This window comes from Strix aluco, chromosome 1, assembly GCF_031877795.1.
Source record: "Strix aluco isolate bStrAlu1 chromosome 1, bStrAlu1.hap1, whole genome shotgun sequence".
NCBI classification, from domain to species: Eukaryota; Metazoa; Chordata; class Aves; order Strigiformes; family Strigidae; genus Strix; species Strix aluco.
The window spans coordinates 12784086-12892617 of record NC_133931.1 but is presented as its reverse complement, the minus strand read 5'-3'; the positions used below and the strand labels follow the sequence as shown (position 1 = coordinate 12892617).

At 42.8% G+C, this 108532-nt stretch overlaps 4 protein-coding genes and 1 long non-coding RNA gene across 9 annotated transcripts in view; 1 reads left to right on the top strand and 4 right to left on the bottom strand.

Moving 5' to 3' along the window:
* The window catches only part of FBXO32 (F-box protein 32), a 25725-nt gene extending 24222 nt beyond the window's left edge, over window positions 1-1503 (bottom strand). For both annotated transcript variants that reach the window (XR_012625817.1, XM_074845797.1), the window contains exon 1: window positions 1216-1503. Coding sequence is in view for 1 of the 2 variants with exons in the window: in XM_074845797.1 (XP_074701898.1) it covers window positions 1216-1331 (116 nt within the window). In the remaining variant the exon portion in view is untranslated. The remainder of the gene's footprint in view (window positions 1-1215) is intronic.
* Window positions 1504-30331: 28828 nt separating this feature from the next.
* KLHL38 (kelch like family member 38) lies at window positions 30332-38425 on the bottom strand. The gene is made up of 4 exons (XM_074846627.1): window positions 38089-38425; window positions 36067-37542; window positions 34111-34216; window positions 30332-32143 (listed from the first exon to the last, which is right to left on the bottom strand). The coding sequence occupies exons 2-4, from the start codon at window positions 37414-37416 to the stop codon at window positions 31857-31859; spliced, it is 1743 nt and encodes a 580-aa protein (XP_074702728.1). The 5' UTR covers window positions 37417-37542; window positions 38089-38425; the 3' UTR covers window positions 30332-31856.
* Window positions 38426-45173: 6748 nt separating this feature from the next.
* ANXA13 (annexin A13) lies at window positions 45174-71834 on the bottom strand. The gene is made up of 12 exons (XM_074846614.1): window positions 71676-71834; window positions 69912-69986; window positions 57986-58064; window positions 55016-55110; window positions 53160-53330; window positions 51863-51896; window positions 51702-51781; window positions 49880-49948; window positions 49601-49702; window positions 47610-47685; window positions 46659-46771; window positions 45174-45463 (listed from the first exon to the last, which is right to left on the bottom strand). Exons 1-12 carry the CDS (start codon window positions 71688-71690, stop codon window positions 45344-45346), a joined length of 1029 nt encoding a protein of 342 aa, XP_074702715.1. The 5' UTR covers window positions 71691-71834; the 3' UTR covers window positions 45174-45343.
* Window positions 71835-77072: 5238 nt separating this feature from the next.
* On the bottom strand, window positions 77073-78440 carry LOC141932678 (uncharacterized). The gene is made up of 2 exons (XR_012625884.1): window positions 78355-78440; window positions 77073-77533 (listed from the first exon to the last, which is right to left on the bottom strand). It is a non-coding gene; the product is annotated as an uncharacterized LOC141932678 (long non-coding RNA).
* A 97-nt stretch (window positions 78441-78537) lies between these two features.
* FAM91A1 (family with sequence similarity 91 member A1) lies at window positions 78538-106130 on the top strand. 4 transcript variants are annotated; one of them, XR_012625789.1, is made up of 25 exons: window positions 78538-78706; window positions 80569-80653; window positions 81359-81510; window positions 82362-82419; window positions 84123-84190; window positions 85399-85512; window positions 86574-86664; window positions 88958-89020; window positions 90062-90168; window positions 90911-90949; window positions 91055-91167; window positions 92086-92204; window positions 92610-92722; window positions 92919-93005; window positions 93699-93831; window positions 94468-94616; window positions 95102-95236; window positions 97386-97499; window positions 98430-98502; window positions 99756-99905; window positions 100408-100515; window positions 100824-100947; window positions 101989-102058; window positions 102955-103071; window positions 103445-103564. XR_012625789.1 is itself a non-coding variant. In XM_074845436.1 (24 exons), the coding sequence occupies exons 1-24, from the start codon at window positions 78635-78637 to the stop codon at window positions 103619-103621; spliced, it is 2514 nt and encodes an 837-aa protein (XP_074701537.1). In that variant the 5' UTR covers window positions 78538-78634; the 3' UTR covers window positions 103622-106130. The 4 variants fall into 4 exon arrangements, 3 of the variants coding, with proteins under 3 accessions (XP_074701537.1, XP_074701621.1, XP_074701763.1); XM_074845436.1 differs by lacking the exon at window positions 102955-103071 and having other exon boundaries at window positions 103445-106130; XM_074845662.1 differs by lacking the exons at window positions 78538-78706; window positions 102955-103071 and adding an exon at window positions 78776-78878 and having other exon boundaries at window positions 103445-106130.
* The last annotated feature ends 2402 nt before the right edge of the window (window positions 106131-108532 follow it).

The window sequence follows — 108532 nt, the reverse complement described above, 5'->3', positions numbered from 1 at the left end:
CAATATGGGAGGCAGATTATTCCCCTGTTTATGTACTGCCAGGTTTCCACACACTCCTCCAAGGCATCCTGACAGGTCAAACAGTTGGGCACCAGGACCTGGCACTGCAAGGACCTCAGGCCAGGGCCAGTATGTCACCTCCTCACTGTCTAATGGGAAATGTATAAACCTGTGCCAAACTCAGTATTCCCAACACAATCACACTAGCACCAGCCAGACATTTTTCTACCTATTTACAAATCAGATGCTTTGGATTGATTTTTATTTACAGTTTGCATAAAAGAGAGCAAGAGATAGAGACCTGCTACATAAACCTCCCTGCACAATAACACCTCAGCTGAGGTTCACAGCGAATCCCTGTTTGCTCCACGTCTTTTTGTCATGGACATTCCTGACCCATCCCTTAGCCCGGTTGCAAACCCAAATCTGACTGCGCACAGCTGAAAACAAGCTCTGCAAGAAAAGTTTGGTTTTGACAGGAGCAATCTGGCCAGAGACCATACACCCACGCTGCTGCAAAGGCTTCCTGCTCACACAACGCAGCTCCGCGGTGCTTCACCATCTTGGGGGTTTTGTTGATGTTTTGCAGCCAGATTAGTCAAGCAGCACGTAAGGTACATTACTCATGGTCTGGGGAAGATTCATGGCTTCAGACACATCATCCTTCTCCAGCCTGAGAGCCGGGAAGCCTGAGGCAGGGTTGATCCGGGAGAAGGAGGAAGGGAAGGGGGACACCTCCGGGCCCCCCGGGAGGCGCTCAGCGATGCTCCCCGAGGGCACATGGCCCTGACCGCGGGGCAGCGGCTGTTTTTACCTCGCTTTTCCACCCCATCTCGCAGCCGTAGGGACGTCCTGGCTGCCTACGCAGGGACAGCCGCCTCCGTGCCCAGGCGCCCCGGGACCCCGCCGGGGCTGAGGGAGCCCCGTTCTGGCCTTACGGCAGGCCCGGGGGAAAGCCGCCAAGCCCCTCCGCCTCAGCGACGCCAAGGCCCGGGGTTACCGGCAGGCCCGCACCGCGACCCTCCCCCGTCCCACGGAGCTCGGCGGCCCCTGCTCAGGCCGCCCCCGGCCGAGGGACAGGGCCAGGCGCCGCCGTCCATCTTGCCGCCCTCACCACCCCCCCCCCGGCAGCGCGCGACCGCACCGCGGCGCCCCCTGGCGGCGCCGCCGGGGGGAGGGAGAGGAGCGGGGACGGGAACGAGCCGCCGCCGGTACCTGCTGAGGTCGCCGACGTAGCCGCCGCTCTTCTCGTCGAGGAAGCGCGTCCAGCCGTCGGCCGTCTTCACCCAGCTCTGCCCGGGGGAGCGCCAGTCCTGCCCCAGGAACGGCATGGCGGCGGGACGGAGCGGGACCAAAACCGGGACCGAGATCGAGAGCGGCGGCGGCACCAGTGGCCGGAGCGCAGCAAGGCGGAGCGGAGCAGAGCCGAGCGGTGAGTGCCGCGGCGGCAGGGCTGCGGGCGCCGCCTCGCTCCGCGCTATTTATGCGGCGGCGGGGCGGCGTGTTGCCGGAAGCGCGGGGCTGGCCCCGCCCCCGCCCCGCCGCACGTGGCGGTGTTTATCGGCACCGCCCTCGCGCTCCGCGAGCGCTCCGGGGCGGGGCGGGGCGGGGCCTGGCTGCTGGGGGGCGGGGCCCGGCTGCTGGGGGCGGGGCCCGGCTGCTGAGGGCGGGGCCAGCGAGCTGCCGGCGTGCGCAGCGGTACAAGCCGCGCCTGTGGGGTTTGGCTGTGCCTGGCTGTGTGCGTGCACCCAACTCGCGTACGTGTGTACGTCTATTGCATTTATATACTGAGCCTAAAAACGTTTCTACGTGTTTGAGTTGTAGATAAAAATCATTAAATACAGAATACAAATATGTATGAAATTAATGTTTATGCATATTTCAATTTCATATATAACTCGCATCTATCTATTGATACAAATATTTTCACATAGACATGTTTGTTTATGCTTATAAATGTGGTTTAGATACTTATGTATCACAAAATTATATTCTGTTTATAGAATCATAGAATCTAAACATATAGAAACATAGAATCTAGCCAAATTTAGAACCTTGTGAAAACATACAGAATATATATATGTGATTCTATACAGAGAACACTATATAAAGACAAAAAAAATATATAGAATGTTTTCTAAATGTATGCTTCATATGTATATATTTTATACTTGCATGTTTTCTGTATGTATAACATGTATCCTATATTTATGTGGGTTTATATGTTATGTTTTTATACATAATGCTATTTATATTTTATAGATAAATATGTATGACTGAAAGATATATAAATATATATAAAACAGTACTATATATGAAAATATATATGATATATACATGTCATTTATTGGGTGCATGCTCTGGTACTTGATAGCAAAAGTGTTACATATTGAATATTAAAAACATGGGGGTTTTTTGCATTCAAGCCCTGGCTGAGGGGTACTTCACAGCCAGGAATGCACTATGGCTCATTTCATAAATATAGGACATTTTGTGTCAGGATTATGACATATTTTTCCTGTGCTATGGCGTATCTCCGTATGTTTATTTTCAAATTGCCAAGTCGACGTTTCTTGGGGGCACTGCGCGTGGGGTCTCTGGGTGGCCAGGAGCAGCTCCAGTCCCGTAGGAAGGGGAGGGTGGGTCTCAGGATGGGGTGGCCATCGGCGTCGCCTGACTGGCACTTGGGGCCAAGGACTGAAGAGAAGAGCCATGGCGAGTGGCTGGCTGCGAGGCCGGGGGGATAAAGTGCCCCAGTCCGGGTCATGGTGCCAGTTGTTCTCTGGCTGCGCTGCCTGCCACTGTGGGGCGTTTGGCAACATCTGGTACTTGTAAGTGACGGTGTTATGTATTCACCCTCAAAACCCTAAAAAAACCCTAATAAAAACAAGCACTGGGGGTTCAGGGAAGGCTGCACGTGCAGGTGCGGTGCTGCCAGGGCTGAAGGCAGCAGGAGCTCTGCGGGCAGGAGCGTGGCGGGGCTGATGCTGGGAGCTCCACACCAGGAGCGTTGGCCGCCCCAGCCACCCCATCTCCGTCTCCTGCCATGGGGCAGGTGTTACATGGGTGTCAGTGGGAAGAGTGAAAACCCACCAGCTAAAAGCTGCCACATTTGAAGGGTGCTTGCAGCCCCTGGGAACAGAGCACTTGAGAGCAGCGGTGAGCCAGAGCACATGCAAAAATTAAAATCCAAATACAAGGACACCAGGGCCAAGGCCTCCTTCTGCCCATTTGATCCACTCCTTCAGGGCAGTGGTCCCACCTTCCCTTACAGGCAGTGCCAGCTATTTTTTGAGTGGCAGGGGATACTGTTTAAGCTGCAAGAGTGCTTTGAGCTGCGAAATCATCTTCAGCAGGTTTCTTCTTCAATTTAAGTGCCCTGTGCCTTCAACAAGTGAGCATCTTCCAACAGCATTGCTGCAGGTGACACTGCCCTCCACACGCCAGGAGACACCAGAGGGAATTGGGCTTGTGGCAGTGGAGCTGCTTGGGATGAGGCAACCTCCTAACAGCATCACTGAGCTCGGTGTGTCCCCGAAAGGCTGTGGCTGCCTGTCACCCACATCCAGCCCTGCAGAGTGGGTTAAGCCAGACAGATCCATGTCACTGAAAATATCTTCATCCTTTCAATGTGGATCGCTCGGCAGCTCTGAAGTGCAGATCAGGTTCAGTCTGCAGAAGGGGATGGAGAGAGAAATGGGTGTGCTAGGGAAGGCAGACACAGGGATTGATGTGTTCCGCCTCTTAAAAAGCATTGTGATCTGGGGTGATAACCCGCAAACCCCGTCAAACCGCTGTGAGCAGCCAGGGAGCCACTGGCAGTCTGCAGCGGCAATCAGCTGCTAACTGAAAGCACCATGTCAGACCATGCACCAGTGAGAGCCGTGGATTCAACTGAGAAAGGGGTGTGTTAAAATCTCTGGAGATTTTAATATGGTGTGGCAGGAAAGCCGCTGCCATCAGCACTGTAGGACAGCCTGAACACAAGATAAAAAATTTTATGACTGAAAAAACAACAAAAAACCAAGAATGAAGCTTGCTGAGTGGACACGCAGGTGCAGAGACAGGGTTAGCCAGGCTGAACCTGCCACGGGCACTGACATTTTAGAAATGGTGGGGCAGACGGAAACCGGAGCTGCTGCTCCAGAGCACAGACCCTTTCCCCGGGGACCAAAATAGATCCACTCGTGGTCAAGCTGCTCTGCTCCCACCGGCCAGGCACAGCAGCAATGGTCTGCCTGGAGCAGGTCGTGGAGGGGTGGCTTTTTTGAGGGCTTCTCTGACAAGTGTGTTTCCACACCAGGATGTTGCAGGGCAGCAGTCTCCTTTATTTACTTAAGCCTTTACTTAGCAGGTACCACAGGCACTCAAACTCTGCCTCTGTTCCTCCGCAGGCTGTCGGCCTGCAGGGGTTAATGAAGCATGGACAAACCCGTGCACATGCCTAGGAAGGTGCAGAGATTTGCAAACAAGCCCAGCGGAGGCATCATTTTTGTCCAAAGCTGGTACATCTGTGACTGATTGTGGCTCTGTGTTTACAGATCTGAGAACTGGCAGCAGAGGGATTAAAAGTAGTGTGTTTAGCTGTGAAAGGAGAACGTCCCCCTCCCTACACCAGTGTGGTGGCTCTTACAGGGGCCTCTGTGCAGCACGTCCATCACAGCCGGCATTAGCGGCACGCAGCCAGCCTGGTGTGCACATGCACATGCATGTTGCACAGACATCAAAGCAGCCTCTTATGCCTCCTCCTGGAGCTCCTGCACACAACCCCACCTCCCCAACCTTGAACCCCTCCAAGGCTGGGCTCCTCATATTGAGGAATGAGTTTTATCTCAGGGCATGCATGAACTGGGCAGGGTGGCTCTGCCATTGTCCATGGCTGGTTGGAGCAAGGGGGAATTCGTTGCAGCACAGTTTTGAAGGGAAAAACTGAATTTCTGGGATGAGCTGGGTACAGGGCGATGTTGCCGAGTGGCCACAGAGTGCACCTGGGATTGGACGCAGTCCTGGGGCAGTGGTGCAGCTGCTCTGCACAGGGGTGGTGAGGACTTGGTTCCAACGGTGTCTTGACTTCAACCTGTGCAGACTCACAGTCAGCACATACAAATACCATAGGGCAAAGCTAACGCTGGAAATCCGCTCTGGCAGTGAAAATGGGCACCGAGGCTGCGAGTGAAGGGTGCTGCGCCAGGTAGTGCATAACAAAACCCACCAGCATTGGTTTACAGAAAGGCAAGAGGTGCTTGACTGTAGGTTGTGACTCACTTGGGTTCCCACAGGTAAGTGGACTTTGGGAGAATTATCAATGTGGTCATTGTATCATCAATGCCTGCATTAAAGGATGCATTTCCTGCATGGGGATAAAGCCAGAAACCCTCTTTCAGAGAAAACTGGACACCAAACCCGCATTTGGGACATCTTACAGGATCCTGCCCATGCCACAGACTCAGGCTATCCCAGATGTTCTCCCACCATCTGATGGGGAGAGGCAAGGAGCCCATGTTTGGCTGCAGCAGCCTGCGCTCTCAAACCTCAGAAGCAAACGTGTCCCTCTTACCCAAAAAAGAGCTTCAGCTGATGGATATTTCCTTAGGGAGACAGGTCAGGTAGCCTCCATGCCCCTGTCATCCCTGGCTGGGCATGCTGGCAGATGAGTTGGCATGCCGTGGCTCACGCCGTTGCAGGAGGGTTTGCTGTCTGGCAAAGCCACGCAGTGAGGATGAAGGGCATCTGACTTTGGGAACGGTGAGTCATGGTGTGGCCCAAGCTTTATTTTCCTACACCTCTGTTCCCTGAAAGCAGCAACTCACTGAGAGGGAGCAAATGCCAGAAATAAGCTTGGCTTGCTGGTCTGTGCATTACAGGGATGCTTCAGGGGAGCTAACTTTCCCCTGGGACTCTCTATTTCTCTTGTCTAGATATTCACAGGTGTCCTGCAGAACCTTATCTTTCCAAAAATTCAGTAGCTCTACCCTGAATCAGGCCTCCTTTTGGCTCTGGGCATGAGAGGTGACCCTCCTGCCCCTGCCTGGCAGCCTCCTGGTGACTACCTGGTAGAGGTGGGTCCCTCAAGGCACCTGACAGTGAATCCCTTCAGGATCCTCCCGGGAGACAGATGTCACACAAACGCCAATGACATAAATGTCCCTCACCACGGATTCCTGCCTGTGCATTACCAGAGCCTGGTTGCAGGTGGGCAGAGCACAGGTCTAACAGCAATAACTTCTCATCTTCAAAGCATTAGCTGGTGGGAATTAATCCTCATACCAAGCAGGTGAGTCTCATGACCCTTGCTCCACAGAGAGACAGAGTAAATGATGTGATGAAGGGTGAATCAGGTCACGGCTGCAACGAAATCATGGCAATTCCTGCCTGCCTGTCCCGTGACCATTAGACCTTATGTAGTCATCAAGGAGGTAGCTGGTATTCAAGGAGGGGCAGGAGCCAGCCTCTCCTCTGGTGGCAAGTCACGCAGCCTGTGGGGAGGTGCTGGGTCATGACTCACCTTTGGAAGCAGGGCTGGATGTGGCTGAGGAGTCGTGGGGTGCATCCTCCAAAAACTCACTCCCAGGGTCCAGCAGTATGAGATCACCCAGTTAAGGATGCTGAAAGGCTGAGGGAAGAAGCTCCTGGCAGGATCCAAGTACCAAACATTTTCTTTGTTGCCTTTGAAAGTTTGAGCTAAGATTTTAGCCCTCTGGATGGGGTCTTGGCTGCTGATGTTGGGGTGAGAGGGCTGTTTCCGTAAATCACTGCTGGGGACTCAAGCCAGAAGACTGGCCCAAGGGCAGATTTGGCCTCACCAGCTGCTGCTTGACCTTGGGTGAGTTACTCGATCTCCCCAGGCAGAAGCCTGCTCTGCAATGAAACAGGAGCGGTGCAGAGCAGCAGCTCCTTGGGAACCAAAGGGGGAGGAACAACATAGTTTCCTGGGCAAATACCTGCAAGTGGGTTTGGTGTGAAAATAGAAAATATTTAGGAAAAGTAAAAGGATGCCCTGCCTTTACCTCGGTTAACAGAAACGTACCCCTTAAACACAGGGTGATGTGGTTAGGCCAGATAATAGAGAGGAGAAAGCCACAATAGTACTGGCAGTTCCCTGTGCACAAAAGACAAACAGCAGGGTGTTGTCTGCGAGCCAACTTCCACGTAGGTTGCACGCGATGGGCCAGCCTGTCCTCCCTCCTCCCCGCGCCATAGGTAGCTCTAAAGGAGGAAAGAGGCTGGCAGCAAATTAATATCAGCAAATTGATTGAAAAGAAGAGCAGCCTGAGGGACTTTTGTCTTGTCAAATTGGAAGTATATCCAGGAATTATTTCTTGCTCATAGTAAATTGTGCATGATGTAGCTGACAGAAGGTCTTGGGATTTGATTTCACAGAAAATATATCTTTTCCATGTCAAAGGGTGTCTCTGCCTCCCGCCCACTGGGTTAAGCCCAGGATTTTGCAGCCAGGAGTTATTAGTATTTGACATTCAGTTCCACAATGGAGAAGATCAAGAGTTCAGAGCTACAGTGGGCAAGAGGCCAGTGGTGCCTGAACTGGCCATGGCGACAGTCCTGCAGGACACAGGTTTTTCTGTGAGACAGAAATGCACCAAGCCAAGAGCTGGATCAGCTTCAGGGCCTCCCCGAGGTCCACAGCAGTGTGTGTGCTGCACTACCAGTGCTGGGGAAATCAAAAGCCACCAAAAGGCACTAAGCTCTGAGGGTATTGCACCTGCAGAGATAAGTCCGCAGTGGGGTTGGCTTGGCCTGGTTTTGTAGTGCGGGTCATGGCTGACCTAGAATAACCAGTGAGCTCCTGTAATTACCCCAGGAGCATCACACAGTTGGCCATGCCATTCATCTCTTCCGTCCTCCTTGTGGCATATCATGGCTGTGGCTCTTACAATGGGTCTGAAGTTTGTTATTGGCACTTCAGTGTTTTCTGTGGCTTTTGTGGCCCCCTGTGCAACAAGCATTGCTGCCTGGTTTCCCACAGTCTCAGGGGACCCGGTTTGGTGACTCAAATTCTCCCTTTTTTTGGCCACTGCTCTTGTTTTCTGGATGCCTGTTACAGGAACGTGGTTAACACTGGGTACTCCCTCTTGCAGCCTCCTTGCTTCTTAATTTTCTTGTCTCCTAAAGGGCAGAGCCTGCTGCAGAGGATGGATGTCCCTGGAAGGGAAGGTAGGAACACAGATGGAGGGAATGGAGTGTGAAATTTCTGCCCTTCTGTACCCCCAGCAGCCTGCAGAAAGCAGCTGTTTCCATTGTGTGAAGGTGTGAAGAGCCATCCCTGGGCAAGGCAGTTTTCAAAGGTGAGAGGTGGCCCCAGGTGAGGTCTGGGAAGGTGCCAGGGGGTCACAGCCCTTCCTATCGGGCATGCTGCCCGCTCCAAACCTCCATTCAAGATGATGGGGAAGAAAACCTGGAGGTAACCCCTTGCTGTTGAACCACACAGCACATCTACCCTCTCTCAGGCTCTGAAAGGTGTTTTTCTTACCAGCTGTTAAGCAAATGCAGATTTCATGGTCATGCTATAGAAACCACTGCAGGGGAAGCAGCCCAGGAAGTTGTTCCTGGCTGGGTTTGAAGGTGCCCCTTAGCTGACCCTCTTCTCCCTTGTGTTTCTAACCCAGAACTACCTGTTTTACAAAACAACTCATTTTTGTGTATGCAAGAAATCTCCTGCATCAGCAGCTGCTTTCCACAAAAGCCAGAGCTTCAACTGCTCAGTCTCACTGAGGAGCCCACAGGAGTTTCTCAGGATGCTTGCCTCTGTGTCTGTGGCAAGCTCCAGCCTGGGTCACTCTACATTTTGCTTACCTCAACACCACCCCAGCAGCATCAGTGGGATGCAGCGAGCATCCCTGCCTGACTGGGAGGGTGGTACAAAGCTGCTCCGGGGTGGCTGGGTCTCATGGGTGGCCAGTACCCAGCGCAGCCACGGGAGCTTGCTGCAAAGGGCAGCAGGGTGATTCGCCATGTAAAACCCCCTGCAGAGGGAGGAGCGTGGTTATTAGAGAGTTCCGGTCCTCCTCCCTGTTGGTAGGATACACAACTTTTCCTAAACACAGCCTGTCCAGCTGCATTCCTGAAGCACACATTCCTTGCCTGCGTAGCTCACCCGGAATAGCGCTGCGGCTTCGTGTGGGACCTCTCCCAAATACATCTTTAATTGAAAAGGGCCACTTGGCCTGTGTGCTTGAACTTGGACCAGGAGAGAAGTATTGTAATTACTGGTCTTTTTGCCATTTTCTACCCAAAACCATCTATTCTTTATTCCTCACATCCGTGACTTATAAGCACCACCACTCTTTCAGCTTTGTTTTCTGTTTCTTGAGCATATGACAGATGTTGTGCATGTATCACTGACTTCTATTGGGCTGCACATCAGGCCAGCACGGGTGCTGGTGAACAGGGACACTGGCGGACCCACCTTCTTAAGTTAATATAGTTAAGGCTTGTTGTCGTGCAGCTGGAGGTAATAATTTCTGTTTCTAAAACCACATAGCTGAGATTCAGCTGGCTACTCATAGCCACAAGAATGCTTTGCTGGAAGGGCAGTCACCAGCTTTCTGATTTTTATCGTAAGTCTTGTGATAGCTGGCTTTCTTTTGACAGCACCAAAATCTGGAGCATAGTTTTGGGGTGAGAAGCTCAGCTTTCGGTTTAAACCCAGAATGTACATTTGCAGCCCTGACTGTTGCAGAGAGAAGCTGCAAAGTGACTTCCAAGTGTGCTCCCGTGGCTATGCAAAATATCCTGTGCTTTGGTTAAGAAGACAATCAGAAAGGAATATTATGGTTTTTTAAGGCTAAGTTGTGGTCCTTGAGTACTTGGCACTGGCAATCTTGGGGAAAGATGCCTGTGTGTCAGGCGTTTTTGTTATGGAGAAGCTAACCATAATTTTGAGATACAGGACTGCAGGGATTTAGGTGTTCTGGAATAGGTGACAAATTCTTCCCTTCGCTCCTAGGAAGTGCTGAGAAGGCACAGCTTCAGTGGTGGACTCAGTGGGCCGCTTGTGCCCAGGACCTTTTAGAGGAGCAGGTAGGAGGCATCAGACCAGGTTGGCTCCTTTCCCTTGCCCTACCTATCACTGCCCATAGGCGACCTTAATGCCAGCGCTCTTAATCTAAATACATACAAGTAAGATATTTTTATAACCTTTTTATTTTTTTATGAATGGCTGCATGAAAGAGGAACATCAGACCTCCTGCTGAAGACGACTGCACATCTGAGCTTTTCCCTTCCAGCAGGTAACATGAAGACATATCTTAGGGGCTTTGGCTTCATCTCTCTCAGGCTTGGTATTGCTCCAGTAGAGGCAAAGACTTTGTGGCTCTGTAACCACAGTTTTTAATCCGCTCTTTTGTGCTTCCTTGTGCTGTGTGCAGACATAATCACAGTGGTCAGTCCTTGCTTTCAACTTCCCCCTTGCTGTCTTGTGATGTTTACATGGTGTGTAGTGTTCTGCAAGCTTCAGATAAACAGAAATAAAAAATCAGTGTTGGTTTGCTTTACAAGAGTAACCCCTGGAGTCAACAGCCATTCACTTGTTGTAACCTTTAACTCTCGCACCAAGAAGTGACTTTACAGAAGAAATAAATAGAGTATCGACTTAGGGTTCCCATGTGTCACACTGTTTTCACATGAAAGCATTAACAAACTAAACACAGCACGGGAATGAAGCAATAAAGCATCTGGACTTTCTTGGCCAGGCATGGAGTAGAGCGTGCCTGATTTTTCCAGGAAGCAAGTGGATTTGCAGATAAAGTGCCAAGGAGTCACAGCAGCATCACTGTTATTACAAGGAGGGGATTTTCAGCACACACTGTGCTGAAATGATGATGGGTGGCTACTACATCTTTAGGATCTTTTAGTCTTTGTGCAGGCAATGGGAGCCCAGCTCCTAGTAGATGCCAGAAAAGGAGAAGCAGCCCAGAGATAGCTCAAGGACAATATTCTCCAAGGTGTTTTTCATCAATCCAGGGCTGGTAGCTGCAAGGAAAGGGCACAACAGTGGTTGAATGGAGTGGAGGAATGAATTCAGAATTTAAGTCCATATTTCTTTGGCTGCAGTTATCTCTCTTCCAAGTTTTAGCTGGGAAAGAGGCAGTCTTCTCCTTGTAAAATAGAAGGAAGGTCTAAGTAATAAGATCTGTCTTTATAAATGTATATCTAGTGGCTTGATTTTTAAATTTTAAAATATAATTAAAACTGCAGGAAATAAAGGAACTTGCTGCTTTGAGGGTCTTCCCATTGAAAAGACAAGTCCTGTCTCTTAATTGGGGCTAATACTGCAGTTACATAGGTTAGTGCTAAGTTGCTCATCTCAGCACTTGGAGGATGGGCAGAAGCATTTTCTGGAGAGTATTATAGGTTTCTTTCCTAAAGGTTGAGGTACAAGCCGTGACAGTCTCTCAAAGTCACAAAAAGGCCCCTTTAAACATTGGCAGATGATCAGGTGTTTCAGGTTGATGGAAAAAAAAAATTAATCCCTGCCATAGTGAAATTGGGGTACGGGGCTGCAGGACTCTTGAGTAACTCAGCAAGCTCAGTGGGCTCATAATTCAGAAGCCCAAGCAGGCCACCTGCATGGCTGGGACATCGATTTTGGGGTTTTTATTGGCAAGAGCTGGTGTGCATTAAGAGCCTCTGAGCTCTGCAGAAGCAGTTAGGTGCTCTACCCAGCCACCGCAAATCAGTCCTAAAGGGAAAAAAGAGTTACCTGTCATTCTTCCTTGGCTCATGGTAAGATATGTGAACTGCCACATTACAATTATAGGCCAGTTCAGGAGAAAATTTTGTCCCTCTGATCCAAAATGCATCACCTGGCCCAGGACAGGACCTTTCTGTTTTTTGGCAGCCAAATCCCTGTGCATGAGGAGAGAGCTGCAGGAACACCGTGGCTCTGTGCTCTTCATGGGCACCAGCTGCAGGGTGATGCAATCTGCCTCCCCACTTGTTAAATGAGGTCAGATTACCTTGTGTTTCACTGGAGTCAGAAGTGTGCTCTGGGACAGTTACTGTGGCTCACCTCACAGGCAGGAAATTGTTAAATTTCAGTAATTAACTGCAAGAATGAGTCTGTCAGTTGAGTCTGTCTCAGCCTGTTCTTTAGGTTGCAGGTCCCCTGGAGCTTTTTTTGCAGAGCTATATACTCTAATGTGATTTCCCACCCATATTGCATTAAAAAAAAGGTGAGTCCTCTTAAGTTTGCATTTAATTTTAAGGTTCTTCTACTATAACTCACCAGGGGTTTGCCCAGGCCAGGTGGGACACAATAGCTGTATCTGAGAGTGCAAAATAGTCTCTTCTGCTGCCAGAACAGCTAATTTGGCATCTGCAGCTGCTGTTGTCGACTTTCCTACTGATATTAGTGGAACAGGTTTTGTTCTTAAAGTTGAAGTCTGTGTCCATAAAGAATAGCTTGAAACTCCATGGTGGTTCAAATAAGACTTTTTGCTGATGGCTGCAGCAGACCAGTAGTCCTCTTCCCCTAGCCCTGTTGTCTGGAGGCAGAGCTGGTGGCCAAGAAAAAACATTTCCCAGTGGATATTGTGCTATTTATTGGAGGGTGTTGAGCACTGTGCAGAGTATGCTGACTTTTAAAGTGTTACCACTGTAAGTGTCCCAGCTGGAGCACAAGGAAAATGTTCCTAGATCCAAGTTTAGTGACCAGCTATTCCACTGAGCATGAAACTTGTGTAAGAGCTTATAGCATTCATCTTTCTGTTGAACATCTAACAAGTACTGCAGCAAAATTAATTCCAGATAATACAATTGAGGTTAACTTAATGAAGAAAAAGCCTGGAAAGCTCTGGTGTGGGAGGGTAATGACACATGGGGCCTAACAGAGGTATCATCATGTGTCTGTGGAAAATACATATCATCTAAGGCAGTGTGCATAGCATAGAAGAATTAGGAAACCTTGAACAGGTGACAGCTGATTAAACAGCTGAATTTTTACGTCTCTGACCTATTTAAAATGCAGAGATACATTGTAAGACAGCTACCTACCTTAAACTGCCTGAAACCAATCTTTTCCTCCTGTTCCCAGGCACTGCAGCTTACCTTGTACAAAGCTGTTATTGTTTAGCCTGTGAATAAACAGCCTTTGTCATCATACTGGAGTCTAATTCCTCCAGCTAAATTAGATCACTGTAGCAGTGTAGACAATGTACAACCCTGCAAGCCAGAATGTAAATCTATTACTTTTCCCATAAAACCAATTTCACAATGTTTTTGGAACAAGCCTTCCTGCTGTCTTTTGAATAGAGCGTTTAAGTTGAAGGAAGAAAGAGAAGGTAAATTCAACTTAAAATCTTCAGACCCAAGATGAGCCCCAAAGCATTTGTGTCATCACAGTCAAAAGCCACCTCATCTTTTAGTGTGGTTTCACTGTGGCTGACGGGTTACAAGAATGGCTGATACCATGAGAACAGTTGATCCCTTTTTCACCCTTGCCTGGTGCTGGGATTTCTGCAAGATTACATCCAAATGTATTTCTCAAGAAGAGTCAACTGGGGATACCACTCAACTCCCTTATCTTGATGGTTCTTCAAAGCCATTCCCCATCCCAATACCCAGCCTTATCTGGATGTAAACAGAGATGCTCAGGGCATCTCTGGGCCATCTTCCCCATATGGTCAGACTGTATGATCATCAGCTGTTTCAGCAGCAGAAGTTGGTGTAAAAACAAAATGGCTGAAAGATTTGTAGGCTGTAAAGAAGGGACAAAATGCAAAGCACAGATGGATGCTATTCCTAGAGAGGAGGGGAGTATGTGTGGGGCCAGTCATGCTCCCTGTTGATCCTCTTACACTGAGGTGCATGGGTGGATGGATTTTCCTGAGAGGGCTTGGGTAAAGGCTTGAGGATTTAAATGATGTCAGCTACGCCATGAATTCATGTGCCGTTGCACACTGTCAGAAAAAACACAGTTCCCTCTAAAAAGAGGAACGCATTTTCTCTCCCACTGAGAGCTGAAACCTCACTGCACTGATCTGACTAAGCTGACATAATAGGCTTCAAATAAATAAGTCCGAGGCAGACAGTAATTGCAGTAACATGGGCTTAGTGGTGAAAACACAGATCGCCACAGGTATGACCTAGCTGCAAAGGAGGGCACTGTCTCTTCCTTTGCTCCTCGCCACATAGGAATCCATTTTATAATTTATGATTACAGCTTGATTGGCACCACAGACCAGAATCAACAGATGAAACGAAATCTGATAGCCCCTCCCTGCTATTTAAAGTAATATTCCAAAAATATCTCCCTGTTCCCCAGACATGGAGAGCACAAAGGGCAGAAGAGGACATCGCCTCCCAAATTCTGACTCCATCTTTTTCCCCCACCTCTAGCCCGGTCACGTCCTGACTGTCCATGCAATGTGCCTAAATATTTCTATCATTAACAAAAGAAAGGAAAAAGGAAAAGGGTCATCCTCTATCAGCAGGCAAAATGTCTGGCTGCACTGTTTCCAGCAGGATAAGGTTAAAATCAACTTTATGACATGTTTCATGAAGTGTATGCTTTCCAGGGAAACTCTGGGTTTAGAAACATTAAGAGTTCACTGCCATGGTGGTATTACCTCAGTGTGCCCCAGGAGGCAGGACTTTTATTTCTCTGCTTTTCTATCCTTTTCTATGTGCTGTCCTTCTCAGCCACAGAAGGTCTTCTGTGGTGCACCAGCATCAATGACTCTCACAACATACCATTTTCCTTCTCCAGGAGGACAGACTTCAGTGCTTCCTGAGGCTCCTGGTCTTTACCAGTGAAATGACCCATACAGTTGGCAGCATAAAGTACATTAACTACAGGTTCCATAATGTTTAACAGGGATACAAAAAAGTCAGCACTGGAGTTATGCCTCTTCACATGTAAACTTAATTTTCTGCCCAACCACATGCATGGTTGTAATTTACTTTATGCTGTACAAGCTATCAGCAGCAGTCTGGTAGCAAGCTGTTGTTATTCTCCCCCTAGAAAAAGCAACACAGAGATGATGTGAAGGGTCAGGGCTGGGACAAACTAACCTGATGTAAAGGACATTCAAAACAACATAAAAATGAGCCTGCACATGAAAGCTTAAGCGGTGCAACACGATTCCTGCAATTAAACTGACAAAAGTATCAGTCAGACCATTGATCTGGTTTGCTGGACTAACAGAGGAGGATAAAAACTCAAGCTGGCAGATACCAGAGTTTTGGCCCAAAATTTAATTCTTGGACCAAATTCCAAGACTAGAGTGCAACTCTGAATACAGGAACTCATCCAGCAACTGGTTGATTCCCTCTGCTGGGAAGCAATAAAAGACATCACTTTTACCGGTGAACCAGATGGACATCACTTCTCAGAAAACACTGTTGTGAACTTCAGAGGCATCGTGTTATGTACAATGTTCATCTTCCCGGCATGTTGGATGAAAATATTCTATCCATAATAATAAGATAATTGGTTGTAATTTAGCATATTAAGAAATCTGGCCTCAAAAGTCATCAGACAGTAAATGGGAGGATTTAGCCTCTAGTACAGACAATAATAGCATGTGTTTTAGTGGTGCAGGTTGTACTAGAACTGCCCCCATCTCATATAAAATACAGCATTATCCCAAGCACAAAATCAGCATGAATCCACCAAGACCAGTATTTGCAGTGCAGAAGAATTCTGCTGGTCCTCCATTACGTGTTCCAGCCAACTTCCTTCTTCCTCTCCCAGATAAAATGCCCTGCAGATCCAATGGTAGAATTTGGCTCTTAAAGCTAGAAAGCTCCAACTGTAGCCAAAGTAACATCCTAAAATAGAAAGAAAAATGAGAAACCAGAAATGTTTTTTTCCTCTTTCAAAAGTTTCAGCAGGAAGCTAGCAGTGAGAAACTGCTAAAACGGCTCTCTCCCAATTACCTCTCCTGATCTGGTCATCACCTGAAATGCTCAAAAGATCCCTTATCCTAAGGTCCAAAGGGACCTTGATTTCATGCCTGTGGCTCCGGTATCACTGGAAACCACCTTAAGGTAATTGAGCTCAGGATTTGGTCTTTCTGTATGAATCAGTTTTAGGGAAGCTGACAGATACAAATCCCTGTGTTTTTGTTCTGATGAAAACAGCTTGAAGATCTAAATTTAACAGTTGATTTCACAATGCTCATTTTTGACTGTAAGTAAAATCACCCTTGAAAAATAGCTTATAATAAGAAGAGATATATTCTCTGGATGCTGGAAAAACAAATCAAAAAAGCAAACAGGACAAATTTATCCTCCACAATTTAGATTGCTTCTGATGGAAGCTTTCTACTCTCTGCTTAGGATCTTTGGATGTGAATAAAAATAATGTTAGTTACAGAAGAGATTCATAATTCCTGATCCCATATCAGAGGAAGATACAGCACATATCTGTGGTGTTTGGGTCAAGGAAAATGACGCCTGCAGATCGAATCTGTGATGTGAATGTTTTTTTCACATGAGGAAACCAGACAGGATATTTTTCTGAGATGAAAAAGACTCTTCTTCATGCACACAGTTATTCTGATTAATTTCTCCTTGTAGACAAGTTATCTCTATCACTTACTCCACAGTCACATTACTACACTTTAACAATTTAAAGAGACCATAGAGTGGATGTAAATATAATTTATAGTTGAAGAATGGCATAAATCACCTGCACATTATGAGGTGATTTATTGTAAATGTGAGTGGAGACTCTACAGTGAAAATCTGTTCCCAAGAGTGACAAATGACATCTTCTACTTAGCGCTTTGTATTTGAAACAAGGTCTGCTTTCAAATAAGCCAGGATGGATACCAGAGAATGACCTGCATTCTGCTCCTTCTCATGCCTTGGTCAGCAGTTCACCAGGTTCCAGCCATGCAAATTCATGGAAGAGAGGAGGATGTGTATCGGTCCTCGGAAACATGATTTTTATTTGGGAACATCCTGAACCTCAGATGCCAGCAGCATTCATCAGTCCAGCTCTTAGGAAGAAAGTCATTGCTTATAAACTGAATGCAGCAGAGACCAGTTACTGTGAGAAATTACACAGAGGCTTTTATAGTATACTGTACCATATCACTGCCCCCTGCAAAACAGGAGATGTGTACCCACTAATGGTCAGGGCCTGCCTTTGGCCGTGTCCTACTGATCCAGGGGGTGACAGAGGTGTCCCCTCTGCCTGTGCAGGTGCACATCTGCATAGACACCTCTGAGGAACCAGTTGGTAAATGGGTGTCAAAGACACAGGTATGGCCCAGGCTGCCCTCGCAGGCCAAGTCCTGGGCCTCCCTTGTCCTGGGTTCCTTGGGGTATCTCCCAGGCTGGTAGGATGCTCAAGCATGCAGGGAGACCTGAGGCATCCTCATCCTGCATTTCCTTGGAGGTAGTTGTCCCCAAAGCCATCTGCCCACTCCAGTGGGGGGGTGAGACCTGCCATCCACCACCTCTGTGAGCACCTTCTCCACTGAAAAAGCTGTTCCTATCCCCCAGAACAGCTGCTGGTGGGAGGTTTGGTGCTGCAACACCCAATGTCAATGTGGCAGGCAGCTGGGTGCGGCCGGACGAGCCACACTCATGACAGGAGAATGCGATGTGCCTCCCTGGGCTGCAAGGTAGCCTGTGGGCAGGCTCAGTGCTGCATCGGCTGCACAGGTGGTGCATTGCTCTGTCTGCCGCATGATGGATGAGCAGCAGGCGGTGTGGCGTGCCACTGCTCTGCAGCTATTGGTGGGGCCCATCCGGAGAAGCGGTGGGCTTGTGTCAAGCATGATGTGTGCTCAGATGTCTAGCTGGGTGGACCATGAGGCTCTACCTGGGCTATGAGCTCTGCTCCCTGACTGCAGCTAGCTCTGTGGGAGAGGCAGGCCTTGATAAGCTTCACTAGGAGGAGCTGAAGTGGGGCTGATACTTGCCCCATGGTCAGATCTATGTAGCAGTCCCATCAGCAGTTCCACACCCTGTTGCTGTGCTCTACCCTGCCCCCTTACATCCCATTTCTGCTTCAGGTAAGAGTCTGGTCCTCAAGACATAAACAGCAATAAAAATAACTCTTTTTATATTGTTCCTTGACCTCAACCATTCCAGTCCCTTGGACCTTTGGTTCAGAGCAGATTGCAGTTTCCATAGTCTGCTTTGTGGCTGCCTTGACTTGAGTGCCAACATCCTAATCCTGCCTGGGCTCAAACCTGGCCCTATTTTTTGGGCTTGACCCTGCCTTGCCCTATTCATGCTTATCTAAGAGGATAAGGTCTTTCTCTGTTGGGTCCTCACTCTTTCCTTGGGGTACAAATTCTTCCCACTCTGATGGACTTGATATATGCCTTGGAGAACCCACGGGCTCAGGTCTGAGCTCCAGCCACCGGCAGCCCCAGGCTGCCATGGACTGTCTCTTTAGGGCCTGGGACTCTGGAGACACTTGACAGCAGAGCTGTGGTTTTGGGTATTTCAGCCCATGTTGCCTACTCCTTGTGCTAAAGCTACAGTTTCATTCCCCTGAACAGTCTGAGGTGAAGCTGATAGTGAAAATTTAAAAACATAATACCCCATCAGAGACCCCCCTCATAGTACAAGAACTGGTTTTGTTGACAAAGGCCAGCTCATCGGCTGGAGTTAATCAGTTCAGCATCAGTTTAGCATCAGTGAAGCTTTGTTGATTTGCACATGCAGAGGATTTGGCCTCAGTGCCCGGTCTATATTATTTTACAGCAGATAATGAATGCAACATGTCATGCTTTCTTTTCTTATCCTTCTCTGAAGCTGCAGTATTACTGACCTGAAAACATTTTCCCACTATTAAACTTTCAGTCAGGACATAAGTCCTTTTTAAGATGCTGAATGCCACATGATGCCTTCTCCTTGTGTGGGAACAGCTCTGCTGTACCAAGAGGAGGTGTGATCTTGACTTATGGGATAGAGATTCCTTGTGGCACTGACTCATACACTGTACGTTTGCGCTCATTTTCACATCTTCCTCCTGATCCTGTTTTAGGCTGTGTTTCCATTACTCCTCCACCCTGGGGGAGGAATCCTTAGCCAACACAGCTCTAACCCGGAAACCACAGAGGATGAAAAGACCTTTCATAGCAGCAATGATGCCATGTTCCTCTCCTCTGCAGCTGCATTTCGAAAACAAAAGATCAGGAGGCAAAGTCGCCACCCACAAGCAGAACTTGCAGCTCCTCAGCCATTGGGGACTGGTGCAAATGGGCCTAATGCAGATGCCAGAGAACATACTTCCTATTGACACCAGGGAACAACAAGAACCAAAACTATAACCTAATCTAGGGTGAGAACAATGTCTATTTTTACATATTAAACAAGGATAGGCTGAGGCCACAAGCTGAGAATTAGCTTTGCCCACATCCTAAAATCTTCACATTTGTAATCAGCTGTTTGGGTCAATCTATTGTAAAGACTATGAAATGTCTGCGAAATAAGGTGGTGGATACAATTCCACTTTGTTGCACCTCTATCTATGCACATATTCCAGCTGCAGTGTCCAAGATAGATTCCCTGTAAAACAGATGGGAAGACATGTGGAAACACATCCAGTGGTTTGGTGAGTCTGTTGTTTAACGCTATGTGTAGAAGAATGGGTTGAAGGCCATGCACTGATGACCTCTTTTTACTACACCATTTTGCTAGGCCAGGTTTAGCTGTGTGCTTCTGGACTGAATTGCTCCTTGGGTCTTGCTTTTCCAGCATGGATAGCACTTTTGAACTGACAAGGGTAGGTGATTGACATCAGACAGAAGGCCTGATTTCATCAAGGCTTTGGCATGCCACTTGCTGGAAAATCTATTCCGATAAGTGCCATCCAGTGTTATTAAATGTGGCACTGAAAGGTAAGCTAAGTCCCTGCCAAGGAACTGCCACTCTGGACTTGTTTGCTCTCTGCTCGTACAGGCAGGCCTGAGGTTAGTCATCGATGGGAAAAGGTCAGTGGGACTAGGAAGGGTCTGGCTGCAGCTGGCCTCAGCTTCTGAAAGCCCCAGCCACATGGCAGCAGTGTAATCCTGTAAACTTAGTATGTAAAAATTCAGCTCTCCCTTCTCTTGGACAGGCTCAAGAGCATGAATTGGAGATAAACCATGACTTAAAGCTGAATGGTATTTCTCATGCACTTTATGTGCCAGTGCCCACATGAGAGGTAGGATGGTGAAGAACCAAGCTCAGTGTCCACATGAGACACTGAAATGTCTGTGGGAAGTCTTTCTGAACTTCCCCAGAGATTGTGTTTCAAACCTTGTGTTAGTTGTTTTCTTCCTGACCTGCTATGAGTTCACTCCCATAGCTGCCTGGGGCTTAATAATCTCCAGTTCACAGTGCTCTGCTAGGATTTCTGTCACCGCCTCTGTGTGACCTGTCCTCTGCTGGGAAGAAACCTGCAGGGTCACACGAGGTGCCCGTGCTGAGCTGGAAACACAGGAATGGGTTATTTCTTCTGAGTCGAGTGGGCCCCTAAAATAAGGACCTCATTTCAAATAGCATTTGGCATGACAGAACGCGTTTGTCTTCAACATGCGAGGTAGGGAAGAGTTATTTTCTCCCCAGCATGGAAAGGAAACAGGAGAGCTGAGACACCAACGCCCACATCTATGAAGGTATTAAGCACCCACTGGGATCTGCACATCATGGCCAAATGATTTGTTGATAGTCACACGCAGTCTGGGACAGCAGGTGCATAAACCCCATGTTTCCAAAGTCCTAAGGTACAGCCCTTATCGCAGGCTCGGGTTTCTCCCAAGCTCCTTGCAGGACCAATCCTAGGAAAGGGCTGATGCTGCAGGTGCCAGTTCCTCTGTTTATTTCCACAGTGCCCCATCCCTGCAGACACTTTTCCACCTCATGCCATGCAGGCGCCTCAGCAGAGGTTGCTCTCAGTGTCCAGCTCTGCTCATCCCTCATGGGTGCCGTGGAGGAACCACCTGTTACTCTAAATCTGGCGGCGTTTCCTCGTCTCCCCTGCATCCCCATTTCAACTTCTGTAACTACATATGTGTGACCTGTTCTCTCCTGCTGTGTAGAAACTTGGGCAGTCACATGGGGACACGTGGGGTCATTTGTACTCCCCTGACCCTGTAAATGTAGAAGGGTTGGTTTATTTCCAGAAAGTATAGTTTACATATGGTTTTCCTTTCATTATATTAGATGTCAGCTAGAAGGGCTCTGCTTGCTCCTTTCAGCAACAGCAAGTAAATACCTGACCTGTTTAGAAAAACTTAACACTAGAGACCTGAAGAAATCTTTGGATGCAAGATGCATGCTGAACTGCGTGTGACCCTCTGAAGAGAAACATTAGCTTAAAATATTAGTAAATGTTTTTTAGTGAAGATAAAAGAATATTAGAGAAAATAATCAAGGCTTGAGGTCAAAGGTCCATGTGCAGTCCATTTCCCATTGAAATGAAATGGCCAAAATGAAGAGGTCTTAAGAAGTTTGCTTGAATTTGAATAGAGGAAACAAGAAAAACTCTTTGCTCACCCCAGGCAGTGCTGTTATCAAGAGGGTATTGTCATAACAGACCAAGGCCAGGATTTTCAAAAGCAGTTAATTGGTTTGCTTGCCTTGCTTGAAGCACGCTGAGTGGAGCTGCTTTTGGGAAGGTGTGAGAAACAGTGGAGCACCAAGGAGCCCCATGCTAGTCCTGGGAGACTTAACCAATGCCCCAAGGCTGCTTTGAAGCATTTGACCCATCTATGGTCAGATCAAACTCCAGGGTATAAATTAGGGAATTTTCACTTGGACAAGCACAGATGAAGCATATGCTGTTGAGTCTCCTACTTTGCCAGCTTGGGTGTCTCCACAGTGTGACCTTTTGTGCCAAGACAGGCATGCAGGGGCCAAAGAATGGAGATGCCTCGTGTTAGCTTTAAGATTTCAGGATGAGTTGAACTTACCAAGACAAGCAGTGAGTGCAGGGACCTAAGGAGTCATGCTTGGAAGACAAGGTTGAAGGACTCCTGCAGTTCACAAATGCTACTTGGGAACCGGATAGTCAAGTACTGCCAGTTCCTAGGATCAGCTTAAAGTTAATAGAGTGATGGCGCGTGCCCAAACATCCTTACAATCCTACGTTTGCAGGCAGTTTTCATCACAGAACAGACAAAATAAAATGGTTTTGAAAAACAACACACCCTGCAGGTCTCTGTCCTTGCCACTGGGTATATGAAATTTAAACTAGAAAAAAAAGAACTAACAAAAAAAGGGAATGGGTTCATATAAATAACATAATTGGAGAACCTTGAAAGTAGAAAGAATGTGTGAGACTTTGGTGCATTTTTAGCCTTTTAAAATAAAACAGATGCTGAGGGAAGATTATAAGAAGGCGTCTCAGAAAGGCTGGTGCAAAAACATTGAAAGAACTGAAAAACTTGCTTTTTCCAAGAGAACAAGCAAGGACCTGGTCCTACAGACCTTAGATGTAGAAACACATGTTATGGAAATGCCATGTTTTGGCATGATCTGAAATTGCAGACTTGGGAATGAAATGAGTGCGTGGAGTGCTCCATACATCATTACTCTGAATTTGAAAAAAAGTTTCCTATGACCTCAAAGGGATAATTTTCATATCTTCAAGCTTACTTGGGAGATTTCCGCCAAGCAGAAGAGCCCTTGCTTAAGTAAAAGCATTACTAGTGTATTGGCATGATCCACCTGCAGACCCTGCAAATGTTTATGTCCTTTTCATAAGGCCCATTCTCCCAGTGAGTCTATAACTCCGTATTCAATCCATTCTTGATTTCTGTGGAAAGCAGTGTACAAAAACACATTGTAGGAAGAGGAGGTGGGGGTCAACTTCAGCCCTATTATTTATAAAAGGCTTTTCTTAACACTGGTAGTCTTTAAAGGAGCTTTTAGGTTTCTTTTTTTTTGGGGGGGTGGGTAGTCTCGGTCAAAATCAGACCCATATTAATTTTATAAGTCTTTGTACTTATCCAGCTGATTACAAGTTCATTTAAGAGCATTATTATATTCATTTAAGAGTACTGTTTCTATAGGTGTGGTTACTTCCTAAATAGCAAGTAGCTGCAGTGCGATTGTACAACAGGAGTCTTTGGCAATTCACAAAAGACAGCATTTTTCGGGCTTTAGTGGATTCATGCACAGTGCCCTTGTGGGGTTGGTATCATCCTTATATTAATGATGTGGCAATGGAGACATAAAAGAAATAATGTTTTACCCACAATCACTCAGCAAGTCCCATCTTTCTCACTTGACTGATGAGGCCACGTAACTCCGCTGCTGATACACACTGGCAAACTAACTCTCAGGTCCACCATTAGTGATAACCAAGAGTAAAGTATGAAGTAAGGCAAGAAATGATGAATAGGAAGTCCCCTGTAAAGAAGGGACTTGTTTCCCCGTGGGCGCACATCCTATTTGTCCCTCCCAGTTTCCCCGATCAAAAGTGCTCACACAGGTGCCAGGGGAATCCTGGTATGGTCCACAGGGATGCTTTGTACTGTCCTGAAAGCGTAACTTAATACTGCGAGTGGATGAAAAGCAAAACCATGAGGATAATGCACTCTGGAGTTTCTGGCTCCTTTGACTCCATCCCTGTCTTGGACAAACTTCCTCTTGTCTCCAAGGAGTTAACTGAGTACAGAACTCAGTATTCGCCTTCCTAGAGTTTATTATGAATTTATTAAAAAAAATAATCCAATCCCTTCAGCTATGAAAATTACCCTCATTTGTCTATAAATAGGCTTAACCTCTTAAACTGTGTCAGATGCTGCTGATTCACCAATCTGATCTAGATCTTCAGATGTTCTCTGCTCCTGCAGCTCCAGGGCAAATGACTCACGCTGTTTGCAAGTGCCATATCCCACTGAGCCTGGCAGTACCACGATTCTGCTAGCAGTGTGTCTGCAGATTTCTACTAAAACCTGGGCAGGGATTTTCTCCTGATCAAGCTGAGCTCACCAACATTCTGCAGCCACAAAGCAGTATGTTGTATTTACATGAAAATCCATTTATTTGCAGTAGTTCAGCCACAGATCAGCAGAGGACCATGTATTCTAGAACCAAACAAATATGATAAAGGCAAAACCCTACCGATCCATGCTGCATTTCCCTTCCCTGGTGACAGTCCTAGTAAGGTCAGTCTGCACTATCACCTTATCTTTGAAATTGCTTTGGAAATATGAAAGGGAAATGCCAAAGTATTTTCGGTCAGTTTAAATGGCTTTTATAGTTTGTTCCTGGAAATCAGAGAGCCCTGAGCTGTCTGAATGTTTTCTCCTCACTCTATAAAGGATTTGTTTTTAAAAGCAGAAGGGATACACTTTCCCAATTGTGTGCCCATTCCTAGAGTTGTCCCAAACCTTCTACTGCCTTTCCTGGGGAAGGGGAAAATCTAGATATTGAAAAACAGGGAAAAAACTCTTCTCCTAGGTGTGTTTTAGTGTAATGATGCCCTTCTGGCTATGGGGCACCTGGGGACAGAAGAGGTTGGTGTTAGATAGATAATGCCCATCTGCCATGCATTGCCTGAGTTTCTAGGAAGCCCTGGGCCTTGGAACTTGTTTGATTGAATTTGTGTGCTGATCTGTGGGATGGGTTGTGGACAAGGGAGCCACAGGGAAGAGCTGGTTTGTTTTTTTTTTTTGAGGTGTACTTCAGTTATCCGGGTTATGGCATAAGGTGTTGCTCTTGCCTAATGAATGACCTGGATGCTTTGAAACTCCAGCTGACGATGCTCTGAAGGTCATCTGTGTCCTCTGCTCTGAAACTCTCATAAGCTCTTTGGAGTAAAGACCCATGTATTTTACGCTGCCATCACAAATAACGGACTCTCGGCTTGAAATCCGTGATTGACTGTGCATGTCATATTTCATGCCATGAAAAACATAAGCTCAATCTTGGAAGGGTGAACATGCTTTTGGCTTCTCTGCCATTTGTATTTCAGTCTGCAGGCACCACTTCTTTCACTGCGTGTTGCTGTTTTTCTCTTGAGAAAATTTCCAGAGCCCCCTGTGTCTGGAGAAGAATCAGACTCTATTTACTGACATTTGTTCCAAGTTATAATGAGCAGAAAGACAGCTCTTGTAGTCTCTAAACAGGAACTCTCAGCTAGAAGCCTTCAGAGCTTCAGCCAGCACCTCCCAAACCCAAAGTCTGCCTCCTTTTTTAAAAAGGTCTGAATTATCCATTAAATATCACAGCATCTTGAAGAACATCCATAGAACCTCTCTGCTTTCCTCCTCGGTCAAGGCTTCAGCTGGCACCCAGTTAAGCTGCTGGGAGTCTTCTCCTTAGGATGCCATAGCTATGTGTGCATTGCTTACACAAGCATGGGCTAGTTCATGCCATGGGTAGGGGGAATTTGGGATTCCATTAATGGCTAACTCAGGTGCAAGCTCCATGCAAGGGAGTCCCAGGGCTGAAATGGGGCCTGAAGCATATGGAGGCACCATTGACACAGCCTGGGTGATGAGGAGCTTTTCCATACTTTGGCACAGGATGAACCCTGGGCCAACAACTCAGGGAGGAATCATCTCCTGTCTGAGAACCTCAGTGTGTGGCAGGGGAGTCTCCTTCGGTGGCTAATCCCTTTGCCTGTCTCAAAGGGATGCCATCCTGCCAGGCCGCAGCAGGGCAGTAGCTGTGCATGCGCTGACCCCCTGGGCTGGCTTCACGTGTTGTGTTGTGCTTGCTAAAAATGCTTATGCCAGAGGCAAAGTTTTCTTGACAGGGGCCATATTCTGCAGTGTTCAAGCTGTCTCTAAGAGTAAGAGCCCTGCTCAGGGAACAGATAAACAGAACAATGTTTGAGCCTCTGGTACTCTTTAATGTCATTTTTGGGGAAATATATGTGTCATAACAACATAAAGCAGGCATTTTGATCTGCCTGGTGCCAGGGTCCACGTCATTTCAGCATCAAAACAGATCCAGCAAGTTCGTGGTAACTTTGCTCTCCCAAGACCTGCCTCTTCTGCCCCTTGGTTTGTACTTGTCTCTTGTCTTCTAGCAGCCTTCCTCACTTCCTCACCCCTGTCAGGGGATGTCACATACTGTTATGGTTAACATCTAATTTTCACTGGAAGCCCTTGGGAATTGGGCCCTTATCTCCACATACCATGCACATCAAAACGGGTTTAATCAACCCTATTAATTCCAGGGCTTGCTGCTGATCTGGATAAAACACTGCACTTTCCCAGCACTGAAGCTTTGTAGTCTAGTTTCACTTTGCAGCACCCTCCATGAAGTTTGCTCTCTGCTCCTCAGGGCTGGACACATTCCCTTACAGTCCCTCGGCTCTCACAGAGAGGTGTCAGGGCTCTGCTCTAAGGCTCAGACTGGCTTTGGCTAATTTGCCAGACCAGGAGCATCCCATCAGCTTGAAAATTTGGGCTTGAGTGTCCTTGTTTTCACTTCCTGGTGCTCTGGGCAGTCATTGCCACTTCCAAACATGGCTGCGGGGCACCTGTAGAGCACATCTGCCCAGCTGTTTGGTGTGAGAAGGTGTCTGAGAGCAGAAACCTCAGCGATGCACCAAGACCAGGGCAAAACTCAGGATATGTCATTACAGCTGTGGCACTGGGGGACCTGAGAAGGGGACATGCCTTTACCCTTGTCCCAGCATGTCTGCTTTAGGGAAGGGTGCTGGGATATGGCTTATTCATCAGAAGACACAGCCTGATCAAGAAACAAACTTCAGAGGACTAGACATGGAAGGATTAGATATAGGAGAATGGTTTATAGACGTCTTCCTGACAGAAGTGGGTCAGATTCTCCCACCTTTCCCTACCTGCAGCAGTATTTTACCACATGGGTCACCTCCAGCCTAAAGCCAAATGTCTCCAACAGCTGGGGGGATGCCTCATGTTTAAAGCAGCCACAAGGCATCCACCTAACAGCCTGGGACTGCTCAAGACATGCTGCTCCTTTGCTCTTCTCGGAAAGGGTTCTTGCAAAATGAAAGAAGTGCAGGCAAACAAAGAGCCCCAGGGAGAGAAGTGACAAGCAGCAGCTGGAGCTGGCGGGTGACTTGCCGGTGGATGACAGAGCAGTTGGGCTCCTCGCTACTCTGCTACTATTTTGGAAACTTCAATAAACAGAAGAGGCCAGATCAACCTCTCAGTGCTCCAGCATAAACCCTGAGGAGCCCCATTGACTTTGGTGGCAGCAGCAGCCTGAGACACCAGTTTCTCCATATGCACTGTGCTTCATTTGGACCTTAGTCAAACTCATCAGAAATATCCGCTGAAAACATTATTAGCAGTCCACTAATTAGCAGGTCTCATCTCCTTTGCTCTTGCAAGCTTGCACCAAGGAATTCATGCTCATTTGTGCCATGGAGAATATGACTGTAACTTCTGTGTGGGAGCTTTCAGGCAGCTGGAAAAAAAGTATGGATGTTTATATTTTTAAAAAGGGATTGTTTTTGCTGCTGTCAATTATTAATGGCTCTCAGGTCAGGCTAAGAAACAATGCCAGGGATAAATTACCCTGTATACTATTCATAAATGCTCTCCCCAGTTGTTTCCTTCTCAGCTAGAGGGTTCACCTCACAGTGAACTCCTTGGCATTTGGAAAAAAAGAACGGACAAAGGGATGAACTCGGAGTGCCTGTTTATGCATCAACATTTTTCCTACCTTGTCAGGTGTGTTTAATAAAAAAGAAGCAGGAAATGCATTACAATTATAAACATATTACTGCGCAAGAAAAAGGCTGCCCTTGGAAAGGATTGTATTGTTTGATAAATGGTTGCAGTGAAAAAGCACAGGCTTAACCTACGAAGCTCTTATTCTAAGATCAAAGCAAAGATTCCTGTGCAGCAGGATTCAGCTCTGAGTTTGCAGCAAGGGATGTGGAAGAAAGTTAAAAAGAAAATGCAATCTCCTTCCTTCCTTTTTTTTTCTTCCCTGAAACTTTTCCCCTAGTATAAAAAATGACTCAAACATTAAATATTTTCTGTTAAAATTAATGGAATTAGTGATGAACCCAGCTGAGGACACAATAATTAGGGCCTGGTCCAAAGCTCCTTGCTGAAGCCCATGGAGAGACTTATTGTTCTTAATGGGATCTGGCTCGGGATGCTGGTGAGCCAAAGCAGAGATGGAGTTATGGCATAACCCTGGGAGATCCTGGATCTCCTGCAGTCTTTCCATGTGACCTTGCCCAAACTTGCAAGCATTCCCTAATCCCAGGCACAGTTGAACGCAAGTCAGTAATCTGCTGCTGCTGCAAAAACCCAAAAGTCCTTTTGGGCTGCGAGACTGTGAGTTCTGTGGGTAAGATGCAGAAGGGGTTTATTGCCCTTCTCAGCATGAGCCATGGCCCTGCACTTAAATAATATAAAGAACATACAGACAAACTGGAAATTGTCCAGAGGAGTGCAACAAAAATGATCAGAGGTCTAGAAAACATGATTTATGAGGAACGATTGAAAGGGCTGGGTTTGTTTAGTCTACAAGATTTGAAACATCCTAATAAACTTTAAAGTTGTAAAAAAATATATGGTATCAAAAAGGGTAATTGATTGCCCTTTATCTCTGTGAGGATGGCAGGAGGTACAGCAAAGAAGATTTAGGATAGATAATATTAAAAATTGTGAGGTTAATAATGCACTCAAGTACATTACTTAGGGAGGGCGCAGAGTGTCTCTCATGAAGGATTTTCAATGTTTTGGACAAGTACCTGCCATGAGGAACTGGGTAACTCACTGTCCCATGGAGCAGGCTGCTTTCAGCCATGTGGTCCTGTGGTTTCCGTGATCTAGTGGCTGTCTCAGAATACCCAAGAGTGAGACCGTGGAGGTGATGAGCCTTTACAGCACTCCCTGATTTGGAAAAAAGCGGCAGGTGCTCAGCCCTTCTAAAAGTTGTCCCCCAAATCAACGACCCTTTCTTAAAATCCTCTTTTCCTTGTCTGCCATGGTTATTAAATAAAGACCAACAAATTCCCATCTCTTCATGGAGCTGTCATCGTATTTGTGAAGTACCTTGCTGCTCTCCCATGGGAGATTCCTATCTAAGCAAGTGCTCAAATGCTTGAATATTAGGATGATGAGACCTCTGGAGAAGCATGTGGTGAATAAGAAAGTGTTCCAGGTAGCGGTGGCCTTGCAGATCCTGCTCGGACACTGGAGAAAGGGATACCTTGAACAACCTTTGCTAGATGTGCTTTCACCCATAGCACCACTGAGTACAACAATTGCAAAGCACTCGGGATGGTACTAGGTATTGCTCTACGTGGACCAGGTGGTGGCCAACACCTGATTAGAAAGGCAGCATCTCCTCTCCCCATAGTGTCAGTGCCAAGAGGCTGCGTATTGTCTGCCCTGAAGCTGTGTGTGCTGCTGCCTCCCTGTGACTGAGCAACTCTGCCGGCCCTCATCTGCCTCAGTAAGGCTCAACAATGTTCTCTGGTTTCAGTCTTTTCTGCAAAGGGTCCCAAAAGCTTTGGTCAGAGTTTGCGTCAAAACTGACCACAAGACAGAAGTCTATCAGAAACCAGGCTTTTTATTTACTGTCCAGAACCCCCAAATTCCTTGAATTATGGGCATGAGGTGAGGAGTTTGTGAAGGGAAGGAGCACAGATTTGCAGCCAGAGCAGAGCTGGCCATAGCCCTTGGCATCTCCAAGGACTTGGGGGTAACATGAAGGCTCCCCAAGGGTCAGGGGAGGGATGCTGTGCCCAATGCTGCTGCAACCATGCCTCTTCTTTGCAATCCCTGTTTCCTGCCCAGCTACAGCTGTGCAAGGTACTATTTGGTCCTCACATGAATGCTGAGAAAATCACTAGTTATATGATACGGGAATTAAAAAAGTCTGCTTCCAAGTGTAAACCAATGACTGTGGCAACGGTTTGCAAACGTGGGGTTATGGCCCCAGCTCAGCTTTTTTCCCTCAGTTCTGGGTATAGTCACGAGCCTGGCAGGAATCCGTGTCAGCTAAAATGCATGGCAGCAACTAGCATCTCCTGGAGTTTTGGAGCTGAGTGGGGTCACAACAGGAAGGAGTTTGGGAAAGCAGCACTGCGGGGTTAGGAATAAACATCTCCCCGGGGCAGATGTTCCATAATTGGCCATGACAAGGCTTCTTTCTCCAGAGAGCTGGAGCTGGCCTGTGAGGAAGCAGAATGAATCACTGCTCCGATCCAATTTGGCAAGTGCCATGATTTAGCCCTTCTTTGCATGAGGAAGAGATGATGATATAGACTGAAAGACTGGAGAAACATAGCCAAAGGCTTCCGAGCCGGGAGATGAGTTTGGGTTCCCACTCATTTTTTGCAGGTTTACTCAGATCCCTAGAAGGAAACCCTGGCAAAAAACGCTGGTACAAAAACAATTCACTTTATCAACAATGCAGAAGGAACAATGGGGACTCCTGAACACAAAGCTCATACAAACAATAATGACCATTTTATTTCACATTGTTAAAACAGCAGTTGATATGCAATTCTTCGTTCCAGCCCCCCACTTCGTTAACTATTTCTGTCGCCCTTCTGCTCCCACATACAGATTTATGGGAGGGGATCTTAGTGGTTGGCGCTGGTGTCCTGCAATGTGGTGGTGACCACATGGCTGTGCAGCCTTCTGTGAAGATGAGGATTGACCGTAGTTTCCTCATGCCACCCTGGACCCTTGGAAAAGTCTCACTTTCTTTCAAATATGGGGAAAAAGGAGTGTTGTTTCTGCCATCCTTTCTCTGAATGGTGGTCATCAGTGCTATCTTTAAAGCTACTTGCTATCTCAGCAATCTTACCAAGCCTGGTGACCTGACAGCAGATCACAGCCCGTTCAGTATCTGATGATTAATCCCCTCCCTTTAAAACTATGCACTTAGTGGCAGAACCCCACAAAAATATTGGTGGAGCCAGAGCTGCTTTGCCAAGTGGCAGACTCAGACTTGCTCTTCTTGGAAAGCTGGTTTCCTGTCACTGGCTTTCTCTCATCGCTGTTTTCCAGTGGTTTGGAGAGAGGAGAAAAGGAAAAAAAAATTGTTCCTCCCAAGTACCTCTTCTCTTTTACATCCCCCTTTTTTCATGTGTCCTTTCTGCTATTCCAGATTTCAGGAATTCCATCAGCCAAAGGGCTTCCTAACTAACCCCACTGCTCTCCCTGATGCAAAAGGAGAAGCAAGATCCCTGCAAAACATGATCCATTGAAAAAGAAGTTGAGACAATCTTCATTTCCATCCTGCCTTCTCCTGCTCCTTCAGAGAGCAGGCAGATGGAACAAAAATCTTCCCTGCATGGTGAAAGAGGAGGAGCTCAGAAAAGTCAAATCTGCATCTTAATGCAATGTGAGAGTTCAGATCAAAGCATCAGCCTTTTGCTAATTTCTAATTTGATGTTAGGAACATTAAAATTTTATTTCTTATGAGATGACTACCATAGCTAATGCAGGCAGCTGCTGCTGGGCTGGCTACAAGACTAGAGCTTGGGCCTTCCTATTCTAAATGCTCCCACCACTCGAAATTGAAAGCTTGGTCAGCACCAAGCAGCAAAGGGCCACAGCATGCAGCTGAGTTTGCATGTTAACAAATGCAAGTTACCCAGATCTTACTTTCCCTGGCAATACCAGCATTCCTATTCAGCTTTCATTTTAAAGTCTGTACAAGACCAAATCCTGCACCAGGTTCTTACCCAGTATCTTTTTCCTGTTTTCTGCTGAGACTCTGGGTAAGGCCTCTGGGCTGGACTTAGCAGCACCACATGCAATACTGGTCAGGTGAATACAGCGTGAGCAAAAAGCTCATCAACTTTCTGGCAGAGTGTTCAGGGAATGACTAATGCCGCTGGTGCCTTCAAGGTCAGGAGTTTGTGGGACCCCATGAGGATTCCCCATGTGCTCTCTGCAGAGCAAGGTGGGTCCTTTCTGGGAAGGAAAGCACAAAACGTCCTGGGAAGTACCAAAGATCGTTTATAGAAGGTTAGAACAGGGGACACACTGGAGTGTAAGGCACCCATGGTCGAAGAGTTTGTGTGGCAGATTTCCCTTTGGTGTCCATGTGTCGGTCTCTGGATCATAGCAGTCCAAGGAATCCAAGTCCTTGATGACATTGTCCGTGGTGAGACATCGTCCTCCTGTGACGTACAGCTTGTTCTTGATGACAGTGGCCCCGTGATGCATTCGTCTGTCCTTCATGTCTGCACATTTAACAAACTTGTTGCCTTTTGTATCATAAGCAATTATTCTCCGGGTGTACCCTAAATGCAAAGCCAGAGGTGGAAGAGACAGGTGGGAATTAGCGTTTATGGCCAGTAGAAGGAATGATAATCTATTTTCTGCTAGTTTTCAATAAAACCTATTATTCTGGTACATAATTTGGCAGAATTAAGATATCTAAGCTCAGAAGTGATGATATGTCACAAGAATGCCTGTCTGTCTGTCTTCCCTTCCTGTTTGTCCTCACCTTGTCTCATAGCACCTTGGCAGCCAAGGCTTGACAAGCACCATAAACCCCATCAGATCAGGCAAGCAACCTGCCAAACACAGTTGGAGATTGCAGTTTTCTGCATGTGCCTTCAAACGTCCCAAAGAATTTCTTTCCACCCAACAGACTCCTAGAGCTTCACTCGGAAATACAGAAACAGATGGCACATGGGAAGCGAGCAACAATACCTTGTTGGGTTGGAGCCATAGCTGTCTACTGAATGGAGCTGGGTACTCAATAGCACAGTGCCACCGGCACTCGCCCCACTCCCAAAGCCCTTGGTGCCGCATCTGTGCTGGCCACCATGCCAGTGACCCAATGGACAGCTCAGGGGTGATGTAACCTTGCATCTGCTGAGAGGTAAGGGCTGGTACCAGGGCCATTGTCCTGGAGCAATGGAGATGTTGAAGCCTGGTACCCAGCAATACCGTGCCCATGTATCCCTGTAGATAATCAAGAGTTCCCATGGCAAACAAACTACTTTGGGACATTTTTTGCAGGCCTTGAAGCCACTTTCCCTAACAAAAATTAAGGCCTGTCTTGCTTAGGCCAGCCCACCCCCCCTTTGTTATGATGTGACCAGTCATGCAAAGAGGACCTGAAATGTGATGAAAGCTATTTTTAAGAGAAAATGTTATTTTTGTGGGTTTTACTGTTGTTGATAAACTAAGACTGTTTGTCCAATGTTTTGGTGTGGTGATAAATAAAACCTGATCATGGTGAATCTCCCTACTTTCAAGCAAAATTGAAGATGTTTAAATTTAGCATGAATGTCTGTGGCTTCTTTTAGATGAATAAAAAATAAATCGAGAACTTAAATTCAGCAGCAGCAGAGGGGTCAATACAGGCCCTTCATATTAATGCATTTGAAGAGAAGAGAGTTGAAAATACTGTGTTTTGGGCACTGTGGTCTGAGGTCAGGGTATTCTGCTACGCAGGAGCCTGATAGTCTTGGACCATTTGACTCAGATCTCCCCTATTCTCACTGCAAAGGGTAGCAGTGGCCTCCCCCTAGGAGGTGACATCACGTATGAGTCCTGTGTGATTTGGGTTCAGTCCTGTGCTCTGCTAAAACTTCCCTATGTTTCCCTTAAATAATCTAACACATGCTGTCTTGTGCCAGCCTGTGGTCAGGGGAGATGCATTAAGGACAGTAGAGTACCAGTCTACCAATGAGATGTGATCCATTCAAGTGCCACAGGCAGAGGCAGGTTGAAAAAGACACTGAGACATTTCCCCTCTCTGAGTGTTTCACACCCCTCTCAGGACATTTCACAATTACCCCCCAGGGGGCAGCTACATGACTGATCAATGCCTCATAGCCCTGTAGCCCACCCGCCCCAACAAGCTGTCCATGGCCTTGAGGTAACCATGCTCTCCACCCTTCCAAGAGAAGCAGTCATGGAAGGCCAAACTGTGAGTCAGCAGGGGAGGAGAAGGACCACCATGCCCTTGGCTTCCTCCCTTCTTCTGCAGAGCTGTAACTTGCACTGGCTTTTCCCTAGTTTCCCCTCACTCAGGTCCTGCTACTTGGGGTAAGAATGTGCCTCGTGGAGAACCTGTCCCCACTTCCATGTCCATGAGACCGCATGAGAGATGAGTATGGAGTGTGGACACACTCCTCCTTTCCTTGCTAAGCTCCACATGCTTTTTGAGGGAACACCCCAAGCAGGAAGGCTGTGAAATCCCACAGGACCTGGGCAGAGGTAGATGGGAGGGAGGGTGAAACAGAACCCTTACCACCTACGATGATAATTTGGTCTCCAATCATGACAGCTGGTGCACAGACATTCTTCACCACTCTGGTCTCCATCCGAAACCATGTATTCCTAGAAACATGGTAAACCTGACAAACAAATAAAGATACACACGCAGATGTTTATGTTGCATTTTAACAGGCAATTGTAATTACACAGGAACTTATGGTTTTTATTTTGTCCTAATGAATACAATCCTCTGGCTTGAACTGCTGGAAATCTGAGAAGTTACCCACTTATTTTCCTAATATGTCCCCTTGGAAAGCGTTCTAGTTCTCCAGGCTTGTCTGCTCAGGAGATGCTAGCACATGCACTAAGGCAAGCTCCTCAGCTGTAAATCTTTGCATGGCCATTAAATCACTGTAACCTCTGGATAATGATCTCCCAAAGTGCAAGCCATTTCATTTCATTTTCCAGTTATTCTGTATATTCCTGCCTTAGCCTTAGCAATTTCCTGGGCAAACAAACCTCAACTTCATCTAGCTCTGCTGGCACCCACCGTGTTTGCCCAGCTGCTATATTTGTGCTGGTGGCTGGTATGCACTCAGATTGGCAAAGGGACTTGTTGATGGGACTTGGAGTGGTATCTAAGTCATCAATTTATGTGAGAAAAAGAGCTGTTGCCAGATGATGATCATTCAGTCATCTGTATCTGGGCGATGCAAACTTTTATGTCACGTCATCCGCTTCTTAATATAGCAAATATCTCCAGGACATCTCCCCACTAACTGATAAATACATTTCCTTCCTCCTGATAATCAAGTAGTGTTATCACCATAAAGAAATATTGCTCATGTGCTGGCTGCCATCTTAGCCTTCAATGATCCTTCCTAGTTAGAACACCTAAACCAGTAAAAAACACTCATGGGGAAAGTAACACTACAATGTTGCTAAATTTGATGCTAAAGCATCAAATCAGATAAGAAAAGATTTCATGTATTTTTTCCTCCTAATAGAACATAACTGCTGAAAGCAGGCATAGAGCCAGCAACATGTGGCAGGAGCCACAATTTTAACACAACTTTTCATACGAAATAACTGTCAGTTTAAGTCCTGGCCCTTTGATGAGTGAGAATCTAATCACTCTAATGATTGCAAATCTTTGCTTTTGCTGCGAGCGAGCAGGTGTGCGGCTGAGACCCCAACTTGGCTGCCAAGTGGAAAGCACTAATTTTGGTGAGATCATAGAATTGTAGAATCCTATAATGGTTTGGGTAGGAAGGGACCTTAAAGATCATCTAGTTCCAACCCCCTGCCACTAGACCAGGTTGCTCAAAGCCCCATCCAACCTGACCTTGAACGCTTGCAGGGAGGGGGCATCTATAAGTTCTCTGGGCAACCTGTGCCAGTGTCTCATGTCTCACCAACCTCACAGTCAAGAATTTCTTCCAAATATCTAATCCAAATCTACCATCTTTCAGTTTAAAACCACTACCCCTCATCCTATCCCTCCACTCCCTGATAAAGAGTCCCTCTCCAGCTTTCTTGTAGCCCCCTTTAAGTACTGGAAGGCCGCTGTAAGGTGTCCCCAGAGCCTTCTCTTCTCCAGGCTGAACAACCCCAACTCTCTCAGCCTGTCCTCGTAATGGAGGTGCTCCAGCCCTCACGCTACAGGCACGAAGCCAGGCAGAGGGATTGGTTGCTCCCTACCACAGAATTACCTGCAGCAGCCCTGACCCCAGTGCCAACCAGCAGCATTGCTGACTGACACCCAGAGAAGTACCCTAGGGCTTGTACCTGAAAAACACTCAAAGGGAAAAGTGAAAGACTTGCAGTGCTCCCTGCAGACAAGACTTCCCTGAAGCCATGTGTCAACTCATCCCGCCTCTTGCTGCAACTCACAGTAAAGTTTTTTGGTGGGTTTCATTTCCTCAGGAGGGTGATAAACTGCTGAATACCTTAGATGAAACTACCTACAACAAGCAAGACTGACCATTACCTGGATCAGCCGGACAGGGTTTTGCATTATGTCTTCTCCTCCAAAGAGGTAGACCCTCTGATCTTTGGCAGCAACAGCAGGGTGAAGGACAGCAACAGGCATGTTTGCCATGATCTCACAGGTGTTGTAGATGCTATCGTATCTTTCCACAGAATTCAGGAGTTCCTGGTTTTCGCCAATTCCACCAAAAGATAAAATATAATTTTTATATGCCAAGCTTCTGTGCGAGTAACGTGGAACTAACATGTGCTCAACCAACCTCCACTGATTGAGTTTGAGGGAGTAAATGTAAATATTATCACCGACCAGGCTTTTCTTATTGCTGACAGGCATCCCTCCGAGCACATAAATATTGCTGTGTAAGCTCACTGCAGAGGCTTTGTACAAGCGCATGGGAAGTTTGGCCAGGCTTAGCCATTGGTTCGTCTTGTCATCATAGAGCAGGACATCCCTTGTCGTCTGCTGGCTGTCCTTCCTGCCACCAATGATGATGAGGAACTCTTGGTTGGAGTACCTGCGAGGAACATGCATCATGGGCTTGATGTCAGGTGTGTTGGTGTTGTACAAGGAAAACATATGTCTCCATGCTGACTCAAGGATGCTCCTGCAAGTGGGTGAGGACTGAACGAGGGAGTCATTGGCGATGAAGTGGAAGAGGAAAGTTGGATGGACGTATTGAAGCCGGACCTTCTTGAACAACTCTTGGATGTAGCCTTGTCTTGCCTGGAGGTCATGCCGGATCCAGACCATCAGTGCCTCAAAGACCTGCTCCTCCTCCCCACAGAGCTCATCATCCCCAAGGTAATCAATGAGCTCCAAGGGACAAAGGTCCTTCAGGTCCTCAGAAGAAGCCACCTCAGGAAAGCATTTCAAAGCCATAGCCTTGGCTTTCTTATTAAGGCTTTGGCAGTTCAAGACTTTTGCCAGTCTGATCATGCTCAGACAGTTGTCAGGAGTCAGTTTGTCTTGGAGGTATGCAGAACAGGCCTCAAACAGCTTAGAATACTGCAGCATGGAGGCTGTCTCCAACAGGCACAGGACATTTTCAGCAGATATAAGAATCTCCCCTGTGTAAACGTAAAGGATAATCTGATCCAAAATCTCTGCATTGATGCCCTTCAGGGTGACTTTAGCCTGGCGACTCTCTCTGAAGTCATTACAGAACATCGCTTTGAAGTATGGACTGCTGGAAGCCAGCACATTTCGGTGGCAGGGCATTTCGAAGCCCCCAGAGCAGAGGGTAACATCAGTCAGCATCCCGCTCTGCCGCAAAGCATTCAGCTGCCTCAGCAGTTCAGAGGAGAAGTCCTGGTCTTTGAAGAGAAACTCTTCAGTGGATCCCTCCTCCATAGCAAAATAGGAGAGAGATAAATTCTGGACTTGGCAGAAAAACTCAAATTCTTAGCAGCTTTTATTGAAATATCCAGCTCCAAGGGAACAAATCAAGACTTTGATGTTGCTCTAAATATCCATTCACTGTTACACATAAAAATGGAACATGGGTAAGCACAGTGGGAAAATAGTAAAGAAGCTAAAAGGTCACTAAGACCCTTTAAAATTTTCATTAAGTTATCAGATAAGTTGCAGCTCTGAGGTCACTACTGCCCATGTCCCTGGCAAGAAGCAAAAGCACTGAAGTTATCTCACCAATTTGGGATGAAAGCTGGACAGCTGAAGCAATTGGTTTGTTCATTTTAATCCCAATGAATAAATGTGCTTAGACATTTATTCACTATTTTAAAGTATTAGAAGTTTAGTAGCTTGCGCCTCTTTCCCCTAGAGTTAGTCACTCCCAAAGAATGTAAATCTGGCAGAGCTGAACTCTGCAGCAGGGCAAACGGAACCCTAGAGACTGGGAATCTGCATTAAAATGGTTATTTATTAACTCTGCTTAGCTGTGGTTTTTTTTTATGTTAATCAGACACACAATGACTAAATTAAGTGCCAGGCAGAACAATATGATGAGTATTGTCATGGCTAACTGCTCAACCTGCAGTGAAATGGTAGGGTAGAAATGTTTACCTTCTGTTGTCCTTCACTGCATGCACTTACTCTCTGTCGTTTATTCTCTGCTGAGATTTTCCATAGCTAGAGCCTGGATAAAAACCTATAAACCCACAGGACGTTTCTTTCTGTTGGTAAGTGATTCATAGAGGGTGATTTCTGGACGTGTTTATTCTGAAGTCACTTTTGCCGCTTTCAGGAGCTGTGCGCAGGAGCGGCGAGGCGGTGGGGCATTGTATACATTCCAGCGCTAAGAATAGGCACACACGGGCTTCTCACTGTTATCACATGTGATGCTGCCGTTGCCTTTTGCAATGACCTGGCCAGTACTGAGCATGCCCAAGTGGTGTTTTTCTGGCAAATGCTTACATATAATAAATAGACACAGAGAGGAAAGTTCACTTATAAAAGTCCTGGCTGTCCATTTGGAAACAGCGGCAGGACCCTGTCCTGAAGTGCCTGGGAACTCTAGAAGCCTGTAAACAGTCTGCAATGCCTCACACTAGGTAATGCACTGTCACTGTAGTTTCATGGAGAAAGAGGGAGAGAGAAGGGCTTCCAGGGACTCCGGTGGGATGGACCATGCCTCCACCTTATGGAGAGATCTGGGCAGCATCGGCCCATTGCAGTCTGGTGGGAGATGCTGATGCACCAGGACCCCTGTGCCCAGGGCTGCCCGAAGGTGGGCAGAGAGAGCCCAACTACCTCTGACAAGCAGAGAGTGAAGTTCACTCTTGGAGCAGTTTATGATATGTTGTGGCCTTTTGTGTAAGGACCTCAACTCTCTGAAACCCTTGGGAAAGAAATTCTCAAGCAGGTGGCTTGAGGAAGCTCAGCGTTATGGGTGGGAGGACTGGAGCGGGTTGCTGAAGTGAGTGCAGCAAGCTGGAAACCATGGTCCCAGGGTGGCAGGTCCCAGGGTGGCACTTAGCTCCACAGTGCAGACATCTCGATGGGGTCCCTAACTGCAGATACCTGCACATGAACAAGGTGTCTGAGCTCCTCTTGCTGCCAGTGCAGTCTAGTCAATACAACTGAGTCTGACGAGTTATTCAAGTCACCAGTAAGTATCACCTATATCTGGGCAGGTGAACAGTCCTCCAGGCACTGCTAGGTCTCCACATCACATGCCTTAATCACAGGTAGGTGACCATATTTAACACTCCCATACATGTATCTGCCGTGGTGAGCCTAAATCCATCCCTAGGGCTGGGATCAGTCAAGCACCTTGTGCCAGCAGAGAATCCTCCACAACCCCAGCTGATCCCTGACTGGGATCTCCAGCAGGTCCAGTGTGATGTGTCCCAGCTCTGTGCCAATTTCCTGGTTGTTTCAAGAAAAATGACATTGGCTGCCTATGTCTGGGTAACTGGATTGGGCCCCTCATCTGTGTTGAAATTCCTCCCTTTGTTCTGGGATGGGATTGAATCCAAAATGTCGTTTCTAAGCATCTCTACCACAGGGAAACACAAGGTTAAAGCAAAACTCCTTCTCATATTTTCAAAGCCAAAGCTCACGGGTGAGTCATGTCTGCGTCTAGTCACAGCAAGGCAGATGAACGAAAATCGTTGGGAGCCACAGTGCCCTTATGTCAACTCCTGTGCTGCGCTGGTGTTTGCAGTCCTCCATACGTTCCTGCCCCCGCATCCTCAGCCAAGCAGACTGCAGGGATGGGGGCAGTCTGTTCCTCTAAAAACAGCAGCTTTGCATCACGGGTTGTACCGTATGTGGCCTTTCCCAGAGACTTTTCAAGGCAGCATAACAACATGGTGAAATGCCTGAAGGCTAGACAAAACCCCGAAGGCCCAGACCCGTGTTAACGACAGGGTAGAGTTGGGCTGGCATAGCTTTTTGGAGGCTGTGGCATCTTCCCTTCCCACACAATCTGTGTGTGGGTGCACATGTGTGTGTGAACGGCCAGGCAAGGTGAGGGAGGGGAAGGGCTTGAGCCACTGGACTTGACTCCTGCAGATGAGTCACTCTGAGTGTAAACATGACAATGTTCAGCCTTTTCCCTCTCCTCGAGTAAAAAGGCAACCAAGAGAATAATGTTGGGGTGCTGGGGAAAATGCACCCTCCCCTCCTTACTCCCTGCTGCCGCCTCACCAGCTGGCCATGATCTTGCTATAAATATTTAGAGTGGCATTAAAAACCCAAAAGAGAATTTCTCTCTCCTCGTCCAGAGAACATTAGCTACCCAAACAAAACGCCCTCTCACTTTCTTTCTTGCTCTGTATGTATATGCTCTCGTTGCGGTCTGTTTTGATGATTGATTTAGCTTTATATCTGTGTTCTGGCTCTAACTCTTTGATGCATGTTTAGTTCTGCCTCTTCCTGGCAGTGGCTGTGGATTATTTTTTTTAACCCTTAAAGAAACAAATGATTCCATCTGACTTCACTAATGACACTGTTTTATGGTGTTGGGGAAGGGTAGGTGGGATGTTCTTCAGCTTCAGATACTGATAAATGTGGCATTTATTTAGAAGATCCCAGGCTCGAGGGCTTTGCACGGTTATGCAAACTCCTGCTAACCCAGAGTACAGCGTGTGCTGTTTAAATAGCTTATTGCTCTCGGGGGGCAGGGGGGGGGGGGAGGGAGGTTGCTGCTCCCCGCTGAGTCCCCACACAGGTCCCTGCCAATTTGGGGCCAAGGCTCTCGAGCAATAACGTTCCTGCTGCCTGCTTTTACGACTCTCTCTTCTTTCTTTCCCAGAGATTATGGTTTCAGACACATCTCCAACCAAGTGAGCACATCAGCACTGCTTAGTTAGGACTTCCTTTATAAATAAACTAGAAGTAATTTTTCATGTCATATCTGAGAACAGTATGTCTTATATGGCCCCTACTGCTGCAGCATGACCCCCGGTGAGAGGGAAGAGCTGTTTCTTCTGTGGGACAGTGTAAAGTGTCTGAGAAAGTCTGTTTCTGAATGGGTTCTTGAGGCAGGTTTCCTAGGTTGGCATGCTACTGACCCAACCAGGCCTGAGCAGTCTTTTTTGGGAAGGCAGGTTACTGCATTAACCACAGTAGTGGGATGTTGCACAGATAACAGGCTGGTCTGAACACAATGTGCAAGTGGAAAAGTGGGCTTATTCTCAGGTTATGTGATCCAGCAGCACTGTGAGATGTGATGATGCAAGTCCCCCATAGCCCTTGAGGGAGGTTGGAGCCCTTGGGGACTGTTAAAAACAGCAACCCTCTGCAACTGCTGCTGTATGAACTCCGTCAATGGCCAGTTTCTAGAAAATGGAAGTGTCTACCAAAGAACAACCACTTTGTTGCAATGCTGTATACTCACCCTTCTCCTTCTGCTCTCTCTCCTTAAGTGTTTGGGATTGCTCAGTTTTGGAATTAGAATGGTTGAACCTTTGATCTGACCTAGAGCAGCTCTTCTTATGTTTTAATGTGATGGGATGATGAAATGTCTATTATCATGCACTAAGCAACAGAGTGGAAAAAAGCTGTAATCTAATCGTCCAGCAGACAGGTGCACAGAAAAGATTGGTGATGTCAGACAGCTTCTAAAACTCATACACTTATCCTATTACAATTCAGGTGAAAATGAACAAATATGGATAAGGAAAAGGACTGTTCAAGGCAGAGACTTCACTTAGCTTATTCAGTGTATGTGTGCTGCCTTAATGACTGCCACCCCCCACAGTTATCAAGAGAGAGATCATACCTTTCCCCAAATTTGCAGTCTAAATAGACAGGGTGACAAGAAAAAATATTCCTTATTATGGTCTTTATAAAACTGGAAGAGGGAACAAAACCCAGGATTAACATTCCTCACTGTAGAAAGAGACAATTACAGGGATCATAATTAATCAGATGCCATGAGTTGGAGAGGATGGGAAGATGCCCTAAGCAGCAGTGGTGGCTGGCTGAGGTGACAGCCTTCAGCCCAGGCTGGGAGAGCAGGCAGCACTACCTGGGATGCTGTGTGCCATGGCAGTGTCAGTGGGCGCTGACCAGGCTAAGATGGCCAACTGACACCATTTTGCTTATTATACGCTGGAGGGGAGAGAAATACCGGAGCAGAAAGGAAGACTAATGTGTTGGGGAATTATTAAATTTATGTATTGCATATTTACACATGCATGTAAACATATATAATGAATATGTGCAAGATCAAAGATATGTCTATACTAGCAAATTACTGTCAAGAGATATGTGTCTACTCAACACATATGTCTGTATCTCACCCACCACCAGGAGACCCAACTCCCCATGTGACGTCTGGGCCAGACCTGTGAAGGAAATGTTTCCTCACACCCAGCACTCGGTTTTGGACTCATCCTGAAGACCTCCCCATTGAAGAAGCCTCCACGAGTCCTGTCCATGCTTCTGTCCAGGTGGAGCCCAGCATGGATTTACTATTTGCTTCATTGGACTGTGAAAACAGCCCTCTGACCCTGTCCTCCAGCTCCCTGGTTGACATCTCAGGTTCACTGAAGGCAATGAAACTCCCCAAGCTAGCAAGTAGAGGAGAAGACATTGAAAAGTAAACAGAATCGATGTGAAAATAGGGAATTGATGGACAATCGTACATGACAATAAGATGAAGTCCTTCATGTTACTTCAGGCAACAGAAATATAATTATTCACACGGCACTGCCAGGTGTGGTCTCCTGCTCACAAACTACCTAATTCTCCTTGAGTCATGGGAAGATTGGATTGGGGAGTCCCTGGGAACTCACCTAGTGCAACCTCCTGCTCACAGCAGGGCTAACCTCAGAGTTAGATCAGGTTGCTCAGAGACTTGTTCAGTTGAATTTTTGAAATCTTGAAAGATGGAGATTTCATAACCTCTATGGAAAACCTGCTCCAGTCCAGAACCACTCTCCTGGTGAAGATTTTTTTCTGTATGTCCGATAGGAATTTCCTTTGTTGCTACTTGTAAATGCTGCCTCTTGCCCACAGAGAAGTCTGCTAACTTCTTTCTGCTGCTACTAGTTGCCAACTATCTGGTCTTCTTCCTATTCTTTAAGTCCAGATATCCTTATGATCCTTCTCTCTCATTCCTCTGTAACTATTTCATTACTCATTTTCTATTTAGCTGCTCAGCAAATATCATTTCCCCGAGTGCCCTATCACCACAGCTGTTGTTCACATTGGTATGATACTTAATTCTGAACTAAGGCTTAGTTTAAGACTTGATCAAATTGGGGTTTGGTTCTGATTTTGTAGGCAAGGTAACAGACTACATCTGTAGACACTGGTCTTGAAATTTGAACTTGAATTTTGAACCCCTGGCCTAAACTTCTGTTTTAGAGGCATAGGGAAATGTTTTACTCTTACAGTATTGGAGACACAGAGTAACCTCACAAGTGTCATTGCCATCACTATATGTATTGTGTACAGATAGAGAGATATAGCATGTAATTCAATAATGACTTTGGCCCAGTATGTGTGGGTGTGAAGATGTGTGGGCTCCTGGCTTGGTTTCAGGCCAGTCTCTAATTAAAGAGTGAAAGATTAAGATGAAAGCAATTGTACTCTTCCTTCTTTAGTCAGAATGACCTACTAGCGTTAATTAAAACAGTCTTCAGGCAAAAATAAATTTGGCTGCCAAAGTTATGTGTTTCACATTAAATAAGGACATAGCTGGGTTTAAAGTGTACTGAGCTTCTAGAGGTTTCACAGAAACCACTCATATAGCTTTGGGCACTTTTGTTGGAATATTTTAAAACAAATCCTTCGCCTAAACCAGTTCCTTCATGTGCATTTCAGACACCCGCTGGCTTTTTCTTCAAACTACATCATTTCAGAATGGGTACCTGCCAGCTTATCTTGGACTGAACATACAGTGTGACCTCCGGAGGATAAAATATCACCAGGAACACTGGACACCTAAGTAGATTATTCATCTATCCTTTCTATAGTCTCTGATTACAAGAACCCCATAGCAACAGCAACAAGAAGATAGGCAGATCCTGTACTGCTCTGCTCTTTCTGGGTCTGAACATTAAAATGCCTTTGATAAAGGCAAATTTGGAACCAGATGGTTCATTTCAGGTTCAGGATCTGCCCCTGATATTTTTAGGTTGCTAGAAATGTTGCCAAAGAAAGATCAGGCCTCTAAAATGCTGGAACATCCTGTTACACCTGTGTGACATACAGATCATAATTCTTAAAAGCCCTCCATCTTTCCCACCTCCCATTTATTTTGCCCCATCTTTACAGACTATAACTAGACAGCCAGTTACTACTGCTGTGACACTGATACAACCAGGGAGAAACTGGACCAGTGCTTCAGAAATACTATTTTCAATGGGAATTAGATGCCATCAGCCATCATACCTCAGAGGATCTAGCTCTGAAAGACCCTTCCCCTTGCAGAGTGGTACTCAAAAGAGGGAAGAGGCTAGACACAAAGAAACACAAGCCCATCCCCTTGACCCAGACTCTTCTCTCTCCTTATTTGTCAGTCTCTGTCATGTTATTTTTCACCTATATCTTCTCTCATATGATTACAGGATTTCAGGGTAATTCAGGGAGGAAGGCACCTCCGGTGGTCTCTAGTCCAACCTCCTGCTCAAAGCAGTGTGAGCCATGAGATCAGACCAGGCTGCTCAGGGTTTTATCCAGTCAGATCTTGGAAACCTCCAAGGATGGAGACCATGCAGCTGTCCTGAGGCCCATGTCTGCCTCTGTGGGAACAGCATTTTCCTGCCTGACAGATCCACCTCACAAAGGGGACTGCAAGTCCTTATCCCATTTATTGGATAATTTAGGAGATGACTATACTGAGAGGGCAACTCACAGACAGGGAAATCACTCTGACCTTCCCTGTTGATAGCAGGATTTTAATCAGGGCCTGACTTAAATCATTAATTCACAGCCCTCAAGTTGTTTAAAGAGCTGTGATAATGGGCTGAGAAGATATTACTATCCATTTTCTCTTGGCAGGACTGTAACAGCATGATATGGCACCCATCAAATTGGGGAAAGAACAGAAATAATCTTCAGAACAAGAAAGACAGAAAATCTACCCAGAAGAAACAATGGCAGAAGATTCCTCCACATATGCAAACACAAAGAGGTCAATTTAGATTTAGTTTTTCTAACATGTCTTTATTGCTTAAGGACATTTGGCAAGATAGCCATAACATAAACCTCACGTCCAGCATTACTTGGCAACACATTTCCCAGCTGGAAAGAAAATAAATTGGATTTTTTTCTTTGTGCTAATGCCACATTTTTTGGATACTATTTTGGAAACTAATCAAGAGGTGGCTGCTCAGCATGCCTATTCATTCTTGATGGCTTTTTAGTGCAAAAGAGCCAGCAGCAACTTTCTGAAGTCCCCAGAGGTATCCGATCGGACAGCTTCAGCTAGCGGCTTCTTGTACATTTGCTGGAACTTCTCCTTTATTGCTGGCAGGTCACTCTGAGGAGACACCAAGAGACTCTTTAGAAGAGTGGGATGTGCTTTGAGTAATGTGCCCTGCTCCTACCAGGACCCCTGGGGTCTGATCCAGGGTCCACCGCACCCGCTGGGAGGAAGAGAGGAGAAAGCAGGAGGTCTAAAAATCTTAGAGAACTTTCAGTCTAACATTTGGGTTTGAGGTAAGCCCATGTCAGATGGTATGGTGAGGGGACGCTAGCTGTGAAGAGGGTTACGGGCCTGTGTAGAGAGCTGTGCTGGGGCAGCTGGGGGCATTTCTGCCCAGTGCTCAGTGGTGCTGTGCAGGCACAGCCTTGGTACTGGACAAACTTGCACATGTTGCTGTGAACTCCTGAGGCCACTCCATGGTGGCAAGAAGGGAAAGAGGCACTTCTGGGAGTATGGCTAAAGGAGAGTTTTGTTCCACTCACAGAAGTAATTTTCTGGTTACTGGGGGTGGGGTCAGGGAGAGAATTAAATACCTTATCTTGAGCTTTCCTGTGAAAAGGCACCCACAGCACGCACCTGATCTTTGGTCTGAGTGGACCATGACTTTACAGAGACTACCCTGGAGTCTAATTTCTCACACGCTGCTGATCATTGAGAAATATGCTCTCCTTGTCCCTGTGAATGACTCCTCCTCTATGTCAAGACTGAAACAGCCCTGAGGTTACAACCTACACAGCTTACAAGGAAGGAAGACTTAAAGACTGTGTTTAAGATCTCAAATGTCTTGTGCAGTTTTGTGCTTTTTAAAATGACAATTATCTCCTTTGGTTCTTTATTTTTCTTCCCTCCTCCCCATCTGTTTTTCCCAGCTGGAATCAGAGAGAATTGGCAACATATGTTTATAAGCAATTCTCAATTTAGAAACTGCTGCTTTATCATTACTTAACTAGGAATTTACTTTTACACATCCTATTGGGGCCAGACCTCCCCACGGATTAGTTTTAACCAGGTACAGTGGACTTCACTTGAAACTGCGTGCATGCTTTCTTGTTTAGTTCTTTTGAAAATAGAAATAGATGCAATATCAAAATTAGAATTGCCTGGGTACAAAAGCAGAGTGTGACCACTGATGTCACTGGGCTGAAATGGGTTGATGGAGCACATGATCTGCTAGCACTCACTCCATACCCTCTACATTTGTATTTCTCCCAGACTGGTGTGAGGTATTACAGGTCGCGGAGTACCCTACCTCAGCCCTGGTCACAAGGATGCGAATCAAGGTCTCTTCGTCGGTCCCACCTCCTTTCATTGACTTGTGCAGAAGTGTAGCAAAGTAACCTGGGCAGTCTTTGGCACAGCTGACTAGAGAAAACAGTAAGAGGCTTCATTATACTTGTATATTTACACTTTGTGATGCATCTTCAAGGAGAAGGAGATGAATTAAGAAAGAAATAAAGGAAACTCTCTAAGGTTTATGCTCAGACATATGAGCTGGTAGAGCTTTCATTCTGTGATTGGTACCCTGTCAGTATGCAAGGAGAAGTGTTGGAATCTGAATGGAGATATATATTTCTCCACAGGGAGAGTGTGTTACACAGTGCAATGATCAGCACTGAGTACTCTGCTGTTCCACAGTGAAAATGGAATGAATGAGAATGAGCATTTGCCCCCTCTGGAGTTCCTCTTGCCCATCTATTCTTGGGGTAGCTGCTCACTGCAGGTCACAAGAGCAAGATTTGGGAGAGCCCAGATCCAGATGGATAACAGCAATACCAGTAAGCTAACCAGAGCCAGGGCACAGTCTTAAATACCAGTCACAGTCATCCCCAGTGCTAAATTGCTGTCGAGGACTCTGTACATTTTTGTGGTGGCTGGCTAGCACACTTCCAACGATGCCCAGGCATCTGCTGGAAGTTATCAATTGCTATAGCCTCAGGGGCAGCGTGGAGGTAGCCACCCTGTGTTAGAGGGCAAATAATTTAGCTGTGTGGAGAGAAGCTGTGTCTGACAAGTTTTATTTCTAAAACCAGTGGGTCCAAATCAGTACTAAAAACTGTCTCTTCTTTTCCTGGCAGATATGTCAGTTCAGTTTAGGTCTATCTTGACGGCTGTCACCAGGCTGTACATAGATCCCCAACAACCAATGTCAGATGGCAAGAATTAGAAAGCTCTTGACAGTTTTTCTTTTTTTTTTTTTTACCAAGAGTCAGGTAAACCTTCTCCAGATCTCCAGATGTTTCACTTTTAATGGATTCTTCTATGTCCTTCCCACACACCTGCAAGGACAACAAAGAGGACACATAAGAGCTGCTGTTTGTACACGTCATCCCACTGCCATAAAACCAGCATCAGATTCAGGATCCAATGGCAAAAGGCCAATTCAGATCCTTTAGAGCCTTTCCAAGTAATTCAAGGGCAAACGAAGTTCTCCTCTGGTGTAAGGGCTCACAGATCCACTGGCACCAAGAGAGGAAGGTCTATGCAGCCAGGTAAGGCACAACAGTTAAGAGATGGATAACCTGCATCAAGCAGTCACATGTATCTGAGGGCTTCTAGGACAAAGGAGCTGCAGCTTCTTCTTGAGTGACCCCTAGTCAGGAGAAACTGTTTGAGTGTCCTCTAACCCCTCTATCAAAGGCTCTGGATGACTCCCACACAAATAAGATAATTTTTGGAGCTTTACCAGCTCTATGAAGTTTTGTTACTTATTGTCTTTGGCTTCCCAGGGAAAGTTTACAAGCACTGCAGTTGTTCCCGAGTTTTTGTATTATTCTGCAGGAAAGGGGAAAAACAGACTGCCACTTCAAAACAGAGTTTATCCTGACTTTTGTGAACTTTGTGAACCTCAAAGGCTTTTATTTTGCTCTGTTTTGTCTATCAGAATGGCCCTGCATAGTTCTAGACTCCAGTGAACTTTTAGGTCAGAGCTGGGAGACCATGCGTACAAGGCAGCAAGGGGTACCTTCTGAGGATTTAGACTTCTTCAAATTCCCAACCTGGTTTAGATCTTGCCCTATTTATCTTTCCAACTGCAGAGGAGGACTTGCACTGCTCTAATCTTGGCCCACTTCTATTTCAAGTACAGCCAGGCAGGATGTGGTAGATTGGTTTGGGCAACCTGATCTGCTTGGCTTTAGGAATCGAAAAGCCAAGGTAGCTTGGCTATCGGAACATTTAAATGTACCCCCAGGGTTTAAGCCACTCCAAGAGAGAGAGTATCAGTTAGTGACTGGGTTTGTTCTCCTGCCAGCAAGAAACCAAAACTTGGATTAAGCTGCAAACATTTTTCCAACTATGGGTTCCTTATTATGCTGACACTGAAATATGGACTTGACTGGAGTTTTTTTCATCTTCAGTGCCTAGGGTTACGGTTTTCTGATGAACTCAGAGTCATCCTAGGGAAGTTCAGGACCGTGAGCCAGAGACTGGAGGGGTGACCCTCTCTTGAGAATAAATGTCACTGCTTAGCTTCCACCTCTCTGACAGAAGAAGGACCTTGGATCTCCCATTGCTTTGACTTTCTGAGGTCATTTTCAGGCAAGAGGTCTCAGTGGAAGTCATCTCCAGGCCCAGGCATGAGTAAAATATCCCTGGTGGGTGACACAGGGAGAAGTACCAGACAGCTGGGATCCTGCTGCCTACTTTGCCTTATGTTTGGAGACAGAGGAGAGAGCAGCAAAATATCTGCACAGGCTGTCTGCCCAGTGTGGGCAGAGAGGAAGAGGCTGGAGATGTGCCTCTGCCCAGCCAATATGAGTGTGTGAAGCAGGGGGATCAGGAGGGGACACCTTGCGAGGCTCTGCTTTGAAGAAGGAGAGGCAAAGTCCAGAAAAGCAAAACCCTGCTTCAGGGCAGGAGCTTGTGAACCTGTTCCCTTGCTGGTCCTCCTGCAGGAGTGGGGACACCCACTGTCATGCAGCTGTAGGAAGGAAACATTGTGATATTTATTTGGCTGGATGTTGTGTAGGTTATGAAGGGGAAGAGGTTCTTCACTGGCAGAAGATACAGCTTTTATTCCCTATTTCCATAAGATCAGGATCCAGTTGTATAAAAATGTTTTCCAAGATTCTTAAAGCATTCAAGAAGTTTTAAATGGCAAAGAAAGGATCACCTGCTCTACATGTCATTGTAGGGTCTGCAAACTACATGTCAGGCCCTGTACAACCCACATCACAGAAATTAACAACTCACCTTTTCGTAGACTTGAAAAGTAGCTCTCAGCTGACTATAGCTTCTCTTTGCTAAGACCACATTGAAAGCCAGCTCCTCTGTTCCCCAGCGGCCTTCTCCTGCCTTAAAGATTACATGTTATTTTTTTGAAGCACTTGTTTATTCACAGTAGAGACAAGCCCTCCTTGCTCATCTCCTTACACTGCCATCTCCCCTGTGCTTGGTGTGTTTAGTCACCCCCAAAGCAGCCCTTGCTGTGCAGCTCAGGGCAAATGGGGATGTTTCCACAATTGAACTTACTTTATACAGATCTGTAGCATCTTGCTCAGCGAGCTCTGCATTGACCTGTTGGGTCTCATCTCGGGTTGCCTATAGAAAAGGACATGATGGTAAAAAACACCAGACCAAATGCTGGTTACATTTCAAAGTGGAAGAGAAGATTGTCAGCTTTGTGGCCCTCACAGATATTTTGGCTATAGTTTTGCTGCCATCTGCTGACAAATGCCTAGTAATGGGGCACGGTGGGACTTTGTGGTACAGCTTTGAACGGTTCATTCACGTTTACCACAGTCCCTGGTTTTGCTGACTTTAGATATGAAGCCTGTATGGTTGGGTTTATCTCCCAGTTTTATTTGCTATGTGCTGGGACCCTAATGAGATTGCAACTCTGATCCCCCTGGAGCAGGAAGGGACTACCAGGGGTGGGCTGCTGCATGGCATTAGACCATACCATGTGGATGCTCCCCTGTGTCAGGGTAGCCTGCGGGTCCCCTTGTCGCCAGACTCCTTGCCATCCCATGTGTGTTCCCGCTCCCTCCCCCAGCCAGCACCTGTCCAGAGCAGAAAACAAAATCAGAGGAAAACCTGACCTGAATTTGGAGTTAGCCTTGCTTTGAGGAGGGCTGGACTACAGTAGCTCCAGAAGTGCTTTCCCACCTGGCTTGTTCTTTGTTTCTGCTTTCTGCCATTGTTTGTGACTATTTTTCCACTGGTGGGAAGTGGTAGAGTGCATGGCAAGATGCTGAGTTTGGAAGGGGGCTGAGATGTGCAGACAGAGCTGGGACAGGATGGCCTCAACACGGCCTTTGGCTTTCACCCCAGAGGGCTGAGCTGCTGGGTACGTACAGCACCCTGGGCTCAAACTGCAAAGTTTCTTACAAAAGGAGCCAGTGTATCTGTCATCCAGCTACTGCAAAAGGGTTCCCAGTACTTGCACTGAAGTGCTGATGGTTTTAATGGTGCTGGATATGCCCTTATAACTGTAAAATATATTCCTGACTAACCTATGTAATCTGAGCATTTACCAACACTGTAATTCCTCAGAAATTATGAAGGACTAACGTATGAAAAAAATCCATGAATAATATGTATTTGTCACTCCTGAAAATATACCCCAAGGGTTGAAGAGAGCTGTAGCAATGCTTTCCAGAATGGGAATCTACCTGTGATGTATTTAGTGATGTGACTGTTAGGTCTTTAAAGCTGCTTCTATTTATTGAATCTTTTCATTTCTTAGGGCTGTCTGAGCAGACTGGCCACCATGTTGCATTTCTAGGTGTGATCCTATTCTTCTTAGTTATACTGTGTCTTTATGAAGATTTTTTTTTCTTTATTTCATGTAGGTGGTTTAAAATAAAGTGTGTTCTAATGGAAAATATGCTTTCTTGGTGAATGGAAGATTAAATTAACAGCAATCTCTTTCTTACTTGTTCTGTATCTATCTGAATTGTAAAATCCTCAGTTGAGATGGAAATCAGATTTTGCTGGTTTTGGGCAGAATTCAGCACAATGTAGCCATGACCTTGAATGGGTATTCTAGCCATTACCATGGTATAAATAATAATAAAACAATGCTGTTGTCTTCAAAGTATCAGAGTTTATAATATTACTTCTAATCTTACAAATTAAAATTGTATATATTAAAAAGCTACAGATACAGAAGGCTCTTATACTGAAGAATGCCTTTTGCTTACTATAATTACCTCATTATTATATTACATGTCATAATTACATTATTAGAAATACCAGCTAATACTTATTATGATTAATCAGGGAAGACAGGATAGAGAAAAGGAAATATCTCTGCCAGGTAGCTGCATAAGAGGAAAGCCCCCAGCCTTACCTCTAGCACAGTGACTAATATCTTCTGTAGAGAGCCACTTGTGTCACTTTTAACATCAGACTCTAGATCCCTGTCAAAGACTGTGGAGAAAAAAAATCTGTGAGGGTTTACCCAATGATAAAGGCTTTAAATGAAGCAGTTTGAAAGACAATACTACTTACGCTGTTTGTATGCCTCCTTGATGTTTACAATTTCCTAGGCAAATAAATCAAATAAATAAATAAAGAAAAATATTCAGAACTAACAAAATAATTAATAAAAATACATTTAATTAATTAATAAACAAACAAGGAAGTCGGTACCCAGCAAGTCAGTACCATGCCCATGTTGCGTGAGGCGTAGCAGGCACGGGTGTGGGAGAAGCCAAATTCCCATTCCCTGCTCATGGTGGGACTCACTGCAGTGCAGAGACACGGCTTAAACCCAGCCCAGTTCAGGACAGTATTCCAAAGGATGCCTGACCCATACAGGCGTCCCTCTGGTTAGTGTTTAGGTGAGTCCTGGTTTCATCTGGGATAGAGTTAATTTTCTTCCTAGTAGCTGGTATAGTGTTGTGTTTTGGATTTACTATGAGAATGTTGATAACACACTGATATTTTAGTTGTTGCTGAGTAGTGTTTATAGTAAGTCAAGGATTTTTCAGCTTCTCATTCCCTGCCAGCAAGAAGGCTCAAGGTGCTCATGAAGTTGGGAGGGGACACAGTCAGGACAACTGACCCAAACTGGCCAAAGGTATATGCCACACCATATGACATAATGCCTAGTATATAAACTGGGGAGGAGTTGGCTGGGAGGGGCAGATTGCTGCTTGGGGACTGGCTGGGCATTGGTCAGCAAGTGGTGAGCAACTGCATTGTGCATTACTTGTTTTGTATGTTCTAATTTTTTTATTATTATAATTTTTTATTATTGTGTTTCTTATTGTGTTTCTTATTGTGTTTATTATTATTATTATTATTCCTTTTCTGTCCTATTAAACTGTCTTTATCTCAACCCAAGAGTTTTACTTTTTATCCCAATTTTCTTCCCCATCCCACTGGGTGGGGGGAGTGAGCAAGTGGCTGGGTGGTGCTTAGTTGCCAGCTGGGCATGATGAGGAGTAAACTGATGGGCTTTTTGAAGGGGATCACATTCCCGTACCTGGCAGGAGCCACCTCTGAACAGTCAGAGCAGTGCCAAAGCTGTCTTTAGCAGGCACCCAGGGATTTTTCTATCATCAGTGTTGCTCTGTGCCAGCCATGGGAGATAAGAGTAGGACAAAGGAAGGAATTTGAATTATATTGCTTTTAACCCCTGCAAGTGTTTCAGCCCCAAGATGGCAACATTACCACTGCAGCCAGTGACAACAGGTATTTCAGCCATGGAACCTGGTATGATCCCTTCTCCTCATCCTGCTGGGATGCTCTTGGTGAGCTCTTTGCCCTGCTACCTAAGGAAGGTCACACATGGTGTCCCAACCTTATTGTTCCGTGTGCAGAGAATCTCGATCAGCAGTGACTCATCTGTCCCAGCGCCCTTCATCGCCTTCTGAAGCTCTCGGGCCTCATACTCGCAGGGCAGGTCCAGCAGAGCCAGCACAGCCTTTTCGAAATTCCCACTCAGGTCTCCCTTCAGGTCCTCTTCCAAATCCTGCAGGGACAGTCGGAAGGGTTAGCGCAAAAGCTGAGGTGGGATTAGAGGGTTTCTTAATTTGTTTGGGGGAATTTAATGATTTCAAAGCTTCTTCTGTACCAAAAAGGGACAAAAACATTAAAAAGCCTTTAAATACATGGACTTCTTTTGCAAAATTAATTCCCTAAAAATTTTTGTTTCAGATTGAATTAAATGATTGTCCCATCTTCAAATACCAGCTGATAGTCAAGTTTTGACTCTTACTTGTTTAAATAAATGCAAACTGATGTTTTTAAAAGCTTAATGGGAGACTACTCTGAAACATAATGCAGAACCTTCCTGCTTTGAAGAGCTGCAACAGAAGGAATCAAACTTGCCAAACTTCTCTTCCTAGTTTTGGTTAAAATTGACTTACTGAAAAAAGCAACAAATTTCTACAAAGTGCTTTGGTGACAAACAATCAGCATTTTTTCCACCGAAAAAAAAAAATCAACCTTTTGTGATATGACCTACTTAATTCAAAATTTGGTAAGACCCTGGAGAAGAACTAGCTAGTGTATGTATGCTGAGAAGGATGCCTGCTGCTCGTTTATTTGAAGTCTTATCTGCAATTAACATTTCCTGTAGTATGGGAAGTACTTGACAAGTTCAGAACAACAAACAAAAAGCCCAGCTCTAAATCTATTGTTCTTAAATACCCTTTTATACAATCTGCAAGTGAACACTCAATCTATTCAAGTCAGTGGCTGACATCGTGTTGGAGAAGTTTCAACATGCGCACCATGAACCTTGCTTCCTGGAGCAGCGGGAGAGTGAAATGGTACAACTTGTGGCCCCTTCCTAAGAGATTCAGGCTGCCTGGGCAAGCGAGAGGGGTTGCTACATGCTGATGTAAATGGTACATCTCATGGCATTTGCTGATTTCTAATGCCTATTTTATTAAACCCTCATAGAACTAAATCTATAGTATTTATGTAACCAAAATCTTTATCATGCTTGCTGTAAGTTTTACATACAGAAGGCTTTCAGGTTCAGCGCTGCCTGTCTTATTAACATTGATTAATGACTAAGGAGCAAGCAGACCTTAAGAAAATACCAATTTAATAATAAGCTCTTCAGGATTCAGCTGTTTACCTAAATAATATATTGGAAGATTTATTTTTCTTACACGCAGAATCATTAAGGCAGTTTATGTTTCCTCCTCCAGAAATCAAGTGCCCAATGAGACTTCTTAGTTTTACAATGTGTATTCTACTTCATCACTGGAAGAAATCAATACTACATCTATTAAACTCAACAAAAATATAATGATGTAAGATCAAATAGTTCCTCTAACTTTGCATCTGGTCTGAGAGGGATTCTGACTTAAAAATTCCCTTTTACATTAATTCCTTTTTCTGAATGTGCTGAAGATGAACACAAACTGAAATAGTTTTTATTTCAGTTATGAATTACTTTCTAGCTCTCCTAACTTTGATTAAAAGGCTCTGATCTGGTTAAGGCTGATTTCAAGAAGACTCTGAGGCCTAAGATTGGAAATATAACTGGTATTTTAGGAGATAAAATAAACTGCTGAATCAGAAACTAACTGGTGTCCTCCTTAAATCCACTGTTCCCTTGATATTTTCAAAAGCAGAGGCCTACAGGCTATATTTCTAGCAGGCAAGTGGTTTGAAACAGAGAGGCCATTTGTTTTGAAATACCTTGCTATACAGAGCCTTGTACTTCTGTTTTATTTGTTGTCTCTGCTCTGATGTTCGACTCGACAAGACTTCAATAATTTTCTTTTCATCGGTTCCTGAAAAAGAAGTTGTGCATAGAAATTATTTAATCAGGAATCTAATACAGAGGAAAGAAAATATGATCTCTAAATAGAAAAAAAATGCTATACATATATCCCCATTGGTGCCAACTTCAGGATTTCATAGAATCACAGAATACCAGGTTGGAAGGGACCTCAAGGATCATCTGGCCCAACCTCTCTTGCCAAAAACAGAGTCTCAACAAGATGGCCCAGCACCCTGTCCAGCTGAACCTTAAGTGTCCAGTGTTGGGGAATCCACCGCTTCCCTGGGGAGATTATTCCAGTGGCTGATTGTTCTCATTGTGAAAAATTTTCCTCTTGTGTCCAATTGGATTCTCCCCAGGATTAACTTGTACCCATTACCGCTCATCTTTTCCATGTGACTCCTTGTAAAAAGGGAGTCTCCATCTTTGTAGCCACCCTTTAAATACTGGAACATGGTGATAAGGTCTTCCCTAAGCCTTCTCTTCTCAAGGCTGAACAAACCCAGTTCTCTCAGCCCTCCCTCATAAGACAGGCTTCCCAGTCCCTTAATTATCTTTGTGGCCCTCCTCTGGACCCTCTCCAGCCTGCCCATATCTTTTTTGTATAGCAGGAACCAAAACTGAACACAGTATTCCAGGTGTGGCCTGACAAGTGCTGAGTAGGGTCGGATAATGACTTCTTTGTCTCTGCTGGTGATGGCCTTGTTAAATGCAACAATTGATGCAAACGTTGATTTGTAGCATCTAAGATTCTTTTGAGGATATATTTAACTGTAGTCAGCTACAATGTTCAGATCATAAAATAAAAGTTCACCATCTTGTGCTGCTCATACTTTATCAGGCAAATTGAGTCTTCTGTTTGAGACGATCAGACACTGCTCCTAAAATCAGGGTTATGCCAGTGCCCATAGGCTGACATACACGTTTTTGGTGTCAAGGCTTGTTTGAGTAGTCCTGAGAGATCAGCCATCAGATCCAGTTCATTAAGCTCATGAACGCTTGTGCCAGCACAGTAGAATGAATGGTATGGGGCGAGACGCCGGGGTAGGTGAGGATGTGTTTAAATCAGCTTCATTAACCCATAGTCTGAATATACAGTCTGTACAAAATGGATTGTGCTTTGCACTAAATGGAGTCAGGAAGAGAAGCAGGAACCAGCCTTCATGGTTTGAGTCTCTGCTGATGCTGTTTTGCTTAGCAAAAGTAAGTAAGAGTGAAGTGGGAGCATGGGGTGCCCCAGTGATGGGCATCACAGCAGTGGCATCCCCCAGGAACCCGTGGGGAAAGTGAACACGCAGGTCCCCTCCAGCAGAAAGCCCTTGGGCAGCTTTGAGCTGTAACTTATGCAATGTATGGAAGCAGCTTACTAAAGGCAATGGCCTTGTTCTTGTACTTTTCTTGCCCTCAGCCATATAAACAGATGTTTGCACCAAACAAAGCTGCTGGAAGGCATTTGTTATGTTTGCAGCTAAAGGGACAGGGCCACAGTGATGATACCTGGATGTATGAAAGAGACAATAGAATAGCTATTGCATTAATACACGTGTCCTGGTACTCTTCCATCTAAGGGCCAGCAGATTGCCTCAGGCATTATTTCTTCAAGACAAGTATTGAAATGAAGAATGTGTATCAGGAGAGACCTATGACCCTGCATGTGATGGGTGCTGCCAAAATGCCCATAGCATATAAAGGGTTTAGATGGCAGATCAAGGGCATCAAGCTGTATCCCAGGTCTGCTGATGCATGCAAGTCATACTGGCAGACACTGCCCCATGGTCTCCTTGTGCTCCTTCATCTGTTGCATCCATCGACTGGGCTTTGTGCTGTGCCTCATCTCATGCTCTCAGGAGCAGGGACCAACAAGGGTTTCCGAGGAACTACCAGTACAAATGGTAAAAATGATATGGCATTCAGCAGCAGCTGATGCGTTTTCATTCCTGCATATCACCACCAGGTACACACAGGACAAGTTTAGGGCATCTTGTTCAGTTCTTCCTGCTTAGAACTGAGGCAGATGGCATGGTTCAATTTTAGAAGGAAAAGCACTCCTATCTGACAATGCGGGGTTAAACTCTCAGTAGAAGAGTCCTCTGTGGAACTGCCTTGAGGGGGCTCAGTCATAGGACAGGAAGAGTTCCTAAAATTCAGCACTGAACTAGCTGATTCTGAATGCCAGTGCCACACCGGGAAGAAATGCTTGAATACATGTTTACTGTGCAAATGTCTGGAGTGAATTAGTAACTTATTGCTCTTGTGTGCTGCCTGGCTGTTCTTCCTCTGCTGGACATTGTCACCTCCATGGACCTGAGAATCCTATGAACACTGAATTCCTCATTCACATCAGGGCACAGTCAGCCAGCTTACTTCAAACTATCTTAGAAGATGGTGGAAGCCAGTATTTTTGGTTAAAATTCACTGATGCAGATTGAGAGCATCATATATTCCTTTCAACTGATGGAGCTGCAGTGGGGTCTGATGAACATATGGAAGTGGTGATTTTTTTACTGGTCCTTGAAGGCCTGGGAAAGGACATATAACCATGACCTTAATCTCACCTGACTAGCTGGACCCCATGACTGTCATATCAGTCTTGACAGCCTGATGTTCCTATCACAGGGAGCAAATATCATGTTTATACCAATCCCCTGGAACCAAGCAATTAACAAACTAGATCTTACCAGTTTTTGAGGAACAAGCTGGCTTCCCTTCCCATTTATCTTAATCATATAAAACTTCAGGGGTGTGCATGTTCTTTGAGTCAGTAAGTGACAAAAAGCATAAAAATTACCTGAAAATTGTTGGAACAGTTGTTTTGCCCTAAATTTATATATATGCTCTTTATAATATTGAATTGCCCTTTGTATAAAAAACACGAGCTTTCTTACCCGCTCCTTTGCAGGCACTATGTATTTTCTTGGCATCTCGGTCTGCATCAAAACCATGATGATGGCGTTTATTGGTTGACTAGGAAAACAGGCACAACAGATACATGGAAAGAATTTTGCATTAGATTCTCTGAATAACAGCAGTTTGAGCCAGGCTCTTGCTTGATCTTTGTTCACACCATGTAGACCGTGAAGCTTTGCTGAAATACTGTATCTATCACTAGGGCTCCTAGAAAGGATCCCCAAATAGCTGTCACCACATGACACACATGTATAATTTTTTTCCTGCCAGTTCAGGCTTATTCAAATAATTTAAAGGTAATAACTTCATACTAAGCATCTTCAGGCAAGATCAAATATTATTTGTTTGTACCACTTTAACAATAGGTCAATATGAATGTCTTATCAGATGCGTACAGAACCAGACCTTGTCTCTACAGTATGTTTGTAAGTACTAGGAATTTACAGTCCCAATAAGCTGAATAAAAGCTGGTCTGCAAACCTTTCTTGTATTGATGCATTCATGCAAACAAGATAATTGGAGATATATAACATGATAAAGCTGGTGGGGTTTTTATTTTGGCAAAATAGTACATGTGGTTACCTTCAGCTAAATCTATCAGGGATAATAACTCAAAGTCCACAGCCACAGCAGCAGTTTACAGCCTGGCATGTTCAATGTAAACAGAAAACCATGCCTGTTCCTACTAATCTGACAAGCTGTGAATCACAAGGCCTGAAATGCTCGTACACCCTCTATTCTGCTGTTTCTCAGTCAAAGGTAGAAGTGTCTGAGACCACGAGGTCAGCAACATTTTAAACCCCTGTAATATCATGAATCAGATCTTTTAAATGCCTAAACTCTAAAATAATACTGCAAAATATGTCCCAGGCTCTTAAATCAAGTAGAACTATATGCACACCACAGATTCAGGGCGTCTAAGCAGGCACTGCAGGTGCTTTGGCATTTCCATTCAAATAGCAACATGTGGACCAGGCTACTTGTTTTGCAGGGCTGCCAGGTACTGGCACCACCGCTGTTAATTAAGGGTTATGATACCCCAGGGCACGGCACTCTGCTCTCCACTAAACTAAGGGTTATGACACCCCAGGGTGCGGCAGTCTGCTTTTAAGCCCTTTGGAAAATGCCACAAGCCTAGTGAAGAGCAGAAGAGTCTAAATGGCTGATTAACCTCCTTGTCTTTGGGTATAGCACAGGGCAGAGATGATTCCTGAAAGACATTAGGCACAAGATCACTCTGCTTGTGGGATAAAGAGAATTTAGCCATATGGCTGTGGGCTATGCTTTGCCACATGTGCATCTGGCCAGAGAACAACCTGTTTAATTTACAAGTATAGATATGGCCTGGAAGTCTGTTGGTATTCTTCAAAAGTTTCATGCTGTGATCTACTAGGTGGAAAAGCTACAGCCCTGGACAAAGGAGTCCTCTGTCAAAAGACAAAGGGTCTTTTCTCAAGGAGAAAACCCGAATCCAGTCCCTACACTGCTTTACTAATGTACCTGTGTGACAGACTGAAGGCTATTTAGGTACCTGGCTTTTCTAATGCAGTTAGCAGCTAGGATACAACTTACTGCTAAGGGTAGCTGCTGTAGTGCAGCCATCTCACTGAAATGAAAAGTTATTTTTAAAAGAAAAACAATTAGTAGCACAATAGCAATGCAGTAATTTCAGTCTCTACAGCACAAGGTAACACCTCCATTGCCACATCATTATCACAAATGTTGCTTGTAAACATGTATCCTACTGTATGCTCTGACACACACACATGCTTCTCTAAACCCTTCAAACAAGGTGGAAATAGATGCATATGAGTAACTAATATTTTCTAGTGTGATATTTTATTTAATGGTCTTCAAATTTCTTAGAAATTTTGTCAAAAAGGAAAGGAAAAAGCACTAAGTTAGAAAACAGATGCACTGATCACTGTCTTTATCCAAAATTAATTGCATTCATATTTTTCTATTATGATAGAATGTATGTGCTTCTCCTTTGATGGAATCATGTACAAAAGATATCTTTTTGACAACATCCTCAAAAATTAAGCAGCTCTAATTTCTTTCTTATTTTCTGATTGCTACAACCTCATTTTCATTCTTGTGAGAATAAAATTCACCTTTGTTCTCTGTACCAAAACAAATGATGACATCTAACCAGACTCAGTAAGTGATTAATTTGGGGGAACAGAATAACGGGATCCCACCATACAACAAAAGTTTATTCTGGATATACAGCCCCAGGATGCAAATGCTGCACGTGCAACGGGCCTCTTTGGTGGAAAACCATACAGCCACAGTGCTGACACAAGGGGTGCGGTCCAGGTGCTCCTGAACGCGTGGTGGATTCACTGAGCATCACGGCGTAGCATTCAGGAGGATGCTCTGCTGCCTGTTCAGCTGAGTGTGCCCTGCTGACAGCAGTGTGTGGTGCCAGTATGGTTTCCCCCTCTCCATAATACCAAGTTTAACGTACAAATTGTTTTCAAACACTTCAGTCCATACTTTCACATATGATTGGTAGTATTGTCAGAGTTATCACTACGTTGGGCAATGCACTCCTAATTACTTCTTGCATCTGTATCATGCATCCTGGAGCAATCCCAAAGGACACTGTAAGCTGGAGAGACAGTATCCCTGCCTCTCCCCTGCACCATGCAGAAACAGGGTGAATTACCTGAATGGAGTAAATGATGGTGACATTAAGCTATCATTATTTTGGCTCTATAGTGTTAGTACGCTTTTCAGATGATGTTCATGTCACTCATACGGTTGATCCTGTTGTCTGTGTTAGGCAGCCAATATTGAAGTTATTCTAGAGTAGCTTGCAAGGCACTTTTTTGTAAGGGTAAGGACCAGGGAAGCAGCTGATAAATCAGCAATAAAAGGGACAAAACACAGAGAAAAGTGCTGACATATCAAGTGCATAGATTTGACTACTTGCAGCATCCAAATGCTGTTCTAATTCATAGGCCCCCAAACTCACTCCAACAATATGAGTTGAGAACCACTGCTCCACATTCATATCCTCCTGACCTGGGATAGAAGATGCACTGCTGAGAAGTGAGAGGAAAAAGGCTTTGTCTGGCATTGGGTCCCACTTTTCAGTCATTCAGCCTGGACAGAAACACCTACACAAACACCCAAAAGCAAGGAGCTGTACTCTGCCTTACCCACCAGCAGTGCTGGGCTGTGGGTATCGACCTCATCATGCTAATGCTGCCACCTCCGCAGCTCTCACTGCCCCAAACCTATCACAGATGCACTCGATCCTGGTAATGTCATTACAAGATTCTGGGAGAGTGGTTTGCTCTCTTACGCTTTGATGGCTGGTCAGTTATGCCCAGGTTTTAGCTAGTCCCTAACTCCTAGGTGCAACTTGTCATTGTAGCTGGTGTGTGTGTGTGTAACAGTTGAAAATGGTAGCACCAGCAACTGAAATAACATTGTGGATTTATGAGGATTCATAAAGACATAAATAAAGAAACATATTTATTTTCAAGGGCAAAATCATGCAGAAGGGAAGGAAAGCCTGTTTCTTAATGATGTTCAGGACATGTTTGTTTTAAAGCACTAGAAGAATCTATTGAGTCAGCTCTGGTAAAGCCTCTGTCTTCAAGTAAATCACTGTAAAACATTAAATGATGTGCCTGGGGGATGTAATTCTTATCGTATTGTGTGTAAGACTAGCATCAACTTTATAGATAGGAAATCTGATACTCTGGGTAAGTGACTGTCAAGGCCAACTCCTGAGCCACCTGGAAAGACCTGGTTAAAATTCACTACTCGCTGGGTCCCAGCCTTGATCTAGCCTACTGATGCAGCCTTCCCATGCAGGAGAGGGAGAGCTGTTTCAGAGCTGTACTGCTTCCTGCCCTGCAGATTTGAACAGGTGGATTTTCCTGCAAGGGATAAATGGCAAAAGAAATTGATGTTTAATACCATTTGTAACTTGTAGGCATTTTTTTAAAAAAAATATGGGCAGAATCACTTTAGCATAGGATCTTAGATTAGATTTGAGTAGTTAATGATTTACAAGTGTTATAGCAATTTTGGTGATAGCACGATGTGGTCTGAAATATCAGGTGCACAGATTGCATACAAATTTTGCAGCTGGACATAGGATGTAAGGGAACTTGCTTTCATCAACTGGTCCAGCTCCATCTACTCAGTTACTCAGTTTTCTTCTACATTTCTCTCCAATACTTCTATATTAATTAGTGTAACCAGAGTTCTGGTGGTAAGAAATCCTCTTTTCACTTCCAGCCTAGCTGTATTCATGGCCTGTGTCCACTTGTTTTTTTCTGCCAACAGTGTTCCTTAGCTTGAACAGTTTTTGCCTCACTAAAGCATATTTTAGACAACATTTTCCCTTGCAACTTTGGGTAGAACTGTCACAAATTTATTTCTACTAAACTGGATCAACTATATCTGGTCTAAAACTAACAATTCTACCTTGTTGTAAAGCACGCCAAGTAGTTTTTCTTACTGTAAATTACATTTGACTTTAAGAAGATGTAAGATGAGTTTCTAGTTGAAGATGGTCTGCAATGCTTAGAGAAGCATTTGGAAACTGTTCTTTGATATTTCAGCATGTGGAGACCTTATTGTGCACAAATAAACAGTTTAACAAAAAGGTCAGCAAAACCAAGAAAGATGTGAGAGGAAATACAAGCTCTGGTGGATTCAAGGCATCAGTAGTCAGAATTGGTGAGAAGTTGCAATACATTGCAGACATTTCTGAAACCAAAATCTAATATCTTCCTTGAGCTAAAGACAATTAAGCTCGCAGTAGATACTAAGTGCTCATCTGTCAGTAGACAAGAACACAAGAAAAAGTACCATAAGCATGCCTGTAAGTACCATAAGCTTCCTGTACAATGTACCCTACCTGAAAATAACTGATAATACAGCTGAGCAATCATAGCTATTTTTCCATTTCCATCATCTCAAGCGGATGCCACAACCATGCTCAGGAACAGAGGTTTATGGAAGAGTACTGTCAAAACAACAGAAAGAGAGCTGCTTGGGATACTGCTGACAGTGCTCACCCGCTGCAGCTCTAACACAGATTGATGCTGATAATGTACATGGATAAATGCAGACGCAGACCCTTACAAGCAAATCGCTAGGAAAAGCCAGCAGAAACGTGGCTGCTGACCAGAGCAGTTGAGATGAAGGTCTAATAGCTATGAGCAGAGCTCTAAAAAGGGCTGGATTGATCCAAGGACGTTGAGTGCCTACCCAAGTCTTCACGTTTGCCAGGTCTGTTTTATGTGCTTTATTTAGTGGATGTCTAATTTCAAGCTTCTCTTTGGTTGCTGTTTTAATTTTTCTTTGGCTTAACAGAAATAAAAGTTAAATCTCAAAATGGCAGCACATAGAAAGGGCAGACTGACCCAGCCATGCTCTTTACAGCACTGACTCCTGCACGTGAGTGGGGTCTAGAATAAAATTTAGGGCAGTATTCAGTTGTCTAAATGTAGGTATCTGGTGCCATTAGAGATGCCCCAGGGTAAGCTGCCTGCTGCCTGTCAGAAATGAGTGGTCTCCTGTGGGGCCTGCATCTGTCAACCCAGTGCAGATGTCTCACATACCTGAGGGCATCACCAATGGTTACTGGAGGTAGGCAACAGAATCATGCCACAGCTATTTCACCAGTTTTCTTATTCTTCATGTATATTTAATTAAGTTCACAAAAATTCATTGGAGAAAACCAAGGTTTTAAAAAGAATAACATAAACCAGTTCCATATACAACAATCTGAGCATTCCTTTCTACCAAGCAGGTGAGCACCAGAAACCCCTCTGCCTGGTTTCCCACAGATTTACATCTCCTGTATGGCTGATTTTGGTGCCCCTACTGCCTACTACAGCTGGGCACAGGCATAATGGCCCATCACTGTGTGGATTCTCACACCACTGTGTGTGTCTTATAAGGGTTGAGCTCATGCCTCAGTCTTTTGTTCAGGGGATTTCTAATACAGTCTCTCTCTTCTCAAGATTTTCAAGAAACATAACAGGCACCTAATAATTTTAAAACTAACACCCTGCTGGTAAATTCATCTAAAAATTGTACAGTGAGTTCATTTTTAGCTAGGGTAACAGATATATACATACTGCAGCGTCATGCATCCCATTTCTTCAGGAAGCCAAGTGCCAAACAATCCATAATGTCCCAAAGTTGAGCACAGGAATGCCGGAAAAACAGACAAGCCCAAACAATTGAAAACCTGTCACAGATCAGAAACTGTGGAACCTGTTGAGATTTATCAGTTCTCACCATGCACAGTCACTGAGTTAGGAGTTCAAAGACCTTCGGGGAGCCTCATCTCCAACTAATGAACCAGTTCTCCAGCTCAGCACTGCTAGAGCTGTCAGAACTGGTTTGGGCAGAGCTGATCTTGCTGTAGGCAACGGATAAGTGAGCTGACTTCTCAAGGTGCCTTCCAATTCTATGATTTTCTGTATTCCTCTTTTGTGTGGAGAGGAAAATTTATTTTCTCTGTCTACCGAGAAATGTACCAAACCATCTAGTCACCTTGTTAGCATAATAAACAACAGGTCTGGGGTGTTCATCTGATTAGTTAAATTGTACCTAATATACTATGGTCACAGAAGACAGCTTTTGGTAAACCAGCACCTACAGGATTAATTTTTTATCAACACACATACACTCAAGATTAAATATTTATCCTGGCAGAAACCTTTAATGAGCTGTAATGCAACTGGAATCCAATGTTAACTAGATTAACAGTACTGGATAACAAAGAAAAAAAAAAAACGCATGTTGTCTTAGATCTTGTGGTTTTAGTCTTCTACTACACCACATGTTGTCAGCATAACCTCCTGATAGCAGAACAAACTCTGAACTCCCACCCAAAGGGACAGTCTTAGTGACAGCCCAAATCTCATCACTCATTCCAAGCATTTCTGTGTGTTAAGAATAAAACACAAGAACAAACATGGGAGTAGGCTGCTGCAGTTTGGTTCTCATCTACTTCCAAAGACAGACTGAAAACATGATGCTATGTTTGTTCTTCATCAATAGTGTGATTTACTAGAACAGACATTTCCAGTCATATTTTTTTCAGTACTTAATGCTACTTTAGGCCCTTTTGAACTGGAGCAATTTTTGGATCATAGTAGAAAGTATGAGCATAACAGGAATAATCACAGCCTTCTACTCCTATATAAGGTATATTAATCTTTTATAATATTGTCACCTTATTTTAAACCTATGCATTCCTAATAGAAAATATATCTGCCTGCTTGTGTCAGTTAAAAATGCAGTTGAGACTGGAATAAACATCAAAAGAGAGGAGCAAAAGCCCTTTCAGCAGTAGCATCCAACCTGCCTGACAAGCCTCACGCATAAGGTGAGGAGACATGTATCCCAGAGCTGTGGGTGGGAGAGCTCTCAGAGCTGGCAGGCAGAGGATCCCCCCTCCTCTGGCTTTGCCATGGGATGGACGAGAGCCCTGGGGCAAGCTGGCAATGTGGGCCTGGCGCCCTGTGACTGCTTTCTGTGGCAGCAAGGCCCTGGGACACCGGCACAGCTCTGTTCCTGGCTGTGTCAGCCAGCCTGGCATGGGGCTGCAAATATTCCTGGGGGGCAAAAGGGTGACTTGCTCAGAAAGCTCCAGACCATAAATCAGAAAGGGCAGAGAAGCAGATAAAGCCCATTTCATTTCAATGTATAGGTACTTTCATGAGAAAAACTTCCAAATATTAGAGGTCTTTAATATAGCAGAGAAGCAAAAGAAACAAAAGGGCAATTACTGGTAGGCAAGGTTGGGTCTCATCTAACTGGGAAAGGCTGTTCAGGGGTGAGGATACTGGGTCATTAGCAGATGGGGGGTTCACCATCTCCTATCATCCTTGCATCAGAGAAAGACGTTCTTCTGCAAGCTCTTCTCCAGTGAAATTCAAATAATTGAGCTCAATTATTCAGGTAGGAATTTATGTGAAATGTAAAGGCTTTTAGCACACAGGTCAGAGTAGATGGGTGCTAACATTTAAAAACAAACAGAAGCGAACAGCTGTGGCATGTTGGCAGTGGGACAGTATCAGCAAGCACCAGGGTTTAAGCTATGGTAATAAAAACATGAGGTTGATAAACATCTTTTTTAGGTGTATGTCAATTGGCAAGCGCCACCTTAAGGACTACATGTGTCCTTTTCATTGCAACGTTTCTTCCTCTACTGTTTTGCAAAACTTACCTGTCATTTTTGTTTGTTTGAGCAATTTTCTCAGTCAACCACAATATGTAACTGGAAAATTGCCATCTGCCTCCTTGACTGCTCAGAGAATGGTATCAGCAGCTCCAAATGCCAGGCGCCATCTGCCAGGCAGGCTGTCACTCTCCCAAATTCTTACGGCTGTTTTAGGTCTAACAGCTGTAAGACAGCAACATGTACTGTCAGGCTAGCTTGCTGCTGCCAGTTTGTTGTTTTCAAGAACAAAACAATTTCTATATGAATTCTATACTGGATAATACAATATATGCAAGTCATGTAGATTAGATGTCATTACTCAACACCCTTCGCAATGACTCAGTGACTCTTTCCAAACTGAGAGGTGCAAATAAAATTATTTTCTACATCTGAGACTAAAACTACAGTGACGACAAGATCCTAATAGAATTAGTCACATTTACTTTTTCCTATTACAAACAAGAGGCAACAGTGAAGGTAACTGTTCTGACAGTTATTTAAACTGAAAAATTAAAACCATCTCTCATGCAACATCCCTCCTGTTTCTAAATACCTGTTAAGATATCATCTCATAATAACTTATGGATATTTTTTTACCCACTCAATTTATTCATGTCATCACCAGGACAGAGAAGTCCACAATGAAGAGAAAAAAATCTTTGGAGGGGGTTGTCTTATGGCTGAATTTTACCTTATTTTAATGTGTCCAAACCCTCTTGTGGCTGGTGGAACTTCTTAATGCAGATTACGTTTAAAATCAGTTAGCTAGCAAAGGACCATGCAGTGGGAATACTAAAGTTGTAAACTGTAGCTTTTATTTCTAGAGGGCTTGATTCATCTTCTTAAGTACAGACACCTTTGAGATGTGCCAGAGTACCTGGCATCTGCATGGGGCTGTCAGAAGTGACACAGGGCTCACAGGGACCTGACTCCTCTGGTCTGGCTGAAGCTGGAGCAGGAAAAGGTGCTTGAAATCTCCAGAGATGTCATGTCTGCATTTAAGTCATGAGTCATGTCTCACTTCACTTCCTTTTAATACTTATCTTGCAAGTGGAGGCCACAAAAAAATGGCAAACAAATGGTTTTATTTACCTAGAACATATCTAGAATTCCAAGATCCTCTGTTATGCTGGGGTGGGCGTGCCTACTTTTATTTTATTCACCTTAATTCCTGGTTGGAAAACATTTTGTATGCTGGGCCATTAGTGATAATGATAACTAAAATAAATGATTGGAAACTGGCATATTCTGCAACTTTTTCAGCTGAGATACCAAATCTCTGATTTGCATACTGATAGATAGCTCAAGTGTTCTTGTGTCTTATTAAAAATCTTACACTCATTACCTCAACTAAGACTTGTGATGCGTTTTGGTAAGTTAACATTGATGGAACTGAAGTAAATTATTGTGTATGCCAGCATGAAAGCTAATATGATTTAAGTATACCTATGCAGGGCTGAAAAACACAGACACAATCTTTGGGAACATCATGCTGACTCATGTATTGTAAAACTGAATTATTTAAAAGGAGAACTGGAAGGATGTTGCATCCCATTAGGGAAGCCCCAAGATTACATGCCTCTCCTGTTGGTCCCTGCATTTTTTTAAAACATTCCTCTGCAAGATGCATTATCTAAACATCATTGATACATTCATAGACACACAGAAGGGCTGTTACTATTTTATGTTTAGTGTCCAACAAACCAAATGTGTCTACTGAACTTGGAGGTTTCTGTGTCTAACTCCTTTCCACCTCACAGGGTGCAGGAAGTCTCAAGATACTCCCAGGTCAGCTGACTCACCCAGCGCAGCAGTAATCAGTTCATTGCTTTAGTCTGTAGTCATAGTTAACAATAAAGGCAGAGTAATTTTTCTGGATAGTAACAACACAACTTGGTAGAATATACTAAAAATGTTGTATACAAAGAAGAATGTTAAGAGTCCAGGTATTTTGGAACTTTTTTTGGTTTTGTAAAACATAATTGTTTGTCCTGTTTACATCATGTAAAATATAAATGTAATGACCCTTCGACCCTTCAGATGGGTTCTTTTTTTTTGCCACAAACGCATCAAAAATTTTTCATGGACAGATGCTTGTTAACACCTACCACAGCTGCACTCACAGGACAGACTCAGACCTAAAAGGAACAGCAAATATCTTGGATAAAAGGGGACCATGGAAACAAAGCTCTTCCCCAGTGTTGGGCGTCTGAACAAGAAGGTATTTCTGTCTTCTGCTGACTGTGGGCTTATGGCCAGGGACTGAACAAGAATCAACTGTCACTGAATATTGGTCTGCCAGGGGAAGCAACAAATAGCAATTGTTGAGCTTTGTGATGAGATAATAAAATCACGCTGTGGTAAGTAATGCTTGTTCTAAGGAAACATTTCTACATGGATAGAAATGTCCATAGGCAACACAGAGGCCCTTGTGATGTTTGTGAGCTTATCCCAAGAGGACTCCTCAGGCAGATATGTTCTCTGGGTTATACTTCCTTTTTTTACCTTCAAGTTCTCAAACCATTTGGTCCACAACAACCTGCTGCCCCCTTGTTACATTATAGAGTCCTCCCTGGCAGAAAGTTTGGGCTGCTTTACAATGAGAAGATGAAACTCAAAGGTGTCCCAGAGAATCTCAAAAAGTGGTTTAAATTAAACACAAAGAACTTACCCACCCCCCAGATTAATTCAAGCCACAAACATGTGAGAGAACATCAGAATAGAGTCTTCTTGACAGACAGAAGGTTGGATTCTTGACAGAGAGAAGGTTAAAAAACAATTACTCAGTATCACATAAGTCAAAATCCATCAAACTTTTCAAACCATCATATCATCAGAACTATTGCTGCTACTCCCAAACTGTTCGCAAAGCACCTTGCTTACAGCAAGCAGCTACCCAGATTTTGAGGTGGATTGATTCTACTTGTGGTAATTTTGAAGACAGCAGAAGTACAGATAAGCTTGATGCAAGTCTGCAAACAGAAAATAATTAGAGACTTAAAATCTAAGGATGTGCTGTCAGAAACTTTGATTGTAGAAAAAGGGACTGGATCAAGTTCAGAGAGGAAAAAGCTTGTGGAAATATGCCGATTTGGAGCTGTAATGTCGCATCAGGTGCAGCTCTTAATCGAGAGCTCAGTTTCTAAGAGAAAGGTACACTTTAGAGCTGGTTGGAAATTTTTTGTGGAAAGCATTTTTTTCAGTAAAATGTGTTACTTTTGTAGATACTAATTTTGATGAAGGCTTAATTTTAAAATGGGACATTTTGATATAGCTGAAAAGTTCCATTTTAACATCCACATAATGGAACCTTTTCTTTGAACAATGCTTAGCTTTCAGTGAAAACTTGATTTAATAATGACATTTTTTTAAAAAAGCTTTAAAACCTAAATCCATTTAACCAAATAAAATACCTCATTTGTCACAGATGATTAATTTGGTATTTCTCCCAGAAAAATTTGGGCTATTCAAAAAATTTTCATTTCTGAAATTTCGAAGTAGGCAAAATTTTGGAAAGATGCAATACTCAACAGAATGAAACATCCCAGTTTTACCCAGCTTTCCAGTGCCAGTCTTGACCATGAAAGAGGAGCTGTCTTTTTGCACTGCAGTGCTCCCACAGCCACCACAAACCACAACAACATGTGCTGCAACACCACGGTGCCCCTTTCATCCTTCATAAAAAAAGTGCTTACTGGCTCATCTGCTGACAAACTGGTAGTCCCTATGGTTGGTTTCCGTATATCCTCTGTGAGTCTGTAAGACTTGCTCTGGAGGTTTAAAAAACACAATACATAAGACACTCAGGAACCTATGGTTGCAAAATACAAGATTAGGAGAAAGAACAAACTGCAGCTCAAAAGCTCCGTTAAGAACTGAGTTTTTTCAGGCTGTTCCAGAAGTGGTTCTCTGATACAGATGCAGGCATTTCTCCAAGATTATCTGTAATTTCCTAGGGACAAACACATAACGATGCAATTCCCAGGTGAGTCATGGGCTGAATCATGAGATTCTCTTCTAACAAAGGCTCACACCTCTTCCCACTGAAGCCTGCAGCCCAACTTCAGCATACTGCACCTCCATCCAGGCTACCTAGTCCAGCACAGAGCTCACACAACTGCTAAACCCACTTGAGATGCAGTGCTGTGATCTCTATTGCCATAGATAGACCCCAACTGGCTAGTTTAAACCTAAATGGAATATGTGTGCTCTACATTGCATTCAGTGCAGTGTCCAGTGAAAGGCTCTCCTGGGGCAGGACCCGTGGGAGATGCCTGCTGACAACCCTATGATGTGTGCTTATGTGTACACATGGGGCTGAGCAGCAGGAGCTTTCTCGGCCTTGTTTCCTATGCAAAGATAGACTGCTGGACTGCTCGCTTCTCTCCCCTTATGCAAGCAGCCAGGCCACAAAATGATGAGGGGATGGGACCATCCACCCTTTCACAGGGAGACAAAAAGCTCCTTGGCTTAGTAGCTGGAGCTTTGTGCAAATGGTACCGACTCTCTTGCTCAGTCTGGCAACGAAAATGTCCTGGAGAGCTGGTCCAAAAGCAGCACATGCTCAGCATCTCTCAAGACCTTGCTGAATTTGAATTAAAAAAATAGTTAGGCAATAAAATAATATAAATCTTAGAGAAACTAACGTAACATTAGCCTCTATCAGCAAACAGGCTGTCTTCTTTGATACATACTGTAAAACTGCAGGTTTTCAGAATTCAAGGAGAAAATGTGCTGCTGAGTAAATATTGCCTTTTATCCATTAGTTTTTAAACAGGAGCTAAAAACTCCCAACTTCTGCAGCACAAGCTACTTAATTTTCAGAAGCACTAATCATTCACAACTACCACACAAAATTTTGGCAGTTGGGCTGTTTTGAAGTTAAATATCTTTATGCAGATTTAGATATTTATTATCAAACACCCAAATGTCTCAGTCAAAACTCATACAGTAATTCGATGTAGTAAATCCTGACACTTGGATTTTAATCAGGCCCTTCTGTGAGCACCACACATTGAGATTATTTCTGTCCCTACTACTCAGTGATAAACTTAGCCAAATTTTGAAAGTGTTGGCCTTTGGGACAGGAAGTTTTTCATACATCTTTAGGGAATTACTTTAGTGTTCAGAATGTTCCAACACAAATTTGCTAAAATTAGTTTTCCCATGACATCCTATGCATAATTTCTTTTTCTCAAAATTGAAGTCCTGCGCTTTTTATCTAAGCCACAATGAATGTTAAGACACTCAGAACCTGTGTAGTTTCACAGCTATAGTAATAGTTTCATTATTCACGTTCTGCAATTAAGCTGTGTTACCAGCTACATACAAGTTTCCCACCCACACTTAAAAGTAGATTTTATTTGCAGATGTATTAATGCCATTTAAAGTGAAAATGGACAAAAATAAAAACAGGAAATTGTTGCATTCTTGACAATCCAAATTAAATAACTACTTACATGTGAACTGCCCATTTTTGCTTAGCCTAAGTGTGGAAGATGCAACTCTTCTGCTCTTCAAGAAAACCAGCATTCAGATGGAATAGTCAACTTTCACTAGAGCAGCTAAATCCTACCCAACCCTAGGTTAATCAATAACTTCTGACATTATTTAAATTCTAGTCATTTCAAGGCGGGGTGTATTCATCATTACATAGTGGCTTTATTATGCCTACTATCTCATATCACATCCTGTTGGGTCATGGAGCTGGCTACTTTCTCTAAGAAAAATCAGGATTTCACAATATAAACCTTGAGATTATACATACTAATTTATCTAATTGTTATTACAATGATTTAAAACTTACAGCTATGGTAGTGCCCAACATGAGCTTTCCAAACATTTTAGAAGGAAGGATGCCTCCTCTGAAGAGATTATATCAGATCTTATGGGATTTAGTGGTACTTAACATGTCATTGAGAACCCCCAGCTCTTACAAAATATTTTGAACAGAATCTCACTGCTTTTATTGGGTTTACATGGCAAGGTTTTGGTAGTGGGGGGGTTGCAGGGGTGGCGTCTGTGAGAAGAGACCAGGGGTTGCCCCCATGCCAGACAGAGCCAGGGCCAGCTGGACAAAGCTGAGCCCCATCAGTGACATGGTGGTGTCTCTGTGATAACGTATTTAAGAAAGGGTAAAAAGTACTGCACAGCAGCTGTGAGAGAGGAATGAGAAAAATATGAAACACCCTTGCAGACACCAAGGTCAGTGAGGAAGAAGGGGAAGAAGGTGCTCCTGTCACCACCAGAGCAGCCCGTGGTGCAGCCCATGGTGAGGCAGCTGTGCCCTGCACCCATGGAGGTCACAGTGGAGGAGATCTCCACCTGCAGCCCGTGGAGGACCCCACGCTGGAGCAGGTGGATATGCCTTGAGGGTAGCTGTAGCCCATGGAGAGCCTGTGCGGGAGCACGCTCCTGGCAGGAACAGTGTCTGTGGAGAGGAGCCTATGCAGGAGCAGGTTTTCTGTCCAGACTTGTGACCCTGTGGGGGATCCATGCTGGAGCAGGGGAAGAACATGAGGAGGAAGGACCAGAAGAGAAAGTATTATCGACTGATCAACTGACTGCAACACCCATTCCCTGTCCCCCTGCACCACTCAGGGGAAGAGGTAGAAAAGTTGGGAGTGAAGGAGTGAAGTTGAGCCTGGGGAAAAAGGCGGGGGCGGGGCAGGGGGAGGTGGTTTTAGTTCTGTCTTTGTTTCTCTCTATTCTACTCTATTTCTAATTGGCAATGAAGTAAATTAATTTCCCTAAGTCAAGCCTGTTTTGCCTATGACAGTAACTGGTGAACAATCTCCCTGTCTTTATCTCAACCCACAGACTTTATCATCTGATTCTCTCCCCCTGTCCTTTTGAGGAAGGGGAGTGAGAGCAGCTTGGTGGGCACCTGGCAGCTGGCCAAGGTCCTGCTTTAGACCTCTGCTAGGACACCCAGAGAAAAATAAGAGAAGAAAACAAATAGACTTGAATTTATAGCAGTTCAGGGGAAAAAAAATAATCTGTGTGATGATCTAAACAGTAAGCAAAAGAAAATCACTGTGTTACTGAAAGTGCGGTAATAATTCTAGGTTTTAAATGGTTTGATAGCCAGTACTTTCCTGCAAAGGCCTTGCTGCCATTCAAACACACTTAAAAATAAATGATCAGCTTTGATTATGATGTTCAAACACATGCAGTGTAAAAATCAAATGTGATCAGGAAGAATTTTATCCAGAATTCAACACTTTGTGGTAACATACTGACTCAAAGGCATCTTCAAAGCCTTTACTGAGCTGGGAACTACCCACTTCTTTCATAATATTCTTGGGAATAAAGCCATCCCAACTGACATTAAAGGAAATACTAAAGTTGGAGAGAAAGCAACTACAGGGTTTCTCTGAAATCTGTGAGGTTGGAAGGTACTCATAAACTCAAATACAGACTAGTAATCCTACTGCTCTTACTGGTTGTGAGTGAAATAACAGCAGCCCAGAAGGTGCAACTCATTAAGGATTTAAAACAGACAGCAGATTGAGTCATATTGTGCTGTGCATGCAAATGTTCTATCTAAACATGCAAATAGGGTATCAGCAGGAAAACCATGTGCTACTTCCACTGATCAATTTGGTTGGCTTAGTTTATGTACTGGGACTTTAAAAGTTTGTATAATTAACAAAGATTAAGGATTGCATGGTACTTTTCAGCTTTGTAAACAACAGGCCTGACTACCTGCAGAAGACCTAAGGGCCATATGCCTGTGGGTGACATACCCCAGGCAATAAGATAGGGGCATTTCTTGGTGTCTAGTGAACGGAGTCCACCTCCACCTATTTCTTCCTTCTTTAGCCAGCAGGATCAAAAATGAAGGGACAGGTTATGCAATGGCAATAAACGTTCTCCTCTGAAAGGTGGAGAGAATTCAAAAAGGTGAAAAGGAGATGAAATATTATCTATCCCAGGTAAGAAACACCACTCACTGCAGTGCATAACTGTTGACTGATAACACTGCTACTCTGGAGATTACTGCTGGTGACCACCAAGGGAGTCTTTGCTCTAAAAGTAACCACAGAACTGGTTGCAGCTGATGGGCCATAACTAAGGCTAAATGGAGGAGGCAATGAAAATCTTCAGTCTAGCGAAATAATAAAGGACCAAGGCAGTAACAGGTAAGAACAAAGTGAAGCTGAGCTTTTTTCAAGGGGATATTTGTGGTAGCAGTGTACCCACATGGCTGGATACCGGAATGGTGCTTTGTCTGTCTGCAAGAAGAGGCAGAACTTTCCCTGGAGATACAGGCACCTGGATTTCTGTGTGACACAGAAACATGGCTTGTGGGTTACATCACAGTCAACGGAATGAATGCCTTCACCAACCTTGACTGCAGCATTAGTATGAGCTGTGAAATGGCTCTTACAGTGGTAGTGGTGCCCGGCATTCCTGATCAAATCTGCTGATCCCTGGTCAACCTGTGTGAGACAGAGAATTTGCAGAAAGCAAAGACAACCACAAGAATTCTGAACAGTATTTCAAGATTTATCCAGACCAGACAAAAAGGGCAGGGGGTTGACCAGGGACTGATCAGGCACTATCAGGGACCAAAAGATTTTCAGACAAATTTACTAAGACATTCACTAACAGGAATAAGCTGCAGGAAGGACTGAAGCTTTCAAATGTTCACTTTGGAGAGGAATTTGAGGGGTTGAAAGCTGGAGTGAAAGTCCTAAATAAAAAATTCAGCCTGTCAACAAACTCAGCTAAAACCTGGCATTTACAATGAATTTGTCTCCAGTTGGAAGTCAGTGTCCTTGAAGGAAGTCACTGTCCCATAGACATTTGCATGGATATGCAAAAAACCATTATTTCTGAGGAAAGAATTCCCTGGGAACTACTTGGTCTTGAGATCTGATCAACAGTTGTCAGTTTGACTAAGCAGCTCAGGGGTGCTGCACAAATTACTCCTGAGAAAGAGACAAGAGTCATCCTGGAGAGCAGACATTCTTCACATGCTGGTGAAGGTGGCATGCAGCTGATCAGGCCAGCCAGGACTAGAAGGAATGTGAATAAGAGGAGATCTGCACTGATTCAGCTTCGCTTGGTCTCTCAGAGCACTGTATTTTACTGTGTAGGTATGCCTCAGCTACCTGCTGGTGGGAAAAGCAAACTGTCAGGCTCCCACCAGTCCACCAAGATTCTTGAGCATACTGGAATCAACTTCAGTGTCAGGAAAAAGAGGGAGTCACTAGAAGAAGCCAAGCTGTTACTTCTGATTTTAAACAAGGAGGAACTGGTTGAAAATCCAGAAAGGGGATGTAGTTTGTTTGAAAGTGGTAATGACACATGGAGTTAACTTGTTGCAAGGAAAAAGCACAAAAGACTTGGAATAAGGAAAAAAGCAGACTTTGAAAACTCAGTGAACCAAAAGGTAATGTCTTTTGAGAAGGTGATCTCAGGAATAAAGGTTGCTGAGAATAACTGGAAGCAAATATATTCAAACCCAAGAAGCAAATTTTCTCTATATGAAGGAAAGATAGGAAGCATAGTAAGAAAAATATGTAGCAATAATTCTGCAAGTCTTCTTTAAGAAAATGAAACTCCAAAAGACAATTAACTATAACTGAGGCTGCAAGTAGATACAGAGAACAAGAACGTGGGAATCAATTTAGAAAAGCAAATGGACAGAATGAGTTACAAACAGAAAGAGACATCAAAGGCAAAAAGAAGACGGTCTAAAAATATCTCAGAAGGGACAAACAAAAGTAAGTAGAGTTTTATTACAGAATGTGGAAGGAGAGCAGCTAATGGATGATGCACACCAGGCTAAAGTGTTCAATCCTTGTTTTGCCTGTCCTCACAAAGGAAGATTATTCCTGCCAGAAATCAATGCATTTAAGTAAGTAATCATTTGTACCAACCAGTACAACAACAAGTATTCATTATATATAGTCAGCAACACAGGTCTACCGAGCATCAAACTAGGGGCAGCAATCTCTGAACAAGGGTTGATTACCTGTGAGCACTAACACAGGCCGCGGAAAGTCATAAAGGACTAGTGAAAGCTACAAATAGTGCCTGCGTTCCTGGATAAATCTGTTCATCGCTGCAACTGCCTGAAGGGTCAGCTGGAGAAACTGTAAATTGCACAACATCCTACACATACATACGCATCCTGAGGAGCAGAGCTGGGAGACAGTGGATGTGGTTTTAATGATTTCCTAAGGTTTGGAAAAAAGGATCGTCAAAGCTCACTGTATTTTACATACAGGATTTAAACCAATGTGATTATAACTTCAATGACCTCAGCTGAAGGTACAGGAGTTCAGAGTGTTTGATCCATGACCTTCATTTAGAAAGTGAATTTGAATCAGTTGTCTGCAAATTCTCAAACTCATTAATAAACACAGAACAATTTTGTTGCATGGTACCCTTTGGGGTAACAAATTAAAATCCTGCTAAAAATCAAGTACTTCCAGTATTGGCTTCTAATCACAGCTCTGCTCAATTATTCTGCCTCTCTGAAGATCTACACCATGTCAATGTTTCTTTCTAATTGTCTTGTTTTTTCTTCCCTATTGCCAGTGCTATCACTGAAAAGTCTGAGGCAGCTGATAGGAATATAATGGAATCGGAATATTTCATATATTACTGTTATTCTGAGCACCTGAATTTTTAGCCTGTGGATTCTTGTATCTGTGTCTTACTAAAAAGATTATTCAGGTGCAGGTGCCACTAACAAGATAATTTACCTCAGAACCATCCAAGAAAAAAATTCTCCTGCCCTATTGAGGTGTGTCTAATTACTGATATCAAAAGCAAACAGACAGTACCAGCCAAAGACCTGTACCATCTGGTTTATGTAGCAATGGGCAAGGCAAAAAGGGTTTCTTATTAATGTCTTTTCATAGTTTATTTATAAACCATTGTAGGGTGTGACAGAGAAGAGGGCTCATAAGAAACCTGACAACTGGGGTTAAAAGAATTGAAGGATGAGTCCAGGTTTGCAGGCTGTGACTGTTCCTGGACTGAATCCTGACAGCGATATGAGCAGGGAGGCCTTGGCTGAGACCCTGGAGATCATGTGAGCTGCTCAGCATCTCCTCAGCTGCAGGGACCTCTGCGTGTTTGCACCACGGGGTACATCCACTGGCTGAGGCTTTGTCTCTGCAGTTACACAGAAGCAGGATCCTGAAGATACCGGTGATGTTGAGGAAGAACTGGGTCTGTAGTTCTCCGGGGACCTACTCGAAGATAACAGAGCAGAGTTTCTTTTTATTGCTGTTGGTCCCCTTTCAGCTCTGTCTCCACTGCTCCAAGGTTATTACCAAGCATGCAGGATAACAGCCTTAAAAAAAAATAAAGTGATCAGAGCCTCACTTGCTTTGTTTATTCTACTTATACCCCAAATCATTCACTAAAATGTTGTGTAAAAATTGAGCCCTTTCCCCACCTGTAATTCACTGACACTTAAACTGTAAGAAAATGCTTCTGCATGGAAAAGTTGGCACTGATTTTGACACAGGTGATACTTTAAATGACTCACAAGAACCTAGATCCTAAGATAAGGAAGGGCACCTGCTGCTATTTTATTTGCAGCAGCTTCCTTGATGATATTAATCCACTTGCTCAAGACCTTGCATGAATAGAATGGGCTGCTGCTGGTATTCAGGTCTGCAAGCTTCCAGTGACCACAGACTGCAGTCACACTCAGCTAGCGTAGCCCAGAGCCACTGCTAAATGAAATTATCTTGCTCGTTCCTTGGTGTGAAACGCTTGTATCTGCTCCTGTACCTGCCCTTGCTTTGAGCAGCCACTAGGAAACTAATGTTAAAAGTAACCAAGCAGGTATGTCAAGCTGGGCTCTGTTCCCAATCTGAGTCAGCCCGCGGAGGGTTGCGGTGGTGTATGGGGGAAGCGGCCGAGCTGAGGGATAACCCTCGCACGGCACAAGCGCCTGCGTCTCAAAGCCCGCGTAGAAGTCCAGCGCCCGTAAGGCCTCCGCGCTCCCGCCGCTCGCTGCCGCTGCTGCAGTCACTGAACGCGCTGGCCGCGAAGCGCCAGCCCCGCCACTGCTCAGAGCAGCGTGTTAAAACCGGCCGAAATAACCTCGCCGGGTCCCCCGCCGCCCGAGAGCGCAGGGGACAGCAGCAGGCGCTCAGGGCTCACCCGGTCGGGACGGTGGCTCGCGAGTCCCTCCAGGCCGCAGCCGCTGAGGGGCCTCCCTGCGCGCATGCGCAGCTGCAGCCCCCCCGCCCCCGTCCGTACCGCGAGGTGCGTGCCCGCCCCTCCCTCCCCGCCCCGCCGGAACTGACGTCTCGGCGCTTCCGGGGGTGTAACGCGGAAGCGGCAGCGGGCGGGAGGTGGCGGCGGGCAGAAGGCGGGGCGGCCCCTGGGCTGGAGCGCCTCCCGGCGACGGGGCCGTGCGGCGCGGCTGGGCCTGCTCGCCATGAACATCGACGTGGAGTTCCACATCCGCCACAATTACCCCTGGGGCCGGCTGCCGGCCAGCGTCAAGCAGGTGCCGGCCGGCGGGTGGGCGAGCAGGGTCCGGGCTGCCGAGCTCCTGGCTCGGGGAAGTGGAGAGCGGGAGGGCGCCAGGCGGAGTGTGGGGAGACGCGGAGACTCAGCCCCCCCTGTCCCGGGGGAAGGCAGGCGGCCCTGGCCAGGGGGTGCCTGCGTGGGGGGGGAAGGTGTGTGGCTGTGGGGAGAGGGGGGACATGGGGACCGGTGTGGGGCTTTCTGTGGGGAGGGGGGGGTGTGAGGAGGTCGTGGGGTCTGCATGTGAAGAGGAGGGGACATGGGGGAGGTGTACGGTCTCTGTGGGGAGAATGGGGGGAATGTGTGTGTATGGGGGGAGAATGGAATGCGAGAGTGGTGTGGGGTCTGTTTGTGTGGAGTGGGGGATATACGCGTGTGTTCGGGGGGGCTTCTGTGAGGACAGGGCGGCAAGGGGTGGTTTGGGGTCTCTGTGGGCAGAGGGAGATGCAGGGGTTCTCTCTCAGCTTGTGCAGGCGCCAGATCAGCTGAGGCAGGTATCCATCACGCAACCCCTGAACAGGGTGAGCTGAAGCAGGACAGGTGTCATTCGAGACTTGTGCAGCCCTGTGTTTCTGTAGTCAGGGAACTGTTGCAGTGAGTGGCTCGAGGAAAAGAAAACCTCATGAAATTTTGATTTGCTGGATTTAATGGGCCCCTGATAGCAGAGGGGTGGTATTGTGACAGAAGGCTTTCATCTCCAAAGTCTCATGCTGCTTGAAAGCACGTGCTGTTAAACAATTCCTGCTCTTGCACAGAGGAAGGATGAAGAGGATGAGTAGTGGCTGCAGGCCCTGAGTAATTGAATTCCTCGAGTTTGAGATTTCAGAAACTGTAAGAGGGACATGAATGATGATTTCTCCTTACCTGCCCAGCTCAGCGACATACTGTAGGCTATGTGATTCAGGATAGAAAATATACCAATATCTAATGCATTATTTACTTTAATGTCACTTCTGTAATAGGGTTTTGTTTACTCCTTAATATTTTTGTACTTCGAGCAAATACTTGGATATTTAATCAATTATGGACCTCGTCTGTGATATCAGGTGTTTAATTTCTAATGCTTGATTCTGCAATATGTCTGCAACTTACTGGTTTATCCCATGTATGCGGTAAAGTACCTTTTTATCTAAGGATCTTTTTTAATATGAGCATCAATGAAGGAACCAGGAGAGGTGGGGGGAAAAACCCCACACAGATTGCTTGTTGAGGATGCGGAGTAGAAGAGTAATATGAAGAATTTTGAGGGGACAGTTTTTGAAATAAGGCATTTAAAGCATCAGCCAAAGTTTACTTTTCATCTTCCTTCATGATAGTCAAGTAATGTGCTGTGCTTATGCCTTAATCTTGTGACCTAAGATCACTTGATTGCCTTATTTGAGCTGTTTCTTTTTTCTTTTTTTTTCATTATAAGCTTCTTAAGTGCAGCAGTTGAAGCTTCACATGTCATTCACTGTGCTTGGTTTATGTTACAATAATTTGGGGTAATTTTTCAAGGCTGCAAGACTCTGAATGCTTGGTAAAATGCTTGCTGCTTCCTGTCTTCTAAAAGATGGTTTAAACGTTTGATTTGAGAATTAGATGCTCCCTTTTTTACCAGAGTGGTACTAGGGAAAAAACCCTAAAGATTATTGCTTAAATTTGCATCCCATGTAGAGAGACCTACTTAGCTGAAGTTAGTTTTGACCCTGTACAGAGACTAAAGATACTATCACTGTATTGAACTGGGGGACTCCCAGAGTAATGACAGCTGCCTGCGTATGTTTCTTTATAAGACACTGCAATGGTTTAACTAAAACGGGTTTTGTGCGTTGTTGGCTAAAAGGCTTTTATGTTTTAAAGGGTCTTGGAAACTCTCAGAGGGAATATGAAAGGCAGGTTGTACTCTACAGCATCCGCAATCAGTTACGATACCGGAATAACTTAGGTGAGTAAAGAATCTAAGTAACTTCTAATTGCTACCCAATTCTTCTGTGTGAAAGCTTGTCTTTACTGTAAAACTGCAAGAACTAGCCCCATTCAGAGGTCCCTCCCCTGAAAATAAATACTTCTGAATGATAAAACATCAAGAGAAGTCTTGACTTTTGAGTCCCTTTGGCAGCTTTTCTAGTGAACCACACTTAGAGGTTACTGAGTTGACAGGTGGAACTTCCTGCTGTAGCTATGCTGCCCTTTTTAAAGAAATTATGAGATGTTAAGAGAGGATTTGACTAGTAAAATAAAGCCTGTCACTAGATGAGATGCAGACAGTGGCTCTGACTCACATTAGCTATTGGCTATGACTTGTTTGCAGACTTTCAATTTATTTTACATTGACTGCATCCATTTGTCTTCCCAAAGTAGATAATAGTTTCACTAATTAGCAGATAATTTTCTACAGCCTGCATGAGTTTTGTCCCAATGGGCCATTTCCTGAACCTGTAAAATAAATCTGCTCTGTTCTAATATCATCCTTAAAGACTCTGAGAGTACTTGTTTGTAGAAATCCTTGGATGCTGAATGTTCTGCACCACTCCTCTTTGCTTTTATTTTTCTGTCAATTGCCGTTATACTGTTTCTAATCCTTTTGTTGTAACACTTTTAAAAAAATTGATCATAAAACAGTGTAATTTTTTTTCCCCTCCCCTTGTAGTTAAGCATGTCAAGAAAGATGAACGTAAATATTATGAGGATCTGTTAAAATACAGTCGAGATCATCTCATGTTGTACCCTTATCATTTGTCTGACATCATGGTAAAAGGTCTGAGGGTAACACCATTTTCCTACTACACGGGCATAATGGAGGTGAGTACAAAACGATGGTGAGAATATGTTGTTTTCTGTCCTAGAGATGTTGGTATTGGCCCTGTACTACATCTGAGGCAGTGTCAGTTTGATTTTGGGTAGGGTCTGCTAACAAGTAAGGAAACAGTAACCAAAGTTTCTAGAGAACTACTTGTACTTGCAGTTTTTTCCCTTCTGCCCCCGTTAGCCTTTCAAGAGCTGGACTTTGTCATGTGGAGCTGGGATGGGACTCACTCAGAGGCCAGTCTTTTGATGTTTGAGATTTGTGACTCTTCAAACTGTAAAAGAAGTACCTCATTCTGTTACATTAAAAATAGTAATTCTCTTTGTTTTATTAAAAACCAGCACATTTGAATGGTTATTTTCTTTTTTTTCTTTTTCAAAAAGGACACAACCATATTAGCTTTTTCAAAAGCTTGAAGCAGATCCTTTTTTGAGAACAAAGATGATTCTGTTTTCTGTCAGCATTCTGGCAACCTTTTTTTTTATTTGGTTTCAGAAGTGCTTTTTTTATTTTGTGTATAGTGATTGCAGACATAACAAATCAGTTGTTAGCTTACTCTGTTGTTATGGCTAGCAATTCCATGTTTTTTTTGAGAAGGTGGGTACAGGATTTTGTTTATTCTTTCAATCAGTATTTTTCTTTGTAAAGCTTACATTAAGTAGAAGTTTAATTTTTTATGTATTTAACTTTTGTGTAATGCTTAATCAAGTAATTGGCAGGTTTGATAAGGTAACTGACTTCAATATATTTGTTTTAATTTCATTTTGTTCTTAAAGTCAGGTAGAGTTTTGAACCTGCTTCTCTGAAATAATGACTTGTTGCAAGTAAGTTTTCTTGTCTTTTTAAGGATATAATGAACAGTGAAAAAAGCTATGATTCATTACCCAACTTCACTGCTGCTGACTGTAAGTATTATTTAGTTGCATTAGTGCTTCCAATGAGTTGGAAATAAGGACCTTCTGAAAACAGATTTGAGGGCATCTGTTTGCTTGAACATAAGCGTGTGAATGAAGGTGTAGAGCATTTAAATAGTGATATTAAGGTGCCTATGCTCTCCATACAAACTTCTGGCCATATGGTCAGCACTGGAATTGGGCTAGATTGAGTACAGATAGGCATGTGCAAAACCTTGTTCAGCTTCTGTCCTTGCTTGTACTGCATTCCTGTTTGCTTGAACTTCTAGGTGGAAAGTCTTACTGGCTGTTCTGCATCAGCAAGCTGAATTGCTGGTCCTTTCCTAGTGCGTTTTTTAGCATGTGTTGGGCAGAAAGCTTTAGCGAGACGCTGAAAGGCTGTTGACACTCCTGTGAATTAGCATCAGTGTGGATTGGGGATGATGTACCAGAAAAGAGAGAGACGAGAATCTGGTATTTTATGACACTCCTAGATGTGCCAGATGTTTTATCCTGCTTTCTATTAGACTGTTGTGGGTATGGGATGGGGAGGTTAGGAAAGCAAAAACATTGAACCTGGTAGAGGAGAACAGAGTAAGAGCAGTGGTCTATTCATAAGTCTTATAAAGCAAAATGTAAACTGCTGACATAGCGAGGGTGTTAATCAAACCTGCCACTGAGAAGTTATTTATAGCTAAAGACTTAATTCCTCACCTTTTGGTATGAATTTATAAAGTTCTCTTGAAGGATAGTATGGAGTCAGGAGTAGCCTGCAGCTTTTGAAAAGAGTTGCTTTTCGTTTCTTTTTTTAAAAGATATTGTCAGTTAACTGTACTAATTTGCCTCTATGTAATGTTCACACTGGCGAAACAGATAAGGGAAAACTTTGTTCCTCAGCACCACCACGTAGCTTGTTGGAAGTGTGATGTTACTCAGGAGTATGAAGAGAGGAAAGGCTTCCCAGTCTTTTTGTTTCACTGCTGCCCTGTCCGCCCCGCCCTCCCCCCCCCCCAGCAATTCTGTTACTTTAGCAGCAGCTGCAGGTCAGTGACTGTGGTATAATTAAGTTAAACATCTTTACTAACATTTTATCATAAAAACTAGTATCAAACTAGAAAGTTGGAGTTAAAACTGAGACACAATATGAGTTAAAACTAATGAGTAGTTTTCTAGTATCTGTTCATAGTTCATTAATGGTTGAAGGGTAGAGATGATAGAATTAAATTTTGATTCAGTTTAACTCGACTATATCTTAATAATTTTTCCTTAGAGGCTTATGTGGCCTTTTGTGCTCTATTTCTTAGTTTAGAATTCTAATCCAGTGTGTGCTGTGGGCTTGGTTAGAGGGAAGAAGAACTATCGACCAAAATGTGGTACCAGTTTACTCCTGTTAATTGGAAGCATAGTTATTACTTGTTGATGTGAGTGTAGGAGAGAAGGGTTGGATTGTTTCCTGCTACCCTGTGACTTGAGCGTTATGGGATTTTTTTTTTTACTTGTACAGAGTAAATGAACGGGAATGGATTCAGGTTTTAGATGCGTATGGTTCTCTGTCAAATTCACTTAGAACTGAAATTAGCTCCTATAACTCTTATTTGGGGAAGAAAGAGTAATTAAATATTATTGTAGAAGTAGGTCTGATTCTTTGAAGAATGTTTTATGCATCTTCAGCTTAAACCTGTTTTAAGAGAAGCAAAACCTTACTTATTTTTCAGGTCTAAGACTCCTTGGTATAGGAAGAAATCAGTATATAGATCTAATGAACCAATGTAGGTCTTCAAAAGTAAGTTTGTCTTTAATTTCCCTTCTCTTTCTTTCACCCTTCCTTCCCCCCCCATATTATTTTGTAGGAAATGAAGAATGGAATCATTTCATGGGCCTGGTTAGTTTAATAATGTGACCAATTGGGTGTAACAGTGTATTGCTAATTATATTTTGTTTCCTGAAGTTAATAAAGAGCTTTTTAATTTAAAATCGAAGTCTACTAAAGAAAAATATAATCAGTGCTATGTTTTAGGTTATTGTTTTTTAAAATTTTACATTTTCAGAGCTATATTTACTCTATGGCATCAGATAACTAATGTCTCTGGAAGAACTCTTCCATGTTTTTATGGGCGCAGTTGAGATCAGAATTTATTCTGGGACAGTCCTTCATCTGTGTGTAAATTTTTGTAGTATGTATCTTTTTCTGTAAGACAATGGTAACGTGTCTGAACAGGCATCCTTGAATGTGAACAGCACGTGTGGAAAACACTGTAATGACCGTTGATAGAAGTAGGCCCTTTAGTTCACAACAGTTCCTTCCTTTCTTCAGGAAACTTGTAAGTGCTCATGCAGTAGCCTCACAGTGCTCCTTCAACCAAAAGTGTGCTTACCAAAATATGAAGCTGGTAGTGAACCAAAAAGTAATGACTATACAATGGAAGAGAAGCTATTTAGGTCTATAAATAAACTGTATCCTCCAGTTTTTCTTTCTTGGACTGACGTTCACTGTATGTTTTAGCACTGTGCTTATTGAGAATGTGGGGTACTTCATCCTTTAAACTAAATAAAATAAGTTCCTGAAATGTTGTGGGGTTTTTTGTAAGATCACTGAATTTACTTAACCCCATTTGTATACTTTGCTCTCTTACCTGTTCACATTAGAAAATGTCATAAATAGTTGAAATTTGGACTTGATCCTAATGTGTTTGAATAGTGTTGTTTTTAATTAGCAACGCATACAATATGGATGAAAGTATGGGTTTATGGGAAGACTTAACAATATCAGATGTAAATTTTTTTTTTTTCCTTCCCATTTTCATGTGATTTGAGAGAAGAGGGAAACTTTTACTAAATGACAAGGCTGATAGTATTTGTATGTGTCCAGTCTGTGAATATAATGTACTTACAAATGGATGTTTATAAAAATCAGTTTATATAAAGGTAAATGGCTGTCTGCACATGTGAAGTGCTCTTTATTACTATCTCAAATGGACTGTACCACTGCAGAAATTTTTCAGAAGGAAAACTGCTCATGATCTGTTACCTGTCAAACCTGTGGAGATTGCTATAGAAGCATGGTGGGTTGTGCAGTCTGGCTACATCACTGAGGATGACATCAAGGTATTTTAGTATGGATTGTATCTCTAATTTTGGTTGTATACTGGTAGTCCCTGAAAACAAGGACTTCCTTTTGTGTTGAATACAGAAAGATTATGTTGCAGGTTTATAACAACTCTCTTATGGAAATAGAGATTGGAACTAATGGAAATTGTGATATTTTGTTCGTTGACATATTCTTCCCTCTCCCTCCTTTGAACTTTCTGCACTATGTACAGTGCTGAGGTGGTTTTGTGTCAACTAATCTGTGGTAACTAATGTGTGTGATAATGTGTTTTGTAGGGAACAAGCAACAAAATAGGCTTTCTTAAATTTCATATTTAAGCCTTGACATCTCAGTTCTGACTGAATCTTCACCTTCAGTATAATTTGAACGTTAGTGGATTTTGTTTGGTATATATTTTCATTATTTCTGCTTCTCGTGTCTCCTTATTTTTTTCATTGTTTGCACATGAAAACTTGTGAGGTGACTTTAATGTTTCATCCTCATTCTACTTCCATTCTCACAGTTTCTTTTTACCGTCAGCTAGTCAATTGTTCTGGATTTAATTCCTTTTCTGTAAGTCTTTTGTTTAGATTGGAACATATTAAAAGCTGTGTTGGAATCTTTTTTTGGCTACTATTCGGAATATCTTATCCAGTGGCTACTTACTGATATCCCGTGAACCCAGAGTAGTTAACCTGAAGCATGCTACTTTGATATTGTAGTGGATCTCTTTCTAGAATGGTTCCAGTTGTGTGACTGAACACTCGGTTTGGAAGTTTAAAGAGCAAACCTATTATACTGTGGACTTCACTTGCCAAATACCTGTGCAGTTGAGTACTGTTCCTAGAGCATGCATAATTTTGTGCGGAGACAAGAGTAAAAAATTTTAAGACTTTAACAGGAACTGTAGTGAATTCTTCAGAACAAATATTTTGATTAAGAGCATGGGTTACTTCCTGTACGCTTATGTTACTTATGACTGATTTGAGGCTGAAATGTTTGGGATTTTTTTGAGTAGTATTAAGTAAGTTGCATAGACTCATTTCTACAAAAGACTGACATGATTTCTTTTGACTAGATTTGTACTACATCGGAGAAGTCTGCTATTGATAAGATAATTGATTCAGGTCCTCAGCTTGCTGGTTCATTAGACTTCAATGTAGTTCACAGTAAGTTTTTAATGAACATTCCTTTTCTCTTTGTAGATCTTGCTTAGTAAATTCTGAGAGTAGTGTCTGAAAACTAGGAATAAAAGGGGATGTAGACAGCTGAAGCATAAGAGGAGGTGGAGGAAAATACTCAAGAACTTGTACAGACTGCAGTCTAGATCATGTAAATGGTTTAATGGTGAGCAATTAGCAGCTGTTATTCTGTTATTATTTGATTCAACTAATTCTTTCATTAGAAAGTGTCAGATTGTGGGGGAGGAGGATGTAGATCAGGATAAGAGAAAGTAAAATTAAAAATGTCAGAGTTGGTACTCCTGGGTGGTATAACTTTATTCCTTGCTTTTTGAAGAAGGGAGAGCGTTTGTGATTCTTGTACTGTTTGAACACCGTAAAAATAGGGCTTAAATCTAAGAGGCTGTCTTGTTTCTCAAAAGTCTGCAACCGTTACTGAAAAACGGTGTGCGTGTGTCTCCCTATTTCAGTGTAACAAGTATTGGATATAGACAAATTATATTAGGCAAGGGAGTACAGATTCACTGACAGACTCCTCCTTGAGAAGTCTTGTCTGTAAACGCTTGGCTTCCTACAAGCAATTGAACCTGTATGCTGTAGTTTTCCGAAGAAGTTGAGGCAGAATTCCACTGCCTGTTACTGAAGCAGAACAGAACAGTTTAAAAAAAAAAAAAAAAAAAAGAGGTAGGTGAAATTCAAGCTCTGGAGTGGATCTGAAACAGTGTAGTACTTAAGAAAATTTGAATTCCTTAAACACTTCATGAGCTTTCTCTATACATGGCCTGATGTTGCTTGTGGAGAGGGTTACAGCTCAGGTTAGTAGGTTTAGAAGGATCTAATGTACCTTTCTACCCTAACTCATGGGTAGAAAAAGAATGTACTGATGATTAATGTAATGGACTGCCAGTAGCATGGGATTTTATGGGTTAAGAGGACTGTTTAGTCCAAACTACAATGCCATCAATACATTTCAGGTACAGTAAGGATGTGTCACCTATAAGAACTGAATCTGAAGGAGAGACAGTGAAAAGCAACCTTAGCATGTTGGTGGCTTGTAATGTCATCCTGACCCATTAAAGCTGGTTTGTTGATACACACCAGTTTGCATAGCTGACTATGTGTCACTGCCCCTGCTGAACAGCAGTTGTATCAGCATAAATGAATTCAGGTTAGTTGTTGGTTTAATGCAGGTGTTTTATTTAAGATCTAGCTAAGATCTGATTAAGTAGTAATTTTACTAGATATACTATAGACATATACACACATGCTATAGCTGGGCTGGGTGCTCTGTGTGTGTGAAACATCCTGACAGTTCTACTTCAGGTGTTTAGTAACACTTCACCTGAGGGTTGTTGGTACACTTCCACCCTGCTGTAATAAATATGGTGTAGATCTTGGGTAACATCAAAGGAATCACTGACAATAAATTGGGCTTATTTTATACTGTGTAATTTAGCTTTATGCTTTACTGTTAGAGTATAACTGTTACAAACCTTAGACTCTAAAGATAACCATGCTGAAATGTTTTGTCCTTCCTTAAAAACTTCTCCCTGTCTTATCTACTCTGCAGAACTCAAGTTGAGATGCTTATCATTCAAATCAATCTCACGTGGGGAAAGTGTCATTTAAAAAATCTACCATATTATTGTATTTATTGTATGCAATGTCCATCTGTATCTGCTGCAGCTTTGCTGATGCCTTGTGCTGAAGTACCCCAGAATTTATTTTTGTAGTTGTATAAAAAGACTTTCTGTGAAGATGTGAGGGAAGGACATGCAAGGACCATCAGAACTGATGTGATTTAGTTTGTATCCTTGTTATGAAGCATGCAAGTTTCAACCTGAGTTAGGAGAGAACCAAAATGTTGGCAGCATCCTCAGCTGCCAAAACTAATTCAGGATAAAAAAAAAAAAAAAAAACAGACCACCCTTCTTGACAGTACAGTGATGATGGTGAAAACTAACATTTAGGTATAGACGCACTCATCTGTCAGATGTAACTGCTTCAATCTGTGGTCATTCTACTGTGCTGTGCTGAAAGTACTTGTAGAGCTCCAATTGTACTGTATCAGACTACAAGTAAAGAACTCTGGTTTAGGGTGACACCTGTTTAATATTAGATGTGGTTTATTGATCCCTGCATTGAAAAGTAATATTCTACTGTGGAGACTATAAGGAAAAATTACTTTAAATTCTGAACTGGCTGATGGGGAAGTCTACTTTGTATCATTAGTACTCTGGAAAATGCTTTTTTCTAAAATGATATGCTTTTATTTATAAAGGTTTGTATAACAAAGGATTTATTTACCTTGATGTACCAATATCTGATGACAGTTGTATAGCAGGTAAGTAAATATTTAATGGCATTATACCCATGTTTTCTTGGTTTCATTTCAGTTATCCTGCAGTTCTCTGTCTTGGAAGCTGCTTGTCTGTGGGCCTGAGTTTTCTTAAACAAAACATTTGAGCTATGACATTTTTTCCTGACTAAATGTTATCAACCATATTAAAACATTATTTTTATTGTATATAGGATTTATTTCAACTTGAATTCTTAGGTTATTTTGTATATGTACTTAAGTAAGATGAGATTCTTTTAAAGAGTCATGGCATGAATTTGTAAGTACCCTCCTATAAGTCTGTAATGAAAAGGAAGAAAAGCATAGAGACATGTAGTTGCTTTACCAAAAGGGCGTGGGTTTTTGACTCCTATTTTCTAGGCAGGTGCAGCTTTTTATAGATATCAGTTCCATCCTTCATTGTCACCACACATGGGCTGTGTCTGGGGACTATGTAGGAGCTTAAACTAGCACAGCATATGGCTGCCCTTTGAACAACTCATTATGCTATACTAGGTCTCGGGGGTTTCTGAATTCATTATAATCTGCAAAGACATAAATTGTTTGGAACCTGGTCATGCCGAAGTGTTTGTCATTGCTGTAGTAGAGATCAGTTAAATGAAAGTCCTCTAAATATGAGAGACTTACTGCTTAGATAATACCTTTGGGAGTCTCGCCTCTGGAGTGTGTGGGTGGGGTCGGATTTTTGTGTCCAACTCCAATCAGAGCTGTGATTTAATCTCCATCCACGTTACAAAATCATTTTAGGGGCTGAATGACTGGAAATTATCTGTAGTGCATGAGCTGAAGACTGTGATGCTATGATGCGAGGCTTTAGTTTTTGTAAGAAAACACATTGACAACCATTACTTAAGGAGTGGGAGAATGTATACTATCTTTAAGCTTTTGTTCTTTGTGACTGGGGAATCCTCAAAATTACAGGTACCATGAAAACTAAATAAGTGTACATTTATTTTTGCATTTTTATGCGGTTTCAGTTTAATAAAGTTACCAAATTGTAATTTTGCAAGTAATTCTTCTTTTTAGTGCCACCACTTGAAGGTTTTGTGATGAACAGAGTGCAAGGTGATTACTTTGAAACACTCCTGTACAAGATATTTGTTTCAATAGATGAACACACTAATGTGGCAGAGGTAAGTAAAACTACCCTGTGTCAGGGAGGTAGGAATACTTGAAAGGGCCCAAAGCACACTACTGAAAATACTTAAGGCAGAGATATGGATTGATATCGAGTGATTTTATTTAGAGGTATTGCCAGATTTAAGATCCAACCCATTTCTTTTGTCTTGAATGTGACTTTTATAGTGGTTCAGGCTTGAAGGAGTACCTTCAATTCAGTGAAACAATTCCATTAATTGGAATGAATTTATATAAGAGTGACTAATGTAGACTATTTTATATGAGCTAGAACTGGAACAGAGTCTGTTTTGCTAGTGTGAAATTAAAAAATTAAATTTTTTTTCTTTGGCAGTGGGTGTTGGCTTAAAGTAGGAATGTAACTTTTGCATAAGTATTTATACTTTTAATATGAGAAATATGTTTTCATAAGGTCTTATTCTCAAAACTTGGTCAATAAGCACCTGAAAAATACCCATTAAATATATCCAGGATTTGTTTTCTTCTTTGTGTGTCTTCTGATGTACATGATTAACTTAGAAATTACACAGTGGAAGATAACCTTATATTTCTTCTGCATGCTTTCAAGTGGGACAGTTATGAGACTCTTTTCATCATTTCAATGAAGACAAAATTGCTTCTACTAGTACAGGCTGGGTTTAAAAATAAACAAAACCAACAAAAAGGTGCTGAAGCCCACAAATGGTGAATTACCCTGCATTGTTAATACTGTATTGATTCTTCTTTCTTTTTTTTTAGCTTGCAAATGTCCTAGAGATTGATTTATCTTTAGTAAAGGTATGTGTGTATAATGCATCTATTGAACTTGATATGCAGAGTTCACTGTTTTGCAACCTGGTTTCATATAGCAATTGCTTATTATATGTATGTGTGTTTCTTCAGAATGCTGTGTCCATGTATTGTCGGTTAGGCTTTGCTCATAAAAAAGGCCAAGTAATAAACCTGGATAATCTTCATCCATCATGGAAGAATGTTCCTTCGGTAAACAGGCTGAAGTAAGTGTCTTCATTCTTTCTCAAGGCTTATTTTTCTAATTGAAGAGAAAGCTTAGAACCAAAATCTGACCCTAAAGTTATTGGTTGCTTTCTTTGACTTCTGCAACAACAAATATCACCTGGCTATGTATTGTGTATAATGACAAGAATACTTGATACTCTTTTTAATCTGAGGATAAGAGGTGGTAATTTACCCTGTAAGTTCAGTGTACTACTTTTGTTGGTGTTACTTAGTGCTGGCTTTTTGACCTTTAAATGCCTTGTTGCTCACTTTTGAAGTAGGCAGGTGTACATTTGCTATAAACTCCTGGGGCCAGAAATAACAGCTGTCACTGTGCTAGTACAGAGACAATTTCCCTTGGAATGGCTGCCAGTGGTACGTACATAAAGTTTACTGGCTTGATGTCAGGTACCGATGCAGTTCTGGCACTGACACTCTCACATGTATGTATATGTATATCAAATCCTCAGGAAGTGATGTCAGTACCAATCAACAAAGCATTCTCCACATTGGAGTGCCAGGTTGCATTAATTAAGAATTGTCAGGCACTTTTAGTTCAATATCTATTAAGCCATTTAAAATGATGAGTTTTCTATAATGCAAATTCAGACTGTGAGAACAAAGTGAATTAGATTTTTTTTTTTTCCCATTGGATTCTTCAACAATGGGTGGTTTGATTTTTTTTTTTCAGATTTTTTTTTTTTCAAAATGTGGTATTTTCAAACCTCCAAATAAACTTTTCTGTTGAAGCTAAAGCAGGACTCTGAGGGACATCAAGCTTGACTGGTTTAGGGCTTAGAAGTATTGAAAGGCATGTGTTGGATATGCCTGTGCATGGACTACTAGCACTAGAAGGCAGAGATACTTCTCTGGTGCTACAGTGACCGATAGATGTGGATTTTAATTCACGTTAATAGGAGTACTTTGGACCCTCAAAAGATGCTGCTTTCATGGGACAGTGGGGAAAACAGAAGTCCTATACAGGAAGCTGGGTCATCAGCCACAGATACAGATACCAACAGTCAAGATGATCCAGGTTAGCACTAACAGTAAATTTTAATACATTAGGATCAATTATTTTTATATTTCTAGAGTGCCATAGTCTGTAAAGGGGTCTAGAAACAAGTAAATCACATATTGTATAGATCCTTTTTTCATATGGAATATACAGTGGGGGAGGTGGTATCTACTTCTTGGTTTAAAATTCTTTAGCCAAATAGCTTTTTTCTGAAGATGAGGTTGATCTGTATTACGAATATCAATTGATGCGAAGGTACCAACTTCTGAATTAAGTCAATCAGTAGTTTAGTAGTGATAAGGAAATTCTGTTCTGCTCAGTATGTCAATAACTATTTTTTTTAATAGATTTGCCTTAAACTTGAAAATTTTATTTTTAAATAAAACAAATGTGATCATATATTTTCTTTTTGTTCTTTATTAGCTGAAACGGCCAGCGTGAGCAGCCTGAATCTGTGTAGCGGACACACAAAGCGTATTGCCTTCCTGTTTGATTCTACTCTCACTGCCTTTTTAATGATGGGAAATCTTTCACCAGTATGTCAAAATTATTCAATGTGTTATGCCAAGAATAAGTATGTAGAGCTTTAAAATACTTTGACTTCAATGTAATACATCTCTAATTATTTTAAAAACCTTCTGTATTGTTTGTTGTTAAGAAATGTTTTTGCTTAATAAAACTTTTACTTGCCAATTCCATTCTCAAAGAATTAAGACAGTTTTGTTATTCCAGAACTTGAAAAGTCATGCAGTCACTATGTTTGAAGTTGGGAAACTGTCAGATGAGAGTCTTGACAGCTTCTTGGTGGAGCTGGAAAAGGTAATCTGTTACATGTTTGACCAAATGCTTTTTCAGCACTTGAAGTGTTAAAAGGGCCAACACCCCTGCCCTGTATTTTCATTGTGTAAAACTGCTTATTTAGCAATGCTGAACTTAAGTGGGTCAGTTAAAATGTTTCTTATTCACAGCATGCATGTATATGAATGTGTTGAGTCTGGTGAGCAGAGTGTTTGTGAACTACATTTGCCCAGGTCTGTGTGTTCACACACCTGTGTTAGGGCTTGTTCAGTGGAAGGTGTTAGTATTTCTGAAAGTCTGCACATCACTTTTGTAGGAAGATTTGACCATTATGTGGTGGAATGTTTAACCTATCCACCTTTAAAGATAATTCTAGGACAACTGTAGAGTTATATAGGAGGACTGCTGTTAATTGCTGTGTCATTTTATAGCAGTCAGGGTGACTGGACACTTAAATCCTTTTACTTAAAGACTGAGTCGTAATTCTGATTTATAGATGTTGTCTTTGTGTATTTTTGACTGTTTGACTAGGGTGGTGGCCAAGACTCGCTTTTTGTTTCATACTTGCTGTAGATTAGATTTGCATATAAGCTGCAGGGTTCTTACTCAGGTACAAAGCTTTAAGATGCTAATTTGTTAATCTTTCCTTTTGTGTAATTGATGCTTGGCGAAACAACCTGCCACTTTTATGCGTTTATTTTGTTACTTGCTTAGGTTCAAAGCACAGGTGAAGGGGAAGCACAGCGATACTTCGATCACGCACTTACACTGAGAAACACAATACTGTTTTTGCGGCATAATAAAGACCTAGGGGCACAAGCTGTACAGCCTGACCAACCAAATAACGGTACTGTGACCACTTTTGAGGAAATCCTTCTAGGTTTATTTACTTACCTGCCATGGACTCAGCTTTCTGATAAAGTTGCTATTTAAAAAAGCAGTCTGTATCCTACTTGTTTAAAAATATTTTGAAGCCAAAACATCACTTTTTCATCGTCCTTTGAGCCTGCATTACTGGGTTTGCCTGTTGAATGACAGATTTGATTGCCAAGGCTTGGACTTGACATCCAAAGCAACAGATTAAAGCATAGTGATGGCAAGACAAGCTGAACTTGAGGAAGAGATTGGTTTCAGATTGTGTGCTTCTGAAGACCATAATAAAGGAGTCATTGTTTATTTAGAGTTCTTTCAAAGAAACATTTTTTCAAGTCCTGAAAGGGAACGTATTCATCTACTGGGGCTAGATTTTTTTTTTTTTTTTTAAAAAATCTTACCTAACTTCCTTGGCATCTCTGTTCTTATATCCTGGAATTGCTAAGATTATATACAGATTTATTAAAATTCACCCCAATAATTTAAAACTTAATTGTGGAAAATATTGTATTCATGATTTAGCAGGGGAGAATGGAAAATCTGAAATCATATTTTGGGTTGTGTGCTCCTTCTTTAAGTGATAATTAAGAATCTTACATTTTCAACATAGGGTTTCCCTTGGACCTCTTAAGATGTGAGAGTTTGCTTGGCTTGGATCCAGCTACCTGCAGCAGAGTTCTCAACAAAAATTATACCCTGCTGGTTTCCATGGCACCACTCACCAATGAAATTCGACCTATTAGCAGCTGTACACCACAGGTGAAAGAAAACTGTTGGTTTTTTTTTTTCCTCCCAGTATCTAGTGATATAATATCATCTTAATAGCTTCGTTCTGGATACATATGTTAGATGTCACTTTAAAGTGACTTAATTATTGACATGTATAGTAGTACTGCAATTCATCTAAAACCAGAAGTGTTTAGTGAACAAAAATGTGAATACTTAGTAACATAAGTTTGTTTGATTTATTAACAATTTATCTGTTCAAGCAGAGTCAATAACAGATATTTTGTTCTTGAATTTATATTCATAGTAAATACCTTACTATCACCTTTCTGTAAAGTGTGTTGCAATACTGGGTGAAGTACCTAGAATATCATCAGCAGCAGAGTAATACATTTGAACTCCTGTGCTGAAAAGCTAGATTTATATTTCTTTTAAACTGTTAATTCTTAAATTATACCTGTACATATAATAGTTGCATTATTAAGTTCTTTCTAATTTGTTGAATAATCTCTCTTCAGCATATTGGACCTGCAATACCAGAAGTCAGTTCAGTTTGGTTTAAACTGTATATTTACCATATAACTGGACAAGGACCACCTTCTCTGTTGCTCTCTAAAGGAACACGTCTTCGAAAACTTCCAGACATTTTTCAGGTAGTGTATGCCTGGGTTTATTCTCCCTCCCTTCTCCAAACATTTCAAAGGTATGCTGTGCACTATTTAGGGGTAACAGTGGGATTCAGATCCACAGTTCATTGTAGATGATGTACCTTTTCTAGAAGCAAGTTTTATGTAGCAACTTGGTTTATTTTCTTTCTAGGTTCCGTAAAAGGAATGCTGCTTATGAGTCTCTTCCTGTCACAACGTGACTCCAGTGTATTTGATGCCTTTCAATTTTAGTGTAAAATGTGGTACTGCAGTCATTGTGAATTTAAGCTTGTAAGCCCATCCCTAGAGTGTGTACAAAGATGTAGAAGAGCTATATCAAAAGATAGAGACCTAGTATTTGTGCTTTTTCTAGTATTATTATCTACTTTTCCTGGTTTAGAAGATGGTTAAGGTGATCACTTCCAGTTTGTCCACTGTAGAAATCTGTGATGGAGACTTTGAAGTTCTAGGCTGTAATTCTCCCTGCAGTTTAAGTGAGAGATTAATTTAACAAAGGTTGGACAAAAGGTCTTCCTAGCCCAGTAGCCTGTATCTAGCAGTGGTTGGAAGTAGGAAAACTAAGCACAATATGTAATACTTCCTCTTAAGACCCTTCCAGACCTCCCCATGTCCTGGTCTGGAAATTCCTGAACTGTATGTGATTTTGTATATGTAGAGGTGGTGACTGGAATTCTCATCTGCGGTGATCAGTTGCTGTCCCAAATTGCTTCCAGCCTTGAATCCACCTAACTTTTCAGTATCTATACAATGCTTTGGCAAGGAGTCCCATAAAAACAGTGCAGGTGATCTTTCATGCTTGAACAACTTCAGATGCTGCTTTCTCCCGTTCTGTCTCTGAGATGCTAATAAGGGCAAATGTGCCACAAAGGAGTGCTGTTTGTTATTCTGTGTACTAGGCAAACCTAGGTGGAAGTGGCCATGGCAACTTCTAAACTAAACTTGCCTGAACCAAAAATCATTGTATCTTTTGACTTTGGTTTGAAATGCTGCAGACACTTAGCAGTGTTTGGGTCTTCCTGCTCACCATAGAATTTGTAAAATAATATTGTTCAAATGTATAGTTGCAGAGGGGCCTCTACTGTTTTCATCTCATCATTCTGAGTAGATACTTGAGGAGCTAAATATATTAGAACAGTATGGAGACATTCAGAGAGGGATGTGCATTCTTTAGTGTACTACATCAGCAGTCGTCTCTGGCTCTAGGATTTATAGATATGTTTTCCATTCCTTAAACCTCTTTCACATGTCCCTTCCCTTTCCAATTTCAAAAATTTTGTAGATACCTCTATTTCTAAAACTTACTTTAAGATAACATAGGGTTAAGTGAATCAAAGCTTCTAGAGCAGAAGGCATTTTGTAAGGCCATTGGTGATAAGCTTGATTCAAACCTTAGTCTGTCATTAGCTTGAACTACCGCTAAATGTATGGATTGTGCACTTCTATTAGTAAAAAACATTCAGTGTGGTGGCCTTGGAAAACTTCAATACTGCTTGAATCTCAGTGTGCTGATAGGTCAGGTTTTCTTGTACTAAATGATCTCACATTTTGCACTCACACATACTTATTTGAGCTTTTTTTTTCCTCTGTGTGCATATGTGAATGCTGCTCTCCTGCTACTGTTTTGCCGTGTCATTTTCTTAGGGAACTGTCAAAACATTTGTAGAAATCTTATGGAGGTGCAGGGGAATTCAATCCTGAAAACTGAGAAACTAGGAAATTGATTCTTAGTGTTCTTGTCTTCCTGTCCTGCCCCCTTGGATAGGTATTTTGGTGACTGATACATCTTTGTTCTCTGACAATGTTAGTTTATCTAGTTTATATTTTGCTTTTAAATTTATGTGGGATTATTTTCATCTCCTGTTTGCTAGGGGGCTGCTGTGATGGCCACATATCTGTCACCAATTCCTGTAGAGTGATCTCCTGTTCAAAATAGAATCTTAACTTTGAGGTTGGCAGACTTCTATCTTTACCAGGAATATGAACATGAGTGATCCTTGGTACAAAGTATAACACTGTAGACTTGTAGTTACCTGTGGTAACTTCCTAATTGTAACAATATGCTAATGTCTAACTCCAGTATTTGTGCTTGGATATTCCATTACTACTGTAAATACTCTTAATTTCTCTCTTCCAGGGTTATGATCGCTTATTAATAACGTCTTGGGGTCACGACCCAGGAGTAGTTCCTACTTCAAATGTGCTCACAATGTTGAATGATGCTTTAACACATTCTGCTGTTCTAATTCAGGTACAGAGTGCTCTGTATAAATGATGAAAACATGCATGATTTTTTGACTTAAGCTGTTACACAGTAGAAGAGATTAACAACGTAGAACTACACTTTTGCCAAGAGCTGAAAAGTATGTTTAACTTCTGTAGCCAGTGCTGCAGCAGTGGTGATTAAGACGTGGATTTTGAACTGAATGCACACTATGTATGTGTAACTGTGTTATGGGCAGACATAATAGAGTTTTGATGGCTAAAAATGAGATGTGGATTTATGAGAGTGTTGGGGATATAGGAAACGGGAAGAAAGTGAAGAGCCCCCAAGCTTTTCAGACAGCAGTGGTATGAGGTGACAGGGAGAATGAACTGTTTTCAAGAAATGCACTTTTTTGGAGCACTTGGTATTTAGCTCTTAGAGTAAAGTATGAGCAAAACATGCTCTTTATCACAAACTGTAGAAATAGAGTGGGTTTGTCTATTTGGGAGAAGTAAAATAAATTCCTCTTCTGTTTCTTTGGTTCAACTGAACTCTCAGAATTAATCATTCCAATAGATGTTTGTTGTAACAAACATAAAATTACACATTCTCAAAGGCCCACTTGTGATGGCCTTGACTGTTCAAAAATGTTCTGTACTTAGGGGTGGAAACTCCATTTTGCTCCAGAAGTAGTCAGTGATTAGGAAATCCATTTATAACCAGGAATTGGAGAGAAAAATTACTCCACTGAAGTTTAGCTTCCTTGTGTTTGCTCACATGCATTTTATTGGATAGGGTGGTATAGTTCATTTAATTACTTATTTCAGCTAAGCAAGAACTTTAATGTACAAATATCTTGATCTGCTTATCTGTTCCGTCAACTTGACTGGTACTCCTTAAAAGGGAACACAAGTAGGACTAAGATGAGCTGATGAGTATATTTTTCTGTTCCTAATTTAATTTCTTGATGTTCAGGGGCATGGCATGCACGGAATGGGAGAAACAATGCACATACCTTTCCCATTTGATGAAGCTGAGCAGCAGGGAGGTAACTGACTTTTTTTTTTTTTTAAAGTAATCTCTACACTACACCACCATATTTAATTTTCTTGCACATTACTTTGTTCAATAAGGTTACAATAATCCTTTTAATACAAATTTTCTTGGACTTATGAGTCAAATTAGATGAGAAAATTGAAAGAATATTTAAATGGTTGACAAGTCTGTTCTGAGCTTAGAGATACGGTCTTCTCCTTTCTGTCTTCTCTGTCCTAATTAGAATGTGTTTTCTGGCCTCTCTTCTCTCCTAGCACAGATGTAAAGAAGTAACTTCCACAAACACCTCTGAATCTTTCCTTGTGCCTACTTGCTTACTAACTGCATAAATAAATCTTCCATATATTTCATTCAGCATCTCTTAATTGTAAGACAGGTGAGACCAAAACTGAACAAACTTATCTTGATTAGTAGCACTAGGAACTATTATGGAGTTTTTTTCCCCAGGAAGAGCTTTGCTAGCAAAATCTCCTATTCCTTCAAAGTCTGCCTAGCTTTACTGATTTTGAAAGACAGGAATTAACATGTTCTGAAATACTCCTTGATGAGTAGGACACAAGCTTTGCATAGTTGAGGCCATAGCCATTCCAACTGAGAGCTGTCATAAAAGTATGAATTTCCAGATACGGAATCTAAAATTACTTGAACTACCACTTAGAAAAATCTGGGCCAGCTAGAACTAAAGTGAACTTCCTAATTTAGTTTTTACTAGGTTCAAAATGAGTTACTTTTATATTTGCTCTCTGGGATGTCTGTTTTCTTCTGACTTGATTCTAGGTGAAAACTCTTGAAGGCAGAATCTCTAAGTTCTAGCATGAACAACTCAATGTTGAAACTCCTTGTTAACCTCTAATACTGTATTCTAATTTCAGATATGTGAAACATGTATTGAATGTGCCATAAAAGACTGGCACTGAAAGAGTTCAACGTCTTATTGCTAGTTGAGCCTTGCCATCTCTCCTGTCTGTATGCGTCTGTGTGTGAGAGAGAGAGATTGTCTTCTATTTGTATTTTTCTTTCTTCTTGGCTCTTTTACTGTACTATAAAAATACCAATTAGAGCTTGGTGTGAGAAGACTCTGATCACTTACACGTTATCCTGAATCTACCAATGTGATCACTAAGATGGAGCATTACGAGAGAGAAAAACCCAGATAAAAAACTTAGCCTGCCCTAGAGATGAACTATATGGTTATGGAGGAGGCTTCTCGTAAAGTAAGCTGGAATATGTGTTGTTTTCTACTAGACTTCTCTCGCGTGAACATGGGCATTCATACGGCTTTAAAAATACTGAGAAACAAAGTAGACTTGCAGCATTTTTGTGGCTATGTCACTATGTTGAATCCTTCAAGTCATCATGCTAACAGAAAGCTGAGCGATGCTTCTGATGGAAGAGGTTGGTTACCAATAATTGTCTTTTTTTGGCTGTGTTTCCTTAATTTCACATACAATCACTGTAGCAAAGGTGAACAAAAGATTGAATTCTTTGATTTGAAACTCTACAAAATACTATTCAACACAGATAGGAACCTATTTTGAGTGTAAATCTATTGGCAGTAGGCTTACTTCCTGATTCTTCTTTGTGACTAGCTCAGAAATAGCAAACGGAAAAATCACTGGGCTAGAACAGTCAGCAGAAGAAAAAAACAATTTCAAAATAGTAAAAGTAAATTGTGTCATTTTTATATGCCAGATCTTAATCTTTTGTACGTGTGTTGAGGATCCCTAAGTGACTCTTCAGGCCTAAAATCAGTCACGCCCTAATTTTTTTCATATCCTGTCCTCCAGTTTTACAGCTGTATGGTCTTTGGGCAAAGCTTGTGTTGTGTTCCCTACATCAGGTGGTAACTACACTTATGTTCATCTATGTGTTCATGTAAGAATTACTTTACCTTTAGGAGAGGCTGAACTAGCGTCAGGATCTGATGTAAATGGGAGCACAGAATCATTTGAGATGGTAATAGAAGAAACCTCAATGGATTCTGCAGTCAAGCAAAGCCTTGAAGGTAAAAACATGACAAATAGCTTGTACTAGACATTTTCAGTCCAATGAGATATCTTGTTTTTAAGCATTTGAACACATTGTTTGATTATTGTCAGGGACAAGTGCAATGCCAACTGTTCTTCCTCATTAAAATTCAGATTCCCTTAAATATTTGAGCAGTTCAGTAAATGAACTGTCTTAAAAAGTATGAACTGTCCAGTGGATCCTGATCTGAGATAACTGATTCTGAGGTCAATATTCTTGCTTTGCCTTTTCTTAAAATTTTGTTATCTCTTGGATTTTTTTTTTGTTTTTTTTTTTTTTCTGTAGTACCCACAACAGAACTGGAATGGGTCCCTCTGGAATTATGCTTTGGCATTCCACTCTTCAGCTCTGAGTTGAATCAGAAGGTCTGCAGAAAAATTGCCACTCATGGATTATGTAGAAAAGAAAGGTGAGCTGTAGTTTATCAGCTACAGGTTTAACAGGTTGTATGTATTATGTCCAGAGCTTCTGCAAAAAATACCTACAACTCGATGACTGTAAGAGCAGAACTGAGCTAAGTTTTATCGAGTACCTATTTCTAGCGTGTAAGGTGGTTGCTTTTTGGCTCATAGATACCAGCTATAATGTACAATCTAGTAGTCTTTAGTTGTGGTAAAATTAAAATAAGGCTGTTTTTATAGTTTTTGCAAGGCAAAAATTAATTCTTTAGTAATCTATCTATGAACAGATGAGGAGAAGTAGTAAATTCGGGTGCCTTCCTACTCATTTCCCTTTCCCAGCCTAGCACAGGCTTTCTTTCCTCCACCTAACTGTTCTGGGGTTGGTGGGGGGGAGAAACTTACTGGTAATACTTTGATGTAAAATGCATTTAGCTCTTGTGAAAATTTTCTTTTACTATTCTTATTTGCTAAGTTTAGTCATGGCTTATGATCAGGGTATCTTTGGCTTTTTACTGTAGCTTTTCTTTATGAAAAGATTAGTCTTTCAACAATGGGATTTTGAGGTTTGTTTCTTCTGTTTGGTGGGGTGGTTTTTTTGTTTTTTCCTAGGGCATGGTTCTGGAGACCAAAAATAAGGCTGCTTGAAAACATGGCTTAAGGATTTTATTATAGTAGCTGACCTGCTTTTTAACAGCGTGTCACTAATCTTCTTAAAAGTCATGTTACCAGACTGTCCTAGATAAGAATGAGACATGGTAAAGTCTACTATATTAATATCTTACTTAAAATAGCATTTTTCAATTGCAATAATTTCACTTTAGTGTGATGTAAATGGTGGGGAAAATAGCATTTAGCTGACTAGACTCAAGAGCACATGAGTCAAGCACTGCAGTGATAACAGTATTATCAGGCTTTCTGTGTGAAAGCTTTTAACTTTGTCACATGATGTTAGGTACTCCTAGACTTACTTGCGAGCAAGTTACTATGGTGGTACGTTACTAGTAAAAATTTGTGCACCTTGGACATATCTTCTCTTTTGTTTTTGACAGCCTTCAAAAACTCTTACATTCCAGTAGAAAGCTGTCTCTTCAGGTCCTTAATTTTGTTCATTCATTCCAGGTAAGGAGCAATAATCCAGATGTAAATCATTCGGTGTAGTCTGTCATCCCTTTTTGCCCTCCTGCTTGCCGTTCTTGGGTGCATGGAAGCATATGTGGTTTGTTTTTATTTGCTTTTTCTTTAAATGGTAACTGTATTGAGCACTCTCAACCTCAAATTCCACTGGTAGCAAAAAGGGAGTACTTCCCTATCCCTTTTCTAGCCTTATTTAATACTTTTGTGATTGTGTCTTGTGTGCAATTAGTTTCATTGTTTATGGGACTTGCAAGCAAAATTGTTCTTCACTCCTCCTGTTGTAACACAGCTTACTTTGCTGGTTACTTGGTTGCTTCTTAGATGTTGGGGAGATTTACTGCAAACCATGGATATGCTAATCTTTTGAGATTTTATCTGCATCTCAAGTCAACTGTGTTCCCTTAGGAAGAAAGTTAAATACACTAACATTTATTTCATACCAGTTACTTTCTGCACTTCTGCTAAGATACTCTAGAACTTGGTGTTGAATGAGTATAAATATGTAAAAGTGCATACTCTGGGAGGATTTTTTAAGAACGTAGATAGAGAATAGAGGTCTTGTGTAGCAAGCAAGGAGGAATGCCAGGTCTGCAGCCTGCTATAATTCTGCATGGAATTGTACACTAGTAAAGCATGTCAACATGTGACATGGAATCTGCCTAGCTCCTTATGCCCTATGATACTTTTGTCTAAAATTCTGCCTTTTCAGTAAGGTAAGGAACTTACAGGTTACTTAGCCAGGTAGTGTTATGGATGGTGTGATCCTGAAACTGCCTCCTCATGAGAATGTTGGAGATTCCCAGTATATTTGAAGCCTTGAAAACATCTGTCAAACAGTCTCAAGTGACTCTTGTCCTAATATCTTTGATGTTCTCTCTGAGATACACTTTTCTTGATGATGATGATGATCATGGAGAGAAAAGAAGAAGGTGCTGAAGTGACTTTTAAGCTGAGAAAACCAAACTTCTGGGAAATAAAACTACTCAAAATATAGTCAAGTCAGTGCCTCCAAATATACGTATATCTCTTAGCACAGTGTGGGATAAATAGCAGTATGATAACTGTCCTGAAGATTTTTAACTTCACATTCATTTTGCTAGGTCTTTCCTTTAATTTTAAGCCTCAGGCTTCCCAGAAGGTTTCTTGGAAGCCGAATAATGCTTGCGCAGATGCAGCTGATTGCTTATTTCATGCTTCCCTTTATTCTGTTTTTATTCCCATAATGATTTAGTATTTATTGGATTATAGTAACACACTTCAGAAACACTAAGTGTATTTGCAGATTAGATTAGCCTGTCATGTTGTACCTGTTAAATCCTTCATTGCTTGTCTTGGTTTTAAGACACTGTTTTTTCTTCTTTTTGCTTTTAGGAAGGTATTGCAACGTTGGATCAGCTCCATGATGCTGGTTCTTCAAGTTCACTTCTGCAGCCTATTTCTGCAGATATGGGTGTTCCACTTCCTGCCAAGAATCTCATGTTCAAAGAAGGTGTATTATCTGAATGGAATGGATGGTCCCCTTCCTCAGTTTTTTTCAACCACACCTAAGGAACAGGTCAAATAGGGATTCTCATGCTTTGATCACTAAATGCCTTTCTTCTATTACAGTTAATTCCTAGTGCCAACCACTAAGAAGTGTACTGCTGCTGCAGCATAACCCGTGTAAAAGTAGTGTTACAAAAATGTGTTGTGTTGCAGTATTGGGAAAGTGCTTAAACAGTCTAGAACTTGTTACTCATTACTGCATATCTTGCTGCAACAGAGAGCTTTTTAGCTGTCAGCACTCTTTTTATCTTGAGACAATCTTTCTTTTGTAACTAAACACACCCTTTCTAGGCTTTCTGATGATTGTTAAATTTCTATGCTGTCACCACAAAATTACAATAGTAGTTTTCTATGTTCGTTACTCAGACATAAATTCTGTTTAGTTTTGTACTGTATTACTGAAAATCTTTCTGTATAAAGGTAAGAGATTTGGCTCTTCCTCTGAAAGCTCAGTGATACCAACTGTTTAAAAAAAAAAAAAGTATCATGGTGATATGGGCATTAAGAATTGTTGAATCCTGTAGTTCAGATTAACACTGGGACCTTGACAAATCAGTACAATTGAAAGAGATTTGATGCTTAGGGAGGCTGAGTTAGTGCAGACTTGGAGGCCTGGTTATGACTTAAGGCCACTTTGAAGATACACTTGGTGCACTTTCATCTCTGGCAGAATTTCATGGAGGTGTGGAATTATGGAAGGGCTGAAGTGGTCGGCTCTGTTCATGGGGTTCTTCATGATAACGGATTCATCTTGCTCTTTGTATAAAACCAGCAGCGTCTTGAGATTTAATCCCATAGGGAGTTAGTCCCTCATTGTTATTTGAAGCTGGTGGTGATTGCTGTGGGAGAACTCCTGATGTCATAAGTTGAGTTTAAGGTAGATAATTAGATCTGTACTGTTGATTAGTGTTTGAAAGAACAGAGCTCTTGGTTTTTCACGTGACAGTCATTAGCAAAGGAAGGTAACAGCAGAGGATGTGTAGGCAGAGACTTCTGGATCTGTTTTCCTTGAACTATTAGCTGCTGATTATGACAAACATTAACAGTCAACTGTTTCGTCTAGTCATGTTCTGGCTCTATTTGTAGGGGATGATTTTATGTAGCATGATTTCACTTTCTCTATATCAGGCATTAACAGCTTTTTGCCAGCTTAAAAAAAGTCTGTCCCATTTAGCACATGAGGAGAACAAGAGATGTAAAATATTAAGACCCAGCTGTCGCAAGTACTCTGCCAACTCTCTCTTTACTGGAACTGCCTTGTTTTAAATAGTCATAATTAAAAATGAGACTTAACCATGCTGTCATTACTAGCCTACAATACGTAGTGGACCAAGAATATGTGGCATAGATGATGCTGGAAAACAGCAAGGAGAAAAATGGCAACATTTGTATCCTGTTCTGTATGGCTGTAAGAAAAAACATGACAGAAGTTTGAAAAGGACAAATATACCACGATAGGATAATGCAGTGGCTTCAGTTACAACTGTGAAAATTCCATTCTTTTTTTTCCTTTGCTTTGTGTACATTCCTAAAGTGTAAGAGTAGGACTTGTGCTCTAAGAAACTGGAAGTCTGTAGTACTTCAGTTTGTTCAGTGCTGCTTTCTTACATCTGTTTTGGTTTTGTATCTTACCAACAGCAGCTGAACTTAGTATTCTGCATATATTACAGACTTAGATTATCTATCTAAAGTTGATCATTTACACTACAGTGACTTTTGTACTGGACGTGCGTATTCTCCATAGCAGTTTTTTTTTTTTAAAGTTGCCTTATTTCCTTCAAAAGAAATTAAAGAGGAATTGGATGTCAATCTACTAGAAGTGACAGAGGAAATATTTACTGTGAGAATTGTTATGTGGAGATTAAGCCAATATCTAGCACTGTAGAGGAATTAAGCAATAGGTGATGGCTTACACTTTCAGTACTATAGATGTTATATTAAGTGCTACAGTGGGCTGTAGTAGATGAGCTAGTTTGGCGTACTGTATTGAATTTTGCCATACACTGTCTATACTAGTATGTAAAGTGATGATAATGCAAGTTGTATGGAAGTTGAAAATGGATGAAAATTTCTTGTTCTCACTGCATATTCTTCAGTGTTACTAAGTGAGGGATACCCTTTGTTATTAGGTTGTCTAAAGTAAAGTTTCTAAATAGAAGTAGCCTGTTCCTCAGAGTTAATACCCATAAATCTTACAGTTAACGGTGAGAATTCCAGATATGTTGTAGTTTTTTAGAACTCAAGCCACTCTAATCTAGGTGTTTCAACACTAGTTTAGGAGCTTAAATGTTCAAGTCTGCATATCTGAAGTTTACTGAATAGATTACAACCAAAGAAGTTCATAAAATACCTGAAACTCGACTACAGCTCCAGTGCTTGGGATGGTCCAGAGGCTTTACTCAAAGTATGTGACTTTTGTTTTAAATATGGTGTAAAAAATAAGATCTCAAAGATCTTCATACCAAAAGAATCTATTTTATATTGTATTGCAAATAAAGACAAATTAAATCAATTTCTTTTCTTCAGGTAATTTTATTGACAGTGGGGAATATCACATGCATTACACATCGTAAAGCTGTTTTAAGTTTCTGTCTTCAGCAAGACTTTTAACTTGCGGAAGAGAGGTTGGCTTTGTGCTCTGGCACAACCCAAGTAGTGTTAAGTCTGGATATACCTGAAAATGTTCAGGAGCCAACTAGAAAGTGTGTTATGTTTGTTTTCAGGTTTTTTGATTATGACTTATTATTTCACAGTTCTTTTTTCTTTTCCCTCATTGTTCTCAAATTTTCCTTTATTTTCTTGTTCAATGTTCCAAATGGTTTATATTTTGAAGGTTTTAAAGTACGACTGTAACTGAATACAGTTGCGCTCTTCTGGTGTGACATTGTTAATATTATACATTGAATTGTACAAAGTTGGTGTTCAATTAAATTATTGGCACATGTAACAGATGTTTACAAATAAACTGTGGTGTAGGTCAAACCATGTGCAGAATCCTTCACATGCAGTTTTCTTCTTGGGCACAGCACTAAAATGTCACTGTCACTGTAGTGCTCAAGACTACCAAATGTCATCAAAATATCTTTTTCCCATATGCATGCAATTCTGCAGAAATGCAGTTTTATCAATGGAAACCCCTTATTTTAGCATAGTCTTTTCCATACCATATGCTTAACCTCTAAGGAGAAGGGATGATACAAGAGTATGGTGTATGTTCTATCTTCTTCAGTCACAATCTAAACCTGTAGTGTTTGATATTGGATATTTGAAGGCACTTACGCATGTGGTGTCTTATCCGTTTTCTTTGACTAAAGACATTTTTGACTAGGAACTTGGAAGAAACGAGACCAAAATTGTTATTTGTTTCTTTAAAGTAATCCAGGCTAAGGATTCATTTTAGCAGTAGAACTGCAGAGAATCTGGCTTTTTGATTTACAATATAAAAAAGAAATACAGACCTAGATGGTGAAAGAAACCTAATAACCTCCTTCTTAAGTTTAAACCTTCCTTTATTCTATCCCATATTTTCTTGAGTATGTGTATGTAACTACTTATGTAACTATTTTTTTTTCCTTCCCTTCAACTCCAAGTCCTTTTGTTCCATTTGAATACTCCAAATACTTGCTTCTAGCTTTGCATCATTACAGAGCTCAAGACTCCTTTTGGACCACAGATAAAATGTGTCTGGTTTTATTGTTCAGTACTTAAAGCTAATATTAATCCTCTCCGCCATCTCCTGGAACAAAGCCAGGCTTTTTAATGCTTCTTGAAGGGGGCTTTGGGTGACTTTGATAATGAAGATCACTTGCTTAGGAACTACTTGGTACAAAATGCCTTTTGGAAATGGGCCTTCTGGTGAGCTGGGTCTGGGCAGGCTTTAGGAATTGAGCTGGGCTCAGAAAAGTAAAGTACTGGGGCTGCAATGAGGTATGTAGCTCAGGGTTCCATCTTGTGCCCACATTGCTGAATGATGGTGCGTGATGTGCTTAGGTCATGCAAACTTGAATTGCTGTAACGCAGGCTTTAGGGTTGCAGGTAACTCCTTGATTCTTTCATTAGGTGATTCTACACAGCTTCACAAAAGTGAATCAAAAGTATCACTGTACGAATAGGATGATGGAGGCATTACTTTGACAGCTTTAATGAATACTGATGTTGGATTCCTGCAAACTAATGAGACCTAATTTGTTTAATTGTTGTCTCTTTACATTATGGATCTGTGCCCTGTATCACTACGGTCCTGATCTCCATCCTTTGCTTTCCCCTCCACCTTCCCAACCACTCAGAGAAAACTATTGTTCCAAGTTCAAGCAGAACTGTGAGAGAACCTCAAAACAGGTGCACAGGTGACCCATGTTTTCTCCTAATATCTTTCTCTACTACAGCAATATAATTTCTTACAATTGCTTATTTACTGGGTTTTTTTCCCTGTAAAGGATATAAGGAAAAGCTCCTTTTTTTTTTTTTTTTTTCCTTCTTTCCTCAGTTAAGACAGTCAAGGACTGGAACAGGCTGCCCAGAGGTGTTGTGCAGCCTCCATCTGTGGAGGTTTTCAAAAACAGACTGGATAAAGCCCTAAGCAACTATCTGATCTCATGGCTGACCTTGCTCTGAGCAGGAGGTTTGCCTACAGACCACCTGAGGTTTTTTCCTACCTTAATTATTCTATGCTTCTGGTTATAAAAGACATGAAGTGATTTTATACACTTGTTTTTAAGTAGGGCAGGGTCAAATGCTAGACAAAATTCAAACTGCGGGTTTGGAGAACATTAGTATAGCAGAACATACAGCCCATAATACAGCACACTTTTGTAAAACTATGTAGTTCATTGCTACTGAACTGCCAGCATTAGACCAGCATTTATGAGTGTGGTGTTTGTGTGGTACCAACTGCGTGGAAGAAAATGAGCCAGT

What these genes read in the sequence shown, in the direction of transcription:
- KLHL38 (XM_074846627.1), bottom strand. Translation starts at nt 37,416, where the DNA reads ATGGAGGAGGGATCCACTGAAGAGTTTCTCTTCAAAGACCAGGACTTC. An exon ending in ACCCTGTCCGGCTGATCCAG is followed by an intron (nt 34,217 to 36,066) that starts GTAATGGTCAGT and finishes TTTGTTTGTCAG; the next exon opens with GTTTACCATGTTTCTAGGAA. An exon ending in CCAAATTATCATCGTAGGTG is followed by an intron (nt 32,144 to 34,110) that starts GTAAGGGTTCTG and finishes CTTTGCATTTAG; the next exon opens with GGTACACCCGGAGAATAATT.
- ANXA13 (XM_074846614.1), bottom strand. An exon ending in GTTTGTCAGCAGATGAGCCA is followed by an intron (nt 58,065 to 69,911) that starts GTAAGCACTTTT and finishes CTGTTTTCCTAG; the next exon opens with TCAACCAATAAACGCCATCA. An exon ending in TCTGCACACGGAACAATAAG is followed by an intron (nt 51,897 to 53,159) that starts GTTGGGACACCA and finishes TTATTTGCCTAG; the next exon opens with GAAATTGTAAACATCAAGGA.
- FAM91A1 (XM_074845436.1), top strand. Translation starts at nt 78,635, where the DNA reads ATGAACATCGACGTGGAGTTCCACATCCGCCACAATTACCCCTGGGGC. An exon ending in TTAGCAGCTGTACACCACAG is followed by an intron (nt 94,617 to 95,101) that starts GTGAAAGAAAAC and finishes ATCTCTCTTCAG; the next exon opens with CATATTGGACCTGCAATACC. An exon ending in GGATTATGTAGAAAAGAAAG is followed by an intron (nt 100,948 to 101,988) that starts GTGAGCTGTAGT and finishes TGTTTTTGACAG; the next exon opens with CCTTCAAAAACTCTTACATT.